General features: G+C 39.0%; 1 protein-coding gene across 2 annotated transcripts; it reads left to right on the top strand.

The window, feature by feature from the left end:
* The first annotated feature begins 9,881 nt into the window (after nucleotides 1-9,881).
* pdgfc (platelet derived growth factor c) lies at nucleotides 9,882-119,755 on the top strand. Of its 2 annotated transcripts, none has more exons than XM_036569254.1 (6): nucleotides 9,882-10,488; nucleotides 74,597-74,792; nucleotides 90,114-90,294; nucleotides 113,992-114,196; nucleotides 115,543-115,763; nucleotides 117,283-119,755. In XM_036569254.1, the coding sequence occupies exons 1-6, from the start codon at nucleotides 10,380-10,382 to the stop codon at nucleotides 117,394-117,396; spliced, it is 1,026 nt and encodes a 341-aa protein (XP_036425147.1). In that variant the 5' UTR covers nucleotides 9,882-10,379; the 3' UTR covers nucleotides 117,397-119,755. The 2 variants fall into 2 exon arrangements, with proteins under 2 accessions (XP_036425147.1, XP_036425148.1); XM_036569255.1 differs by lacking the exon at nucleotides 9,882-10,488 and adding an exon at nucleotides 59,979-60,076.
* Nucleotides 119,756-128,712: the final 8,957 nt, after the last annotated feature.

Here is a 128,712-nt window from a genome sequence, read left to right as displayed (position 1 = left end):
CTTGTTTTATTTTATTCCTGGTGGAGGGATACATGAAAGAAATTGGTCCGCAAATAAAACAGAATTTTTTTAGATTTATCATTATTTTACCATCATCAGCATTACATATATAAACGTGTAGCTTCGCTGGTGGTTTTGGATAGTAAATAAAATATCTATATTTGCGTTGTAGTCAAGACAACCCCTGACTTCTATCACCACCGCTGTAAAGACATCTGAACCATTTCACACCAAACCACTCTGATGTCACTCTGTTTACATTTTAACATTTAATTTATGAGGAAATTTTGAAATGTTGTGGGATTCCCCTTTAAGTGAAGAAACATATTCAAAGTGAGGTCACAGATTTAAGGTCACATATGCTAAATGACTTCACAGATTCTTTCTGAAGTCACATATTCTAAGCAAGGTCACAGATTCAGCCGAGGTCAGCACAGAGGCCAGAGAATAAAAAGCTAAACGCTGTTCTTTTGTATTCACTCTTTCAGGAGGGCTCACTCTGTGCTGTTTGCATTACATGTGAATGAGAACACAGACATTCACACACCTCCTCAGAGCATTGTGGAACTTAGCTCCAAAGGCCCGAGGCTCTGTTCACATGTGTCACTCTATATGTTTTCCTCAAGTTCTGGCAGAAACTTGGACACCGGAGGCCTCGGCTTATGCTCGTCTTCGCAGGGGTCTGATCGTTTCAATAACACACTTATATAAACTAAATTATCGTATCAGGCCAAATGAATCAATATATAGCCCGAGCACTGTAACGTTATAATCAAGCATTAAACGGCGGGGAACAAAAGCAGCCTTGTTTTTAGAAAACGTTCAGCGTTTGGCGAGTAGCCACCTAGCTGATGGACAACGCAGCACCAATCCAAAAAGATGTCAGTGCACTCCAGCACACAGAACATGCTATTATATCTGGCATGCAGGCCCTGCTCTGTTATCAGTCTCCACACACCCCTGTGTTGACACATCCCTCCTTTATAAGGAAAATAAAATCAGCGAATCTAGGACTTTGCTCTTTTAAGAAAGTACTCTTTCCTTTCACCCTGAGGTGGTGCACCGCTCTCCATAGGTGACTGACGAGCGTTCCAGTCGGGGCCAGATTAGGATCCTCTGGCATCCCTGGGCATTGGATTTATAGTGACCCATCTAAAGGAAATATGTACATGTGCTTCTCACTAACACACACATGCACCACGAATACATATTTAGTATACTTAAGACCTTGCAACATTTTTGCTGGAGAGTTGTCCTGTTCATGCTTCACACAAAACCGAAATAACATTAGCTCCTCAGCTAAGGCCTTGTCAAAATAGGCCGAGAGTGCCAGTTTGCTGACGAATATCACGGATCTACACAATGCTTATCAGATAAGATGCCAAAAACGATCATTCAAATTAGGGCTTTACGCAAAGATGCCAGTGTCTAACAGATTAAAGACACACATAATGATGTTTATTACTGCTTATTTACAGCTGGTTTATTAAACAGATGCTGACAAACCTGGTGTGTGAATAGATTTGAAGAAAATATTTCAAAATATTCAAATAATTCCAATCATTTATTTATTTTTTAGTTATTTATTTGGGTGGAATAACAGATATCAAGGCTTAAATATCAAAGACAAAAGAGTGGACAATAAGCAAGCAGCAAGCAGGGCCTGGGTTCGATTCCCTGGCTGGCGACCAGAGTCCTTTTTGTGAGGAGTTTGTATGTTCTCCCTGTGTCTGTGTGGGTTTCCTCTCACTTGGCGTTTCCTGCCTTCTGCCCAACAAGCACTCGGATAGGCTCCAGCAACCCAGGAGGATGAGAAAATATGTGTGTATACATTACATACATATGCTAATGCACTGCTAATGGTGGTGTACTATTTTTGATGTATATATGTATGCATCTATAATGTGATGGAATTCTCATACCCAGAAGTCTGTGACTTTAAAGTGTTCATGGCTGTGAATTTCATTGAAATGAATGCTTCTTTTGTGAAAACTGGTTGACACAATTTAGCATGACTGAGCCCTAAAGGGGCCCGTATTATAGAAAACTGAATTTTCCTAGATTTCCTGAAATAAAGATTTTGATGTAGTGTGAGAACATTTTTAACATTTTCACTATTCACTTCACAATCCATACAGGCCATATATATTGAAACTAAGCTGCAAAAAGAGCCTGTAATGTCACAAAAACAAACACATTTACGTATATTCACCTCCTCCTTAGCACAGTTAAGCCCCACCCATTCACACTGAAGATTCATGGAATGTTTCATGAATTTCTTTTTTTTTTATAGACTGCTTTTTGAATGAGGCATAATGGAGGGCAGCCAATCAATCTTAAAGGCACAGAAACCAAAAGGGCCTGTTTCAAATAAATTATGATTTATAAATCCTCACAAACACCACAAGCAGACCTCAGGGGGAAAAAAGCTGATATTTAAAATGTAGGTTATGGGGCCTTTAATGGCGTATGACTGCACGCTATTACATTACACTGGATGTTGTTGTTTATAGACTGTCTATAGTAAGTCGAAATAAGTCTGTTTTATGACACACAGTCACGTTACATGCAGAAGAACAGATGATACTCATTATATACTGAGAAAAGCATATCGTAACATTATTCATTATGATAACGATGACATATCATATCGCCCACCCCTATTCAGATAGACAGAGCTTTTTCTAGCATAAAACGATGTGTGAAGAGGAAGCGCTGTTCCAGGCAGTAAGAAAGCCTGGCAGGTCTGAGCGACTAAAAGCAGATCAGAAAGCGTTTAGAGAGAGCTGCGATTGATTGGTAGTCTATTAATAAGGCCAAGCAGAGATGTCCATGTCTGATTTAGTATAAAAGTGCTTGTCATGGTAATTCACTGCTTACTGCTGCTCCTGCCAAGAGAGCCTTGTTTAAAGCGTCACTTATCCCACATGCTCTCCTTCCATTTTAGAGGCTTTATAGGCTGCTTTACAAGATAAAAATCAAGATCTCATATCCAGAGCTGCCTAATAACTCTTCTCCCAAATGAATGGAACTATATGCATTTTTATTTTTGTTTTAACTTGGAAAAAGAGAACTCAATAACTCATGATTGATGCTAAGGCACAACTAAACCTTCTGAACATGTAGTCAACAAAATGATGAGCTGTGTTTAGTTTTAAAAGGACGCTGCAGCCAAAATAAAAAAAAGTAACCATCGCTACCTGTCGTGCATGTTCCTACCTGCCTCCTAAAGTAGTGCTGGAATTGACTCTAGAGTGAGTTTTTCCAGTATAAAGACCAGGAAAGCCACCTCTTGATGATGCGTCTTGAACAAATTGTGAATTCTCTCAAACTGGTGAGGCTGAGGGAGGTTAAGCTCAACTATATCAAAGAATATTATGAAGAACATATGAAATGCTAATTTTAGGCCTTTCAACATTGGTTTATACTGTGATGTGAAATTTCCTGGAAAGTGACACAGAAATAATTTTAATTTAGGGCGAATTTAGGATTAATATATTTCACATACCGCTAAACGGACCAATTTACATAAGAAATGTTTTTATTTATTTACTAATTTAGTTTGGAGGATTTTGTGGAGAAATTGTGTGGAAAGTGTGGATCTAATCTGGTTTGCATTTGTAAGTTGGAGACACTTTATTATGATTTAAATCGTTATTGTTGAGTTTTCAGTCTTGTTTTACATCCTTTAAATGTTTTTTTTTTTAATCAAAACAAACATAAGGCTTAAATTGTCAATACAAAATGTGAATTGTGTGTACAACCCCATTTCCAAAAAAGTTGGGATGCTGTGCAAAATGTAAATAAAAGCAAAATGCAATCACGTGCAGATTTGGCCTTATATTTATTTAAAAATAGTACAAAGACAACATATCAAATGTTGAAATGCAGTCCAGACTTGTCACCCACTGATAACATTTGGCACAATATTAAATGAAAAATATGACAGCTGAGCCCCAGAATTGTTAAGCAGCTGAAATCCTACGTCAAACAAGAATGGGAAAACATTTCGCTTTCAAAACTACAGCAGTCGGTCTCCTCAGTTCCCAAACGCTTACAGTGCGTCGTTAAAGGAAGAGGTGATGAAACACAATGGTAAACGTGCCCCCGTTCCAACTTTTTTGGAACACGTTGTTGGCATCAAATTCAAAATGGGCATATATTTTTCAAAAACCAATAAAATTTCTCAGTTTCAACATTTGATTTGTTGTCTTTGTAGTATTTTCCTTTAAAAAGATGGTTTACATGATTTGCATATCATTGCATTCTATTTTTATTTACATTCTGCACAGCGTCCCAACTTTTTTGGAAATGGGATTGTAAATGTAAGTCGTTACATAATTGATTATTTACATAATTGTTACAGATGTAATAATCTAATAATGTAATAATAAGGGTCATCTAAGGGTTAAAGGCATTTTGCTCTAATGGACTTGTTTATTGGTTTGACTTACATAACTAAACGTATTTACCTATCTTTTAGCCTTTTTATGCCATAAACACAAATATGAGCATCAGAGTTGATGTGATCGCTGTATATTTTTGAATCGAGTCTGTGTACTATGATTCATCACCTTCCATCTATTTTTTTCACAATAACCAATCAGCAGCGAGAAAGGTTCTTGACCTGACTGTAACTTTGAAGGACACCACCAGGTGTCTCTAGCCTCCAAGCAGAACCCCATAATTATCACCAAGGAAAAAAAATATACATAACTGAGTAGCTCAGTTTTCTTTTTTACAGCTACTTTTAGGACTTGCCCTACAATCCTGCTGTTTGATTAGTCATTAGAACAGCTGACCGTGAATAAAAGCATTCTTTTACATGGCCTCTGGGCTGCCCACCCTGTGATTCATTTCATTTCACACCCAACATGACCTGTCGTCCTCTGCAAGATTGATACTGTGGTGGATAGGGGGTGACACCGTGTTTGTTTACTTGGCTTCCATTTCAGTTGAAATGCATTTTTTATTTTTGTTTGACTCCTTTTTTTTGTCCTCTGAATGATTTTTGGACCAGACGCATAGCGGTGAATTTGCTGCCCCAGCAAAATGACCTCTCACTAAAAAAGCCCAAAAATCTGCACTGGTTTTAATTTCACTGTTTACAGACTGCTTTTTTCTGGTATCAAAGTGATTCGCAGGACCACCAAGAAAGCACAAAACATTGTAGTGTCTACACGGGACGGAATTCCAATCTTCTGAAACGCTCAGAGAGAGAGAGGGAGAGAGAGAGAGAGATTCCTTCTGGCTGAGGTGCTGACATCTGCTGTAGGCTTTGGGGATGGAATGTGATCCTCTCCCACAGACGGCTCACCAATTCACAGTCCAGACGCAGCCACCAGATCCTCCTCTGTAGACTCGCACTGCAGGCCCACATACAGAAACATTCACTCTTTTGTTTCTGTCTTTCAGGAACTCTATAGCTTAGTAGAACATCTGATGTTTTACCTACATGCTTAAAAAAACACAGTTCTTTAAGGGTTCTTTAGTAAAGGAAGAACCATTTCTAACTAGAACCATTTCAACCTTAAATGGTTACATGTTTCTTCAGATTATGGAGAATGTGTTTTATACGGCTCTATAGAGCACCAAAAATGGTTCTGCTATTGTTATGATGTCAAGCTCGTAACAATAGCAGAACCCTTTTTCATGCTCTGTAGAACCATTTTCAAAAGAACCATATACAATATCACTGTGAAGAATGATTTCACCATGCAAAGAACTGTTTAAGCATGAAATGGTTCTGTATTGAATGCATATTTCTAAATAGAACCATTGTCTTTACTAAAGAGCCCTTGAAGAACCATCTTTTTAGAAGTAAACAAAGCTCTGTCAGAGCATTCTCTCATTTCTATCAGCCTGTAACAATGCTAGAATGTTAGCTAGCACATTTTCTTTTGTTTTTTTGCATTAAGAATTGATAAAAAAAATTAAAATGTTTTTAAAAAGTTCCTATTTTTCCTTTTACATCAAATCTGCTAAGACATGTTTGAATCAGAGCTCTGCTTCTTCAGTTTTGCAATGGAGCTATGAGGCTAATGTAGCTAACAAGTAATGCAAGTTAGCATCTGCAGTCACTTTTGCCTCAAATCGTGCCGAGTTGTTCAGTAATAGACTTGATTATGTGGTTTCTAACACTATATGATACACTGTTATATGAAGATGGTCAGGCTTCAGGACAGCTGCTAATGTTTTTAGCTATGCTAATATCCTGCCATGCTCATAGATTACTGTCAGAAACCACACAAATCAACTAAAGAGTAGCTAATAACTCAATATGGTTTGAAGCAAGTGTGCTGATTTAAGCATTTACTTCCATAATACTTGGCATAATACATTAGCATCCCAGAAAGCAGACAGTTTTGGGCCGATTCTGGCTTTCCTACACAAGTATTGGTTGGCTACCGGGCAGATCTTAGACATGTGGGCCAGAACAGGGCCAGATGCTGGACAGCTTCATATGCTTTTGCTTTGTGTCTATATTTATGGGGCCATTCTGGAATGAATGTTGTGGACCAACAATGTAGCTGTGCCAGATTTGGGCCACATCCATTAGTTCTACTCTCTTTAAAGTGTGTGGGCCAGATCAGGGCCCAGGACCCAGCTGTATACTGACACTAAACATGCGATGGAAGATGGAAAAGATGGAAAACTTGTAAGCAAAATAAAGACATCTCCATATTTTTCAAACTGCATCACATTTGTAAGATATTTGCATACATTTTGTGACATGCTTGTGTATCAAATACTGACGTTCCCTTACAGAGCAGTTACACATTTGAGACGTGATTCACGTTATCACACATAAAAACACATTTTTATTTCCACATGAATGTGAAAAATAGCATGTGAGGTATGCAAAAACCATGTGTTTATTCACATGTTCTGTAAAGGCTACTGCATATATTTAGTCTACATATGTGTGTACAATGCAATATGTTGACATACATACACATACATATATTTCAAAAATGCCATGTTTACATGTATTAAGCACATGCATTTTAAAATACACATACTTATCATCGCTGTCTAAAGAAAAACAAGTATCTCCAAAATAGCAGCTTTACAGGAGAGGGCAAAAAAACATTTACCTGTAAGTTAATGTTAAGATATGTTATTCCAAATGATTTTAGAGCATTTCTATTGGACCATTCATCATAAAATGTTCACACAACGTAAAGGACAGCTGGTGTATTGAAATGATGCAGAAAAATAAAAATTGACAAAAATGGAGATACATGGTTTTCTTTCTCATGGTTTTTGTTATATATTCCTCCACATGTGAAAGGTCTACATTTGAAGTATTGCTTTAACATTGGCACAACACAATGCTTGTGTAAGCATGAGCTGGGACCACAGTGTCGTGTTTTCGCTGTTCGTCAGCACAGATCACAGCACTGTTGGTTCGCCTAAAAACTTCCTCAGCATTAGAGGTGTGCCGCCGTCAGCTGGATTCCTCTGATTCACCCTCCTGGACTCTTCTCTCCTCTCCCCTCTGTCCTCCTGCAGTGGTCTGGGGCCTGAAAGCGAAATTGCTCTGCCATTGCATCATACGTCTGGCAGAATCACTTCAATGTGTGCCCTTGCTCTGATTGTTTAGTCTGCCATACGAGTCTATGGGGGTAAAGGCACACGTAAGGAACCCATTGGCAACAGGGAGATGAGATTAACCACATGAAAAGCTTTTTATGAGGTGATGTATTGAGCCGGCGAAAGGAAATGGCTTACACGCGGGTGGGGGAGAGTGCACCGTCTATGGCTTTGATAAGACAAATTGAGGAGTCCTCCAACATTTCCCAAACTGCGTATCAGACATTGTTCTCTCCTCACAATGAAGGAATCCCCAAACAAAACCATGGACATTATTAATATGCAAGACTCAATCAGGGCCAGAAAGCTAGAGTAGATGTTTAGGAAGCCTCATAAACATCTAACGTGTGTTGCTTGAGGTAAATAGGTTACAGTGGTCAAGTGATAATGAATGGAAGACTTTAATTTCTAGAGTGTTTAAAGGACTCCTGTCACTCTGTACTCCATGGAAACAGGCTGTTTAGAATACATTGTTTTTGTGATGTCACAAGAACTCATTTACATGTACCTGACCTTTCAGCCCACTGCAGTTCAGCCCCTTCCATTCATGCCAAAGTTATAAGGAGTGTTTCAGCCTTGACTGTTTTTAAATATGGCATGCTACAGGGCAGCCAATCAGAACAGAGTTCTTTTACATGTATTAGTATTAAAGGTGCAGTGACAAAACAAGTTTGTTTAAAAGAGAGGTTGGAACTGAATGATGACTGATATTGGTACATAAAACCACACAAACCTTGTACGTTTAAAGGTCAGGGGAAATGTAAAACACAAGAAAAAAAGTAGGACATTGGCCTTTTAATGGATCCTAAGTGACTTTTAAGTTACTTATAAAACTGCCATATCATGAAAAACTGAAATTTACACACTGTTTTGAGTTTGATACAGTAAGTAAACATTGTTAAACTTTCAATATGCACCATTCACTCCACACAGTCCATATAAGGAAACTGATGTCATGTCACAAAAACCAGAACATTTACATACATCCACCTATTCGGCCTACAGCAGTATAGCGCAGCCTGATTACACTGAACTTATAAGGAATGTTTCAGCCCTGCTTTGTGAGAGAAGACAGCCAATCAGAAGAGAGCTCATTTGCATATATCAGTCTTAAAGGTACAGTAACAAAACAGATAGTTTAATTCTAAGGGATAAAAAGAGGTTGGAAAATAATCATGTAGAAATTAATCATGACATTTTGGTACATCAAATCACACACAAATTATAAGTGAAACTAAATAAAAAATGACCAAAAATGTAGGATATTGGCCCTTTAATCTTCTCAGTCCATCAGCACAGTCACAAAAGTAACTTTTGGTCTAAAATAAAATAGAAAAAGTTTTTTTTCTTGCAAATATACTTAAAAAGAATAGAAAATACTCAAGGAAAACACTCATAAAAATTATTCTTCAAGGGTTCTTTACTAAAGAAAATCACTCTATAAAGAACCATAAACACTCAAAGAACCATGAATAAAGAGTTCTCTGCATTGTGAAAGGGTTCTTAAGAATGTGCTGTATATGGTTCTATATAGAACCTTTTTGAAATGGGTTCTATAGCATCCAAAAGGGTTCTTCTATTGTTATGATATTAAGCTTATAAAAATAGAAGAACTCTTTTTGGTGCTATTTAGAGCCCTTTTCAATAAGGTTCTATATAGAACCATCTACAGCACATTCTCCATCAATCTAAAGAACTCTTTAATCATGCAAAGGGTTCTTTGAGTGTACATGGTCCTATATAGAACAACTTTCTTTACTAAAGAACCCTTGAAGAACCTTCTTTTTAAGAGTGTACAAATCACACTTAAGAAGCCTTTTTGGTGCTATTTAGGGTATTTTTCAAGAAGGTTCTATATAGAACCATCTACAGCACATTTTCCATCAATCTGAAGAAACTTTTAATCATGCAAAGGTTTCTTTGAGTGTTCATGGTTCTATACAGAACAGCTTTCTTGAAGAACCATTTTTTTAAGAGTGTACAAATCACACTTATATAATGTATAAATGAATAAATGGAGCTGGTTATTATGATTTTATATGTGAAACTCCATTAAACCTGGAATCTAGTCAAAGACTGGACTTGATTCGTGTAGAATGGAGCAGCTTCTCTGAGGTCTCCGCCTTTCTGGGGAGGTTTTTTCTTCTTTCTTTCTTTTTTTTCAGCCCCTGCTGAGTTTCCTTTCAGTACAGCACCTGTTGGGTGGTCACTCCACAAACTCAACCCTCTCAACTCCTTCCAGGCTCCACTCTGCAGCTCCAGAGCGACACTCTCTTCGCGTTTGGGCTTTTTTTTTTCCTCCACTTGCTACTGAAACTGCTACTCAAAGTCTCTGTTTCTCCTCCAGAAAGCATGCAGAGCTCCAGCAACTCGCGCATGGACCGTGTTTGGCTGCGAGTTGCAGAGAAAGTCAGAAACACTCAGGAGAGCAGCGCTTTCCAGAGCTTTCCGAGAAGACTGCCCTGAGCTGTGGAGGGCAGCGGTGGAGCTCAGGCTGTAAGTGTTGGAGTGAGGACTGTTGGTTGTTTCTGAGCTGCGGAGGAACCGAGTCAGAAGAGTAAAAGTTCAGAAGGTGGGCAGGTGCGCTCAGAGCGACTTTCCTCGCTTTCTGACGCGCAGTGTCTCCTGAGCTGCGTCCTGTGCGTCTGCGGGGACTATGAGGTTTCTACTCGGCGTGCTGGAGTGTCCGGATCCGGATACCTGTGTGGTGAGGAACGGCTGAGGGCTCACCTGACTGAACAGCTTCTCCACAGCGTTAGCATCTGCTGCTAACTCCCAGCCAAATGCCTCCTCTCCTGCTCCTCTGCCTGCTGTGGTCTTTCCTGCAGAGCTGCTGGGCTGAATCCGCTCTCATCACCAAACTGCAGCACGGCGAGGTGAAGGAGCAGAACGGTGAGTCCGCTCAGTTCACTGAACTCAGTTCGGTCCACTCCGTTCAGTTCACTCAGTTCAGTTCAGCAGAGTTCAGTTCAGTTCACACTCATTTACATAATTTACATCTCAGCCCGACTAGATCCGTTCACAGACTTTACTGCACGCGCGGTGTGGAAACTGTCCCGCGTGCTCTGTCTGTCTAAACCTCCCTCTTTTTCTTTCTTTCTTTCTTTCTTTCTTTCTTTTATCCTATCTATCTGTCTATCTGTCTCTTTCTGTTATTTTCTGTGTGGCTGTCTCTTTCTTTCTTTCTTTCTTTCTTTCTTTCTTTCTTTCTTTCTTTCTTTCTTTCTTCTACTCTATCTATCTATCTATCTATCTATCTATCTATCTATCTATCTATCTATCTATCTATTATATTTTGTGTCTATATGACTGTCTCCTTTCTTTCTTTCTTTCTTTCTTTCTTTCTTTCTTTCTTTCTTTTTTCGTTCTTTCTTTCTTTCCCCTGTCTGTCTATCTCTCTGTATTTGTGTCTGCACCTCTCTTTTTTCTATCTCTGCTTTTCGCTCTCATTCTCTTCTGCATGTCTCTCTCACTCTTGCTCCTTCTCTCTCACTGTCTGACGTTCTTTCTTTCTTTCTTTCACCTGTCTGTCTATCTGTCTGTCTATCTCTGTGTATTTGTGTCTGCACCTCTCTTTTTTCTCTCTGCTTTTCGCTCTCATTCTCTTCTGCAGTCTCTCTCACTCACTCTCTCTCTCTCTCTCACTGTCTGTCTCTCTGTCTCTCTCTCTCTCTCTCTCTCTCACTCACTCTCATTCTCCCTCTCTCTGTCTGTCTGTCTCTCTCCCTCTCTCTCTCTCTCTCTCTCTCTCTCTCTCTCTCTCTGTTTCTCTCTGAATGAGCTCGTTTGTTCAGTCTCAGCTCTATTATAGCAGGTAGGATGTGGAAATTACCTTTGGCTTTAAACTGAATCCGTGTGTGTGTGTGTGTTTAGGGGTCCAGTAGGAGGGTCCGTCTCTCTGATGGTAGAATGAGTGTATTCATGTGGCTGCTGATGTGCTCACCTCTGAACCGTGTCACACACTCACATCACTTACGCACTCTGTAAAACTGACTGCTTTTTAAAAAACACTTGAACTGAAATGCAAACACGACTTTGATGACAAGTTGGACAAACACAAACCGACCATCCGCCTCCAGCACGCTGCGGTACAGAAAACTCGCAGTTAACATGCATAACTTCCATAAATATTATTTTACAGGAGCTTTACAATGAACATTCTCAGTAACATTGATTTGCATATTCATGTTTCCATTAATAGGCTGTGAGTGTATTTGGTGATTGATTTCTTTTCACTACGAAATTGTGCCCAGTGAACTGCAGGTTTCAGGACAAATACTGCACAAAAAAGGAAAAGCACTTTGCCCTCAGCAGCTTCCTGTCTAAATTAATCTCCAACCTCTTCACCACCAATTTACCTGGCTCTTAGGGTCAGTTTCCCAGACAGAGATCAAAGAGGAATTCCATCTTTTTTGTACATTTTTGCATAATTGAGTGTTTGAGGTGTAAACAGGATGATTCAGAGTGCTTTGGTGTGAAATGGTTCCGATTTCTTTACAGCGGTAGTGATTGGAACCAGGGGTCATCATGACTACAACACAAATAAAGATTTTATTTACTATCCAAATTTATTTTGGGGACTATTTTGCCTCATAACTCCCTGAATGTATCCCTCCACCATGAATGGATTTTTAAAGAGACATGGCTTATGCACAAGCCTTGTGCTTTAATAATGAGCTGTAGTGGGCCACAGCCACACTGTACACACAGTTCACTGTAAGCAACGCTAGTGTGTTTTATGCCAAAGCCCAACATATGCAGAACCCATTTTGTGTAACTTTCTGTGAGGGAGCGCTTAGAGGTGGATGTCTGGTTCCTATCACCACCACAGTGTGCAATTCTGACCCACCACCCTGAAGGGCTTTATTCACAACTTATCAATGAAAATACAGAGAAATTTGGAAAAACTGGTGGAATTCCCTTTATGTCGTAGACTACTCTTTGCTTTTCTTGGGGAATCTCCATTCAGAATCCTTGTATTCCGGGACTAGGCTTACTCCCTGTCTGGGCAACCAGGCTTTAGCTCTTATGCACCTTTTTAATGTCAATGAGGTAAGGAGAACACTCTTGAGATGGGTTTAGATGGACACTAGCACACTTGACTGGACTAAAAAGGCTTTCATAATGTTAATAGTTATTTTGTTTTGACTGGATAGCAGACATTGGGTAGATGACTGGGCATTCGTTTTAATTCGCTTAGAAATTGTGCACACAATTTGCAGCTTCAACATCAGGTTCATGTCTTAAAATAGCCAAATAAATCAGACTTTGCATAATTAGATGGAAGTGGAAGCTTAATTGAAATATATATATGAAATCTCAGAAAAATCATATTGCATATCGTGAAGATATCTTCAAGTGTTGTGATATTATATTTGTGCCACATCGTTCAGTCCTATGCAAAGTGTTTTGATGTTCTAAGTGAAAATCAGTTAGCACATCCTCCACAGAGAGCTGAATGGCACAATCTCTATTTAATTTCTGCATTTAACATATTAGAAAAAATATGTAAAATACCAAATGTGCCATAACTTTTGCACAGGCCACAATTTAAGTTTTAATTTTTCTCCTTAATATGTCAAATTCAGTAAATAAACAGTAATCATGCATTAAGATGTGCAGCACTGTGTCCTCTGCAGAGCGTGTGTTCAGGGTCATTTCTGTGTGGAGTTTGCATGTTCTCCCCGTGTCTGCGTGGGTTTCCGCCAGGTACTCCGGTTTCCTTCCACAGTCCAAAGACATGCAGTCAGGCCAATTGGACATGCTAAATTGCCCCTAGGTGTGAGTGTGTGTGTGAATGTGTATGTCTGTCTGTCTGCCCTGCGATGGACTGGCGACCTGTCCAAGGTGTATCCTGCCTTCCGCCCAATGACAGCTGGGATAGGCTCCAGCACCCCACCGCGACCCAGAAGGATAAGCGGTTTAGATGATGTATGTATGTATGAATGTCAAATTAAGTAAATAAACAGTAATCATGCCTTAAGATGTGCAGCACTGTGTCCTCTGCGGAGCATGTGTTCACGTAATTACACATAATTTGACTAGGGGCGCCTAGACTTTTGCATACAACTGTATGTGCTGATCCTTGGGTTTGTTTAGCTTTCATCAAAATATCTTTTGTTGGTATGGATTTAGGAATGAAGTATTTCATAAATGCTATGACGTGATGTGTTTTGTGGTTTTTGTGCATAAAAACGTCTTTAAACTTCATAACTTCATAGTCTTTGGAATTACTATGGAGCAAGTACCTTATTTTCAACCTCAATGTCCAGTTAACATCTAAAAGAAGCTCAAATAAATAAATAAATAAACAAACAATAAATAAAAGCTCTTTGCCCTTAGAAACTCTCTCCTCAAATTGTTCTTCACCAACTCACTTCCATTCACTATTAAAGTAACTATATGAGTTTAATCGAGATGACTCTTGACCTTTATGGAGGTAGGGTGGTGGAAAAAACTCTCAAGGTTTGCCTGGCAATTGCAGGCACAACGTACATGAAAAGTCTTTTATAACTAGTCATTTTTCCTTTTATTAGGTAGCAAGTACATTTAAAATAGTTGACCATTTGTTTCCATTCACTAGGAAGTGCAGACAGTTGCAATGGCAGCCTCAACGTCCAGTTAAAATGTGGCTAGAGGAAAGAAAGGAGAAAAATTATGTGAGAAAGTGCTGTAAGTGTAAGTAAGTTCTCTTAGCAGCTGTTCTTTTCTTCTCTACTTCATTTCCACAACTAACTTATCTTTGATTGAGCACTGAAGTAAGAAGAGTTTAATTGAAATGGCTCTCGACTTTCATGCAGTAATCAAGACAGGTTTTGGATGGACTCTCACATGCACGAGAAGCCTTTTGTAATTTTAGTAGTCATTTTTGCCGGACTACATTCAAGACATTTGGTCATTTGTGTCATTATGAACTTGAGAGCTTCTTCACTGCCAAACATACCTTTTGTTCAGTATTGATGATTAACCCTCTGGCGTCCACAAACTCACCCACACATCAAATCCAGTGTTTCTATATCTGTTTCTCTTTGCAATAATCCAGCACAGAAATCCAGTTCAAACATGTCCTGAATCTGTAGAGTCGCCGTTTCCATTCCATCTTATCATAACATCCTACATGACTCACATCTGGAGTTATGAAGCTATGAAGAGGGACTGAGATACACGTCATCTGCCTCTCACCGTTTAGAACTGGTGGATTCGTGTGTCTGTCTACATTTTGTGTGAAACTGACCAATGAACACTCAGGAAATCTCTAAGGACTGACCCATCATGCCGGAAACCCTTCATTCTTCATTCAGTCCACATCAGAGACACATGTGAAATGGCATGCAGAGAGTTTACAGCTGCTGAAGTTGCTGAAGTGGTTTTGGAAAGTAGTGATGAAGATAACAGAGCATTTTGATATGAAACATACGAGTATCATGTTAAATAAAGAGCCTTTAAAGGAGAATTTAAGAAGATATGCACAAAGTGAGAAGACGCCCTCAGACCACAGAGGATTAATTAAAACTGCTCTTGACTCTTTCACAAGAGGAGTGAAGCTCTGGAGTCCGGAGGTTTTGATGGGGCACCAGGATCTAACTGCCCTCCTTTATCCCCCCACGACTGAAAGAAGGAAAGAATAGAGGTGAATGAGTGGCAGACTCTGCCAAGTGTAACTCAAAGGTGAGGCTTGTTCTCTAACCCTCTTTTATCACCTCAACAATGTGTGCCTTATCGGAGCTGTTCTTTACTGCTGTTGATAGAAGCTGCCACTAACTGTTGATTTGGGACCGGTCTGCTTTTCTCCAGCTGGAGAAGTCATGGCTTAAGAGGGCCTGTTTAGTCAAGGGTCAGCTTTTTTTTTAAGGTAAACCTTTAAATACCTTTAAGGTAAATCTTTTTGTATTTCTTGCTGAATCTCAAAAATCAATTTTGGAAGGTGACACTGCAAAAAATGGCATCAATTATCAAGTGAAATGATCTTAAATCTAGTTGAAATATCTAATATTTCCCATTTTGAGATGCACTTATTATACAAGTATCTAGCTTATTTCTAGACACTTTTCACTTGTTTTAAGTAATTTTATTAAGTAAAATTCTCACTTTGCTGGCAGATACTTTTGATGGTTTCAAGCACATTTCTTACAACAAGCAAAATTATCTGCCAACATAGTGAGATAATTTTACTTAATAAAATTACCTAAAACAAGTAAAAATGTCTGTCATCTCAAATTAAGCATACACCAATCTCAACAGGAAGAATATTAGATATATTGACTATATTTAAGATAATTTTACTTGACAAGATACCATTTTTTGCAGTGCGGCGTTTATGATCGATTATAATAATGTTCAGTAAAGTTGAATGCTGAAAGAAGCCAGATTGCTAACGTTACTGCTAGGAAACCAAATATCATGTCTTTATTCATGAGCCGCTACATCAGTGCATTTCTTTATTGCTGTTGGGAGGATTCCCAGTGGTTGTTTGATGTATTTGTGCAGTGCATGCTGGGTATTGTAGTGAAATGTGTCCACTTGCAACTTCACCTCACTGCGTCCTATTCATTTCAATGGAGAGCTCTGCTGCATCGTGCAGTGCATGGTGGTTTGCGGTGAGCCAAAATCTGCAAAAAAGTTTAGCAGGTTTCAACTTTATGCAAATAAATGCGGCCACTGCTCTGTGTTTAGCCAGTCAGGCAACGGTAGACTGGCCTTCGTCACAAACACCAAACATCTCCGAGAGCAGAGAGTGGAAACTGTGACTCTCTTTATCTTCTCTCAATCCATGAAATTTTTGCGTAATAATGAAAATATCCGGTTTTATACAGAACGGTTGACAGTGAGGTTTTGGAGAGAAGACGTTCAACTGGATAAAGTTTAAATAGTTCGAGCTAGAAGACAAAATTTAAACCATACAGAGCTCAGAGGTTACTTGATAAAGTAGCTAGCATGCTAGTAAGACTGAGCAAGCTAACTTTCTAGCTTGTGTGGACGTCTAATGCACTCTGAAAATCTTAAAAGCTTGCATCTATATTTTAGCTGTTATATTATAACAGCAATCATTGTATCACATTGTTTACTGGCCCAGATGTGTTCAGTACGATTCCTTAATTTCCATATTGGAACGCCCACCAACGGCGAGCAGAGAGATGCGGTGCAGCGGAACACAGAGAGAGAAAGTGTGAGTGGACACATGCCATGAATTATGCAGTACTGCACAAGAGAAAACTACGTATCATGACAAATAACATATTATATGGTAGGTTTTAGGCCTTTAATTCACAATAATTTTGAATAAAATCGAACTAAATAGTGATGAAATTTGAGAATTCATGATGCACTGAATCTTATCCAAAGGAATCGTAATCAAATGGAATCATTGACTAAACATACCCACTAATCAGTGAACTAGAACAGGTCATTAGCATATGCAATACAGTATGACCTGCTCTGCTGAACATGAGACGTTTATTAGTTCAGCAGAGATTTTTTCATCAGTCTTTATGTGCAAAATTTACCCACATATTTAGGAATGTTTCACAAATGAGGCCCACGAGGAGGCTTAAATCAGCATGTAGCTTATGGCTATTCAGTTAGTGCAACTCATGTTCTGAGCTGTGAATGAGCTTATCAGCAGATTTCTGCTGTTAGAACTTGCTGAAATACTTCTCCACTCATGCAGTGATCTTAATCTGTGGTCTGAAATGTGACCCCGGAGACATTTTTGGCATTTATTTGTTGGCAGAAACCCTCTGAACCCACTGGTCAGTGGGTAGGTATTCACAACAGCTATGATTTTTACAGAAATCAAAAACCCCACAAGTTTAAAAACTGAACACACACTGCCATCTTTCCCAAAACTGATGGACAGAATAAAGTTTTTAATCAAAGCCAGCTTGATTTTTTGCACTGTGTGGAGTCATTAGCACTCAGGCTGACCAATCAGAGCTCTGTTGTCATGCTTACAGCCCAAACTATTGTGAATGAAGATGTGGGAGAGCACTAAAGCTTATACAACAAGCAACACATTGACAATACGGATGTGGAGATTAAGGACGGACCACAACTAAAGGCAGGGCGATCACTTGGATTGCCACAGTACAAAATGGCGACTGATTTATAGCTGTATTTTTTTTTATCTAGGTGTATCATAGTCTGCTATGTCCAGAAAGAACTACAAGCCTTTAGTTAAAAAAAAAACACACATCAGACTTGACTAATTTAAAAGTTGCCCTTTTTTTACCCCAAAAAATTACTTGGTGTGAATAGGCTTTTAAAAGACCAACATCATGGAAAACTGATATTTCCTGCCTTTTTTTTAAAATTAAAGTTTGATGTAGATTGTAATTTCTTAATGTTTTAAAAAGTCCTGTTCACTTCCTAGTAAACAGTCCACATATGGAAGCTCCAAACAACCCATTTTGAATGAATTGTTTTTATGGTGTCACAAAAACCAACACGTTTACAAGTATCCACCTATTCGGGCTACAGCAGTTGAGCCGTTTTAGCAGTTAAGAAGTTATAAGGAGTGTTTCAGCCCGGACTGCTTTTTGAATGAGTCACATTTTAGGGTAGCCAATCAGATCAGGTTCCATTTACATATATCATTCTTAAATGTGCAGTAAAAACAGCCTCTTTAATTCTAAGGGATAAAGAGACGTCACGTAAAAAGGTCAAATCTTCTCCTCATCACTACTTTCCAAAACACCATTTCACATCTGTGTCTCCGGCATAATGGGTCAGTCCTAAGTGATTTTCCTGAGTGTCCATTGGTCAGTTTCACACAGAATGTAGACGGACACTTGACTCCACCAGTTCCATATGGTGAGAGGCAGATGACGTGTATCTCAGCCGCTCTTCATAGGCTCATAACTCCGAATGTGAGTCACATACGATCTCATGATAAGATGGTATGGAAAGGGTGACTCTACAGATTCTACAGGAGATATTTGAACCATATTTCTGTGTTGGATTATTGCAAATATATTAATAGAAATACTGAGAAACATCTACAAACTAAGAGGGCTTGTTTGCATATCACAATCCTCTGAAGTATCGATATTAAGCCAGCATTGAAGTAATTAGCAGGTGATATTGTGCAACCCCAAAAGGTGGATGTGGTGTGAATAAACTCCTCTTCTGACATTTCGTCGTTGGTTTGTTGGGACTTGTTGCTGGATCCTCCCACGAGTGCTTTACATTGCATTTGGTCACGGCTGAGTGTTTTCAGCTGCAGGCGTTTTGTGTTGGAGCCAAATTATCCCTCATTAATCTGCTGTATTCCCTCTAGCATCACCCACAGAGAAAACAGGGACACGCTTTAGGAAAGCAGCAGCTACCAGCAACAGCATTCCTCATATCCGGCATTTACTGGATTTACTGGATCACCCAGGGAGGAATGTAGTTAATATGGCATCCAAGTTCAGTGGGAAATGCAGGCTATTGGTCTTACGCTACAGACACGTGGTGGAGGTACCGTAGGACGTGTCTTTACATGGGATTAGAACAGTGTACAGTACGTAAATGTTAAATAATGTTTATAATGAACTCCTCGGCCTGCTTTTGTGAAAATGTGGACTAAATTTGTTTAGGAAAAGAAAAAGTGTAACATCTTCTTGGTCTGTTATGTTGACCGATGGTTGATAAAGTAATTTTTACTTTTACATCGATTTTTAAATTAAACAACAACGTATTTATGTGAGATGACTTGTATGTAGACTGTGCAGACTTCTCCGCATGTGAGTTTAAGCCTAACTTTTGACTATTTTCATCTCACTGCTCACATCACCATATTCAATTGCGTCTGTGCAGAAAGCAAGTTCTTCATTTTTATGATGCAAGGGGACAATAGAAGGCATATCGCCCCTTACATTTCCTGTAGTGTATCGCAGTCTGTCAGAAAGACTGCACAGATCCTACAAACATTATATAGCAGCATATAACTGATGTCTAATCCATGACTAATCAGCTTTTCTAAGTAATCACAGTCCTAATAGATGTGAACTCAACTTGCGTTGGGATTGGGATGTATTCTCCAAAGGCATCATATTGTGAAGATCTTTGCAAGATAGTTGGGTACTTCATCAAAGCAAAATGATCATAATTATGTTTAGTAATGCACTGAAATGAAAAATCTTGAATCTGCAATTCAGGACACACTGAGAACTGAAAGCGTGGGAAAGGGTTCTTTTATATATAATTTGCTGACAATGTTTTAAAGATGATAAACACCATTTTGGGAAAGAAAACTGAGAGAACTAGAGGACTAATTTAATTTGAAACATTTTGCTAAATTATATAAAATTATGGTAAAAGCTGAATTCTAGAGCACCTCCACTATGTGGAAAATGCCTAATTTTTGTAACATGTAAAGTACATGGACATGCTTTGGAATGGCCGTCTGACAGGTTCTCCAGCAGGGGGCGCTATAAGAGTTATAACAGACTCATATGTCAAAAACATATGAGGGTTAGGACTGAGGGCTTTGAGTTGAGGTTAAGTTTAGGGTTAGGATTAGGGCCAGGGTGAGGGTTAGGATTAGGTTATGCGTTGAGATTAGGATTAGGGCCAGGGTTAGGATTAGGTTTTGGATAAGGTTGGGTAGGATTAGGTTTTGGGTAAGGTTGGGTATGGTTGGGTTTTGGGTGAGGCTAGGTTTTGGGGAGGTTGGGTAAGGTTAGGTTTTGGGGAAGGTTGGGTAAGGTTAGGTTTTGGGTAAGGTTAGGTTTTGGGGAAGGTTGGCTAAGGTTAGGTTTTGAGTAAGGTTAGGTTTTGGGTAAGGTTGGGTTTTGGGGAGGTTGGGTAAGGTTAGGTTTTGGGGAAGGTTGGGTAAGGTTAGGTTTTGGGGAAGGTTGGCTAAGGTTAGGTTTTGAGTAAGGTTAGGTTTTGGGTAAGGTTGGGTTTTGGGGAGGTTGGGTAAGGTTAGGTTTTGGGGAAGGTTGGGTAAGGTTAGGTTTGGGGTAAGGTTAGGTTTTGGGGAGGTTGGGTAAGGTTAGGTTTTGGGGAAGGTTGGGTAAGGTTAGGTTTTGGGTAAGGTTAGGTTTTGGGGAAGGTTGTCTAAGGTTAGGTTTTGAGTAAGGTTAGGTTTTGGGTAAGGTTGGGTTTGGGTGAGGTTAGGTTTGGGTAAGGTTGGGTAAGGTTAGGTTTTGGGTAAAGTTGGGTAAGGTTATGTTTTGGGTAAGGTTGGGTAAGGTTAGGTTTTGCGTAATGGAAGTAACAGATTAACAAAACATCCACTTAATGTAAGTAATGTATCAACAGAACATCTACAAGATATTTACTTCAACGTATTCAGATGCTTCACTACTGCTACTTCACTGATATGTTGTTGATGTGTTACTGATAATCTATTAAGAGTTTATTAATCATCTACAAAGAACCACTCCAACAAAGTGTTACCGAAATCCCTATTAACAATGACCTGCTCACTATAGAAACAACCCAGAGAGTTCATTAAAGTATATGAGTAATTTTGCACATATTACCTCAGTTTGTGAGTAATATTGCAGATATTAGCTCTGTTTCACAGGCCTCTGCAGAGGGAATTGTATGCTAGCTGGCAGGACTCAGTATTGGCTGCCTGCTTCCACATTACCACTCTGTTGTGTTAAGTGGTTTCCATAGCTTTTATCTACTGTGCATGTACTGTGGCACTGTCGTAACCAGCAAGACTTTGCCAGAAGGATTTTCAGAACCCCAGAAGCGCTGAGAAATTAAAAAAAGGATTTTCAGTGCACCCATACCCACACAACTGAGACAAATGAGTCCCTGTTAAAGTAAGAGTTTGCCCTGACCCTTTTTTACACCAAGCGCTCCTGGCTGCAATTCTGTAGGCACTGAAGCTAGCTGTCAGTCGACACCCCGCACCCTGCCAATTCAAAGTCGCGTTTCCAAAGCTGAAAAGGGAGCAAAAGCTTTTGCACTGACTCAAGACTCCTGGGAGTAGACAAAAAAAATCCTGGCGTATTGAGAGTGTTAAATATACATGCAGTGCAACACACATGTGATTGTCTGAAGGCAAATCTCTCTTTAGGAACCCATCGAGGGTTGGAGATTACAGGGTAACTGTGTCCAGGACACTTTGGCAGCGGGACAGATTGTGCAGAAGAGCAAGTCGGTGCCTGCCTGATGTTTGCCATGTCGGCCTGCGAGCGCACATACCTCTCCGTAACAGGACTCCAGGCTGAGGGAACTGGGTGCAGGAGTGCATTTCCTTTAAGGATCTGGGTCACTGCTTTGATTTGTTTTCTCATCCATTCTCTCTCCCTTTTTCAGAGCCTGAAGTTTTCATGCCTTTTTCTCCCTCCCTGCACCACCTGTGCCACTGTTGACCCACAAATACAGCCAGGGCAATTCCATCAACTTCAATCCATCAAATTTTTTGCATAATGCAGTGTTTAAGATGTAAACAGAGTCATTCAGAGTGGTTTGGTGTGAAATAGTTCAGATTTCTTTACAGTGGTGGTGATAGGAACCAGGGGTCACCATGACTACAACACAAATATAGCCATTTTATTTACTATCCAAAACCAACAGTGAACCTACACGTGTCTTCTGAGCTTTTATATGGAACATTGATCATGGTAAAATAGTGGTAAATAAGGAAAAACAATAAAAAAAATAATAAATTTATCACTGTTTTGCCATATAACACCCTGCATCCTCATCATAAATGCATTTTAAAAGTGAAAACTTGCTCAGAAGTTTTGTAAAACAACATCTCAGACATTAGGCAGCAAATTCATAACCATTTCATATAATAATTCTCTGTGAGGGAGCTTTTAGAGGTGGATGTCTGGTTCCTATCACCACCAGAGTGAACAATTTTGAAGTTTCTCCAGAATGGAGCATTTCACACCAAACCACTCTGAACGACTCTGTTTCTATCTGAATTATTTCATTACGCAGAAAGTTTTTAAAGGATCATGTCCACTAGGGGTGCGTGAAAAACTCGATTCTTAGATGCATCGCGATGCGGATGTGAACGATTCTGAATCGATTCATAAATGTCAAAAATCGTTTTTCTAAATATTTAATTTATAACGTAATGTTGACGGAACGCAAAAGGCGGAACTTGGAAGTGTGGAAGTGCAGCGCCCGGACAGTCTGTGACGGCACATAACAAAAACACTACTGGATGAGCGAGAAATCCGACCGGCTCCCTCTGCATTGAAGCCAGGTTAGGTCAGGAGTCACAACACAAATGTTCAGAAGAGCCATTTTACCTTTCAACAAAGTCAAACCACCTTGGGAGCCGCAACATTTAATGTCCAGTATGTTTCAGTATGTGTTAATGTCCTAGTATGGGCTAAAAATATAAAACAAGAGCGCAGATTTACTTTGCTCTGCTTTAAGCTTTAGCTATAGCCGCTTTCCTCCCATCTCCGCCAGAAAACTTTTCTTCAAAACTAGAAGAGTTTCTTGTAAAATGTCTCAGCATCCGGCTGTTTTACGAGGCTGAAGTCGCTTCTCATTCGCCAGCTTCTCGTTCTAATTTTCCCGTTCCACCTTAAATTCTGCCTTAGGCGCCGAATGTAACTGCTGCACCATTTAAGGTGGAACGGGAAAATTCGAAAGAGAAGCGAGTTCAGTCTCTCATTGCAGATTTAACCAACCGCGCTGCTTATAAATGCGAATAAGTCCTCCAAATGTTCGTCTTAATCTCTGTTTTTTCGTTCGCTACTGGCGAGGCCAAACTTCGGTGCTATGTGACCTGCTGTCTGCTGTCTGTTCTCAGTCGTTGAGAACCAGGGCTTTTGCGCTATGCTGCACACTTTGGAGCCGAAATTCAGCGTCCAGTCTCGAAAATACACCCCCCAGCGCCCCAACACACACACACACACACACACACACACACTCTCTAAAACGAGACCGAAACCGAAGTTATAAAATCATAAAGAAAACGGGAAGGATGGCTGTAACGTGCATTAACATTATGGATCATTACAAATACTTTGCTTTAAAATTACCAAGTCCTCAGACAGTAGGAAGATAGAAATCCTGTATAGAGAAAAAAAATGCATCGAGATGCATCAATAATCGTATAATCGCATCGCAGCCCTCTGAATCGTAATCGAATCGAATCGTGAGGTGCCTAACGACCCCTAATGTCCACTAATCCCAGCTTGCACTTCAATCAGTAACATTACTCTTTGTCCACACTCGACATTTGATTGATCCGGACATCTGTTTGAATCTCTTTGATCTGCAAAGGGCAAGAGTTCCTCTGAGATAATGATGGGTTTAGAGTAACATGCCAAACCCCCAAAATCAGTAAGGAAAGACCTTTTGCCTTTATTTGTCTCCTTTGTGAAAAAAAGGAGCTAAAGCAAAATATAAATGAGCTCTGAAAGTCTGTAATCTAGCAAAACTGTTTCCTCTCAGTGACTGTTCACGGTAGAAGATTATATGTTGTGATAAGCAACTGTGCCTTAGCTTAGCCGCAGGGCATTGAAGTGCTGCTGTAGAGTAGTTTTGGGTCCAGGCTGGTCTTTTAAAAGCAGCCCTTTTGATAGATCTCCAATAAGAAGCACATTATATGACATTTCGGTGCATGAACAGCTGTGGAAAACTAATCTTTCATAAGCAGCCATTGCACATTTGTTAAAGAGTAATTCCACCGATTTTTCAAACTTTCTGCATAATTTAGTTGTTAAGATGTAAATAAAGTCATCCAGAGTGATTTGATGTGAAAACGGTTATTGTTGAGAAACTTACAGGCTCAGATTTCTATACAGTGGTGGTGATAGGAACCAGGGGTCGCCATGACTACAACATAAACATAGCCATTTTATTTACTATTCAAAACCACCAGTGAACCTATATATGTCTTCTGAGGTTTATATGGAATGTTGATAATAGTAAAATAGTGGAAAATTAAAAAAAGAGGTGGACGTCTGGTTCCTATCACCACCACTGTGAAGAATTCTGACTTTGTAAGTTTCTCTACAACAGAGCATTTCACACCACTCTGAATGACTTTGTTGACATATTAACCATTAAATCATGCAGAAACTTTAAAAAATCTTTGGAGTTAAGATGTGATGCTACTGTTTTGCTGGTACATTTTGTCCAATCAATCCATTCATAAGAATAATGTATGTGCATATATGTCTTCACTGTATGTGATGTGTCACAGATATTCCAAACAAAAAAGAATGACATTTTCTGATGTCTGAAATATGCAATATATGTCAATATATTGTATATTCTATCATAGAAATGTCAAGCAAAATATGTCAAGATATGTTTGGTCTGAGCACGGAAGTTAAAAAGAAAGATATATACTTGTGCATATACTATATGATATTGTAGCACAGATTTCTGAGCAAAGAAAATATGTATTTATTTCGTCACATTCAAAATATATGTGCAATAAATGTTATTATATCTGATATTTAGCACAGCAGTTCCAAGCCATTAGAAATGTGTACATATTTCATCACATCCTACATATCAATATATATGACATTAACACAGAAATTCCAAGCCAAGACAAAATTGTGCATATTTCCATGCCTGAGATATATTGACATATATTTCACATACATGTGAAACTCCAAAGATAAATTATTCACAAAAAGGTAAAGATAGTGATAAATATTGTGCATTGTGAAAATCAGCCGTCCACTCCCCATAAATGTAATAATGGAAAGCAGCCTTGGGCCTGTCTGACGTCTTCTGCTGTTTGGTATGGAAAAGGTGGAGCAGCTGGCCCTCAGGTCCTACTTACCTGACTCCATAAATACCCGTCAGCCTCTCCCCAGACGACAGCACTTCCTTCACCTTGACACCTTTATACTGTTCTTCACACCCGTCATCCATCAAAGCCCTGACAGCTTTGAGATGGTCGTCTCTGCCGTTTTTAACCCAGGCTGTCCGTCATGTCAGTGGGATGAAATTCAACATTTTCTTTAGAGAATCGCTGCTTTTCAGTTCTTTAAGTAAAGACATGCAGTTTTTTTTGGTAAAATTAGAGCTGTTGGGATAACTAGTAAATTCAAATTCAGCAATGTGGACCATTTCCTTCCCTCATTAAACCAATGCAGAAGAAAAAAAAGCTTGCCGCCTGCTGTATTTGTTTGTATGTAAATCATTTTCATCCTCATTTTTCAGTCTAAGGGTTTTGGTGTTTTATTTTAATAAAATATGTTAAAATTCAAATTTAATTTTAGTATTTCTAGTCTATAGGATTGTTTATTCAGGTTGTTTATTGGCTAATGTCTCCTAATCTAGTGTATAGGGGCATTCATTGAGGTTGTTTATCACCTATTGTAGCATTTAGGATAGTTTACTGAGATTATTTAAGGATTAATATCTCCCATTCTAGTGTATAGTAGTGGTTATTGAGGTTATTTAAGGACTAATATCTCCCATTCTAGTGTATAGCAGTGTTTATTGAGATTGTTTATGGACTAATATCTCCTAGTGTATCAGGGCATTGCTTGATGTCTATGGGCTAATATCACCTTTTCTAGTGTATAGCAGTGCTCATTGAGGTTATTTATGGACTATTATCTCCCATTCTAGTGTGAAGCAGTGTTTATTGAGATTTTTTATTGGCTAATATCTCCTTTTCTAGTGTATAGAAGCATTCATTGAGGGTATTTATGAAGTAATATATCTTATTATGGTGTATAGGAGTGTTTACTGAGGTTGTTTATGGACCAATATCTCTTATTCTGGTGTATAAGAGCATTTATTGATGTTGTTTATGAACTTATATCTCCTAACATTTAGGACATTGCTGAGGCTATTTAAGGACTAATATTTCCCATTCTAGTGTATAGCAGTGTTTATTGAGATTGTTTATGGATTAATATCTCCTATTTTAGTGTATCAGGGCATTGATAATATTTATGGGCTAATATATCCTATTCTAGTGTATAGCAGTGTTCACTGAGGTTATTTATGGACTAATATCTCCCATTTTAGTGAATAGAAGCGTTCACTGGGGTTATTTAAAGACTAATATCTCCCATTCTAGTGTATAGCAGTGTTTATTGAGATTATTTATGGACTAATGTCTCCTAGTGTGTAGAAGTGGTTATTGAGATTCTTTATGGGCTAATATCTCCTTCTTCTAGAGAATAGAAGCATTGATTGAGGTTATTTATGGAATAATCTCTCCTATTCTAGTGTATAGGAGTGTTTACTGAGGTTGTTTATGGACCAATATCTCCTATTCTAGTGTATAAGAGCATTAATTGAGGTTGTTTATGGGCTTATATCTCTTTTTTTGAAGTTTACAGAAACATTTATTGAGGTTGTTTATGGACTAATATATTCTATTCTAGTGTATAGGAGTGTTTATTAAAGTTGTTTCTGTGAATCATGCAAAACACAAAGATACACCAAAGCAGAAAGGCCTTAGTGTAGGTCTGAAAAGGTTAATGTGTGCTGTCGTGAGCTTATCCTGTGCCTTTTTTTGGTATCGTTTAGTGCAATAAAAGACTGGGCAGAATGTGCATAGAAGCTTACTTGGCTATGGGGAAGTCACTCTTCTGAAAAAGCTGCCTCCAGGTCAAACTAAATCCTCCACGCTGAAACAAGAGGATAACCTGTAACTGTTTGTGATCGCTTGCTCCCTGCCGGAACAGATAATTCTGCGCTATTAGCCGTAAGCTGTCTGTGGATATTGCCTGTTTTCAGAGCAAACTGAATTCCAGAGGCTTTAGAGTTTTTTGGCAGCAGGTAAATGTGACGACTTGACCTTGGTTACTGTCTCTTCCAGGCTTGTCTACATACCTTGGCAGATTTTAGCTCTCGCTGTCAGAGAGGTATTTTGAATGCCCCACAGCCTCTTTTCTCTCAGACCTTTCCCTTTTTTCTCTCTCCTTCCTCGCTTCCTTTTTTTTCTTTTCATTCTCTCCGTCCCCTTGTGAGTCATTTTTATCCGAGCCGCCGTGTTTCGGTCGCCCGCTGCTGATGACTGATGTCTGAATCTGCCCCCAGACCGTGTTGTGAAAGCAGAAGCGTGAAAGTTGGCAGATGATTGGCTCAGAGGGACATTCATAAGTTAGCATGTTTATTTATGCAAAACTGTGATGTTTGTTGTGGAATTTGTGACTTGGTGCTGCTGAGTAGATCACATTGTCAATCAGCTGACTTTCTTTTGCCTTTTTGGTTCAGATGGCTCTGTAATGATGGAAAATAACCTCTTACAGTACATGTGGGTGATGTGATGATGCGTTGTTGTTATCATGATGCTTTACTGTACACTCCACAGCACTGAACAACTGCATAGATCATAAAAACACAGATGTAGACTAATAATAGTGAGCCTGTAAACAACAACAACCTGTTTTGTATAGATCACATTTTATTCACCATCACTGCTGTTGATATGGTTGTATGCAAAATTTTAGAAACCCCTGGTCAAAGTATGTGTTTTGTTCATTTTCTAAGTGAAATTAAGTTAACACATCCTCTGCACACACTTAAGCATGGCTGTGACTTTTCTGCTAGTTTCGGTACACAAGTTCTATTTATTTTTGAATGTTTTGCAAAAAATCCACCTTAACTTTTTTGCACATCTTTTGTTGTTTTATATTTGTTCCATTGTGTTCAGGACGTGTTAACTTATTTTCACTTCGTTTCTTCAGAGGAATCATCAAAACATGTAATCTAACCAGGGGTGCACAAACTTTTGCATACGACCACCACACATGCGCCACAGTTCAAAAGTTTGGAATCTTTGTCATTTTACATTGAATAGTAATGTGAACAACATATAGCTAAATATCATAAATTTTAGCTAGTTAATACATTATAAAAAATAAAAATGTGCCATAACTTTTGCAAAAGTCCCATTTTATGTTTGATTTTTTTCTCCAACATGTTAGACACTCCCATCCTGCATTTTTCTTGCATTTTAATATCTCACTGAGGTCCACTTATAAAATTTGTGTGGGTTTGTGTACCAAAAACAATCATAATTCATTTTCACATGACAACCTCTCTTTATCCAATAGTATTAAAACAGGCTGTTCGTGTTACTGCATCTTGATGATATATGCAAATGAGCTCAGATTGGCTGCACTTCATTCAAAAGGTACTTCTTATAAAAAAAAATTAATAAATAAAATAAAAACCGTCTTAAGAAAATTATAAAAAGCCTTTATTGAAACATAGCGATATATATAAAAATGTGCCAATGTGTTGCAGCCTTCTCAGGTCTTCATCAGGACATAAAAAATGCCATGTCAGTAGAACACACCTGAGAACACCCATATAGACAAAAGCTTCTGCCACCTGTTGGCCAGGAAGAATGGGGGGAAAAGGGGGGCGGTGGATTTCAAAGAAAAGGAGAGATATAAACAAGCCAGGATAGTTTATAACTTTAAGAGTATAAATCAAAAATGTCTCCCTCTGAAGTAATTGCAGTAAAACTTTACTGTAGGTTGCTGTTCATAAGGCTACATAACACTTATATAAGCTTGTCATGACAGCTGACACAACTCCACATAACTGTTTATAAGTGCTTTTTCCAAAAGGCATCATCTGTTATACAGGCTATTTTGGCTTACTTTGATCAAAATTGGCAAATGTAACCTTTATGACAGATGATGCCTGTTGGAATAAACATTTATAAACAGTTATCTCAGTTGTCATGACAAACTTATGTAGGTGTCATGTAGTCTAATGAACAGCGCCATACAGTAAATTGTTAGTGTAATTGCCTTAATCTGTTACCTCCTCTAATGGACTTTGGAACAACCTCAATAACCATTGCATGCAATGAACTGGGTCTCGGATGTTTAGCTGCCTTATAATGCATGGCCATAGGGTAGTTAGGGTTCTGGGTAACAATGCCATTTTTATGTTCAGATAATCTACCTCTAAACCTTAAAAGTATTTCTTATAAATTCAGCATTATTGGGTGGAGCTAAACTACTGTAGGCTAAGTAGATGGGCTTATGTAAACACCTTAGTGTTCCATGACTTAGTCTGTTTTGCTGCATGGTTTCCATATATAGACTGTACGGACTTGATAGTATGTTTTGAAAATTTAACAGGCTACATCAAATTTTATATACCAAAAAAAATGTGTTTTTCCATTAAAATTCGGTAAATGAACAGTAATTGTGCATTAAAATGTGCAGAAATGTGTCTGTGTAGAGGTGTGTTCATGTATTTAATGTAGAAAATCAACAACAACATGGAATTTGACCAGGGATGCCCAAATTTTTGCATACAGCTGTAGCTAAAATTAACATACTATGATGATACTTCTCAGAAGAGAAAATCAGATTGAAAATATGTGTATCGTCTCACCCCTACAGCGAAACCACCTGTTGTGGAGGAGACGAGCACATTTTTCAGCATTGCACAACCGTCTGTATGCAGTCTGTGAGGTTATGTCTCATGAGTGGTGAAGGCCTGGCACCGAAGCCTGCCAGCTTTAGATGATCCCTATAATTAGGCCTTAAAGATTATGTACAGTCTTAGTTTTTCTTACTTTTGCACGTCATATGACTGTATGACTGATCTGAAAAACGTTTAAATGTCGGGAACATTTAAGCGTTTCGGCAGAAGTGACGAGGCCACTCTTTGTTCATAGGAAGCAAGGCAGTGCTGTTTATTACGGGAAAATATCTTTAGCACTTGTTTCCTTCCTTTTTTTTTTAAGTGGGTCGTGGATCCTCTGAATCAGTACGACACAGTCTGAGCGGAAGCGTTTTGGATGCTGTGTTTGTGCTGCGGCTCAGAAATGACGGGTGTCTACGCTGAGGAAATATTCTGCTATTGACACGACACAGCGCCTCGACGGTGCCATACGCTCGGCCTGTCCCTAAAGAAAACGCCTCCCTATTCCTCCATCTGTCACTTGCTCATTTACTCACTTCTTCTCCCTCATTCTTCTAGGCGAGAGAGTGAGAGTCTAAATCCACCTCAAATTACCAGAAATGTTCCTGACTGTTAGATTTCCTTAATACGTTTGTCTTTGTGCCTACTAGATAATCCGCAAAAGGTTTAGGCTTGTATCTTCATTAGTTTCTGAGATAAAGGGGCTTTATAAAGTGGGTGTGGCCTTTAACTTTGCCTTGCAGAAACTTTAGACCTTGGAAAAATCTAGAGCTTTTTCACTTTTCTATGCTGATTATATATTATTACACAATTACATGATTAGTTAGATCGTTACACAAAGGAATTACAGTTAAATTAAGGATGCACACTAACATTTTAGCCACTGAAAAAGGCCAGCTTCAACAAAAAACTCTTGAAGATTAAACAGGCCTATAAAATGTAACACCTAAGATGTGAAACGGTGAGTAAAAATGCTCTAAAAGTTTCTATTTTCAAACAGTTTGAGCTGCAGCAGATCAATAGTAAAAAATGTCCACCATAAAAAATTCCCAAATGACAGTATACAAGCGTGAAATATAATTACAATAAATAATGGAATTAATTGCTTTTGATGACCAGTTTTTTTCTGTTTTACATTGGATTTCATGGCCTGCATATTGTAATAATTTTAATATATTTATTTTATGTAAAGTGTTTTTACCACCATTTTTGGTTTTGTCCAAGAATTTTCATGTCGGTGCATCATAAATTTACTTTGAATTTACATTATGTATCAACAGACTTCTAAACCCTGTTTAAATCTGGTTACTTCATGCATCTTGATTATCAGGATTATATTTTTATATCTGGATCAGGCCAAGCCACATACAACACACCCAACAGATAAAAACCCAATCACTCAAACCACTACAGGAGGTGGACGCAGATGCATTAGAGCCATGTTATAGCAGTGTAAGCGCATCCGTCTCTCTCCAAGACAAATTTGATAACTGAGACACCTCCCAGCACAACCAAAACCCCTCCTAGTACAACCAAAACTCCTCCCAGCACAACTAAAACCCCTCCTAGTACAACCAAAACTCCTCCCAGCACAACCAAAACCCCTCCCAGTACAACCAAAACTCCTCCCAGCACAACCAAAACCCCTCCTAGTACAACCGAAACTCCTCCCAGCACAACTAAAACTCCTCCCAGTACAACCAAAACTCCTCCTAGTACAACCGAAACACCTCCCAGTACAACCAGAACCCCTCCTAGTACAACTGAAACACCTCCCAGTACAACCAGAACCCCTCCTAGTACAACTGAAACACCTCCCAGTACAACCAAAACCCTCCCAAAAAACGCTCCTACCCATCGTGCCCAGAGAACTGTGGGTAACCAAACTTTGAAACGCAGCTTATGTAGGGCTACCGGAGCAAGTTGCGCTTCACATATACAATTCAAAACGGTCCTCAAGTTGAATGAAAAAAAATCAATGAATGTTCAAAAATCAGTTGTTCATAAGAAATTAAATTAATTTTTTTATTTAAAAGCTTTAGACTGTACACACAACAATAACTTTTCATCAAATTCAAGTCATAATCAAACATCTCCTCTAATAACCACTAATGTGGTCTGGATTGAACGTTTAGAATCTGCACCTTCTATGCAATTTCTCCACTTGTTGCTATGAGCTGTGTGTCAGAAATCATTCGAATAAAATTACAGCACGGTTTTGTTTTTGCCAGTTACCCCACTGTAACCCCAGTGTGTTAGCTCATTACTTTTGAGCTATTGCTGGTCGATAGGACCAAGCCTTCCCTGATTTCCCATGGGTTTATTTAGGGACTGAGAAGTCTTGTTGCCAAACGGCGTGGTTTCTTTTGTCTGCCGAGTCAGAATTCTGTATAATTCTCTGTAAAGCTTTGTTCATACATGTTGGTCAGATTTCTACACGACTCCAAAGGGAGATGAATGATGAATTGGTGGCAGAAGTGGGTTTTTCCAGTAAACAGACTGTAGTTTTGTTATTATTATGAGTAAGGCACTGAGAGCGGGTGGGGTAGGAAGTTGCTAATGAGAAAATAAAGCCAGAAGATGCTGAGCTAGTGAAAGCCGGTGTGTACAGTGGAGGAAACGGGTGTTAATTCTGCTCTGCTGTGACATTCCTGTGGTTTAGGAGACGTGCTGCCATTCCTGTGGTTCAGCAGATGAGCCTAAAACACTATTTAAAGGTGCTTTTCCCCAAAATGCTAACATCGCTGGTGATGAGTAATGGGATCGGTTAGCGGTCGTGCTAATCACTCTCTGCTAACTTTCAAGCATGAAAGCCAATTGTAGCCCCATTAGCCCTTAGAAATCTAGAGTTAATGTTGTTTGTTATTCTATTTAAGTGCAATTATTCAGTTGCATAATTTATTACATACATATGTAATGAATTACGTTTACATTTAGTCCACAATATCTAGTCTTTCTTCTAAAATGAAGGGTAGTAATAGTGAGTTTGTGCTGCAGTAACAGCCTCTACTCTTCTGGGAAGGCTTTATACTAGATGTTGGAACACTGCTGTGAGGATTTGATTTAGCGTTAGGGAGGTCTGGTACTGATGTTGGATGGTCAGTTTCAGGATCACTCTAACTCATCCCAAAGGTGTTAGATGGAGCTCCATCACTCTACACTGCTCCACAGACCAATGCTGGGGGGGCTTTATACCCCTCTGGCCAACACTTGGTATTGGGCAGGGTGACCTAAGGCTCATGTTTGGTCCCTTTCTGTTGGTCAGTGAATTTCTATGGAGGTTGTACAAGCTGTGTAGTCAGAAAGTGACCACTGACGAAGGGCTAGAGCAGGAGTGCACAATCCTGGTCCTGGAGATCTGTCACCCTGCAGTGTTTAGCTCCAACCCTAATCTAGCATGCCTGGTCCAGGTAACGAAGGCCTTTAGGGGCATCTGAATATTAGAACCAGGTGTGTTAGTTCTGAACTGTACAGGATGGAAGATCTCCAGGACCAGGATTGGACACCCCCGGGGTAGAGGATGGCTAGTCTTGGTACCAGATGCTTTGAGTTCCACAAGAATGTCCTGTTTAAGGGAAATTCTAACTTTGGAATCGAATCTGATTGGATCATATGGCTTCACCAGTCCCCTAAACAAACACCATATAGTGGGTGACGTTAGTTTTACCCAAGATTTTGCTTGCTTGGAATAGATGTTAAAGAGAATTAATGTCTTTTTAGGGTGATGCCAGAATAACTCGACTGATTGAGAGATCCAGCATGTTTTCTTGCATTTACTTATTTCCAAACGGGGCAGAATTTAGCCCAGTCTCATTTCACCTGCTGTCCCTACCACTTAGCCCTTATCCCTCCATTTTGAACGTTAGTGTCTAGGGTTAGGGTGTCACGTTTTTTGTTAAGATAGAGTGGTAGAGCGAAGGGTTAGGGCTATGTTATGAAAAAAAAAGAAAAACCGGCAAGATGGCTGCACAAGCGACCAAATAAACCCACAAATGTGAGTATTTTCTCCGTTAAAAATGACAAAATCCATTGTATCATCTTAGTTTAATGTCGTTTCAGTGTATTATGGTCTTTTTCTTCATAACAAGCATAAAAAATTGCTAGTAGTGTGCTCATGTTTCGGTAGCTAGCAAGCTAAATTTCCCGTTCCAGCTCAGGCATCACAACTTCTGCACCATTTAAGGTGGACCGGAAAATTTGAACAAGAAGCTGGCAAATAGCTGAATTCAGCTTTATATTACTGAAGAATTAGGGGTGGGTGATAATAAATAATTGCCCTCTTTGAAGGCATATGATTCCCTAAATGTAACTAAAGCCCAGCAGTGAGGTTGCTGAACTTTACCCTCCTCTGCTATCACTGCAGACTGGAAGGGTTACCTGCAGAGCAGCACTAGTAGTAAGTGCAAGTAGAAGTAATGTTCTTTTTTATTTTGAGGGTTGTTCCGTTTTGTGGGGAAGATTCCAACCACTACAACTTGTAACTCCAAGTTCCAAGGGGCAGGATCACACTCGAAAACGAGGGTTGGGCTAAAAATAAGAAATAGGATTAGACCTTTGTGTTTGAATTCCCACGCATATTTGAAAATGTGAATCCGGGCTATATTAAGGCAGCTAACATGAATATTGTATTAAAAGATGATCTACAATGTGCAATTTGTAAGTTGTTTTCTTAAGCAAGAACATGCTTAAAATGCTTAAGGGGGAAATGTGTTATAAAAACAGCCGTGATGTCATTCACGATAACACACCTTGTGTGTTTTATTGCTTTTAGACAACAGCTCTGCAAAAACAAAGAAGCCCCTAAACAATGCGTCAGATGTGCTTTAACATTGCCATTTCCTTTCACCAAAAAAATGTACCCTTTTACATTAAAGAGCAAGTTGCAATATCAGGTTGAGCTCAGCTTTTTTTTTTTTTTTACTGAATACTTTTTATTTTTGGGCAATTGCAATGCTGGAGGGCTTTATATCCCTCTTGGCGACGGACATGGTGACCCCAGGGTCATGTGCCAGAGCATCTATTGGTCAGTGCTGTTCTGTGGAGATTATACAAGCTGTGTCAGCAGTGGTTGACCTTAAAGTAGCTGAATGCCCTCTTTAGAAGGTTGTAGTCTTTCCTTTTACTTCTTTTAGCTGTTATTGTGTTGATGTTATGCCCAAAAAAGACATACATACAACAATATTTTTTTTGTCAAATTTAAATCCTTATAAAATATCCCCACTTTTGCTTATAGCCACTAATGTGGGCTGAATTGAAAGCATAGAATCTACACTTTCCGCACAGTTTCTCCACTTGTGTCAAAGAGCTACGAGTCACAGATCATACATATAAAATTACACCATGCTTTTGTTACCACTGATGATAACTGGGGTTGCTATTACTTTTTAAAGGGTAACTACTGATGCTGATATTAAAATGTTGATATTAACTCTTGCTTGTCAGTTGTTGATGTCCGTTTGCCGGCTGCGGTAATTTCTCACGCGGATCTTTGAGATTTCTTAGAACATACCACGAGATGTTATGCTATGATGGCTGGAATGCAACGTTCAGCAGCCTCATCATCATTCTGTCAGCAGCCCAGCGCTCGCCGCTGAAATATGGACATTATATTTGCGGAGGAAAAAAAGTAAGAGGGCGCACCTGTCGCAGGACTGCGCCTGCAGAGTGGCGGGCAAATTGCATTATGCGGCCGCACACATGCTGCGATTTGATATACGGCCGTGTGTCACACGCTCCGGCGTGTGTAACTCAATCACACAGGGTGTGAGGAGAACGCCTGGCTTCGGGCCTGGGCACAAATAGGTTCTCCGCACACACACACACTCACAAACACACGTACATTACAGGGATGCCGGTGCGTCGGGCCTGGCGCTGGCGCTTTCCCCGGAGACCGCAGATCCATTTCTCGGGCCGCAGGTGGAGGAGCAGCAGCTGTCTTCCTGTCGGCTCAGGCGGACTAGGCGCCGTGATTTATGGCGTGCTGTGCTGTGGCCGAGCGGCTCTGAATCAAGAGACTTCAATCAAGCTACTGCTGAAGCTTCAGTCGTGTAATTAATGACATCAAGTCTGTTAACGTCGTAACTGAGCAATATGTTCATCTACACTGCAGGTCAAACATTTTAGGACATCTTACTGCTCTTATATCATGCAAAACTTGAAAAAATTTCCTTGCTTTTTAGTTTGTTTTGGTGTGTAAACACTGTTGAAATTCCAAAACGTACTGTTCAGTCTGCAGTCCATACTGTCCTTATGTGGAAACTAAGCCCATTTTTGTGATGTCACTAAAAACAACTTATTTAAATATATCTTATTCAGCCTGTGGACATTTAGCCCCACCCACTGGAAGTTATAAAGGGGGTTTGAGCCCTGCTTTTTAAATGAGGCACAGCCAATCAGAACAGAGGTCATTTGCGTATGTCCATCTTAAAGTCACAGTAACAAAAACAGGTTAATTCTAAGGGATAATATAAGGCTGGAAAATAGTCATTTAGAAGTTAATTACACTGTTAGAAATAAAGGTTCATTTTTAATTCATCAAGGTACAAACAATGTAAATGTTCCCTCAAAGGTACAACTGTGGTTTTAAGTCCAATTGTGTACCTTAAATTCATTTTTTCAGGTGAAAAGTATGTATTTGTACCTTTTCATAACCTAATTTTTTAAAACAGAACAACAAAATAAAAAGCCTGGAGACGAGACAGAGTGTATAAAGTCAGTACAACTTAGAAAATATAATTTCAATAGATTATGGTACAGTTATGTTCCCTGGCTAAAGGTACTGAGATGTACCCTTTAGGGGCCCACCCCAGTGACAGTTTCGTACCTTTTTTCGGCGACTTTATGACTGTTTTTGAGGCGCCCTGTGATGGACTAATTGTAATGCAACCAGACTGGTCATACACGTGCGGTTAAAACAGGCTCGAGACAAAATCAAGTCAAAAAACAGGCCAAGAAAAATTCAACAGAACTTTACAGAGAAAATCCAAGCAATCAATCCAAAAGACAAAAAGGCAGAACTGAAAAATCCAAAATTATGCTCAGTAGCTCTCTAGGCTTATATACTAACTAGACAGACGCCAATGATCAGACACTGGTGATAATTGTCAACACTCAGGAGAAGAAGAAATCTGATTGTTTGGCGCTGGTGGTGAGACTGTCAGGTGGTTTCTGGGAGTTCTTAGGGAGAGCAGGGTCCATGGGATGCGTGACACTAATTATGCTCTCTTTGTAAAGAAACATGCAGTTGGTCATTGTTCTCTAACAGTTTTCTTTTCCTGTTGTTAAAAGCACCCAGTGAAACTATTTTGACCCAAAGGTGGTTTAAACACTTACATACAAAGTAGGGATGGCACGATGCCACTATTTCTTTTCTGATCCTGATACCAAAACTACGCTGATAGTAAGGATGTGTCAGAGTCAGTCAAGAATAATTATTATAATGTTTTTCAAAAAATGCATTACAAATTTGAATAGCAAATTTTACCGGAACGCATTTCTCAAGCCAATACTCATACTAGTCTGGTATATATATATATGTTTTAAAAGAACAAAAAATCTTTAAAATTATTATTAGTTATCAAATGATGATCAGTAGAGCAGTGAGGAAAAGAGTGAGAGACAAAGTGATAATGGACAGTGGCGGAGAGATGTAGGTTGATCACTGGGAGACAGGAGATGGAGCGTACCAAAAGTAGAGAAGAAAAAAAATGTTTGTTTATTTATTTATTGGTTTATTTATTTATTTTTCCGGCTGCCTTCCTCTGAACATCTGCTCAGCTGCCCTTCATTAACACGCTGAGCTGATTCACACTGGAAACCCCACTGGCTAATGACGCACAGACTGCATACGTCCCAAACTCACTCCTAAGAGTGTGTGCATGTGTGTGTTAGGCTTGAGCTGATCGATGATAGCATTGTAAATCATAGATTGTCCATCAGTTTAAATTATTTAAATGTCAAGGACCTGTCTGCGGCCCCTTATACTTTTTTTTTTCTTTTGTGTTCTTATCAGTTTAAATATGTGTTTATTAGTGTGTATTATGTGTAAAATGTGTGTGTTCTATACACTGAATACACAAATGTGAAACTATTGTAAATATTTTTAAAAGTAGCCCAGGAGTTTTGCCTAATTATGGCAAAGTGACTACATGTGGTACTGTCCAAAAGTCAGAGACCAGCCTGTATTTATTTAATTTCCAGTCAAAACGGACGTTAAGTTATTCATATTTCAGCATCATGAGAAAAAGCAGAAAAAAATGACACAGAAGCCTCAACAACTAAATCTAATATCAGATGTCTGAGTGTTTATTGTGTCACTCTTTACCTTTATTACAGCTTCCATTCTTTTCAGGAGACCCACTTTCAGTTTCTCAAAGAAATCACACCTCCAAAGTTCAGTCTTAGAAGTTGGTTGATCATTTTCGCAAGTAATCCAAACACATTCACTGATGTTGAGGTCTGGACTCTGGGGTGGTCAGACCATTGTTCGGAGAACACCAGCAGCTTCTTTGTTTGATTTGCAAATTTTCTTCTTTTGAACATCACTGCACTTTTTTTTTTTTTTACAAAATTACAGTTTATAACAGTTGTTTTTAACATTCCAACATGGATGCACTTTCAGGTCAGACCCCTCCTGCTGCAGTAATGAAGGACGCTGGCTGTGTTGAGGTGGCTGTGTGTGTCTTTTCCATCGTCTGGTTTGCTTCTGCAGCGCTTTCTCTCTGCAGGGCACCTGTGTCTGAAATAGCTGCATGGGCCCTTATAACGAAACCACCTGGAGAGCTTTCTCACAGGCCAAGCGCAGCTTGAACATCTGTCTGCACATGTTGCCTTAATACTCCTGTCTCCTCTGTGGCCTAATTTCTTTGTTGTGCCTCATCTTTCTCAGGCCGTATGATGGTTTTCGGCTAATTCCCGCTCTTGCTAGGAATGCTGTGGTTGTTTTTTGTGAGCAGATATATGAACTTCATTCCCACTGTAGGATTCTGAGGACAGAGAGTAGCCTCTTCAGTTGCGTTTCTACATGTACATGGTTTAGCATGGAATGCTTTATTCTTGCACCTGGTCATTGGCCTGTCACAGTTACACAGTTACATAATCGTCTAATTGCCATTATTTAATCTTACTGCAATCAGCTTTTACAGTCATATGTTTACGTCAACACATAGAGGGCAGCACTGAGTAATGTTTCTTTATTTGAGCTCGAGCTGTGTCTGTCGTCAGTTGGGCTCTACTATGGAACAACTGGGAAGCGGAATAGTCAGCTAACTTAGTAGATCTGGTGACTTAAAGTTTGTACTAGTTGTATCCAGTGAATAACAAAAGATAATTATTTATATGTAAATTGATTGTCTAATTAAATTTCATGATAACGACTTGCATAATTTTACAGTACAATTGTTCTGTAACTACTGTACAGTTAGTGCAGAATCATTTGATTAGGATGGGTTAATGATGCAGGGATTAATCAATTGGACCAAAAGCAGTTGATAAACAATAATACAATCTAAAATAGCACATTTCAGACCAGATTCGGGCCAGTATTTCGCGTACAGCCTCAGGCTCAGTTCGGGCTTGGGTCAGGCTCTGGTTTGTTTTTTAATAAGGGAATTTTCTTATGTAGTGTTTTTGTTAGTCCTTGTAAGCAGGTCAATTTCCAATTTAGGAGTACCATTTGGGTTTGGTCAAATTAGCGCTTCAATTTTGTGCCATTCAGATCCATAGTTAGTGGGACGATTCAGCACTTCATTGATACTGGAAGCAAAGCCTGAAATTGAAAGTCAGCAGTTGATATATTCACTGAAAACTGTGAAAACGTACTCGTCACCTCTGTTGATCTTACAGCTGGTAAGTACTGCTGATAACGTAAAGTAGTATCCCATGTACTACATGTACATTAACATGTATGTAAACTTTTTGAGCTGCTTGTGTTGGTTGTAAGTGCTGTAGTACAAACTAAAATTAGATGAATGGATCAAATTTCAATTTTAACTGTGAAAAACAAAAACAGCATATAAAAGATTTGTATTTTAATATATGTATTTTTTTGCAATGTACACACTCTTAAAAAAGATGGTTCTCTAAGGGTTCTTTAATAAAGAAAATGGTTCCATATAGAACCAGGAACACTCAAAGAACCCTTTGCATGATTGAAAGCACTCTTTAGGTTGATGGAAAATGTGCTGTTCTGTGTAGAACTTTGTTGAACAACATTCGATAGAGCACCAGTATAGGTTCTTCTGTTGTAACAAGTTTAATACCAAAACAGTAGAAGATCCTTTTTGGTGCTATATAGAACTTTTTCCAAAAAGTTTCTCTACGTACAACATACGAGCCATATGGGACAGGAAAATTCAAACAAGAAGCTGGCGAATAGGAACGACTTCAGCCTTGTCATATCTATTTCACTAAAAACATTTTCCCTGAAGTATATTATTACATATTTGTCTCCTATTTCGCTGTAAACTCGCTGTGTGAAATTGTGGAGCTGTAATTAATGTGGTTTGTCCTCAAACCTTTGGATCTGTTTCTGTTAGCACTTTAGCATCCAAGCATTAATTTTAGCTTAGCTTTGACTGGACCAGCTTCATGACAGATGACTTTGGCAGGGACTGAAAATAAAAATAAGGTGCACAACTACAAAAATGATCATATTTTGGCCCTTTTAGCTGTTTCAGTACATTTAAAAACCCATCCATGAAGCAGGAAGACTGTTTTGTCCTGTTAGCTGCGCCAGTTGCTTTGGCTCCGGTTATTTCAATTGTTATGCTAGCGTGAGGCACCAGAATGTTACTGCTGCACCATGTAAGGTATAACAGGAAATTTCGGACAAAAAGCTGACAAAGAAAGAGTTGAAGGTGTGAAATGGGAATTGAAAGGGAACAGTTGCTCTGTTTCTGCTTGACAGGTGGGCGACATTAACTTATTTTTGCTGTTTCACAGAATTAGTAGGTCAGTATTGTTTTGTCAGCTTGGATAATGTTTGTGTTTAGCTTCACAGCAGCAACTGTAGCTTGACAGCTTGCAAACCCACAACCTAGCTAGCTAATGTTAATTACAGTACTTGCTCTTGTTGTTCGTTCTAACATTATTTCATGACATTTGTCTATACAATGTTCACGAAGGGTTTTATGGCCACGAACATCTAAAAAATAAAAGTGACGTATGTCATGGCAATGTGCGTCCATGAATTTGGGGGTGAAGCTTCTGAAGCAGCACTGAAGGGAGAGGTGTGTTTGTTTTGTTGTTAAGAATCACTTCTGCACCTTTAACTGTGGCATCCAGCCTTGCCTTCAATCGGTATCAGCTATCGGCCGATTGTTTTCAAAGGTGTTCAGTGGTTGGTATCGACATCAAAAACATCGGTCCGTCTCTAACGATAACAATAAGTATTGTCATCTTGCCCAGCTGGACTTCAATACCAATTCCATACCTTCTGTTTAATTAACCCCTTAACATCCCAGGTTTATTACATACTAAGGCTTATTATTCAGTAACTACAAGGACTTTAATGCAAACTAGCTGAGCTATTCTTAGGTTATAGAAGTGTGTAATAAAACTTTGGGCCTGCAGACGAGCCCATGGACTGTTAAGGGGTCAAAGAGGAAATGGGTGTGGGCTTAAACTTGAAATGAGTATTGAGGTTTGTTAGAAGTGTGTACTGATAATGTAAAATGTAGGTTCCATAGATAAGAAGTGTCAACAGAATGAGGCTTCTCTACCTTTATTGTAAGATCTATAAGGCCAGTATCTAGGATCACATTATATGATGTAAATATATGGCATTATATGGTTCCATATAATCTGTGGCACTTATGAAACAGCAGTACTAACACTTCTGTAAGGTGAAGTTGTCTTCACAGCAGTAGGGAGGGTTCTGAAGCCAAACCAGCAGTTTGGGAACACCTCTTGAATGTATGCACTTCTAATCAAGAGTGTCAACACGGCCCGCCTGAGGAGCGTGGCCTTCTTCCTGCTGATAGAGAGATGAATAGGCGGTGAAAGGCCTTACAGATTAAAAACTGATCTAAGGAGTGCAAACAGTTTAAGTAACAAGAGTTCATTGAGGAACCATTAAAGTGAATGGAGGGTGAAAGCAGCAGCCAAACCTTCAGATGTTTGATATACACACCCTGGCATGTGTAGCTCACTGTGCATGAAGAGAACAGCAGAAAACCAACAGCACAAAGTGATAAATTAGCAAAAATATCCAAAAAATTACAGAAGCCTCAACAAACCAAATATATCTGATGTTTCAGTGTTCAGTGTGTCACTCTTTATCTTTATGACAGCTTCCATTCTTTTAACTTTGAGACTCACTTTCAGTTTCTCAAAGAAATCTGCAGACACACCTCCAAAGGTCAGTCTTAGAAGTTGGTTGATCACCAACTGGAAGGATGGACAGAAACACCTGTGGATGTTTTCAGATCTGAAGCAGCTTGATTTTCTCCTCTCTCTCAAGGATGAAAGCTTGAAGTGCTGTTTATCTGATGAGGGCAGTTTTGGTGTCTACCAGGTCTTCCAGGTGGTTAGGATTCTCATTTTCTCTGTAGCTTTTAATCCATTTTTGAGTTTTGGAAATGTGATATCTGTGAGATCTTTGGGAAGCTTTTGCTTTGAGGCTTTTTTGTCTTTAATTGCTGTTTTGACTGAAAATTAAATAAACGAAAGGCGTGCATAGTTCTGTATATGCATACAGCACATACATAACACATACAGTTACGGATTAAGATAACCGTTTTACATAGATAACGTTATTTAAATTGATTCATTTAACAAATTTTCATTGCTTATTACATTAGCCTCTTGGCACCAGCACTAGAGGTAAAGAAACAAAGTTCAGACACCAAACATGTCTTACAATAATACATGACCTAAAATTTAAACTTAATAATCAAACAGTCTTAAAAATAACATTCGCATCAATAAGCAGTTTTGTACCATCACAAGCTCTGAGCTAATTCTGTTTTCACAGCAACTCCTGATTTCAATCTGTGAACTCAGTCATTTATGAGTTTGACAATTATGAAAAACATGATTAAACCAACAGTGTTGAGAAACCAGACCGTCTCATTTTTTACTCTCATTTCCTGTCAGCGTGTTTTCATTCGTGCGCTTTAATTGGATATTTAGGGAAGCTATCAGTCAGACGTGATTGAGCAGCTGTTTTATTAGCGTCCCGTGCTAACAGTGAGCGGCTGACAGATTGGGGCACTCTTATGGTTAATGATGTGTGCAGACTGTAAAAACACAATCAGACACAAAGCGTTTAGTTTTTCTCACGCTTCTGCCGTCCTTGTTTACCTGGAGTTCTCGTTATAATTAGGACAAAACTAGAACATCAGAAAGCCATTATGCTGGAGCTGCTGACTCACTGTCACATTACTCAGATTTAACTTTCTTTTCTACAAATGTAGGTGGTCTATATGATGATATATTTTCATTATTGTGATAAATTACGTCATAGTACACTTTTCTGAATATCATTAGTTCTTCTACAACACTGAACAACAGCATGGATCAAAAAAATACATTTAGACCAACTATAGAGCACCTGTAAACAATGAGCTGTGCATAATCTGCATAGTAACAAGTAGCTAAATGGAAGTATATTATGTCTAGGCTATTATGTTATTTTAATGATCAATAGTATTTATTTAACTGTTTGATTGTTTTTTTTTTCAATATGTTCATGAACCTCAAAAATATCAGTATTATGATACCTGTCCGGTATCGTGATGTAATTTTTAGCCATTTTAGAGAGATTCCTGCACAATCTTTTACAGTCTGCTCCAGTAAATACATTTATCACCTCAATCAGTCTTTGTATTGCTCCAGTTTTAATTCCCTCAGTCAGTAAAATGGCCTGACTTGACCTGCTTGAAATACATTGTCAGTATTTGACAGTGAAGAGGTTCTAAATACCATCCTGAATCTTGTAGGCTTTAATTTTGGTTTCCTGTATGGACTCTGTCTGGCTGTAGCCCAGCTGAGGGCTATTTTCCGGCCATTTTAGACCAATCAGGCTCTGATGAGCTTTGAGAAGGTTCAACTGATGAACCTTAAATTTAAAGAATAAATCAAAATAAAATAGTGCTGTTGGAGTTCTTAGACACTGTGTACACTTACTGTCCACTCTATTAGACACTCCTACCTTGTTGGTCTACCTTGTAGATGTAAAGTCAGAGACGACAGCTCATCTGCTGCTGCACAGTTTGTGTTGGTCATCCTCTAGTCCTTCATTAATGGTCTCAGGACGCTGCCCACGGGGACGCTGTTGGCTGGATGTTTTTGGTTTTCAGTCCAACAGTGACACTGAGGTGTTTAAAAACTCCAGCAGCACTGCTGTGTCTGATCCCTTCACACCAGCCCAACACACACTAACACATCACCACCATGTCAGTGTCACTGCAGGGCTGAGAATGATCCACCACCCAAATAATACCTGCTCTGTGGTGGTCCTGTGGGGGTCCTGACCATTGAAGAACAGGGTAACAAAGTATGCAGAGAAACAGATGGACTACAGTCTGTAACTGTAGAACTACAAAGTGCTCCTATATGGTCAGTAAAGCTGATAAAATGGACAAAGAGTGTAGAGAAAAGGATATATAATACACACACACACACAGAGAGAGAGAGAGAGAGAGAGAGAGAGAGAGAGAGAAAGACAGAGACAGAGGTGGTTACTAATTAGTCCCATTTACTCAGTTCCATATTCATTTTTAATGCATTTCTACTTTTCTGAGTATTTTCAAATGATAATTTTACTTTACTACTCAAGTATATTAGTTAGTAAATGAATCTTTATTTTACTCCAAAAGGATCCAAAAACAGAAGAATAGAGCTATACAGACTTTAGCTCCTGTACTGATAGATGCTGGATGGACTAAGCCTACGTTCACATTACAAGCCTCATTGCTTAAATCCAATTTTTTGCTCAAATCCGATCTCTCTGATACGATGGTTCACACTCGCAAATCTGTCATTAATGTGAACGAACCGGCATCCTGAAATGACCCACATGCACACATCCTACTCAGTAACGTCACGTGAATGAATCATGTGCATCATCAGCAGACAAACTAAGGAGCAGAACGAGCTTCGCTGTGAAGATAATTAACTCTGATAAGCTCTCAGCTGTTCATTATTACAGCGAGGCGAAGGCGAAAAAAGGTGAGATGTGTTGCTTTTCCACCATTTACAGGCTTAAACTTCTGTTCTGCGCTGCTGCCAGAGTAACGCTGAATGATGGCGCAGTGGAAGAAAAGCCCATGAATTCTGATCTGAGTGTTCACATTAAGGTCGCATAGCCACGAATTGGATACGTATCCAATCCACCACATATGAAAGGCTACTTTTACAATACCAGGCTGAAGTGGCACAAATCTGATTTTTTGCCCTAATATGACTCAGATCTGATGTTTTCAGGGCTGTGTGGACACGCAAATCTGATCTTTTCAAATCCGACCTGAGCCACTTTCATACGTGGTCCTAGATCGGATACGTATCCAATTCGTGGCCATGTGACCTTAACGTGAACACTCAGATCGGAATTCATGTGTAATGCACGTGCACCATCATTCAGCGTCCACCCAGCTCTGAAAACACCAGATTTGAGTCACATTAGGGCAAAAACTCGGATTTGTGCCACTTCAACCTGGTAATGCCAAAGACGTTCCTCCTTTGGTAAGAGTTTTACTTTTAGTCCAGTCATTCTTTCTCTGAAGCAACAGCGCTTATTCTGGATGGATTAAGGCTACCACTAAAACTGCTATAGTACCGTCTCCAAGCAAAAGCGAGGTCTCCGAAGTTTTGGGGTTTATAACCAGACTGCTGCAGAGAGCAGTCGCCCCGCTGTATTTTTAGCGCCATGCGGCTTTGCAGACGTAAACATGCACTTGTGGCCTTCGAGTTGCATCATCTCCGCAATCCTTGGCCCAGCGGTTCTTTAAATTATGCTCTGAGAATCCTGAGGCCTCAGGATTTAAAAAAACCACAACCGTCTTTGTGTGACTTAGATGCTTTATTTAAGAGTCAAAATAGACAAAGTAACCAGGAGAGAACAAACTTAGCTGACACTTTAAAACTGCAAACTAAATGATGATGAGCCATCTGTCTTCACTCTTAAAAAAGATGATTCTTCAAGGGTTCTTTAGTAACGAAAGAACACTTTGCATGACTAAAGGGCTCTTTGCATCACCAAAGCGTTCTTCAGATTGAAGGAGAATGTGCTGTAGATGGTTCTATATAGAACACTGTTTGAAAAGGGTTTTGTATAGTACCAAAAAGGGTTCTACCATTGTTATAAGCCAACAGAACTTTTTTGGTACTATATAGAACCCTTTTTGCTAAGAGTGTTCATAACCTAATTCTGAAATCAAAGGTTTTTATAGGGATTCCCTCTTTTCTCTTCCCTTTGTATGTTGAAATATTGACTTAGTAACTCAAAATATTGTTTTTGTTGTCAAGATTTTGAAATACTATGTTGAGACAATGAGTTAAGACATTTCAGTAAACCAAGAAATAACAATTCATGTTAGAAGACACTAAGTCTTCTTTTTGACACAGTCAATATATGGAGAAATGAGTCAGTGTTTCAATATAGTAAGTCAATATTTTGAAAAAATGTCACTACTTTGACATAGTAAAGCCCTATTGGAGCTGGACTAGTTTTACATGGACGAGCTGGATTAGTTTGGACTAGAAAAGATCCGGTAATGTAATTTGTGCTTGATTTGACTGGCCAGTTTGTACGGGGTAAAGGATTTGTGTAATTTCTCCAAATCACTCCAAACTGCCTGGACCACATTGTCATGTGGTTGTTTACAAAACAAAATTGAGGCAGCATTGGAGAATGTTGTGTTCAAGAGGTCATTTAGTTTTAACCTGAAGATAAGTGATATTAATTTTTCATTCATTTCAATTCAACGTGAAAAATATCAATCTAACAATAACAGTTGTTGAAGGTGCTGGTTGGTGCAGTGTAGTAGAAAACACCACTGTCCTTCTTATTTAAGACTGGGGTTTGATTCCCCATCTGGGCAAAAGGGGAATTTGCACATTATTTTTAATAGTCACTGCTAAGTTTAAGTCAAAAGAGCACTTGTCATGTTTCTAAATTATTATGTTCAGTCCGTTATTATCATTATAACAAATAAAGAAAAGATATAATTACTCCTTCAGATCAGAGAAAAATTTGAATGTAAAAAACAGGGCATGATGTTATCATGAACACTGAGTGTAAATAGTAAAATCATGCTAGTTACACTAAGTGTGCATAGCAACATCGTTCTGTTTGTACTTAGTGTGAATTGCACCTGCTGAATTATTAATCTTTTATTTATCTGTTATAATTGACTCAAAATCAACTTGAACTTTAGTGTCTTTTTCAGGTCCTTGTTTTTCCTGTCTCGTTTGGGACACGGCTGACCGCTCAGCAGGCACTAGGTTTCACAACGTGTCGTTAATGGAAAGCTCAGGCTAAGCGCTGTTCAAACAGCCGGATCTGGCAGGCAGGCGCAGGCGTTTAGTATTTGTTCTTAAAAAGTGTCAGATTAAAATACTCGGCGGCTTGCGCCTCCTTCACCTGACTGAAGTTCATCATTCACTCTGCGGCAGCTGAGAATGGCTTTAGACCTGAGGCCGGATCAGGTGACGGAGGGAAGTGAAGATTAACGAAACAAACACTCATAAACTCCTCCCTCACAGTCACTCCATCGCTCGCCTCAACACAGACGCACCCTACACACAGGCTGCATACGTGTACACACGAAAGAGATATAAACTTTTTAGGCCAGCATTGCTAACCAGTGAGTTTCAGACTGGTTAAAAGATTGATCATTACATAGTCATGATGCTAAATCAGGCATGGGAATTGTATATATTTTTCATTTTATGTAAAAATGTTACCTTGCATGCACTCGTGTTCAGAGGGTGATATGCACTACTGTTCAAAAGTTTGGCATCATTCTCTTCAGTAAAGCCAATTTTGCTGCAGCTGTATATATTAAAGCAATAAGCCACAAGACTATATAGAGCATTAAGCTGTGGTAACTGTGTTCTTAGGCATGACGCGAAGCAGAGTAAAACTCCCTTCCCTGTGGTAAAATCACTGTAACGCACGGCCTGAAGTGGCTTATTGCTAATATAAAAAGGCGGCCAACATAAAATATGATAAAATACACATTTCTCTAAGTTAATATTAATAATAATGGACATAAACAAGTATTCCACCAAGAAATGTAGTTCCTTTAGAGTACGGTATAATTTATAAGCAACCATGGATCGCTGAATGCAGAGAATATCGCTGTATATTGTGATCATTTTATGAATCTTTGAACTTTTTGTTGTATAACAGTGAACATATGATAACACAGCGCTATTTAATGCAAAAACGTTTTGCTTTATAAGCACTTTTTGGTCACCAGATTACCACCACGAGTCTTATTTAGCACCAGGCATGCTGTGGCTGAATCTCAAATGGCACTCTGCTCCCTACATAGTGTACTACCTAGGAATTTAAATACTGGATCCTGAAGCCCAACAGTGCATCTAACAAGTAGTCAAAAATAGTCATAAAAATCATTAGTATTCAGCCACATCCACACAAATAGTACACTACTGCTGCCCACGGGGACGCTGTTGGCTGGATGTTTTTGGTTTTCAGTCCAGCAGTGACACTGAGGTGTTTAAAAACTCCAGCAGCACTGCTGTGTCTGATCCTCTCACACCATGCCACCACCATGTCAGTGTCACTGCAGTTCTGAGAATGACCCACCACCCCAATAATCGCTGTTCTTTGGTAATCTTGACCATTGAAGAACAGGGTACCAAGGTATGGTGAAAAACAGATGGACTATAGTCTGTAACTGTAGAACTACAAAGTGCTCCTATATGGTCAGTGGAGCTGATGAAATGGACAGTGAGTGTAGATACAAGGAGTACCTAACAAAGTGACTATTTAATGTACATTGACATAGAATATCCACCCTCCTTTTGCCAAGTTGTAGAAAAATCAGTGTTTTGTAGGAAATCAATATTTTATTCAGCAATCAACCTTTTCATAGATTCCCCTTATGGTCGTTATGGATTAACTAGATACCTTTAAAGATTAGACTGATTCTCAGATGTTCTCAAGATCACACTGTAATAGTTAATCCAGTTATATTAATAGTTAACCGGTAGATCATCCAGTAGTATGGGAATTCTGTAAATTGTCCGGCTAAATCATTTTGTGGCTCCATTCCAGTTAAGATGGATATAAATAATCTCACAGTTCTCATTCAGTATTTCTGTATCCCTGTTGATAATACTAGATAGGTGTGATACTTCCTGCGCTTGAGCTTCCAGGCCACTCTCTGCTATCTGCCCAGTTATTAAACTGTATTTTTGTCTGCACTGTATAATTACTAGCTTGATTATTAGATTACTAACAACACATTTTCTCAAGTTCAAGTTGGGTTCAATCCAGATAAATAAAACCTCTCATTCTGATTCCATTGATGATGGTGTATCATTGTTTACTATAGGGGAACTTACAGACTTTGATGTCTTTACAGTGGTGGTGATAGGAACCAGGGGTCGCCATGACTACAACACAAATATAGCCATTTTATTTACAATCCAAAACCACCAATGAACCTATATGTGTGAACCAGTATGTTAAGTTGATGATGGTAATTGTGTGTGACAAAGGCACTATATGTATATATGTTTCTCTAGATCAGAGCATTTCACACCAAACCACTCTGAATGACTGTTTACATCTTAACCATTTATTATGCAGAACCTTTGTTGAAACTCCACTTTGATGCTCAGTTGAAATCTCACACTGGTGCCACTATGTCCAAATTCTATTCACATTTTCTAAAATGAAAATATCAACCGAGTCAAAAGAAGTCTTTTTTTAATGATAGCTTGAAGAAAAAGATTTTACCTGTGAAAAGAATAAATGAAGGAGTTTTTTGATTGAGTTTATGAGAGGAATGTGACTCCTTATATCAACAGCTCAATTGAGTCACACATTTTGAATGAACCAAATAGTAAACTAGGGCCTTTAGTGAGCAGTTTAATTCTCTCTAATATTATATGCCCTCATATCTAAAAGCCATTACATGTCTCAACTCCACCAGAGGTCAGTGTAGAGCTTGCTTCTCATGTTTTAGTCAGCGTGAACCTGTTTATTCCAAAGAAGGAAGCATAGAAAGACTACTGCAGCCGGCTAACCATTTCACACTCTAATCTCAAATATCACAATACTTTAAAAAGTTTTCACAATCCACGATATGTCATGACAAATATTTTTCCTGCCATTTGATACGTTGGAATAGAAAAAAAATACTATCAAAAACTATGAATGCAATAATTTGTATTCACAAACACGCTATATACGCCGCTTATCCTCCTGGGTCACGGGTGGTGCTGGAGCCTATCCCAGCATTCATTGGGCAGAAGGCAGGAAGCACCCTGTGCAGGTCACCAGTCCATCACAGGGCAGACACACAGACTCACCCATTCACATACACCTAAGGCCAAGGATTGTGGGAGGACACCCACACAGACACGGGGAGAACATGCAAACTCCATACAGAAAGGAGTCTGTTTGTCTGGCCAGTGAATCGAACCTTGGCCTTGCTTGCTGCCGCTGTGCTACAATTTGTATTCAACATTTCACATACTGTGCTGCGCTAAATCCAATTAAATAGGACTAATTATGCTCTGTTTGTTATCAGTGTTTTTAAGTTCCACAATATGCTTAGAAAAGGAAAGTGCTTTGTTGTTTACTTATAGAAAGTGTCTTTGCTCGTTGCAAATAGTTTAGAGTAAAAGCTACTCCTGAGCTCAGATATTGCTAGAAACAAAAGCCCATGTTGATACCTAGAGAAGAGAAACAAAATTAGATGTGGTGTAATACATTTCAATAAGTACTTATATTACTGCTCACTTAAGTGCTGTCAAAAGAGATTTGTGTTTGAAGACCATGAGACAGTCTGGTGTTCGGACAGCCAGTGGGAGTTTGTTCCACCACCTGGGTGCCAGTAATGAGAAGAGCTTTGATGCTTGTCTTCCATGCAATTTGAAGGACGGTGACTTTACTTACTTATTTACTTACTTAGTTTACTTATCTACTTACTGATGTGGACCAGAGGAGGGTGGGTTCCCCTTATGAGTGTTGGTTCCTCTCGCTCTTAGGGAGTTTTTCTTTGCCAGTGTCACCCTTTGCTTGCTCTTGAGGGCTCAGACCTGGATTTTCTGTAAAGATGCTTTGTTGTAAAAAGCACTATATAGATAAATTTGACTTCGACATATTGTGATGAAATTTATCACGATAATGATAAATATTGTCATATTGCCCAGATCTAGCATCAGCTAACTAACTCTTCACTTTGTATTGTTTTCCAGGTAAAAGGTATGAAGTGAAATGCTATGTGGCTAGGCTAGTAAAATTAGCTATCTCAAAAACAGACGATTAGCATGTGTCTTAAAAACTTGAGGCATTTTTCTCCTTTGAAAAAATATGTTTCAGATAATGCTTTACAAATTTGAATATCACATTAGATTGAAATTCCCATTTCTACTATCAGTCATAAAGTTATAAACTTTTTGTTGTTTGCTTTACTGGAATGTCTGCTTTCAGAATTCTTTGCTAGAATAAGCATTTCGGTTTATCAGAGCTTTATGTAAGCCAGCCTTTTTAACAGAGTCATTATAGCTACCCCACAAACCGCACTTATACAAACACATACACGTGCATACAGATGCAGATGAAGAGCCGGCAGCGATCCCTGTGGAGAGCCAGCGCAGCTGTGCTAGGCAAGCTCAGAGATGTCTCGTGTCTATCAGAGTCTGGTGTTAGGCTAGATACAGATGTTTTTCTGTGCGTGTGGAAGAAACAGCTGGCTGAAGAGTGTTGGAGAGAGTGCTTTTAAGCGGAAAATGAGAGCGTTTAAGTGTTGGCTAAGGCAGGCTCTGATTTAGTGTATTCCGCTATTCTGCTGACGGCGGGGTCTTCTCCTGCAGGTGGTCCACTGTAATATGAAAGCTTTATCTTTGCAGTGGACCTTCGCCCTGGCAGGTTAATGTGAGATTAGAAAGGTTTCTTGACATTCAATTGGCCACCCACCTCGATGAGAATGGACTCCGGAGCCTCTTTTTTCAGGGAGGTGGAAAACTGACACATAGGCATTTCATTTGTGCTGCCTTTGGTGGGCCTATTAGCGAGGAACTCTGACTAAGTGACAATTCCTGAGAGAAGATGTAGGGCCAGAGTGGAAAAGCAAGAGTAATAAAGCTAATTTATACGACTGTATGTAGTTTCTGACACTGTTTGGCAAACTGATGGATATAAAACGGTACTTGTGTCCATGATTATAGATAAAAGTATGTTATACAGGGTCAGAAAGTCTCTTTGATATTTGTAAAAGGGGAATTCTACCAGTTTTTCAACAGTTCCACATGATTCAGTGGTTGAGATGTAAACAAAGAGTGGTTTAATGTGAAATGGTCGTGCTCAGCTTAAGTAGACATTGGGCCTCATTTAAAAGCAAGAGATCTTACTACCACAAGAAAGAAATACTTGGACGTTGCTTTAAACTTCGCTAGTCAACAAAATATTTTTAATGCTCTTTAAGGACTATTATCTCCTATTTTAATGTATAAGAGCATTTATTAAGGTTATTTATGGACTAATATCTCCTATTCTAGTGTACAGAAGTGTTTCATTAAGGTTTTTTATGGATTAATATCTCCATTTTTAGGGTACAGTAGCATTTTCTGGAGTTGTTTATGGACTAATATCTCCTATTCTAGTGTATATGAGTGTTTACTAAGGTTGTTTCTAGACTGATATCTCCAATTCTAGCATATAGGAGTGTTTATTGAGGTTGTATATGGACTAATATCTCCAATTCTAATGTATAGAAGTGTTTATTGAGGTTGCATATGAACTAATATCTCCTACTGTAGTGTACAGGAGCATTTTTTTAGGTTGTTTATAGACTAACATCTCCAGTTCTAATGTATAGAAGTGTTTATTAAGGTTGTTTATGGATAAATATCTCCTAGTGTATAGGAGCATTTATTGATTATAAATGTATTTTTGACTTTATGATTATGCTGACTATATAGGTATGAATGAACAGAATGACCTTAATGTAGGTCTAAAAAGATTAATGGACTCAAGCCACTTGATTTACTTAATATGTACTACTGGTCATGGTTACCTTGACCGTATTGCAGTTTTTCTTCAGTCTCTCGAAGATGAGGTCATGTCTAAGCATGGTCTGTCAGGGTCAGAGGTCAGCTGTAGAAGGCCTGAGCTATGTGTTTGTGTAAAAAGACTCGTGTAGTGAAAGAGCAGGAGCAGGCGGGGCAGGACCTATTAGAGGGTCCCAGACATGTGTGGGGTTTGGTCTAATTGGAGACCTTCACAGCTGTTTAAAGGATATGGACCATTAGCTGAACTAGCAGCAGCAGTGTGTGGCCAGAACTTCAAGGAGAACCCCAAGAGCTTCCTAAAACTCACAAGGGCATCTGTTCATAGAGTATAACTGAACCCAAATAAAACATTTGTGTACCAACTCCTGGAAGATTTTTCTTATTTCTGCTATTTTCCACAATTTACAGTATAATAAGGGTGAAGACATTAAAGAATACAAATAAAGAATTGCTTGAAATATGTTAAACAAACCCAAATGATCCTCTGTTTTAGATTAATTTTCAAAGTGGCCTCTCCCTTTGTCTTGATGCAGATTTATGCAAAAGTCGGGTGCCCCTGGTCAAAATCCATATATTTAATACGTATACATTTTAAGCATATGAGCTTTTAATCCGTTTAAGTCTCCACATCATAATGTATTTTGTAATCATGTTAAGGTTGTAAAAAACACTGAATGAAGTGGGTCCAAACTTTGACTGGTTCTTGACATACATTTTTGTCTAAGAACTTTCATGAACACTTAATAATCCTTCTTAATCCTTCTCTTAACCCCTTTCAGTTTACTGGCTCAAAATGCTAGTTGAGTGGTTAAATTCCTTGTTTAAAAAAGCAACGCTAAAAGAGTTCTGCGAGTGACGGCACACTTAACACTTCTTTAAAGAGCTTTTCAGTAGATGGTTCCTAAGAGAACCAATTTTTAGACATGCATTGATATGGTAGCTGTTGGTCGATGATGATATTCAGTATTTTTCATGCACAAATTTGTCAATAATGGGAAAAAAAGTTTTTCTTTTTTTCTCGAAATAACATGAATATTCTATACTATTCTAAAGGTTTCTGAATGGTTCTTGGTTTGTGGCTTGGACTTAATGAGTGAATGGATAAACCGTTAATATACCATATAAACCATAAACCAGAAGTTCTTGATACTTCTAGAAGGTTTACAAAACTAATCTTTTAAGCAATCCTATGTTAAAAGACACTTCAGGGAACCAAAAGGGTTTTGTATAGTATCACTCCAAAGAACACTTCTGGCATCTTTATTTTTAAGTGGGCTGGAACTCAGATGCAGTAAGAGTTTCAACACCAGCCTCTATAAACAGCCACGTGTTCTCTACTGTAAGCATTGTTTCAGGCTAGCAAGAGTTGCATAATGATGGAGCAGAAATGTCAGTGTTGCACAGGCTATTTAGGAAGCCAGTTATCATGTATTGCTGTAATATATTGGCCGGCGTTTTTCAGATTTTGCACTGCTGGCTCTCTTGTTTCACTCACTGCATATGACCCGAGTGGCACAGCTCCACACATGACAAATGACAGGGTTCTTTCCAGAAAGCCTACAAAAACAGTCTGTGCTAGATTCTAGTCTGCATGAACTGACTGGCCTGAACTTTTCCCCAGCGAATAGAAGTGGTGGTGCTTTCAGCTCAGCTCTAGATCACTGTAAGCGTTAATGCATTTGCACGATTTCTGGATCTGATTTTCTACTATGCTAAATTAGGGCCCAACCTATTTATCCTGTATCCTATAGGCCAGGCGTTCTGCAACATCATTTACTGCCCTGCTGTCGCTCCACAGCAGAATTAGATTTTTAGGTAAAATAATCCTCCTTTGCAGTAACATAAAGCTCTGCTGATCGTTCCAACACAGTTTAAACAATAAATGATCTTAAACTCTTGAGTTAATGTATAACTGCTAATTCATCCTTTAACCCTGAAGATCAGCGTGCAGACTGCTGGTCACATTGCAACACATACAACAGTCTCACTTGGCTATTAGCTAACAAACAGGCAAAGAGAGAGAGATTTAAGAACCAGCTGGATTGATAATTTGGAGACAAATGGACTTATTTACATTTACAACCACCCCAGCTGGTTTCCTGATACGTTTGATCTCAATGAGAGACTGTCAACCACTAAAAAGTCGCGAAGCTGGAGTCAGATTCTCATTTGCCAGCTTCTCGTTTGAATTGTGCTTAAATGGTTCCACCTTAAATGGTGCATTAGTTACATTCGGGCGCCTCAGGCAGCATTTAAGGTAGATCAGGAAAATTAGAACAAGAAGCTGGTGAATGAGAAGCTGACTTCAGTATCGTAAAAAGTCAAAAACTGAGAGACGTTTTACAAGAAACTGTTCTACTTTTGAGGAAAAGTTTCCTGCTGGAGATGCGAGAAAAGCAGCTTTAATATCTGAGCTAAAGGTTAAAACAGAACAAAGTAAGTCTGCGTTTTCATTTATATTATATTTTTAGCCTATACTAGTATATCAGCACATACGGAGACATATTTACAATCAACATGGTAAAATGGGTTTAAAATGTTGTGGCTGCCAACGTGATTTGATTTTTGTTGAAAGGATAAAATTGCTTTTCTTAACATTTGGGTAGCCGACCCCTGGCCTAGAGAATTCTATGCTCAGCAACTGATGTTGGCGCAAATAATTTTGAGGTTGGAAAGTTCATCTGGTTAAAACAACATAGAATTGAATAGAATTGATTCACCAGTCTTTACAGCGGGTGCTGGAAACAACATTTACATTTTTAAACAATGTATAATTCTCAAATGCTTTTAAATCTCTTTAGCAGAAGCTGAATTGTGTTCCCCTATACTTCAGCAGTGACCCCATCCTTCTCTGCTTGAACTGAAAGAGGAGGAAGTGTAGAAAGGAAGCGCTGAAGCACATTTGAAGCAGCGAGTGAGCGGCCGGCTGAAGGTTTGGCTACAGTGAGTGAGGTTATATGATCTGCGGTGCGGATGTTGTGGTGCGCTCTAATACAGTGTGTTAATGGATGGGTGTTGCTGTGTGTGCAGTAGTGAGGGTGCAGTCTCAGTCGTGTTGGGTTTCTGTGCATGTGGTGACACCACACACACGCATCTCCTGCACCTGCTCCCAGAATGCTCAGGGACAGACACCCCGGCCCGTAAAGCCTTATTTTAGGTCCGTGTTTGACGTGTGGAATGGTTTTAGGACTCGGCTTTCTTATACCTTCTTAGTCTCCCTGAGCCAGACGTGACAACCTGTTAAACTTCTGGTGCTAGACTGGGGTTCAAATCTGCCTCTAACAAGAGTACGTCCCTCTAAACCCCGCCCCAAATCCCTCAAGTACGTGCTCTTTTAACGTTTCAGGAATGCCCTTAGTGTAGTTTTGTCCGAGATGTGCTCAGTGCGCAAAATCTATTCAGTGAAAGCACTTCACATACTTTGTTTGAAGACATTACCCCCAGAGAAAAGAGATTTGACTGGTTTGTCAATAAAATGTGGTAAACGTTTAGTTTAACTATTTTAAGTCTGTTCAGTCTTCATTATATGTCCATTTCTGTCTATGATGGAGAGGCAAGTTTGTTAATTACATGCAAAAGGGATTTCAGCTGTACTGTAAGGGTCTCAGCACAGAAATAGAGAAGAAAGTAGCTTTGGGAGCTTTCAGACATCCATTCTTTGGGTGGACTTATTCTGTCAGGAACTTATAGCTGTGGGCGAAGTTTACGTTTTCATACATTAACATAACTGTGTCTTTTTCGCCTCCTTTTTTAGTGGGTGTGACAGCAGTGTCACAAAAATAGTTGATGCTGTCAAAAGTTGATGCATTAAGACTTACCCATGCACACTGTACACTCCCGTGCAAAAAAAGAAATAGACCAAGCCCAAATATGAATGCTTTTTAATGATGGTTTTGGCTGGTCAGAGTCCAGAATTAAACCCTACTGAAAATATTTGGTTTCACATCAAAGGTGCCATAGAATGCATTTATTATTTATTACTAAATGACTTTGATGGGGGTGAAAAATGCCCAGATGCAGTTTTAAATGACCGTTTACAGTCTTATGATTGGTCCTAGAATGAATCAAGCTGTTTTCCCCTTAATAGAGACTCATGAATAATCTGATGAGCTCTGCTCTGATTGGCTGGTTTACAGTGAGGCACTGTGATGGCTCACACAGAAGCAACATGACAAAATAGACCCAGGCAGGAAAATAAAATGAACCTCTGTGTAAATAATCTAGGGCTTGCTAGTCGCTAACGTTACCTACACTAGCCACACGCTTTCGATCTTGACAACAAGACAAAGTAAATTAAAGCTGTTAGCTCTTGAAGCTTCTAGTTTAAGACGATCTGCTTCAACCATCAGAAAGTGGATAAAATCAAACAGCATGGCTGCTTACAGGCTGCTGTTGGGGTTGTGATGCTAATAAAGGTGGAACTGTGTCTCCGTCTCTTCAGGGTTAAATGCTGAGCGAAGTTGCTCGATATTGTCCAAGCCTCGAGAAACTAACCAGAGTGAAATGAGCAGAGCAAACTAACAACTTTAATTCAAAGTTGTCCAGTAATATCTTCTAAAGCTAATGCTTTATCTAGTTTAATCAAACATTTTCCAAGGTCATGTTTAATTTTACTCCTTGGTTTTGTTTCACTACACATGCAACACATACTTGCTTAATTAAAGTTTTTGGGGGAACTTTTTGTGCAAACAACAGACCTCTTGTCAGCGGGACAATGTTGACAGGTACACCGTCTCCCTTTCCACATTGAATTGGTTTAGAAATGTCACATGCAGTTTGTTCTCATGCTTATAAGTCTGTGATCTCATCCACATTTGGACCAAAATCTCATGGTTGTCCCTACATGTGTTTTCTCTGCACTGCCTCTGAGACTCAGCCTTTGTGCTCATTTAGTTAACACGTCAGTAGATACAGTAGTTAAACAGAAATGCAGCCCCCTTTCAGACAGTTCTTGAGGACACTGCTCCTTGTTTTTTATGCTCCTCTATTGCTTTGCGTATGCTTCTGACAGAACAGAAGTTCAAGATAAACATGGACTGATGAAACCAACTACTTGGACCAATGAAACCATCTACTACTTTTTTATACATTGTGAAAAAATGTAGTTATATCAGCGCATATCGGAACAAATCAACGCTGTCAGAATGAAGCCTTTTATCTCCAAACAAGGACAAAACTTTAACTTTTAATGTAAGTTAATGTAACAAGATTACATTAATTACGTTCATATTAGTCTTTTCTTCTTGCCAACTTTTTATTCACATCAACAGTATTTTCTCCATTAAATTTTGCATGCCAGCTCATTTCTGATGACGTGACCAAACAGCCTTGGTGGTCCGTTCTCTTTGTCATTATGTAAAACAAACAAGGAGCCTTCATAGGACAGTCCATCTAGGTCCCACCTTCCCTGGCTGCAGCCTAACTTCTGGAACACAGCTATCATGCCTGTTCACTGACTTCTTACAGAGGAAGCAAAGCATTAAGAGTCAATGTCACGGTCAGTTCTGGTCAGAAATGGCCACCATTGTAAAACTCTTATTTGTAAAACATCTACTTGCACATACTCTGTGTGTGTGCCAGAAGGGTCAGAATGTGATATTTGACCTTCTGCAGGGAGGTCAGAGCATGACAGGCCAGTGTCACAGGGTTCACACAGGCCTGTCAATCACACTGCCATTGATTTTAGCCTTGACCGAAGCCTTGGCTTTCTGCTGCTGAGTGCTGGTTGTCCTCAGAGATTTAGAGTTAAAAACAACGGTCAGGATGGCCTTATGTTACCCAAATTTTAAAAGGAAGAACAGTCGCACCTAAAGATGGAAATTTTTGGATGAAAATGGCAAAAATTTTACTTTTTTTGAGCCAGAAGAGTAAAAATGCCACTAAAGCAGTTTCCTTTTATATTGAACAAGCCTCCAAAAAAATGTCAAAATAAACATTTAGAAATAATTTCAGTGGATGGAGGATGAGAAATAATTAAGATGATGCCGTTTCTTTTGTTGTCCAATAACAAGGATTAGATATGGTAATGACCCAATACCAGTTATCCATATCAGGCCAATGTCAAAAAATGCTTTTAAATGATCATTTTAATACTTATTAGCATTTTAAGAAAAAGTGTTGAAATCTTTATTGGTATTGGTCAATACTCAAGATTTCAACATGACGAATGGGTGTATGTGTCATATATATCATATAATCATATATACTGTCAATGAGTGTTTGTAAGTATATATCTTTCTGAATTTCTCTACTCTCTTTATTTCCTCTCCCTCTCTCCTTTTTCTCTTGCGCTCTCTCTACCTAACTCTCTCTTTCTCTCCATGTTCACCCATTCTTTTTCTCTCTCTCTTACTCTTTTCTGTTTCTCTCTCTCACTCTGTTCTATCTATCTCTTCTGTCTCCTTCTTTCTTTCTTGCTTCTCTCTCTCTCTTTTTGCTCTCTTTCTCTTTCTTTCTTTTTCTCTCTAGTTACTCTCTATTTTCTCCCTCTTTTTCTTGCTGATGTTTCACAATCTCAGCTTTATCGTGCTCTAATCTCATTCTGTACATATACATCATTTCTTTCTTTGTTTCTGTCTGTCTTTCTTTCTTTCTTTCCTTCTTTTCTCACTCTATATATCTCATCTCTTTACTCTCTTTATTTTTCTCGCTTGTCTTGCTCTGTTTCTCTCTCTGTATTTTCTCTCTTTCTTCTTGCTTGTTTCTTTGTGCCACTCTCTATCTCTCATTTTTACTCTCTCACTCTTTCTTATCTTGCTCTCCCATTCTGTCTATATTCATCCTCCCTCTCTCTCTCTCTCTCTCTCTCTCTCTCTCTCTCTGTCTCTCTCTCTGTCTCTCTCTCTCTCTGTACTGTATAGCTGGAGGTAATAAATATCTTGGCTGCTGAGGAATTTACAGCACCTGTAGTTACCAGCTCAGAGCCTTAACCAGCAGCAGATGTGGGAGAGACTTAAAAGAGAGAGTGAGATGGGTAAGCATGGGGGCGAAACGGTAAGCGAGGGGCTTCGGTTTCACCGGCCCGCTGCAGTCATCCCCAAACATATGGGGGGGGATTAAAGCGGGGCCAGCGGCCGGCGTGATCCCTGGGAAACAGAGACATTAGCGCTGTGAGCCGGTAAAGGACACCACAGTCCATCTATACTTTACACTTTGTACAATGTCTGAAATGTGCGAGGTGAAATGAATATGCGTGTCGAGGTCTGCAGCCGAACGACCGGGGAAATGTGAATTTGTCAGATTGTGTGTGTTGTCGTGCCAAAAAATCTGGCGGGAGATGTAGAGTGAGTTTGCACATTTGATTTAGCGTGCGTGGACGTTTTTAGCCTGATACATTCATTAGAGGTTTGTAGACTCCAGCGTTTTTTCTGAAATGAATAGTATTAATAGTGAGTTTGTCCCTGTTTGTTGCAGTAACAGCCTCTACTCTTCTGAGAAGGTTTTACACAAGATGTTGAAACATTGCTGTGAGGATTAATTGAGCATAAGTGAGGTCAGGTACTGGTGTTGGATGGTCAGTTCTGGATCACTCTAACTCATCCCAAAGGTATTGGATGGAGCTCCATCACTCCAGAGAACACAGTTCCACTGCTCCACAACCGAATGGTGGTGGGCCTTATACCCCTCTAGTCCACGCTTGGCATTGGACATGATGACCTTAGGCTCATGTGCAGCTGCTCCAAAGTGTCCGATTCTACTGGTCAGTGCTTTTCTATGGAGATTACAGAAGCTGTGTGCAGTTGGAGATGGGTACGTCAGATGGGTGCACCTTAAAGTAGCTGAGCTAAGTTCACACACTAGAAGGTCTGTCTGGATACTTTTGGACATATAGTGTGTTTAAAGTGATAGATCAGCCACAAAAATACACATTTCCACCACTTAATCCAAATGTGTCATTCAGCCACGTATGTGTGATGTCTTTAGTTTTACACTGGTGCTCCAGTCAATCTGAGACTGCATTGAAAATATGGTGTTTTAAAATATTGTAAAATATGTAAAATATTGTGGTATTCACTGGTAGAAAAACAGCATAGACCAGAGTGGCTGGTTAGCAGCAAAACCAGCATATGTTGTTTTGGATGACCATGCTGAGTGACTAGCTAAACCAGCTGTTTTTCCAAAAGGGTTTCTGCCACTATTCAAATTTAACTATTCAAATGTGTGATATTGACCATGTTGTAGCCTGTTTTGTACAAAAAGGTGAGCTTTGAAATATTTCAAAGGTTCTTCTTTTCACTTATGTTGTTATACTGATAATATAACTTAGCAATGAAAACTTTGAATTGAATTAGAATGCAAAATAGAAGTGCTCTCAGACTTCTGGACCCCTCTGTATGAAGCTAATGTTGCTAAGTAATGGAAGATTATGCATACCAGTTAGCATCTTGCTAACTGCAGGCCTAAATCATTACACTCTACCAAAGTATAAGAAATTCTCAAATTCATGCAAATATTTCTAGATTCTACTTTTCACTCATGTTGTTAAACTGATAATATAACTTAGCAATGAAAACTTTGTATTAAATTAGAAAAGAATTCAAAATAGAAGTGCTCTCAGACTCCTGGACCCCACTGTATGAGGCTAATGTAGCTAATAAGTAATGGAAGATTATGCATACCAGTTAGTGTCATTACACTCTCATCTCAAACTGTGTGGAGTTGTTCAGTATCTCTAATAGACTTGATGACTCTGTATGACTCACTGTTATCTATAAACATGGACTAAAGTATGTTAGCATAGCTGAGTCTAAATTTTGACCATACTTCTGTCCATGTTTATGGATCATACAGTGTCAGAAACCATATAATTATGTCTTATTAGAGATTAATTAACAACCTCACATGGTTTGCGACAAGTCTGATGGTTTAAGCAGCAGTTAGCACCATGCTAACTAATAACTGTAAGCTCCCCTTACTTGTTAGCTACATTAGCCTCGTAGCTCCAGTGTAAAACTGAAGTAGCAAACATGAGACACCAAACACGTCTTGGCTGATCAGCGACATTTAGGTTAAGGGGGCAAAGACTGTGTACATTTGATCTTTGAACTGACGCGTTTAATGGAGAGCAGAAGGAAAGTCAAAGCACTTTTATGATTTCGGAAGACTCGCCACAGCAGTAAGAATAAAAATAAAACGCTCTGAGCTTTATTTCTCTTTGATGGGCGCTTACATGTGCTTTTTGGTTGTCCAAAACGTCATTCCTTGGCAGATGGGGACCCCCTGCTGAGCCAGTATTTTTCTCTGCCAAAAGGTCCGGCCTCATGACTTAAGCATTGCTTCAATTTATGAAACGTTACATATTTATGATAAGTGATATTACTGTGGGCTATGTAAAGTCACTGCTTGTTGAGCATGCACTGGAAGAGAGTCAGGCTCTGAATTCACTTGATTTAAATGTGTACATTACCACATTAAGAGCATATATAGTTTGGTTTAGAGGGGAAAAGGCAGGACAACATAAGGTGGGATTAAAACACAGCTTTTATATGTATGTTTGAGTAGAATGTGCTTCTGATCGTGTGATTCTGATTTTGATAGAAATCTGGCCAATATTTCTTGTGATTCACCCTGTTTTTGTAGCATATATATATATATATATTGTGTTTTCTGAATGTTGCATTAAAGTCGCAGAATTCATATTATTCGTTATTATTTGAATTACTATTTTGGTCTTTGGTTACTCCTATGGGGTTATACCCCCATAGTAAACAATAAGAGCTCCATATCCCCCATATACAAGCATAACGGTTCATTTTTTGGACATTTTCACAGATTTATCAAAAAAATGGTACAGATACTATAAATAAAATGTATTTTTTCCTTCTGATTTTTACACTTCCACTTTGTAGTCAAATATATGTTTGTCAGTAAAAAGATGCTGGGCTTCCTAAAAATTGAAATACTATGGGCGTTTTGAGCCCACCCAGCATGGTCATCCAAAACAACATATGTTTTATTGGTAACCAGAACCTCAGTCTGCCCAACATTTGACTTTTATAGCTCTTCATGTTTACAGGCCACATTTAGGTCAAAGTGTCAGTTATTAGTCAAATAATTCACAGGAATAATCGAATATTGAAGCCCCCTTTGCGTTCACTCTACGCTACTGCTCTGTGATGTATGTATTTTTGCGTGTGCATGTCTGGTCTACCTCATACACACACGCATGTACGCACACACGCACACACACGTGTGAGTGCTGTCTTTGTTTTCGGCCGCTCGCAGGTTAATATTTAAACTGAGCGCTCGGTCGGAGGTCCAGCGTGTGAAGGGAGGCACAATGGTAGCACTGTGAGGCTCTGTTTATTCATCCTCCGCTTAATCAGGGAGAGAGAGAGAGAGAAAGAGAGAGAGAGAGGGAGAGAGAGAGGGAGTGGGTCAAGGAGAAGTCATGTTTGAGGTAATGCGCTCGGGGGGCCGGCCTGTGATCACTATATGACATTATTTAACCTGCTGAGATGAGGTCATCTCACAGCACGAATATGCACAGGCCCCCCTCTCTCGCTCTGGTGTGCCATGTTTTAGGGGGGTTAAGACTTTTTTGTAAAATTTGGTGACGTTCTCCTCACTTTCTGGCAGGTGCCAATAAAATAAATGCTCAGAGGAAAATGCTTTGTTTTGCAGTCCTTTAGGTTCTGAGTGTTAAGCGGGTAACTATATAGATCATTAATCCAGGTAGCATTATAATAAGTTTCAAGGCAGTCTAACTAAATTACACTGAAATGCTTGGCAGGTTCTAGATATTATCTGGGTGAGTATATGGTACAGTCTCCACAGTACTGAGCAGTTACTTTGGGTAAAAAAATAAATGTTAGTTATATAACATAAAAAGATTGTATATGAATACAGGACAGAGTCTTATACAGTATGTACCTGTTTATCAAACTAAACTGAATCTGGACTGTAAAATAAAGCACTTATTCTTACTGTAATTTTACGGGTTCTTACCATTTTCTTCTTTGTGTCTTTGTATTTTATCCTGTATTACTTACGTGCTACTTGACAGTGTTTTTGATTTACTTTCTTGCTTAAACATCTGACATTATAGTGAGTATGTTTGTATTCATCTCCTCGTTATTAATATCCATATCCATCTCTCTCTCTCTCCCTTTCTTTCTCTCTCCTCTTGTTGCAGAATTTCTTTCATCCCTGTTTTTGTCCCTCTCTTCTCTTTTCTTTCTCTCTTTCTCTCTCTCTCTCTCTTTTTCTTTCTCTCTTTCTCTCTCTTTGTCTTGCTTATGTTTCTTTCTCTCACTCTCTTTTTCTTTCATTTTCACTCTCTCACTCTTTATCTTGCTCACTTATTCTGTCCATATTCATTCATTTTCTCTCTCTCTCTCTCTCTCTCTCTCTCTCTCTCTCTCTCTCTCTCTCTCTCTCCTTGTTATAGAGTTTCATCCTCGTCCCTCTCACCCCCCACCCCCCACCTCTCTTTCCTCTCTGAATGAATGTAAAACCATATTTTTTCTTCCCCCTCTCTCTTTTCCCTTAATTAGCTGTGGATATACAGAAATTCCACTCACCGTTGAGCTGATTTTTCCCAGGGAATTACGCGGGGAATGTTTCCCCAGGAGCATGTGTGTATATTTATAATTGGCTGCCTGTGTGTCGAGGGTTTGTACACGTCTTCATCAGAACCATGTGCAGAACCCTCCATGCTGTGTTTTAAGCACATTAATCTTCAGGTACTCACTGTTGACTGTGTTTAGGTTCTAGTTAAATCGAATTAAGCGCCGGCGGTTATGATGCAGACATTTAAAGTCCCAGCAGTCTCATGAACTTCACGTAAGTGTAATATTATGAGGATTAAAGTGACAGTTCAATGAAAAAACTAATGTACCCAGCATTGAGTTGTTCAGCTTTAGCATTGGAGAAATGGTGCAAGGCTAATGCAGCTAACAAACAATGGAAGCTTATATACAACAATTAGCATGGTGCAAACTTCATCTCTACAGCTGCGTTCACAAGACATGCTGGTATGAGTTGCTTGTTTGTTGTGGGTTTGTTTGTAGGCAGAGATTAATCTTTCGTTCAAACATAAAGCTTGTATGCAAAAACTGCTGCCAGTTGCTGTTATTTTTCATAAAAATGATGCAACAAAGACACAAATATTAACCAAACCAGTAAAAAAGAGATGCATTTTTGACCGACACTAAAAATGTCCATCTGATTGTAGCCTTAATCACACCCGTTCTCCAATCATGCCGAGTTAAGTGCTAAGTAGAAAAGTGCATATAAAAAGGGCAAATTATGTTAGTGTAGCTAACAGTAGAGTCCCATATCCTGAACTTGGTCCATATTTTTAGGTAAGTGCGTCATACAATGCCAGAACCCTCATAAATCAAGTCAGTTGAACAAATCTACACAGTTTAAATGATGCTAATTGGTGAGATATAAACTTCCATTACATGTTAGCAACATTAGCCACATTTAGCTTCACTGCAAAACTAAAGAACCAAACGTCCAAAACAAAACATGTCTTGGCTCATTACATTTGAGGTAAGAGGGAAAAACTGGGTATAGCACACACTTTATAAAGGTGGTTCTTCAAAGGTCACTGCCTGGGACTTGGACGGGAATATCAGTTCTCCTCAAACAGTTTTACAGCAGGTTCAAAATTGAAACTCAACAGCTCAGGAGTTTTATTGTGGAAAAGTCAAAGTTTTTTACATCTGTATGAGAGAAGAGGCAGTACAGTTAGTACAGCACAGGAGCTGCTCTGAATCTTCCATACCAACAAGACCAGCACCTATGTATTATTTATACCTAGTTTCAAAATGTTATAGTGGAAGTGAGTGATTTAAGTGGATCTTTATAGGGTTTATGCATGTTTTAAAGGACAGACATGCATCTAGCACAGCCAGTGCTAGACTGAAAAAGGAGTAAAATGGAAGCGTATCAGTTCTACCAGACAAACGACTAAAAACTCTTCAGTTATTAACTTTTTAAGTGTTATTTTGAGAGTGAATATTTGAGTGCTCATCCAGAATGAGTACTTGAAGCCTGTAAAGTGCTGTTCAGGCCAGCCATACTCAAAATATTCTCAAAATAAAGCTATTTAATAATACCAACAAAACCTTTGCAGGTGTAACTAGTTAATTGAAAAGTATCAAAAGAAGACAGCCTGTCAAAAACTGATGTTTCAAAACACAGAAACCCTCCCTGTGTGAGGTCCCCAGGGTTGAAACCCATAGCTACACACAATAGAGCACAGAGTCTGTACCTTTAAGCGCTGTGCATTGCTTAAAAGCCTCAGAGCCACAGGCCTGAATTGGTGGCGGCTTGCAAGAAACGTGAAACCCTTAGTGAACGAGGCCGACTGAGGCGGCGGCTCGAGGAACAAGCTGTCAATCAGGGGCCGAGACGCTGCTGGAACACGCCGGAGAAAAGATGAAACGAAACGTCTCGTCATTTCCAACTTCTCTCCTGAAGGGACATCAAAGCAAAGGCTGGCAGCCACGGCAACCCCCCTGATCTGTTTATATAACTGGATACATAAAGTGTTTTGTCTTGTGCAGCAGGCGGATCTTCAGCGCAACTTTACACCCGCCCGCCCGCGGCCGCTCGTGTTTGGATAAGTTTCACACAAGAGATGATCTTGCTTCACCTCAGAAAGCCTGACGAGGAGCAGCCGGGCCAAGCGGAGCGTTACTGGGGAATCTCCCAGCACTCCTCTCACTAATCTCTGTTAGTCTAGGTTAATTCCAATCACAATGGAAGCCAATAGGCAAGTGCCTCAGTGCTCCAAGCTGCCCTTTGGCATCTACAGTGCCCTCCATAACATTCTTAGCAAAAATGGTTCTATATAGTACCAAAAAAGGGTTCTTTGGCCTGTAACAGTAGTGGAAACCTTTTTGGTGCTATATAGAACCCCTTTCAGAAAGGTTCTGTAAAGAATCATCTACAGCACACTCTCCATCAATCTGAAGAACGCTTTCGCAATGCAAAGAACCCTTTAACCATGCAAAGGGTTCTTTGAGTGTTCGTGGTAGAACCATTGTCTTTACTAAAGAACACTTGAAGAACCGTCTTTAAATGTGAATGCCTGGAAGAAACCTTTCATGATGCAAAGAACCCTTTAATCATGCAAAGGGTTCTTTGAGTGTTCATGGTGGAACCATGGTCTTTACTAATGAACCCTTTAAGAACCATCTTTTTTAAGAATGAATGTTTGGAAGAATCCTTGTGTGATGCAAAGAACCCTTTAGTCATGCAAAGCGTTCTTAGAGTGTTCATGGTGGAACCATTTTCTTTACCTAAGAACCCTTGAAGAACCATCTTTTTGTGAATGGAACAAAGGCATACATACTCAAACAATTGCACATCCTCAAATTTAAATAAAGGTTATTTTTGCACATTTTAGTTTTACAGTGTAAAACTTAAAACGCTTTTAATAAATAGACTCCTCCAAATTTCAAGGCACGATAATTATTGGGGCATAGTGGTGTTATGTACTATAAATACATCCTATTTATTACTTTGTTGCATATCCTTTTCATGCAAAGACTAAAGTTTGCGACTCAGACATCACCAGTGGTTGAGTATCTTCTCTGGTGATGCTCTGCCAGGCTTGTACTGCAGCAATCTTTTGCTAATGCTTGTTTTGGGGGCTAGTCCCCTGATGTTTTCCATCAATAATAATAATAATAATAATAATAATAATAATAATAGCTTTATTTATATAGCATATACAGACATCCCTAATAACCATGTCACTAATGTACTGTGGAATGTGACCATGAAGACATTTAAAAATCACTAAAAGAATCTTAAAATCTGATGAGCTGGATTTTGGCTCAGTAATCAGATCTCTCAGTGCATGTAAACTCTTACTCTGATTTCTTTCGTATTTCTCAGTCTGTGCATGTGCAAAACAGACTGCGGTACCAGAAATTAGCAAGCAGCTTTGCTTGTTATTATTCTTTGGGAGTGACGCTGAAACCAAATACATGCTTGACATAATTAAGAATTTAAATATTCTTCATCTTCTAGATGATGTATGTTCATATTTTCAGATGAAGTGGTGCAACGTTAAAAATAATAATAAAAAAAAAAACTGCTGCATGAAGTTTGAGTTTTACATTATGTTTCCGTCATGTCTTCTTCTGTGAGTTTATTGGCTGGTTGTGAAGCAGGGAATCCGATTACTGCCTGGCTCATGTAGACCCGGAGTTTCCCCATTATCTGATTACTCAAGTACATGTAAACTGACAAACATATTACTGACAAAATCAGATTTTCTGCAGTTATCGCATTATTAAGTGCATGTAAACACTGTTTAAACTGAGCTCAAAGCTGCTCAAATAGGAACGCTTTCAGGCTGGATTTAAAAGTGTCCAGTGTTGGGGCTCTTCTAATGCTCTTTGTCAACTGGTTCCATTTAAGAGCAGCATAGTAGCTAAACGCTGCTTCTCTATGTTTAGTCTTTACCTTCGGCAGGACTGACTGACTAGTTCCTAATGATCTGAGAGGTCTGCTCGGCTCATATTGCTGCAGTATATCAGATAAATACTCTGCTCCTCCACCATTAGGACATTATTAGAGCAGTAACAGAACCTTAAAGTCTATTCTGTAACAGAGTGGTAGCCAGTGTAAGGATTTAACAATGGGGGTGATGTTTTCCTTCTTTTACTAATAGTGAGATGCTGGCAGCTGATTGTCTTCTTTGGGAGTCCAGTTAGGAGACCATTAGAGTGATCAATCCTGCTAGAAATAAAGGTGTGGATGAGTTTCATCAGATCTGCTTTAGTCAGAACATCTCTGATCTTGTTAATGTTTTTCAGTTGATAGGTGACCAAAAGGGTGGAGTAGATGTTGAAGGCTCTTTGGACCTTAGCAAGTAATCACACTTGTGAAGTCCTGTTTCTTAAACATTATAGTGCATGGATGCTTCTTTGACACCCAGGCATGACTGCATTGCCTATTTAATAAAGCAATAAGCCACGAGAGGCTGTTACTTTAGAGTACGGTATCGGTGCCATGCAATCATTGACCACTGAATGAAGAGAAGGTCACTATATATTGCAGTCATTTCATGATTTTTTTTTTTACTTTTTGTCATATAACAATGAACATATGATAACAGCACTGTTTAATGCAAAAACATTTTGCTTTATCAGAACTTTTTGGTCACCAAATTACCACTGTGAGTCTTTTAGTACCAATCCAGCAGGAGCCCTCTTCTCACACTGGGGCTGAATCTCAAATGGCTCCCAGCTCCCTACATAGTGCACTACGTAGATACTGAATCCTGCAGCCCAACAGTGCAAAATATAGCTAAGAAATAGTCATTTTGGACACATCCATACTCGAGGAATGACGCACTATTTGGCTGTAGAGGATAGAATTTCTAAACTTTCATAGCTAGCACACTGTTTAGGGAGTACAGAGCTTTTTTGGGATTCAGCCTGGGTTTGACGTGACTTCTGACTGAAACATGAACATTTGAAGTATGTAATTTTAATTGAAGCCTGTGATATTAATGATGGTGTTGTTTAGGCTGTTGGCTACCTTTTAGCCTGTTAGCTAGTTGACCAGTCTAGTTCTAGTTAAGAACATAAGTTGTCAGTCCCCCAGTTTCAACAAAAAACAGGTTCTTACTTTATCAATATACTCGGTGGTCCGTGCGAGCAGCATGAGAGTCAAAGATTATTCCATTAACAGCACAAGGATTCTATTTCGTGCTGTGGCACAACAATATATAATTCAGTTGTTGTGAGACTATTCATGGAATGTCTTACAGGCATCAATTTCAGAATGAGCCTATAGTTACAAGTTGACAAAATATGAAGCATCTTTTCTTTGTACCATTTTCATTTAAGTGAATTTACAAAACACTGCTTTGTGTTTTCACTTGCATTTCACCTACTGTCCCAACTTTTTTGGAATCGAGGTTTGGAATTGTGATGAAGGATTTTGTCCGTATTGTAACACTGTAATGTGGGCTTGTATGTGTGTGAAGCGGCGTATTGACTTTCTCCCGCATTCCCCGGAGTACCGTTAATCACAACACGACATGCAGACCTCAGAAAGAAGCCCATGTCATGTTTACAAAAGTGTAATTTTATCACTCCACCTTTTCTCCTCTCCGTCGTGACAGCTCTTCCCAGGCTGTTGGCAAACAGATCGAATTGTCGTGATCTAATGATTTGTTTTATCTTTCCTCCAATTTGAAGCTGTCAGTGTGGTCAGATTTCTCTCCCTCTCCTCTCTGGACTCCTGAAGGTTCAGGTTTTCGCCTGAGGCTGACCGTAAGAGCCTGGGCTGATGGGTAAATCATTACTCCTGCTGTTGCTCTTGGCATTGCTGTGGACTCCCGAGTCCTGCATGAATCACTCTCTCGCAGACGGGTCTCTCCATTCGCTCTCAGATAAAGTGGCAAATAAGTAATCTGGTGCTGTCTGCATGAAACAGAAGATGTTAGAGGATCTCATGAAGGGTCAGCGCATTTTCATGGTCTTACAGCGTCTTCAGCAACTGTTAACCTTTTAATGTTGGGACAGAAAAATCTGTTTCTGCTTTTAAATGACAAATTCTTCATATGCAGTTTCTGCTTTCTTTTTAATATCTAAAGCATGCTTTAAACAAAGCCAGAAATTAGTAGATTGATTGTGTTACAAACTTCCATTTTATGTAGGAAAAACAAATGCATAGCAATATACTTCACATTTAAGTGCCTTTTATTGTTACTCTATTGAAACAAATCAAACGTGTTTCCAGATTTAATGGAAATGAAATAAGGACAAAGACAAAGAATGAATCGCTGATGTTAGGTTTGATAGATTTTGATTCTTTTTTTTTTAAATGAAACAATAGAAGCCATATCGCCCCCTACACTTCCTGTAGTGTATTACAGTCTGTCAGAATGACTGTGTGGATCATATGAACATTACAGAGCACTTTTTAAATGAAACAATAGAAGCCATATCACCGCCTATACTTCCTGTAGTGTATTACAGTCTGTCAGAATGACTGTGTGGATCATATGAATGTTATAGAGCACTTTTTAAGTGAAATAATAGAAGTCATATCGGACAACTAGTCAGACAGCAGGTCTGCAGAAAGTAGTTACTGAATAATGTCTCCAACCAAACTTCAAACTCCAAACCAATGTAAACATTGCTAAATTTGCTAAAACATTCACTCCTCAGTCTGTACAGTATGTATGTGGAAACTAAGGTGCTAAAACAGTCCTAAGGGATAAAGAGAGGTTGGAAAGTGGTCATGTAAAATGAATTAAGACCAGTACATAACTGAAAAAAACAAGGAAAAAAAACATACAATATGGGCCCTTTAAAGTTAATAATTATAAAAATCTGAAGTTTAAAGGGCAGAGAGCAGAGATTCTTTCTAGTGGGTAAATGATGTTTTTTTTTTTTGCAGTTAGGTCCTTAAATGTCCTTTTTTCAGGACAGGACAGGCTGATTTTATGGCATGTTATTGTAAGGTGAAGTGTTTTTGTGTCTGCAGTCAGACAGGTTTAGAGTGGCTGCTGGCTCTGTGGAGGTTTGGGTTTCCAGCAGACTTAATAGAGCTGTATATGTGTGTGTGTGTGTGTGTGTGTGTGTGTGTGTGTGTGTTAAGTCGGTGTGAAAGGTGAAGAGAAATCTGTCGGTGGTCCCCTGGGTGGGCTCTGGGTGTGGGAAGTGTGTAAAAACCCTTTCAGCATAGCAACATTCCAGCAGCTGTCCGTTCCCGTCAGACACTTCCCTTACAACATCGCACACTTCCTCTGCAGACACTTTCACCCACACCTACACCACGACACACACGCACTCATAGTGGCGCACCAGACTCGTACACTGGAGTGTATCAGCTCTGATACTGACCTAATTAACTCTCAGCCTGAAAAAGTGTCTGTTTCTGCCAGTTAATCTACTCTCATCCTTTAGTTGGTCATAAACTACTATTTTGAGCCACGAGTGTGAGTATCCCTCACATTTCAGTGGCCCTAAATGTTTTCACTGATCAATAATCAAATCAATATTACAGTCCAGCAATGAAGGCAGCATGGAGCTTTTTTATGCAGTGATAGTTGCTCACAGAAAGCTCCAATTCCAAGTGCTGATCCATTTTGCTGAACAGCATGGATATAAATGCTCACCAGCTATTCTGGAGACAGTTTTTAATCAGTTAAAGGGCTCATATTATGCATCTTTCTTGCATTTTATGTACTTTGTTTGAGGTTTGTGTGGTTTCGTGTACCAAAAGTAATCATAATAGTCATAATTCAATGTTCCAACCTCTCTATATGCCCAGGAAATAAACATTTAAATGTATGTGAATGGGTGAGGCTAAACTGCTGTAGGCTGAGTTGACATATAAATTTAAACGCATAGGTCCCCACAGGACCCCCAGAGCCAGTATTATTTGTGTGGTGGCTCATTCTCAGCACTGCAGTGACACTGATGTTGTGGTGGTGTGTTAGTGTGTGTTGTGCTGGAGTTGTAAATGCTGTGTCTACTCACAGTCCATTCTATTAGAGACGTCTACCTTGTTGGTCCACCTTGTAGAGGTAAAGTCAGAGACAATAGCTCATCTGCAGCTGCAGAGTTTGTGTTGTTCATCCTTTTGGTTCTCAGTCCAGCAGCAACACTAAGGTGTTCAAAAACTCCAGCAGCACTGCTGTCTCTGATCCACTCGCACCAGCACAACACACACTAACACGCCACCACCACGTCAGTTTCAGCAAATGTTTTTAGTCATACATATTTCTGACGATTATTTGGTTCCTCTGTGATTCCTTAGCGAATGGTCCAGTGCATCATGAATTCTCAAATTTCACCTTTCATTGCACCAATTTCACCCCATCCACTAAAACATGCCCAGATTCTGATCTACTGCATCATCCCACACTGCTTCTATCAGTTCTTTATTCTCCTATATAGAGCAATATATTTTAATTACCCTAAAATGCTCCCTGTTCTCTGATATTGAAATGAAAGAGTCAGACGCGATCTCACGTTTTCACGTCTATCTCCCTCACAGATCTAACCGCTGCGCTTTGCTGTCATTATAATCCTTTGCTTTAGGGAGCAACAACTCTTAAAATCTTGTCAAAACATGAGAAGGTACGTAATAATTTCTGAGGAGTAAACGGAGCTCCAGGCCTAGGCTTGGCAACAACGTTCTCGCCAATTAAGAATTCGGCTCTGCTAGTCTTGATTTGATCATTTGTGACCTTCTAAGACTGCTCATCTTTGCATTATTAGGACACACGTACGCATTTTCTCACCGCAGTGCCCCTGTAGGCAGGCTTTTATGACTACTGGTGATTAATCTGATAATTATTGTCAATAATAGGCTGTTAAGAGAATCCTTGAGGATTATTGCTGAGATGGAAACTTCTCATCGAACGCAGTGCATGCTGTGTTAGCAGATTGTAGCCCTCACTCAGCTATTGATCGTACAAAATCGTTTTCATATATCTTTTTATATGCGATTATAAGGATTTGACTTGATCAGTACTCAATAAGGAACATGCTCTTGTGGTTTGGTTTCCTGGCTTTCGCTGTAGATTTGCTCATCTGTCTACAACTGTGATGGATTTTGCTTGCTTGTGGTGAAAACTTCACAATTCCTGGCCCACAAATATGTTCGTTTGTAGTACTGCTGCCTGTCTCAATTACCACTTAACCTCTAGATTGCAATTATTTGAGCTGAATTGAAATTATGTAAGATGACCACAACTGTGTAGTTAACTTTCACAATTATGAATACCTGGCTCTAAGTGTAGGTATTGTGATATAAACTGGGTCTGTTCTACAGTTTCTCATTAAATTGAATGAATATCTGACTCTAAATGTAGGTATTGTGATATAAACTGAGTCTGTTCTACAGTTTCTCATTAGATTGAATGAATATCTGACTCTAAATGTAGGTATTGTGATATAAACTGAGTCTGTTCTACAGGTTCTCATTAGGTTGAATGAATATCTGACTCTAAATGTAGGTATTGTGATATAAACTGAGTCTGTTCTACAGTTTCTCATTAGATTGAATGGATATCTGACTCTAAATGTAGGTATTGTGATATAAACTGGGTCTGTTCTACAGTTTCTCATTAGGTTAAATGAATATCTGACTCTAAATGTAGGTATTGTGATATAAACTGGGTCTGTTCTACAGTTTCTCATTAGATTGAATGAATATCTGACTGTAAATGTAGGTATTGTGATATAAACTGAGTCTGTTCTACAGTTTCTCATTAGGTTGAATGAATATCTGACTCTAAATGTAGGTATTGTGATATAAACAGAGCCTGTTCTACAGTTATCATGGGAATCGTATAGTGATAATATCATATCTTAAGATATCTTGTGATTCCCATCCCTAGTGACATCACAACCACAGTGTTCTGTAAAGACTTTCCAACCTTACAACAGTAGCTAAACGGGCGCATCAGTAGACGGGACTGGACAGTGAAATTTGATTTAGCACTGATGCTGTATCAGGTAAAAGACAAACACTAACACCCCTCTGTCTCTCCCTGTAGGGGTTCAGGAGTCTCAGCATGAGAAGGTAGTGATGGTGAGCGGTGAGGGGATGATTCACAGCCCTGGATTCCCACACACATACCCCCGCAGCACTGTGATTGTGTGGAGGCTAGGAGCTGCCGATGAAGTCTCCAAGATCCAGCTGACCTTTGACCAGCGTTTCGGCCTGGAGGACCCTGAGGACGGCGTCTGCAAGTAAAAAGGAGTTCACATAGTTTTAACACAGCGCAGAGCTTAGTACACTTTAGAACATAGATTCTGACAAAAAAATCACATTTACACAATTTTCCACATTGAGGCCTTGCAGCAGAAAACAGTACATGTGACATTTATTGTAAAAATTATATAAGTATGCTCTGGCATTGTTCGATGCCCCGTATATAAAATAAAGGGGTCAATAAAACATAAATAAAGCATAGTTTGGCTTTTCGTTGTGCAAGGTTGGTTGCATTATAAATAAATTAGAAAACAAAATAACTGATAATTAAAAAAAAGAGTGAAATGGTTAAAATATACACTTAAAAAAGATGGTTCTTCAAGGGTTCTTTAGTAAAGAAAATGGTTCTATGTTGAACCATGAACACTCAAAGAACAATCTGCATGATTGAAGTGTTCTTTGCATGGTGAAAGGTACTATGTAGCACCAAAAAAGTGTTCTACTAAAACAAGCCTGACATTGTAACAACAAAAAGAACTATTTTTTGTTGCTATATAAAACCCTTTTTAAAAAGGTTCTATATAGAACAATATACAGCACATTCTTCATCGCAGTGCAGAACCGTTTCACGAATGTGCTGTAGATGGTTCTGTGTAGAACTTTTTTTCAAAAGGTTCTATATAGCACCAAAAAAAGGTTCATCTATTGTAACATGCCTGACAGCATATCAATAACCTTTTTTGGTGCTATATAGAAACTATGTCAAAAATGTTCTATATAGAACAATATACAAGACATTCTCCATCAACCTGAAGAACGATTTCCTGATGTAAAGAACCCTTTAATCATGAAAAGGATTCTTTGAATGTTCATGGTTCTATATACAATCATTATCTCTACACACTTAAAAATGATGGTTCTTCAATGGTTCTTTGGTAAATAAAATGGTTCTATCTAGAACCATGAACACATTTAAAAACTGCTTTGCATGATTAAAGTGTTCTTTGCATGGTGAAATGGTTTTTCAGATTAATGGAGAATGTGCTGTAGATAGTTCTATGTAGAACCTTTTTGACATTGTAACAATAGAAGAACTCTTTTTGGTGCTATATAGAATCTGTTTCAAAAAAGTTCTTTATCCAGCCATCTACAGCACATTCTCCGTCATTTGCATTGTTAAATGGTTCTTCAGATTGATGGGGAATGTGTTCTATAGAGAACCACCAAAAAGAGATATTTTACTGTAACAAGCCTGATATTGTAAAAATACAAGACCCCCTTTTGGTGTTACGTAGAACTCTTTTCTAAAAGGTTCTATATACAGCAATATACAACACATTCTTCATCAGTCTGGAGAACAAAGGGCTCTTTGAGTGTTCAGGGTTCTATATAGAACCATTTCCTTTACACACCTAAAAAATGGTGATGGTTCTTCAATGGTTCTTTGGTAAATAAAATGGTTCTATGTAGAACCATGAACACATTTAAAAACCACTTTGCATGATTAAAGTGTTCTTTGCATGGTGAAAATGTTCTTTAGATTGATGCAGATTGTGCTGGATAGTGTACTATATAGAAACTTTTTGAACAGGGTTCTATACAGCACCAAAATAGTTAGTCTACTGTAACAAGCCTGACATTGTAACAATACAAGTACTCTTTTTGGTGCTATATATATATATATATGTAGTCAGTGAATCAAGACATGACTGGTGTCTTTAGCTTTAGAGGGGAGCTACAAGGCTAATGGAGTTAACAAGTAATGGAAGTTTATAGCCAATTAAAAAAAATGTTATTAGAAACAATATAGAAGCCTGAATTTCATCCATACTTTTGCTCATGTTTTATAGATGACAGTGTGTTATACAGCATCCATACAACGCTCAAATCATCACATTTGCCTCAAACCATGTGGAGTTGTTAAGCAATCTCTAATAGACTCTAACAGATCAGTCTGTTAACATTGTAGTCCCTGTAGTTACTGAATAATAAGCGTTAGTGTGTAATAGGTCTGGGATTTTAAAGGGTACTATATAAAAAGGACTAGAGAACATGGCATGGCTAAATATAGCTAAATATAGAACATTGCATATGTTCAATATAGCAAGTCAAAGTAAATATTTAAAGATAATATGTAATTATTTACATACTACATCCATGTTATGACATGTCATTGTTTTGACATACTGATGCAAAAACAGAGGATGAGAAATGTTTTTCCATAAAAAAATACAATAAAAAAACAGTAGTACCAGCTTTACTTTTGATGTTACTTTATCTTTTACAATCAGCTTTTCCTGAGCAGACCCTTATTTCATTGAGAGGAACATTGGTCTCCATGTTGTTTGATGATGGTCATTAGTATTTTATTATATTTCAGCTGAAAACTATAATTACATCTAGTAAGAAAATCTGAGCAAAGTACCACACATTCTTCTCCCTGTTTTCTAATTAAACGCCTGCAGTTCCTGTAATAGGAGTTCAGAAATCAAAAGCAGATCAGAATAAATATTTTCCAACACTCAGACTTTGCTTTCATTCCTCAGTGTTTGGTTGCAAAGCGTTTGATGATGTAATCAGTAGCTGAAGGGAAAGGCTCTGTAGATCAGATTCGCTCTCAGCGCTTCAGTTTATCTGCATTTTTACAACCAATACAGCTTAAAGACAGACACAAAAACCAGAGGAACCTGAAGCGCAGGCCATGCACACTGCAAAGAGATGCTTTTTGGAGGGTTCTTTAGTAAATGTAATGGTTCTGTGTAGAAACAGGAGGTTCTGTGGTTCTGTAGAGCACCAAAAGAGTTCAGATGTCAGGCTTATGTACAACAGAAGAGCCTTTTTGGTGCTATATAGAGCTATTTTCAAAAAGTTTCTGTAGAGAACCATGTACAACACATTCTCCATCAATGTGGATTTCACCATGCAAAGAACCATTTAAGCATGCACTTGGTTCTATGTAGAAGTAATGGTTCCAAACAGAGCCTCATTCTCCAATATCTTCCCAAGATTTTTCTTGAGAAAGGTCCTAAGAAAAAGTCTACATGAAATTCATGATGCGTTCTTAAAGCAGAACTGTTCTCACCTTTGTGCTCTTGAGTGTGTGTAGATTCTGTTCTTACCTAAGAACAAATCCCGAATAAAACAGAGGTGAATGTCTTTGTGAAAACTGCGTAAGTGGGTTTTAGGAAAAAATGTCTTCTTAAGAACGTTTGGTGAATGAGGCCCATTGACTTTACTAAAGAACTATTATTAGAGAACGTAAAGAACTAGAATTAGGCGTGTCCAGTATAGCTTGTGTTACTGTATCGTTATTGCAGTATATTAATTATGCAATAGAACACAAGAGGGAGTGTGTTATCACGAGACGCAGTTCGTTCTCCAGCTCCTTACCTAAATTCCAAAACTGTCATTACCACTGAGCAAGCTTTTCAGTCGGCAGCTGGGACAGAAGAACACCTAAACAACCTGGAATTAGCCAGAAATGAACTGAATACGATTCTCCAAATGTGTAGTCTCATCTAGAGAGTCTGATCAGATCGGACTGAACCGTAAAACTGCCGCAATATCAAGTTTAGCTCAGTTTTGTCAATTTTTGCTAGATATTAATGTTGTTTTGTTCCAGTCAGTCTGTAAAGCATCTTGCAGCCCATTTTGTTTGGTGAAAGGTATTCGGTTCATTTCTGGCTAATTCCAGGTTGTTTAGGTGTTCTTCTATCACAGCTGCTGACTGAAAAGCTGCTCAGTGGTGATGACAGTTTGGGAATTTAGTGTCGTCTCATCTTCAGAGTCTGTAGGACAAATGTGATCTTGAAAGTATCCATTTTCTGTTTGTGCGCAAAGTAAGAAGTAAAAACACTCAAATGTCGTGAGCGTCTCCTACAGCTGTCAATGTCGTTGCTTAGCAACTGCGTCTCAGTGGAGTGATACAGTGTTTGCGAAAAAAAAAACATGCTGTTTTGGTGAAATAACAGCATGGATAGAACGCTTCTCAACCAATCAGCTTGCGTGGCCAGAACTAACTGTTGTATAATAATAACTAATAATAAGCTAAGACCCTTTAGGAACATTTCTACGTAGGAGTGGAGCATTTATTGTGTTTATTAAACATTTCAGACGAGATTTTGCTTGTGTGGATTGAACAGCATTGGACTGTTACTGTGTTCTGTGATTTTAAAGCATGTCTTAAAGGTTCCACTTATGTCCATTCTTAAGTGTGCGCTGTGATGAAGGAAAGATGTATGTGCTTGCTGTTGCCATTGTTAAAGATTCAGAGTGTGTGTGTGGGGGGGGGGGGGCTTAGGGGGGCTATTTGTGAGATTGCCTGAGTGAGTTACTGCTGATGAATATTGAGAACACTCTTAAAAAGGTGGTTCAAGGGTTCTTTAGTAAAGAAAATGGCTCTATGTAGATCCATGAACACTTAAGGAACTCTTTGCATGGTTAAAGAGTTCATTGCATTGTGAAAGCATTCTTCAGATTGATGGAGAATGTGCTTGATATTATTTTATACAGAAGCCTTTTGAAAAGGGTTCCATATTGCACCAAAAAATGTTCTTTTGTTGTTACAGGCTTGACCCTTCTTGGTGCTCTATAGAACCCTTTTTCATAAAGGTTCTACATAAAGCCATCTAGAGCATATTCTCCATAAGTCTGAAGAACCATTTTACGATGCAAAGAGTCCTTTAAGCATGCAAAGGGTTCTTTGTTTGTGTTGTAATGAAGCACCTGAACACACTGAAGTAAATATCTTGTAGATGTTCTGTTGATACATTACTTACATTAAGTAGATGTTTTGTTAATATGTTCTATTGCGCAAAACCTAACCTTACCAGCCTTACCCAAAACCTAACCTTACCCAAAACCCAACCTTACCCAACCTTACCCAAAACCCAACCCTACCCAACCTTACCCAAAACCTAACCATACCCAACCTTACCCAAAACCTAACCTTACCCAACCTTACCCAAAACCCAACCTTACCCAGCCTTACCCAAAACTTTAACCCTGGCCCTAATCCTAACCTTAACCTTAACCTCAACCCAAAACCTAATCCTAACCCTCACCCTGGCCCTAATCCTAGCCCTAATCTTAACTTCAACCCAAAACCTAATCCTAACCCTAACCTTAACCTCAACCCAAAACCTAATCCTAACCCTAATCTTAACCTCAACCCAAAACCTAATCCTAGCCCTCACCCTGGCCCTAATCCTAACCTTAACCTTAACCTCAACCCAAAACTTAATCATAATCCTCATATGTTTTTGACATGTTACTGGGAATCTCTTGAGTGTTTGTTTAACCTAAAAGGATGACTCAAAATGAAGTGTCACCAAATTTTCTAATCCTTTTCTTACAAAATCAGGACTTTTTTTTTTTCCTGTAAATGCACAAAAACAAACACCACAACACACACAGCAGCCAGCCTTTCCACATTAAAGACCTTTTCAATTACAGGCTCTGTCTCTGTCTCCCTCTCTCTCTCTCTCTCTCTCTCTCTCTCTCTCTCCTCCTGCTGTTGTTCATTTGGAGCAGCCGTGCTTTACTGGCTGGTGCGATCGATGGCAGCCGCGCACGGTGCTGCACTCGTCCTGCCAAAGAACGAAAGACCAGCGTCTGCCCATGCCATTTAAAACCGCACACTCTCCTTCTGTCACACGCCCCACACCCGCAACTCTTATTGATCTTTGATAGGAGAAATATTCCAGATGACAGCTGCACTTTTTTCTGGACCTAAGTAATGTCTTTTAGATGTACGAACACATGAGGAACACATGAATCCTGCTCATCTCACAGACACTGCTGGGCTGAAGAGATTAATGTGACGTATTTCAGTGAAATCTGCCGGTTCGAGGGATCACAAATCAATGCAGAGCTTTTTCTTCACAGTCAGATTCCCCGAAGTGCCAATAATAGATCACATGATGTGCATATCCCTTGTGCATATCACTCAGAGAGCTGGAGTCTGGCCAGCTGTGTCCACAGCGCCTCCATCTGGCCATCCACAGAAAGCACAGTTGCTCTGGCTGAGTGGAGCCACTGTGAAACCAGAACAGTAGAGACATCAGAGCTGCAGAGTTTATTCCTCTTATCAGCTGATTACAGATGCCTTTACATTAGACACACCTCCCTTATGACGGTATAGAAGCAGCCTGTAGTCTGCAGGTACAGACTGCCATCCATCTAATTAATCACACCCTCTATCTCATTCATCACTGGATAAAGACCACCATAGGACCACCACTGACCAGATATTATCTTACTGGTGACTTTCGCTGACTGTTGCAGGAAGCATTGGCCACTTTAACACTCAACTCTCAACTTAGCAGTGACAATTAACCTCTCTCTCTCCTTTTCTGTCTCTGTCTCTCTCTCCCCCTTTATTTTCCCCCTCTCTCTCATTCTCGTTCTCTCTTTTTCTCTTCCCTCTCTCTTTCTCTCTGTCTCTCTTTCTCTCTCTCCCCTTTTTCTCTTTCTCTCTTTATGTCTTCATCAATCTCTCTCTCTCAGTCTCGTTCTCTTTTTCCTTTTTGCTCTTTTCTCGTTCTCTCTACACGTTCTCTGACTTTCTTCTCTGTCTTCTGTTCTTTTTTCTTGTTCTCTTTCTCTCCCCTGCTTCTCTTTTTGTCTCTCTCCTTCATCTGTTTCTCACTCCCTCGTTCTTTCTTTTTCTTTCTTGCTCTTTCTCTCGTTCTCTCATTGTTCATTTCTCGTTCTCTCTCTTCTTCTTATTGTCTTGTCTTTTTCTATCTCCTCTCTTTCTTTCGTTCTCTTTTCCTCTCTTACTCTTTTCTCATTCTCTTGCTCCCCTGTTTCTTATTCTGTCTCTCTCTGTCAGAGAGAGAATGAGAGAGCTCTCTCTCTCTCTCTCTCTCTCTCTCTCTCTCTCTCTCTCTCTCTCTCTCATTCTCTCTCTTTCTCTCTGTCTCTCACTCTCTCTTCTCATTCTCTCTTCTCTCTCTTGTTCTGTGTTTTTCTCTCTCTTGCTCTTTCTCTTTCTCCTGGTTTCTCTTTATGTATCTCTCTCCCTCATCTGTTTATCTCTCTATCACTCTCTTCCTCATCTCTTTATTTCTCTCTCTCTCTGTTTGTTCTGTCTTTTTCTCTCTTGCTCTTTTGACGTTTTTCTCTTTCTCTCCTCTGTTTGAGTGTCTCTCTCTCCCTCATCTTTTTATCTCTCTCTCTCTCTCTCTCTCTCTCTCTCTCTCTCTCTCTCTCTCTCTCTGTCTCTCTCTCTGTGCTGAGATATTTGCAGCAGTGTTTTATCAGTAGTGTTTCTGCACTGTTCATATTTCAGATCAGATGTTATTCCTCCTTTTTTTCAGGGAAGCCCTGAAAATGACACCACAACCCCCACCTGCACAGACCCCCAAATAGACAAGAAATAAGAATAAAGAGTGAAATCTCTCTCTCTCTCTCTCTCTCTCTCTCTCTCTCTCTCTCTCTCATAGATATGATGAGGCTGATGTTGTTCTGTAAACACTGTCAGTACATAAAGACAAAAGAGCATCTCTGCTCAGATGTGATCTGCAGATCAGGAGAGAAAAAATGTAATAAAAGCTCTGAAATGCTGAGCGTATCAGACGCCGCGAGCAGAGATGGCAGAGCAGAAACTACAGAGAGACACCCACACACACACACACTCACACACACAGCCTCATCAGCCATTCTGCTTGTGCAGACCCGCTGAAAACTCAGCTGGCATTCAGAGAGAACTTAAAAAAAGTAGTTTACTTTAGTTTCTATAAGACTTAAAAAGAAGCATAATATGAATAAGCCAGTTGATATTAATAAGTGATGAGCAAACTGGGGTTTGGTTTAGTTTTGGTGTAAATGAGTTTATATGGTTCTGTTAACATTGCACTAATAATATAATAATAATAATAATAATAATAATAATAATAAGAAGAAGAAGAAGAAGACGAAGAAGACATTTAGGGTTTGAGTGTCATTGAACATGAATATCAATTGAATGTCATTCCTATGTTTTAATTAATCATTAATAATTAATGATCTAAATATTAATAGGAAGAAGAGCCCTTCAGTGTTTGTTTCACAAAATATAAATATACAGAATATACATATACAAATATGTCACTTTCTTTGGTTTGAAAGTCCCTATAAATTATAAATCCAACAACAATGAAAAATATGATGAACAACAATGAAATCATTCTATAAAACATCTAAAACAATGATTCTGCTTTACCAGCTTTTTGATGGTTGTTCTCAACTTAACTTTATAGTGCTGTGAAGAAGTGTTTGCCCCTTCCCAGTTTCTTCTGTTTTTGCATACTTGTCACACTTGAATGTTTCAGATCATTACTTTTAATATTAGACAAAGGTAACCCAAGTATTTAAAAGATAATTTATTTTATTGAAGGAAGAATGCTGTTCAGCCCTGCCTAGAGGATTGACTGAATGTTCATTGTAGGTACTAAATAATTAATAGTAGTTATTGGGTAATTGATAATAGATAGTGAATAATCTGTAGTAGTTATTGAATAATTCATAGTAGTTACTGAATATTAAATAGTAGATACTGAATAATTCCTAGGAAATACTGACTAATTTATAGTAGATACTGAGTAATTCCACGTAGTTCCTGAATAATTCATAGTAGTTACTGAATAAATCGTAGTAGCTATTGAATGATTCATACTAGTTATGGGATATTTATTAGTAGTTCCTGAATAATTCATATTAGTTACTGAATAATCCAATTTAATTTGGTTTATGGAATAATTTATTGTAGTTACTGAATCATTGAATCATTGACCTATTAATAATGCAATTATTTTAAGTTACTGAATAATTCATAATATTTTCAGGATCATTTTTAGTAGTCATGTCTTGCGTTTTATAGCTGAATTATAATAGTATTCAAAGTGTTTTTAAGTGTTTTGACCCCTTACAATCTCAGTCTTATTAGGAAGTCTTATTATACAGTAACTACAGGGACTTCAGGGTAAACTGGTTGAGCTGTTCTTAGTTATAGAAGTGTGTAATAAATCTTTCAGCCTGCTGGTGTAACCTGGCCGTTTTACTTTACCAGTAAAACAGTTTTTCTAGAAGTGTATGTCCAAGACAAGAGCCATTTAGGAACTTCAGCGCTATGTATTATAAGAGCACAGTGTAAAGAACTTTTGCATTACTTGAGGATTCTTTAGATTTTTAAAAATGTTCCGAAAAATAGTTCTTTAAAGAACCGGCACTTAAAACCAAAATTGGTTCTTCTATGGCACTGCTCCAAAGAACACCTTTATTTTTAATAGAGTAGTGATAAAAAAGTGTTTGTCGCGGACGTTTTCAGTGGTTTCTTCACTAAATGAGCTACTTGAGATTCCCACGTGATGAGATTTAAACCAGGTAGTAATTAAAGCACTTTGCATTATTGATGAGCCATCTGCCCACCGTGCTGTTTGGTATGGAGAACATCTCTCCTCAACACACTCTTCACAGAGAGAGGGAGAGAGAGAGAGAGAGAGACAGAGAGAGAGACAGAGAGAGAGCTCCAACACACAAACTCTGCTTTTAATCACAGGGCATTATGTATATCTGACCTTGCTCAGGGACTGAATTATTGCTATGTTGTTTTCAGTCAAAGAAAAGCTCTTTCTAATGGGGTGAGGTCACTGTTAGACTGCTAATGAATGTTCTCAGACAGCTTGTCTGTCCGCCATCTACAGCTGAATTAACCCGTTCCTGATTTAAACCAATATAACAGACCATTCTGTAACTGTTTCACATCCAGTGTTCATTTTGCAATGTGTAGCAATACAATCATAGTACAGAACTGTATCCAAACCATGCAGCCCTTCTCATAGATCTCTGAAGTTGTGTGTCATTCTGTAGGCGACGTCATGCCCATATTAGGAATTCTGGATCTAAGCTGGTTTTCTCATTAGGTTGAATGAATAACTACCGCTAAATGTAGGTATTGTGATATGAATTGAGTCTATTCTACAGTTTCTCATTAGGTTGAATGGATAACTGACTCTAAATGTAGGTATTGTGATATAAACTGAGTCTGTTCTACAGTTTCTCATTAGGTTGAATGAATATCTGACTCTAAATGTAGGTATTGTGATATAAACTGAGTCTGTTCTACAGTTTCTCATTAGGTTGAATGGGATTTGTACCAGCGTTCTGTAAAGCTTCACAACAGTAGCCTCAAAGGAGCACATTTGTGGTTTGAGCTAGGACTAAAAAAAAAATGATTATTTTTACACAGTGCAATTTTAATTATAAGCTGTATTATCAGTAACATTGTCTTAAGTTTTAAGTGGAGCAAATTAACCTAATATAACAGAGATTTTGAACTGCTTGTCGATGAGTCGGTTTTAGACAGTGTAACTTTCATGCACTTTCATTGCAGCAGTTGCAAGTGACTCAATGTTATGGAACGAGTTTCATGAAACAGGCAGTTGAAACGGCAGCAACACATCGAAAGACACTTTCAGATTTGATTTTGCCAGATCAATGGACATTTTAGTGAGAATGATAAACATACAAACTGCTATTTTGGTTAACTTGTAGAGTAAATGAATGTTGCATGCAACTTTGTTTTTGGGTTGCTTTGTGTAACTGTCAGGTTGCATGAAAATTATGTTGCAGGCAACTCACACTATGCAATTGGTTGCATGAAGGTTTAACTGCGTGAAGCCAGTCATAGACCAATCAAAAGCAACCGCACACCTGCATGCTGTGAACATGACATCACAACCACAACTGACTAGCAGTCTGGCACACTTTATTTTGTGTTCAAGCCAGAAAAAATTGGTATGTTGGTGTTTTTAGCCAAAAACAGGCCTGGATCCTGGATTTATAGAAAACAGTCTTATTTAAATGGCAGAGTACTGGTCAGTGCAGGTCCACATCGTTCAGCCCCAGGCTGACCTTGAATAGTTTAATGAATGCACCGCCTTGTTTGGGATCAGACAGTTCAAACCGGGCTGGCCGAGTGCAAATCGAAGCTAAAAGGAAATTAGCCATCCTGTGTGTGTGTCTAACATTTCAGCAAACGTGTGTTTTTGTGCAGCGTGACGGCTGTGTTGCTTTTCCAGGACGTGGGCTGAGGGGTAAACACTCCGTCCAGAAAGCCAAGAGCACACAGGGTTAGCATGCCTGTCTCATCCAGTCAGATGATTAGTAGCAGGCCTTGGCACCAAATGCTGAAACCAGGCTTTATTGAGTGCTGTAGGAGCATCGCACCCGCGCAGGCAGCAATAACACCAGCTCACTCTGCGACTGTGTTTTTCCTTCCTCTTTTAAAAATGGTTTGGCTGAGTTTTTCAGCCCAAACTGCATCAAAGGACTGCGGCATGAAACGCCAAAAGCGCCGCAGGAGAGGGGTACAATTAGAGTGCCCATGTGTTTGTGTGTGCTTTATGAAAAGCTTTGCCATAACTTTAATTAAAACCCTGCAGATCTTAAATCAATTATCTCCATTTGAAAATCGTTCAATTACAGCTGTGAATTTATCAGGGGAATCGAGAAAAACCTTCATTAGTAGGAAGTGAATTGGTTCACCTGAGAGCTGATGCAAGTTCATTATATAAATGTGAAACAAAGGTGTCTCTCTTACAAGCTCGCACTACATTGTCCTTTAAATGTTATTATTTATCCACTTTCTTGAAAAAGTTGGTTCTTCAAGGGTTCCTTAGTAAAGAAAATGGTTCTATGTAGAACCATGAACACTTAAAGGGTTCTTTGAATGGTGAAAGGGTTCTATATAGCACCAAAAAGGGTTCTGCTATTATAACCCATATCATAACAATAGCAGAACCCCTTTTTGGTGCTAACAGACCCCTTTAATCATGCAAATGTTTCTTTAAGCATTCATGGTTTTTTGTAGAACCATTTTTTTACCCTTGAAGAACCAACTTTTTTAAAAGTGTACTGGAGATGTAATACAATACAACGTGTTAGGAGTGTAATGATATACAAATTTTACGATATAATACAGAAAAACTGAAAATAGAAACATTAACATTAACATAAGGCTCATTTTCAGGCTCTCTTTTTCAGCTGCACTGAAAAATGCATCAAATCATGACACTATCGTAGCAAATTCTGCATTTTGTGAATCGTTACACAACTTAAATGTAGTAATGGAAAGTTTGATTCAGTTTACCAAGCTGATTCTTTCTAACTGTTCATTTCAATGAATCTTACATCCGATATAATGATTCATGAGTCGAGTTCAGCTTTATTCCCATCCTTGTAATAAGAGTGTAATAAGAGTCAGATTAAAACTAATACGCAAACAACACATAAGAAAGAAGGAACAGCTACAGGCTGCAGACAGACGGAGGCTGAGAATCCAGGCTGTTACTGAAGCCCTCAACATGAAGTGTCCACTGGACCTCTGTATGTGCTGAGGCTGTAACTGGCCTTAATGAGGAGCACAAACGGCTACCTTGAGATGATGGTCAGGCTTGTTGAGCTTAATTGGTTTTGTCTGAGGGAGGCCATCAGAGAAATTATGGCTAAATAGGAATGATGGGGCTTAATTTCAACAGTTTTACGCTAATGTCCCTCTCCATCTCTCTCCATTTCTCTGAGCGTTATCCTTTCTCTTCATGTGCGATTCCCTCCCACCCGTCGCCGCTGACTGTGTGCGTGTTTAATGTTTTAGTTAATAATCTTGCTGCCACGCCTCTCAGCGGAGCCACTCGCAGCATTAGCCCTGCAGTTATTTCCCATTTAGCCGTTAGCTTGCTCAGTGCAATCCCTCACTCAGAGGGAAATGGGACAGAGGCTGAAACGAAATGGTGTGCAGGCAACAGGGGACAAAAACCCGCTCACATGCGTCCCCAGACAGACATTAAAAACAGACTCGCTGTGTGATGCAGGTGGCTCTCATTTTTCAGCCTTGCGATGCTGATGTGTTTCTGTGTTAGTAATCTAAACCAAATTTCCCACGACACAGATTAATGTGGTCTGAATTAAAGGGCTGCTCACCCAAACACAAAAACATGAAGTCAGAGAGAAGCGCTGAGTCTTCAGGAAAAGGAGTTAATTAAGCTTGCTGTGTGGCTGAACTTCTCTTAAAGCCCATTTGAAGAGACATATATAACAGCTGGTATATCATATAGGGGTTGGTATGGCAGATAGTGGTTGATATTTTGTACAGTCGTTGTCATATGTAATGGTTGTGATTGGTATTTTGTAAAACTGTTGGTATATTGTGTAGCAGTTGGAAAATCGTATAGGTGTTGATTTATCATATAGCTGTTGGTATGTCCTATAGCGGTTGGTCTATAGTGGTTGATATATCATACAGCAGTTGATATGCCGTATAGCGGCTGGAAAATCATAAAGGTGTTGGTATATCATATAGATGTTGGTGAATTGTATAGCAGTTGGTATATCGTATGTAACAGTTGGTATATTGTATAGCAGTTGATATACAGAGGTCGGTACATTGTGTGTAACAGCTGGTATATAGTGTAGCAGTTGGTATATTGTTTGTAACAGTTGGTATATTGTGTAGCGATTGCTATATCATATGTAACAGTTGGTATGTCATATAAGGATTGGTTTATCGTATGTAACAGTTGGTATTTCATATAGGGATTGGTATATCATATGTAACAGTTGGTATTTCATATAGGGATTGGTATATCACATGTAACAGTTGGTATATTGTGTAGCGATTGGTATATCGTATGTAACAGTTGGTATATTGTGTAGCAATTGGTATATCATATGTAACAGTTGGTATTTTGTGTGGCAGTTGGTATTTCGTATCACATTTGGTATATCATACGCAGCAGTTGGTATTTCATATAGGGATTGGTATATCATATGTAACAATTGGTATTTTTATATAGCAGTTGCTATTTTTTGCAGTGGTTGATATATCTGATAGCAATTAGTATATCATATGGTGGTTGGTATATTGTATAGCAGTTAGAATATCGGATAGCAGTTGGTATATTGTATAGCAGTTGGTATATTGTATAGCAGTTAGAATATCGGATAGCAGTTGGTATATTGTATAGCAGTTGGTATATTGTATAGCAGTTAGAATATTGTATAGCAGTTGGTATATTGTATAGCAGTTAGAATATCGTATAGCAGTTGGTATATTGTATGTATATATTGTTAATATATCACAGCAGTTGATATATACCATACACAACAGTTTTTATTTTGTATAGTGATTGGTATATTGTATACTGCTTGGTATGTCATGTAAGAGTTGGTATTTCTTATAGCAGTTAGTATATTATTTAGAAGTTAGTACATTGTATAGCAGTTGGTGTATCATTTAGAAGTTAGTACATTGTATAGCAGTTAATATTTCTTATAGCAGTTAGTATATTATAAAGCAGTTGGTATATCTTATAGCAGTTAGTATATCATATAGCAGTTGGTATATTGTGTAGCGCTTGATTTATCATGTAACATTTGATATTTTGTTTAGAGTTTGGTATATTGTATAGCGGTTAGTGTACTGTTTAGCAGTCAGTATATTTTATAGCAGCTGGTAAATCATATAGTGGTTGATATGTCAAACACAACAGTTGGTATATCATATAGCAGTTGGTATATCATATAGCAGTTGATATACACGGCACTTGGTATATCCTATATAATAGTTGGTATTTTGTGAAGCAGTTGATATATCTTATAGAGGTTGATAAATCATCATAGCGGTTGGTATATTGTAAAGGGGTAGATATATAGTAATTAACAGTTGGTATTTTGCATAGTAGCTGGTTTATTGTATAGCTGTTGATATATCGCATACAACATTTGGTATTTCATATAGCGGTTGATATATTGTACACGACATTTGGTATTTCATATAGCAGTTGGTATATCATAGTGGTTGCTATATCATATGTAGCAGATGGTATTTTATATAACGATTGCATCGTATAGAAGTTGGTATATTGTATGTAACACTTGGTATATTGTATAGCAGTTAGTATATCATATAGCGGTTGGTATATCATATGCAACAGCTGGTATTTCGCATAGTGGTTGATATATCATGTAGTACTTGGTATATCGTGTAATGTTTGGTATGGTACATAGCAATTGGTATAGCCTATAACAGTTGATATTTCATATAGCAGTTGCTTTTCAGAAAAAAAACATTGGTTGACTATTAGTGAAAGAATCGGGTAGTCTTATTGCTGAGACCTGGTTTGTAAACATTTAAACACATAATTTATCAAAACCAGCTGACTGGGTTTAGGAGAAAACTGTGTAAATTTGATTTTTCACCAAATCATTCCTTTACCATCACTGTTCCTTATTGTGTTTTTTCACAGTCCAGCCTGTTCGCTTCAGATTTTTTCCTTCAGCATTCCGGTTTGAGCATTTTCTCTCCTCTGCTGTTGCAGGTATGATTATGTGGAAGTGGAGGAGCCTTCTGAGGGGATGGTTTTGGGTCGCTGGTGTGGCTCTCAGGATATCCCTGGTCCTCAGGTGTCCAAAGGGAATCAAATCCGCATTCGTTTTGTTTCAGACGAGTACTTCCCTTCTGACCCAGGCTTCTGCATCCACTACTCTCTGCTCCAGCAGGTAAACAGAAAGTTATATTTAAAGCTATTTTTTCTGGGCAATAAGTGTTTGCAGATCTTGAGACCTCTCTGGTGGAAATACCCAATTGCATACACACTGCATGCTGTGCACCCCCAAATGGATTAATCTGCTGTACGAAGTATGTGCATGTTCAATGTAGTAGTCAATGTAGTGTTAAACATAATGAAATTTTAATATAATATGGGTACTCTAATCTTAGTGATTACCAGTGAGATCTGTGATTTTATTCCAGTATGAATCTGCAGTGTGTGTAGTTTTTACAGTCTGACAGTAATAACTGTGGAGTGATTTTAATCCAGTATGAATCTGCAGTGTGTAGTTTTTCCAGTCTGACAGTTATAATTGTGGAGTGATTTTAATCCAGTGAATCTGCAGTGTCTGACAGTAGTGAATGGCCTTCTGTGATTGGCTGAAACTGGAACCTAATTGATAGTAGCTCTGTTCAAATCCTCCCCACAGTAATCAGCCATGTGCCATGTTGTTATTGTTATTGAGTGTTCTGTGGTATAACTCTGACAGGTTATGACATTTTCAATCCAATTCCTATCTGTAGGAATTAGGGGAAATTACACACTTATTTCTAACCAATCAGCCAATCAAAACACAAGAAATGACATCATACAACCTCCTCTGGGTGAGCTAATCTGGCTACAGTAGTGCTTAACTTTTCTGCACAGTACTGTATGTGCAATTATCACTTATACAACAGGGACTGGAGGGAAAGCATTCCAGTGCAAGGCCATTTTTCACATTGCGTGCAGTGTGAGTAGAAATCGTGACTGAGATCTCCTTCCCTGGATGCACCTGTTTGTCTCTATCTCTCTCTCTCTCTCTCTCTCTCTCTCTCTCTCCCTCTCCCTCTCCCTCTCTCTCTCTGAATAGGATGCTACAAGCCAGTCCTGAAAGGTGCCGCTATTTATGGCCTGTTTGAGGTTTCATCCAAGCGTAGCTCTGTCTTTCAGTCAGCCTGGCACAGCTCACTTCCTCCTTTTGTTTTTCTATCCTGAAGGCAGGAGGATTAGAGTGCAGGAAAGTTAAACCTGGGGAAAAAAAACGACACCACCGTCTGTCACTCTGCACTCTTTATCTGACTGTGTACTTTTTTTCCTCTTTCTGTCTTTCCTCCCTCCTTGTACTTAATCATAATTTCTCTCTGTCTCCTCTTCTCTTCCCCCACATCCTTCCTTTCCAGACCACACACACACGGATTGTTTTTTTACAATGTCAGGACATAAGGTCATACAAATGCCCCATATATGTCTTTCATTTACATATATATATTTTTCCAAACCGCCAAAGTTCAGTCTTAGAAGTTGGTTGATCATTTTCTGAAGTAATCCAAACACATTAAGTTATGTGGTGGTATGGACTTTGGGGTGGTCAGTCCATTATTCAGCTTCTATGTTTCATGTGTCTGTCTCCTTTTTTCAGTGAGGCTTCTTGACAGCTACACATCCTTTCAGACCCATAGTGCTGAGTTGTCTTCTCACAGTGGAAGGTTGAACAGAAACACCTGTGGATGTTTTCAGATCTGAAGCAGCTTGATTTTCTCCTCTCTCTCAAAGATGAAAGCTTTAAATGATGTTTATCTGATGGGGACAGTTTTTGTGTCCAACAGATCTTCCAGGTGGTTGTTAGGAGTCCCATTTTCTCTGTAGCTTTTATTCACTATTTAAACTCAAGTGTCGGAGACTCTGATCAAGTGGGTTACCTAATATCTAATCTCCTTACTTTTTCACCATACTGTATATGTAGTAAGAAAGATCTAAGATCTACTCATAAACCTGACTTACCTTAACCTCAGGAACCAAAAAGAAATTTTATTTTAGTTTTTCTAAAAAAGCACTTCAGAAAGTCAGTAGCGTTCAGCTGGTCATCTAGTTCAGCCCCATTTCTTCCCTCTGGTATTCCATTTGTGTCCTGTGAATACATGAAAACAAGCATGCAGTCACATTCCGACCCCTCCACACCCCATTAGTTTCTCTAACGAAGCGGAGGGATCTGGCCAGGCTGAGTGTTTGAACCTGTCACTCAGCTGTTGCCTTTGCCAGTTGTCTGAGTAAACACATTTCTCCCCCATAAAGTCCTAATGACTCTCTGCTAAATGTGCTCATCTGTGCAGCTAAAGAAGCTCCGGCATGCAGGAAGAGAAGGTCAGCAGTGGTGTCTCCTCTGCTTTCCTATGTTTTGAGTCAAAAGAGGGCCAGAATGGGTCTCCGCAAATAGTTTGTGATGGCATTAGATAAGAGAGCCTTCTGTTAAGAAGGAAGGCGTGAGGGGAAATTACACTAACGCTAATGCTTTGTGTGTTTTCACCTTTGGACTTTAAATTATTTGCTCTTTGAAAGAAATATTTTGGTCATTTCCACATTTTTTTCCTTTACCCAGAACATAATTTATCAGCGAGAATGTGTTTGGTGTTCAGAGTTTGTTAAGTGAATGTTGTACTGGAGATACAAGACTAATGTAGCTAACAAGTGTCTTAACCAATTAGTTTGGTGCTAACTGCATGCTGAAATCATAATTTAGTAGAATGCATGAGTTTGGGCGAGGGGGATGTTCATTTTTTTTTTTAAAAGTTAACATGTCCTCTATAGAGAACACACTTTAGCATATTTTAATTCAAAATCCCTGTTTATTTACAGAATTTAACATAAACATACCGTGTGCAAGTGATACCGAGAGTCAGTGATAGAGCTGAAAGACTTGGGGAAAATATATAAATGCACTTTTTTATTCTAATTTTATGATTTAAATGTGATTATTTTCTATAAATAAAGCTCAAGGCCTTTTTTGCCTCAAAACAACCACATCCATTTTTCATGCTTGTGGCTTTAACACTGAATATAGTGTACCAGTCAGTTCACAAGCTTTTCTTGGTCACATTTCTCCAATTAAAACTTGTTAAGGCGACATTGAATGATGTAGGATATACACCTACAAGGCAAAACATTATGACCACCTGCGTAGTATGCTGCAGGTCCTCCATGTACCGCACAAAAACAGCTCTGACCCACCGAGGCACGGACTCTACAAGACCTCTGGAGGTGCACTGTGGTATCTGGCACCAAGATGTTATCAGCAGATCCTTAAAGTTCTGTAAGTTGTGAGGTGAAGCTGCTGCAGACTAGTCTTGTTCCGGCATATCTCACTGATGTTCAATCAGATTAGGATCTGGGGAATTTGTACGCCCGGCGTCCTGCTGAAAGAGGCCACTGCCATTGGATACTGTCAGCATATTTGGTCCACAACAATGTTTAGGTAGTTGGCACATGTCAAACTGACGTCCACATGAATGCCTGGACCCAGGGTTTCCCTGCAGGACACTATCCAGAGCATCACACTCCCTCCAGTGGCTTATGCCATCACCTCCCCAGGTAAATGCTGCATACTCTGCCATCCATGTGATGTAAAAGAAAGCAGGACTCATCAGACTAGGTGGCCTTTTTGGCCAATTGTAGGAGTTTCCGATGGTGGAAAGGAGAAAACATAGACACTCCGACCAGTCTGCAGCGGCACGTAGCCATCATTAAAAATTTCTGTAAGTTGTGCCACAGTAGCCCTTCCGTTGGTTTGGACCAGATAGGATGGCCTTCCCTGCTCTCATGCATAGATGAGCCTTGGGCACCAAGGACCCTGTCGATGGTTTGTGGTTTGGCCATCTTCAGACCACTGTCAGTAGATACTCACCACAGCTGACCAGAAGCAACCCACAAGCCTTGCCATTTCGAAGATGCTCTGACCCAGTCATCTGGCCAGCATCACATGACATCACATGACAACGAGCATGACGTGAGTCCAGTCAGAGTGAGACATGCAGCAGTGAGCAGTCAAACTCAGGAAAACATACTTCATGTGTACTTATTAAAGAAGGGCGAGAGGAAGATGTCACGTTCTGAGACACATAAGCTGGACGCCTGTCCCGCCACTGCATTTTAAAGTTCAAAGCATAAACTTTGTCTCCTCTGTAGTCCAGTTTCTGCTCCCGCCATGTTGAACGTTATAAACTTTCGCTATGATGTGACGAACGTACTTAAATTTTCCGATAGGGAATGTAATCAGATATAGGCGTTTACATGGTTATTATTATTATTCTATTTAATGGATTATTTACAGGATTACTCACCTCGTTCAATTAAATAGGAAATGTATTTTGAATGGCATCAATCAGACTAGTCTATTCCTATTTAGGTGTTTTAATGGACATATTCTATTCCAATTGAGCTATTAGTCAGATTATTAACGGATTATCAGGCTGCATGTAAACGTGGCTACTGATACTGGATATAGGGGCTTTAGTAGAGAGGATGGAGAGATTATAAAGGGCACAGCACTAGCATGCATTGAAAGTAAAAAGAAAGCGGTCCAGTTTTTCTCTTTGGAGAAGAACAAATCTACAAAGACTCGGCCACTGCAGACTCCCTGGCTAATTGCAGTGTAGCCCAGTCAGTAATCACTGCTGCTCCCCTGAAGTGACTGGCCGACCCCAGATCACACCTGCAGTAATAGGTGGGAAATTTGGAGGCTGCAGTGATGAGAGAGCGTTCCCGCGTGCGTCAGAACCTCCGGGCCGCGAGCTCCATTTCCTCCCTTTAATTTCCACCTCGACAGGTTTCACATGGGACATTTGAGGTGGATTATTCCCCTGAAATGATTTAATAGACATGCTTGGCTTTGATGTGCGATGCCTGTCAGGGTTTTACGAGCCCCCTCTCTCTGCTGCTTGTTTACAGAAGCATTTGAGCGTGTCCCGACGTTTTTCAGCGGTGGCGAAAGCCACTTTCCTTTCACACTGAACAAAGCCATTCTTTATCTCTTCTTCTCAATGACTTTTTTAAAATGTGGTGATAGTTATTCTGTCTGTGATGTGGGCTGAAGCATGTTGATTTTGGCCAAAGGAGGAAAGCTTACATCCAAGAGTGTAGCAGGTGTTCGGTTTCACCAACGTGTGAATGAACAATGAGGGTTTTTCACACATTGTTCATTCAGCTTCTTCTCCTCTGGCGATAACAAGAGTACTGTAATTCACAATGAACAGTTTCTCACTCGTATTTCACTGAAACAAGAGGAGAAATTATGTGGAAAGTGCTGCTTCTAAACTTTCAATCCAGACCACTTCTGTGCTTGTAAATAGAAGACGAGATTTTTGTGATTTGAATTTGATATTGTATACAGTCTTGTTTTGTTTTAAAAGATCCTGCCACGTTTTTGTTTTTTTTTTGACTGAAAAAGTCTGATGTTCAGACTCAAACCTGATGTCACAGAACTTCTTGAAGTCTTCACTTCTTGAAAATCTTTTGACTTCTCACATCAGCCATTGGTTTATCTTACATGATCTGAATTCACCTGTTTAATGTTCCATTTGCTGATCTAATGATCCACTGCTTCCCAGAAGAAGCTCCCAGTTTCAGTCCTTGTTCCTCTCTGTGGTTCTTTCTCATGTTCTTAGGTATTTTCTTTTTTTGAGTCTTGGTTCCTCTCCATAGTTTTTGTTAATGCTCTTACGGGGGTTCTCCTTTTGAGTCTTGGCTCCTCTCAGTGGTTATTCCTCATGCTATTTAGAAAGTTTTTCTTTTCAGTCTAGGTTCTTCTCAGTGGCTCTTCGTCATGCTCTTAGGAAGGTTCTCCTTTTTTGCGTCTTGGTACCTCTCAGTGTTTTTTTGTCATGCTTTTAAGAAGGTTCTCCTTTTCAGTCTAGGTTCTTCTTAGTGGTTCCTCATCATGTTCTTAGGGAGTTTTTTCTTTTGCGCTGTTGCCTCACAGCAAGAAGGGCCTGGGTTCAATTCCTGGCCAGGCGACCAGCGTCCTTTCTGTGTAGAGTTTGTATGTTCTCCCTGTGTCTGCATGGGTTTCCTCCCATAGTCCAAAGACATGCAGTCAGACTTACTGGACATGCTAAATTGCCCCTAGTTGTGATTGTGTGTGTGAATGTATATGTCTATCTGTCTGCCCTGCGATGGAATAATGACCTGTCCAGGGTGTATCCTGCCTTCTGCCCAATGACTGCTGGAATAGGCTCCAGCTCCCCCTGCGACCCACAGGGATAAGGAGCTTAGAAAATCTGTGTGTGACCTGAATTTGATTCTGTGGGTTTTGGAAAGACAAGCTGGAGAGACACTGGAGATGCATCAAGTTAAAAGTATCCGTTTCATTTTTGTGTATATAAAGTGATGTATTTTTCTTTGAGTGGTTATGTGTTATGGTGGAGGGGCAGGAGGTGTGTTTCAGGCCCATTTGTGGGCGCAAAGCTGCCGTCTCAGAAGGTGTGGCTGAGTGATGGAGCTCTATTTATAGAGTGAGGAGGTGGACAGACAGCTCTAACCTACAATTCCAGCGTCCTGCCCATTTAAACCTGACTCACAGTGCTGCAGAATCCGTTTGCTTTATTCTCTCTTCAAGCCTTTTTACATTCAGGAGGATTGTGGGCAAATATTGATAAAGTATATCAATCAGGTCATGTTTAAATTTGCATTAGTGTCGATGCACATTTCAACTTAAGTGCTGCTACTCTACGCTAAAATAATGTCTTACAAATTCAACATAGCTTACTTTGATCTGACTGTTTTGTCACCAAAAGGAGCCTTGGAAAGGTAATTTGCACAAAAACCTCATTTACAGAAAGAAACTCACTATTTATTTATTTTTTATGTTTGCCATTTTGAACTTTTCTTGTTTCTCTCTTGGCAGTAAAAACTCTGTTAATTTTAGAATAAATAAAATAAACATGCAGTAAAACATAAGAAGCATGTGCTATTTGTCAGTAAAGTCCTGAATTTGTAGGTTAGAAGAGCACAGTTACAAAATCACAGGTTTGGTTCTGGACTTTTCCACTTCAGACATCACTTGGATTTGTTCAATTCCATCAGCTGATTTAATGAAGGACTGATTAGATAAAGCAGGTACTGGATGGTCTCTGTAAATACTGATCTTTGGACTGGACTGGATTTGAAATGGTTAAACTAACACACACAGAATAATCATGATGGTTTATTTTTGGAAAAATAAAACATAAATTGATGTATACCTATTTTTTCAGATATCTTTTGCACAGTACTGTATATAATATAATACATAATACATATATGCTTAACTTTCTTATTGAAGTATTATACCTTCTTCATTTTCTTCTCATTTAACATTAAGTGATTTCCAGTTTTTTGGTGCTACGAAACAGTAGGAGCCATATCGCCCCCTACACTTCCTGTAGTGTGTTGCAGTCTATCAGAAGGACTGTATTTATTATATGATTTATTGTATGGAGTATTGAGGCAATGGCCAAGCTGCATGAAGGGGCTCATGGGAGGCGCACCCCAGTTAAAAAAGGTACTGTGTATGTTGTCCATTGTTGTTGAAGTTGCTGTTGTTTAGCTAAGGAATGTGTTTGTGTGATTTTGTGCCTGGGGTGCGGGTTGTTTGTGTGTGTGTTGGGGGGCAACCATGAGGTTGAAGCCTGTGGCTGGTGGTGACCCCACCAACACCCCCCCCCCACGTTTGCTGTATGTTATGTATCTTTCTGCCTGCTCAGTTTGATAAAAGGGCTGTTCTCATAGCAGAATTATGACTTCGGTTGACTCTGCTCCTGACCACCATTATAGAATTAAGGGATGCTTTTAAAAAAATTAATAATGCACTGACAATAAATTCACATCAACACTTTTTTCAGTAATTGGCAACAACTTTGTCAATTTATCATTTCAGCCATAGTGAATTTATGTGTGTATGTAATAAGGTTGGGCAGTATAAGGGTAATAAGGTATACTGTGGTATTTAAAAATGATGGCAATATTTCAGAATTATGATGTGTCAAACTTCAAAACAAACATCTGAACCTCTGAATAAACACTTTTACCCATTTATATGTTAGAGAGGTCACTGTTTGGTGATCAGCAAACAGCAAAGACCAGCATTACTGGTCACCTGCAAAACCTGCGTATCACTGCTGTCGGAAAAAAAACCTCATGTCTCCATTTTTGTCATTTTTCAGTTTTTGACATAATTTGAAAATGCCTGTTGCCCTTTACATTGTGTGTAAATTTCACGATCAATTGACCAAAAGAAATGGCCCAGTCTGGCTCCATTGACTTACATTAAAAGTAAAGTAGGTTTTTTCCTTCTCCTGTGAAGTTTTGGAGATACGATCCAACAACAGCAAAATGTTGTGTTTTGGTGCTGGTGTGCTGGTCAGCCAGGCAGGACCATGCTTGGGTGACCATCTAAACCAGCATAGACCAGCTTAGATCATGCATGCTGGTCTGTGTTGTTTTTTTTCAGCAGGGATGTGGGAGCTCACCAATAGGTAGTGCTGATACAAAGAGCCAGGAAAAACTAAGCTAAGAGCTACGCTCACCACAGAACACGCTTCATTTTGCCTTTCGATCACTCTCACACCAGTCCCTCAACTCTGTGCCCTCATATATCCTCTAAAGGGGTGTCATTTTAGCTTTAGTTAGCTGGAGCTAAGCCTCTGCTGTGCTACGTGGCATGTTTGGCCTGCTAACTAAGCTATCGCCAGCTTAGCCCCAACACTACAGCCCTAAACACCGCAGAAAAAGGCTTGATTTAAGCTTTCTGTCACTCCAAAACCGGTCACTCCACTTTTGCTCTCTCAGATTAGTTTTTATCATCTATACTAGTTTCAGTGAAGCATTTAGTCAGTATCAGACCTCTGTGATGTGTGGCACTGTTTAGGTCTCTAGCTACTTACTAAGCTAATGTTACAGATCCAAACACCACAGAACAGGTTTAATTTTGCCTTTCTGTTTCCTCAGTGCCAGCTGCTCGACCTCCCCCCCCTTAGATTTGAGTCATTATCTTCTAAACATGTGCCATTGCTTTAGTTAGCAAGAATTAAATGCGTTCTGTGGTGAGCAGAGTTGTTATCATGATAACAAAGCTTATGCTAAGCAGCTCCTCTCTCCTAGTTAGCAGCAGTGTTTAGTGACCTATAAGCCAACTATACTTTCTGTGTTTTTTTTGGTTGTTTTTGTTTTTTTTTTAATTTTGAAATAACTGTATTAAAGGTATGCGAAAAGGGGAGACCACCCAACCCTAGCGTGTAATGTGTTTTGTGTCAGGCATAAGCATGATATCAGTCTGGTGCTGTGCAGACACATTTTATAGGAAGTAAATCTAACCGCATAACCACACATGCTTTACATACAGATGTGCGCACATAAAACCCACATTCTTCCCAGCATTTTCACTCACTTATATGCTAACACTGCTACTCACTTTGACTCTATTTTATAATGCCTGTTATTTCAACACAGCAGTTCCTTCTTTTTCCAGATCATTCCATTTTATTCAGCAAGTTTGCCAGGCAATGAAACAAGCCTTTTCCTCTAAGTGCATTGAGCTGTATTCCCAGTTCACTACACACCATATGCCTGGAGCCATTAGCATGTAACATCACTATCATAGCTTAGGGGAGCTAACTGGAACAGGTTTTGGTTTTTGCAGTTGTCATGGTGACGGCTGTGTGACTAGACAGGTTTTTCTTGCCGTCTGCTTCCATTGCAAAGAGAGCATTCTGCCCAAAGTGGATTTTCTAATATCTTCCCCTTGCACTGTGTTTGAACCTACACTACTGTCCAAAAGTTTGTAGACATCTGCTCATCTGAAATGAAGGGTATTAATAGTGAGTTTGTCCCTCTTTGCTGCAGTAACAGCCTCTGCTCTTTTGGGACGGCTTTACACCAGATGTTGGAATATTGCTGTGAGGCTTTAATTGCACTACAAGAGCACTGGTGAAGTTGACACTTGGCGTTGAGCATGGTGACCATTCTCTTGGTCAGTGCTTTTTTATAGCGATTATGCAAGCTGTGAGCACACGATGCACCCATGTCAGCAGTGGCTCTACCTTGAAGTGGCTAAATTCACTCATTAAAAGGGGTGTCTGATACTTTTGGACATACTGTTTATTTACCAAAATACATTACTATATCACCTTCTTATGACCTTAACTTCATCATACATGTAGTCATGCCGTGCATTGACAGCATCTTTTGATGGTTAGAACAATTGTTAAGCATCAAAGTGTCTCTTACTGTCCGATAGTCTTTGCACTTCCTGATTTAGTCTAAAAGTGATAGCACTGAACGGTGTCTTTATAGATGAGAATTTAATATAGATGAGAAAATCCATGTAAAAGTACAATGCAACTGCGGCTACTCCAGGCGAGACTTCCCTTACCTCCAACATTCAAAACTTTACATAGATTTTTAAGGACTTTTACACACATTTAAAAAATTATTCTCTAACAAATGTTGTCATTCCCTGTCAAACATAATCAGTCTCCATCGTTCTCTATCATTTACCACCAAACACCATCATTACAACAAACACAATCAGTCTCCATCATACACAACTATTCCTTAACAAACACCATCATTCTCCACCAAATGCCATTATTGTCCACCAAACACAATCATTCTCCAGCTAGCACCATCATTCTCTAACAAAAGGCATTACAATAAACACATTCTCCAACAAACGTCACCATCATAATAAACACAATTATTCTCCAACAAACACCACCATTACAATGAATACAATCATTCTCCAACAAACAACCCATTACAATAAACACAATTATTCTCCAACAAACGCTACCATTACAATAAACAGTCATTCTCCAGCCAGCTCCATAATTCTCTAACAAATGCCACCATCACAATAAACACAATCATTCTCCAACAAACACCATCACAATAAACAGTCATTCTCCAACAAACACCACCATTACAATAAACACAAACATTCTCCAACACCACCATTACAATAAACACAAACATTCTCCAACACCACCATTACAATAAACACAAACATTCTCCAACACCACCATTACAATAAACACAAACATTCTCCAACAAACACCACCATTACAATAAACACAATCATTCTCCGATAAACACCACCATTACAATAAGCGTAATCTCCCCCAAATACCACCCTTGCTGAACAGAGACTGTCATTCTTCAACAAACACAGTCATTCTTGATTAAACAACATTAATTTCCTCCAAACACTATAATTTTACATCAAAGGCCATCATTCCCCAACAAACACCACAAACACCACAAACACTGTCATCCCCCAATGAAACCCATCATTCTCCACCAAACACCAGTGTTTTATCAACTACATCAATACCCAGCATACAGCATCATTCCCCATCAAACACATTATTTTTTACCCAACACAGTGATGGAACAGTGCTCTAACTCAAATAGGTTTGTTGGTGTTTGTTGGTGTTCTTAACAATGTTAAGATGTGCTATGGCTGCAGACTTCAACACTTTAGAAACCTTTGAGTCCATTCTCTGCGTTGACAGAATTTAGGAGAAACTGACACACTGGCCCTTTAAGCTGGAGCTGAGGCTTTGCTGTTGGGCTGAAACAGCGGAGCTCTGTTTCACTGTGGTCAGCCTCAACTGCTGGATCCCCCAGCCTCGCACACTCCGCCTAAATAAGCAATCACTCCCCTTCACCACTTCCATCAGGAGAAGAGGAAAATCAGTCTCAACCATAAAACCCCAGGAAGAGCCTCTGGAAAGCACTAAGGGTTTGAGTGAAGAGGTTGTTAAAATAGCACCTAGCTCTGCAAACGAGGGCGGGGAGGCGAGAGCTGCTGCTGTTGGCTTCAGGGAGGCAAGATTGAGAGATTAGATCACCCACAGTACCCAAAAGCACAGCCAAGAGGCTTTCTACAATCTTTCTACTTCCTCCTGACCCCATACATCCTTCATATGAGTGGACTGAGATGGATCGTTCAATGGAGAGATGAAGCGAGGTACTTAGCACAGAGGATTTAAGGGCAGAGATTTATTAGAAATTGCTCTGATTATGCAGCCATGCATTCATATGAAACAAAAATTGATAATTAACATCTGTGTGGCCATACCAATAAATAATGTAACGTATTTGTAATTAGGTTTACACTGTAACCCATATTATGGCTGTCAAAATATATTAATTAAAACATATTAATGTGATAAATTATTAGAAGCACTCTTTTTTTAAACATTTAGTATTCTGATGATGTCACAAACACACTGCCACCATTTTGGTAGGCAACATCAAGTTTATTCAGCAGTGCTGTGGCAGTTTGTAATGAGATAACAAAGCCATAACGGATCCAACAAAGGCAGTAAAACACATTTTTGGATCACATTTTTTAAAACTCATTTTTAAAGCATTTTAACTGATATGTTTGACTGTATTGCCTTGATTTTATTTGATTTGTTGCAATAGTGATAACAAATGAAAGCTGAAATCGAAATGGCTGAGATTTCCCGCTGTGTTACTAGCCTCCCCGTCCCAAACCACATACTAGCTCACTAAATAGTGTGTAAAAATAGCACATATACCATTAGAAGTGCACTCATTAGTGTAGAAGGTAAAGTACACAAGTGTGTGGTTTGGGACACGGCGTTAGATCAGCCAGTAAGACGCGTTCAACAGCTGCTCTGCTGTGCTGCTCGTTAGCGGCTTAGTAAACATCTCCAAAAGAGAGTTTGAGGCGTTTGTTGATTAAGGATCATTTATTAAGGTAAATTAATGTATTTATTGAGGTAAATTAATGTATTTATTGAGGTAAGCTGATGTTAGCTTCATATTCATCAACGTTTGTAATTTGTTCTACGTTTAATGCACTTCAGTCTGACTGCAGCACCATTTAAAGTGGAACGGAAAGTCCAAACGAGAAGCTGGTGAACATGTGTATAAGTTCACTATTTCAGAGCTTCGGACACTTTGGTAGCCACTTTTATTTTTGTAAAATCTCATGAATTGGAATGTTCTGAACTTTGGAGATGTGCAGGCTTTATGGATGAAGTACACCAATCTAGCTTCCCCTCAATTTAGCGGTGTCTGGAGGCTTCTTTTCATCTTTTTCATTGTCAGTCTGGTCTATTTTGGTCAGTAATGGTGATGAGACATGCTCAGAGCACAGTCAGAGTTACATGGCGATGTGGTCCTCTTAATGACGTAATCCAATTCTATGAATTAACAATTCTTTGAACCGTTTGTAGTAGTGCAGACTGAAGTCCAGCTGCAGCGCCCTGTATGTTGCTCTGATAGAATCTGTGATTATAGCTCTTTTGTTTAAATACATCTTTCAAATGTCTTTTGAAGTAGGGCCTTTAAGCCTTGGATACACTACACAACGTTTAAAGTCCTAACAGATTGTAAAAGGCTGGGTATCTCACACTATCTGACTGGTTTCTGCAGGTTGTTTTAGGGAAATTAAATACTGGGGATCACACACTACACGGCTTTGCAGTTGCTGCTGAACTGAATCATACTGAATGTGCATTAGCACGCAATAAACAAATGTGGAGTAGCTTGAAACAAACTGTTAAGTACTATTAGTATTTAACTACTAATTAGTAGTTAAATACTAGTTTTAGGTGTAAATGGGCTCAATTGTGCTTGTGCCTTAAACTCAGCTCACTAAAATGTTTTACTACTTGTGTGAAACTTTTTTGTGTTTTACTTGCTGTGTTTTCTTCTTTATTTTTTTGCTCTCAGTTTTGATTGGCTGTTGGAGAAGTCCATCTAGACTGAGTGTTTGGCCAGTACATTATGTTTAGAGTCGGGTCAAAAAAAATCAAACATCTGATATTCTCCGACTGGTCTGAAACAGGTTCATGCAAACCCTGCTTTCACACAGTTACTGAATTACTGAAAGTTATAAACACATTATGCTTTTATTGCTATAACAAATGCACAGCCTTTTAAATGAAAATAATTGTTCTGTAGATAAAACATATACAGTTAATTGTCATTCATTATTTGAATCATTCAACAGCCCTAATCCATATATAAAGTGCAGGGAGCATAAGACTGTGAAGAGTCTGTAAAAATCTCTAGAGATTGATCATTGATTGATTTTACATAGCCATGACAATGCTAAAATATTTAAAAAATGTTCTTGATCAGAGTGACTTATAGTGGTATGTGAATGTAATATTAAGGCATGGTTAGTTTGGCTTTCAATATTGGACAAATAAACACAATCCTATTTTGTATATGCAGCTCTATTTGAATCACAAAGAAATCAATAAAGCATGCTTTATTGATCTGTTTTTCAATAGAAACTGTTTATTTTGCTGTCTAATGATGCCCAGACTGGGAGCAGCACAGCATCAGCACTGAAGTGGGTGTCCAAAGGCACAACCAGGAATATTCGCTCAGACGTGGGATTTGAACCCGTGACCTCCCGGTTGCTGGCTAACAGGACATTTGCAACATTCTAGGCCATTTTTTCCAGAAAAGGAATGGTTCTACCCACATGAGATACCACATACTCTCTCAGAATGAGTCTAAACACTCCCCGAACACTTGTAGAGTCAGAACAGAATTCATAATCGGATTTCTGCAGTTGTCTGATTGTGCAAATGGTCATGTGAACAGCACACTCCGATTCCTTAGATCAGAGTTAGGTCTAGAAATCCGATTAGAAAATCTGATAAAGAGGCTGGATTTTAGCTCAGTAATCAGATTACTTAATGCTTATAAACTCTTACTCTGATTTCTTGCGGATTTCTCAGTCTGTGCATGTGCAAAAACACAGCAGTACCAGAAATAAGCAGATGGCAGCTAAACATGCTGGAACCAACTACATTCTTGGCAAAATGAAGGATTTAAATATTCTTCATCTTCTAGATGATCTATGTTCATATTTTCAGGTAAAGTGGCGCAATGTTTAAAAAAAAAAGCCACAGCACAAAGTTTGAGTTTTACATTATGTTTCCGTCATGTCTTCTTCTGTGAGTTTATTGCAAAGCAGAAATCTGATTACTGTCTGACTCATATACGCCTGGAGTTTCCCCATTATCTGATTACTCAAGTGCATATAAACACGTTGATCGGATTACTGACAAAATCAGATTTTCTGCAGTTATCGGATTATTAAGTGCATGTAAACACGCTTACTGACTCTGGTCCTGCAATAAGACTTAGTGACATAATTAGATGATGTAAGATATGATAGTAGCTTATGTAGGCTTTGTGTAAATCTAAATGACCTTTAATCTCTGGCAATCAGTACAGTTCACTCTCAGTTGACCACACTGATTTAGTTGACTTTTCACCAAAAATGGTCTCTAACTAACTTCATGCTTCCGATCACGTTTGGTGGAGTTCTTCGCTCAGATGTTTGCCTCCTCTCTCTGGCAAAGGCTGCTGGCAGAAAGCTGCATCAGATCGGTGTGCAAAAGCCCTTCTGCTTGTAAAAGACCCACACAGCCTGCAACCAATTTGAAACACCTTGTTCTCAGAGCCCCACAACACAATGGAAACCATTATTTTGCTGAGGAGTTTGTACCTCGCGAGATCAATTCGTCAGCTTTGAGCTTGCGCACAACATGAAAGGGATTTTTTTAAAGAAAAGGCAGAGGAATAAGATCATGCTGACTCCTCTTAGGGGGAAAATATTTGTAGGTTGCTATGCATGTGGATGTCAGACGTTAGGAATTGTAATGGAGACACTAATAGTTAGGAAATGTTTGAGATGAATGTGTTTGATTACCGGCTGGACGTGGGAGATTTCTATTTGATTCAGTGCCTAATTTGCTGCATGTAGAAAGAAGCGTACATGTAATGAATATTGCGAATTATGTTTCAAATATACATTGTCTTTTTTAGATCACACTTACAAGAAGCAGATTGTGTGATCTGTCACTTTCAATTATATGCTGTGTCACTACGGCTTTAATTACCAAAGGACCTTAATTACCAAAGGGTTTCCAGATGGTGCAATATCATCCTGTGCTCCGTGTTTTAAGCCTTTGAAGGGAAAGTCCACCAATTTCTCAAAATTTCTACATATTTCAGTGTTTGTGATGTAAACAGAGTGATTCAGAGTGGTTTCACATTTCTTTACAGTGGTGGTGATAGGAACCAGGGGTTACCATGACTACAACACAAATATAGGCATTTCATTTACTATCCAAAACCACCAGTAAGCCTACATGTAAAATAACACCCTAAATTTACCTGTCCTCCATGAATATATTTAAAAAACTGTGTTTTAGGCCCCAACTCTCAAAACTATCATAATACAATGTCGTAAAGCCACACGTCTGGTTCCTATCACCAGTATTGTGAATAATTATGGCTCCAAGACCTTGTTTACATCTGGTTACTTCATGCATCGTGGGTATCAGGATTATAAGGCCAAACTACATAAAAATGCAAGTGTAAATGCAATCAAGATGCATTTAAAACAGATAAAAATCTGATCACACAAAACCACTTCAGGCGATGTTCCACCCCACAGAGCAATCGGTTTCAGTCCAATAAACCAGAGACGCGTTTGATTATGTTTAAATAAGTGTAAATGCATGTGGCTAAAATCTTATCAGGAGACAATCCAGATACTACACATATGAAGTGACCAGGTTTAAATGGGGTCTAAGTTTCTCTATGACAGACCTAGTTAGGCAGACATTTTGAAACATTTGACATCTATTACAATGATGGGTGTTATTTTTAGTATATTACACACATACAGAAAACCATCTGCAATGTGTTCTTTATCTTGCATTTGTATATTTTTTATAATTTTTACATGAAGAGATACAGTGGTGCTTGGAAGTTTGTGAACTCTTTAGAATTTTTTACATTTCTGCATAAATTTGACCTAAAACTTCATCAGATTTTCCTAATAGTAGATAAACAGAGGCAAATTAAACAAATGAGACAAAAATATTGGACTTGGTCATTTATTTATTGAGGAAAATGATCCAATATTACATAACTGTGAGTGGCAAAAGGATGTGAACCTTTGCTTTCAGTATCTGGTTTGACCCTCTTGTGCAGCAATAACTGAAACTCAGTATTTCTGGTAACTGTTGATTAGTCCTGCACATCAGCCTGGTGGAATATTAGTCCATTCCACCATACAAAACAGCTTCAACTCTGTTGTGTTGGTGGGTTTCCTCCCATAAACTGCTCGCTTCAGGCTCTTCCACAACATTTCTATAGGATTAAGGTCAGGACTTCCTTTTTTCCTCCATTTGTACACAATCTGTCTGACTGTGTTTGGTGGAGTCCTAACAATTAAGAGATGGTTTTGTAACCTTTTCCAGCCTGATGAGCATCAACAGCTCTTCTGCTGGGGTCCTCTGAAATCTTTGTTCGTGCCATGATACACTTACACAAACATGTGTTGTGAAGATCAGACAGTGATAGATCCCTGTTCTTTAAACAAAACAGGGTGGTCACTCACATCTGATTAAAAACACCAGACTCTAATTTCACCTTCAAAATTATCTGCTAATCCTAAAGGTTCACACACGTTTTTCACTCACAGATCTGTAATATTGGATCATTTTCCTCAATTAATAAATAAAAATAAAAAAATAAAAATAAATGAACAAGTCTAATATGTTTGTCTCATTTGTTAAATCTGGGTCTCTTTATTTACTATTAGGACTTGTGTGACAATGTGATGAGTTTTACGTCAAATTTATGCAGAAGTGTAGAAAATGCTAAAGGGTTCACAAACTTTCAAGCACGACTCTAGCTATATAAACAAAGAAAACAGGCTAACAATGCAGAACAAGTGCTAGTACAAACAGATCTGTTATGTTACTGTTATGTTAATCTTGTCTGGCCAGTTAGTTAAGCTAACTGGTTACTAGCAATTTAGCAACTGATTGAAATTGATTGCAGTGATACTAATTGACATCACTTGATACATTATTTGCATTTTTAATGTGGGTGTTTCCTGAAGTTGAGATGATTGCAACAGAGAATCAAAGTTTCAAATGCAGGAGGCTTGACAGTGTGCGATGTAGTTGAATTTTGGGTTCATGTGGGTTTCAAGCCACTAAAGTTGTGTGAAACTTTTCACCGTGCAGAAGCAGCTGAACACATGCAGCTCTGAGGCAGCCGTGCAGATGGGTTATGTCAGAGATTCCCTCAGAAATCCCTGTAATCTGGCGACCGCAGCGGCACGCGTGGAGCTCCATTCACCTCAGCATGAGCGCTTGGCTGAGGCTTCACACGCTGGTTAATTGACAGAATGGGAGAGCGCCTCGCATTCACTAGCTGTTAATGGTTTCCATTCCACACGGCTGACAACTGCCAGGGCTGAGAGAGAGAGAGAGAGAGAGAGAGAGAGAGAGAGAAAAGAGAGAGAGAGAGAGAGAGAGAGAGAGAGAGAGAGAGAGAGAGAGAGAGAGAGAGAAAAGAGAGAGAGAGAGAGAGAGAGAGAGAGAGAGAAAAGAGAGAGAGAGAGAGAGAGAGAGAGAGAGAGAGAGAGAGAGAGAGAAAAGAGAGAGAGAGAGAGAGAGAGAGAGAGAGAGAGAGAGAGAAAAGAGAGAGAGAGAGAGAGAGAGAGAGAGAGAGAGCAGGGCATTGATGGATATCTAAAAGAACAGGCAGTGCTGAGTGTAAACGCTACTGTAACTAATCCGTCTGGCTCAGAACTAAAGCAAACGAATAAAAGAGATGGAGGAAAGCTGGGCGATACGGCCAAAATGTGTCATGACATTATCGTTACATGAGGCATTTTCACTGTACACAATATATATGATCAAAGATAAACTACTTAAGAAAGAACATCAGGAAAAAAAATCTAACAGTTGTTCAAAATATTTAATAAAATAATCCACTGACATAAGTTCATCTACTTACTATGCAGTTGCTGTACACTTTTTTGTTGTTGCAGTTCTTGTTTACAGGTTGTCTACATCCTCTATGCTTTTTGTTGTTTGCAGACAATCTATTAGCTTTAAACTGGTTGTTGTTGTTGTTGTTGTTTACAGGTGGTCCATATGTTGTATACTAATTTTTGTTGTTGCAGGCTGTCTATATGTTACATAATGGTTGTATGCAGGTGGTCCACATGTTGTATAACAGTTTTTGGTGTTTACAGGCTGTCTATATGCTATAGGCTTTTTGTTGTTGTTGACAGACGGTCTATATGTTGTATGTTGGCTGTTGTTTACAGGCTATCTATATGCTATACAGTGGCTGTTGTGGTTTATAGGCAAACTATATGCTATAAATTGGTTATTGTTATTTACAAGTTGTATGTTTCCTGTACGCTGTATGTTTTTTGTTGCTTATAGTGAGCTATTTGCTATACATTGGCTAAAATTTACAGGCTGTCTATAAACTAGATGTTGTTGTTGTTTACAGGCTGTCTGTATGCTCTAAACTGGTTGTTGTTTACAGGCTGCCTGTATTTTATAAACTAGTTGTTGTTGTTGTTGTTGTTGTTGTTTACAGGCTGTCTATATTCTCTAAACTGGCTGTTGTTTACAAGCTGTCTGTATTCTATAAACTAGTTGTTGTTGTTTACAGGCTGTCTATATTCTCTAAACTGGCTGTTGTTTACAAGCTGTCTGTATTCTATAAACTAGTTGTTGTTGTTTACAGGCTGTCTATATTCTCTAAACTGGCTGTTGTTTACAGGCGGTTTGTATTCTATAAACTAGTTGTTGTTGTTGTTGTATACAGGCTGTCTGTATTCTATAAATTCTTGTTTACATGCTCTCTATGAGCTCTAAACTGGTTGTTCTTTACTTGCTGTCTGTATTCTATAAACTAGTAGTTGTTGTTGTTTACATGCTGTCTATATGCTATAAACTGTTTGTTTACATGCTGTCTATATGCTATGAACTTGCTGTTGTTTACAGACGGTACTGTATTTTATAAACTAGTTGTTGTTATTGTTGCTTATAGGCTGTCTATATATTATACACTAGTTGTTGTTTACAGACTCTATATGCTATAAACAGCTTGTTATCATTGTTTACAGTATCTATATGCTATAAACAGTATATATAAACAGCATATATAAACAACCAATTGTTGCTTACAGGCTGACTATATCCTATATGCTGTTTATTGTTTATAGACTGTCTATATGCAGTTGTCCAGTGTTCTAGAATTACTGACCATACCATCTTATACTCAGAAAAGCATATTTTGGGCTAATTTATCATGATAGTGTTAACACATTGTCATACTGCCTATCCCTTAGATGAAGTAGTCTTTGGGCGTGGTTGTTTCTTACACATGGTGTGCAATATGAGAACTTGGTTTGGGTTGCAAAATGTCCCAAAAGAATAAGATCAGAGTCAGTATTTTTGGACTACTTCATCATGTGTCACCACACCCTCCTGAAATATTCACTTTTTTCTGCTGCATAAGACATTACAGACATTACAGTAGAAATACACAGTCTCTTAGCAGCACGCTTTCATTTAATCATCTTACAATGGTGCAATGATGTAAAAACAAATGGTTAATTTGGTTCCTAAATAATGAATGTAATTATGTTATTACGCTGTTGTGGTAGCTCCATCAGCAGTGTTGTTATTTTCTACTCAACCTTCCTCGTCTTCCAAATAACATCCTCGCTGACCCATCTTAAGTCCTCTGACTCTGCCCTCATTTAGTCACACTGACCCCATTCACTGCTCCCATCCAAACATGCTTTATCATCATCGGAGTCGCTGCCAGGCCGTCCTTTACACGGCGCTAACCAGGCCAGCTCACCCTTCACAGCCTACCTGCCTTCAGAGCAGCACACAGGAGCTGTCAGTCAGGGAGCTTATTAAGGCCGCATCACACTGGACACATCAGGTGGACGACCCACAGCATCTAAAACCATTGTTATACTGAAGGTGCACACACTGTTCAATGTCAACAACACACTTCTAGCATTATTCAATGTCTCTAAATGCCTCTTAGCTCCACTCATCATGCTATTATCATGACATTTGAGCCATAAACATCACAACATGGTAAAAGATCTGAATTAAAATATGCATCTCTACAGTAATACTAATTTCTGCTAAAGGCCTAATGGGATTTCTAATAGTATGTTAGTGCTAAGCTAACACACATATTTTGGCCATTCTAGATAAAAAATTTAAAGCCATTAACATATATTTGAGCTTGTATATACCAGTTTCACGGTGACTCTTTCAGTAAAGATAGGGCTGCTGCTGCTGTTTTCCATTCCTAACAACTAATTGGAATCTGATTAGACTATGACTCATATTCAAGGTAAGTGATGTATCTAGAATTTCCCAAAGACTTAGAGTGATGTTGTTTCTTTGGTCCCATCTATTGTAAATCAAAGACTGATTGGTTGTTTGTTCCGTCACTTTCAAATTATGTTGGTAGTTAATCTAATGTGTAAGGCCTTCGGTCCAGCTCCTGAAGTCCTAAATAATGGAAAGCTTGTTTGGCTCTATCAATCTAGATACCACAGAGAAAGTAAATCTGATTGGATCATTTTCTATTGGGTGTGTTAGAAATTTAACCCTTTCATTTCCAACCAAAATTTAAGAATAAAATAAGGGTGTTACTACAGTAACTGCACAGTTTAATGATTCTTTTTTTGTATTATCTTTCACATACAGACAAAATAAATATCATTTGAAATGAATAAATCGCACGAAATGGTGGTATTTTGATATAAACAGCCTGTCCTACAGTTTCTCATTAGGTTGAATGAATAACTGACTCTAAATGTAGGTATTGTGATATGAACTGAGTCTGTTTTACAGTTTCCCCTTACGTTGAATGAATAACTGACTCTAAAAGTAGGTATTGTGACTGAACAGCAGCTAAAAATGCATTTGTGGGTGGAGCATGTACAGGTCAGTTGGCTCTGCTTCTTGATTAAGAAGCACACAGCTGTATCCCCTCTACAACTGTGGTTTAGCGTGATGTTAGCCAAAAGTGGACATCTCTTAGTTCATGTAATGTAGTTATTGCTCTCCTCAAAGTGTGTTTAGCTGTCCAGGAACATTGCATGAATACAATGAGGAAAAACAAAGAAAGGCTTGATAATTAGCTAATGATAATTAGCCAGTGAATTTGGGAAGAGTGCAGGGGGAGCTGGCAGACACTGATTTAGTGTTCAGACTGTTTGGATTTGAGCTGCTCTAATGGACTGAGTTAATTAGGGAAATGTCAAGTGGGATCGTCATGCCCCTTTTGATGGAGCATGTCCATCATTAGACAATATTAAAGCACTCTATGCTGTGCACTTCTAGATGGCTGTCATCTCTGGAGAGCTTATTTTACATTATCTGCGTTACTATAAAGCTTTTCAGTTTGGTATTAGTTCTGTAAGTCTCTGTGGGAAAATCTTACGAGGATGGTTAGAGTGTATTTAAGACAAGCTGGGGTTGTAATGTTTGGGATACTCAGAAGTTTTATGATGGTCCTCTTTGGTAGAAAATAAAATGGTGGATGGGTGAAAACCAAGGCAGCCCAAGGAAAAAATGCTTTATTTATTGCATAGCCCACATACTACTAATACACATCCAGGCTACAGAGTAACATCACTGTCAAGCAAAAATTCTCGAAAAAAAAAACCCACTTTGTCATTTCTTACATCATTTAAATTAATTTTTGCATCATATTTTTGCATTGTAATAAAATTTCATTATGAATGAGGAACAGAATTGGTCCAAAATTACTTAGAAAAACATCATGTTTGGTTGACTTCCATTACAAGTTAAGAATATTTTTGCTTATTCTGTAACAATGCCATTTTGTACTGACTGCAACAATAAGTGATATCTTTTATCACAGCTGTACAGTAGATATAAACAGCTGGCTATCCAGCCGTTTAAGGTAACTTTAGACAGAGCTCAGTCTAGGCATTACAGTTATGTTTAGCAATGAACAGAAACTGCCCTGTGATAAAACACATACACAGTAATTGACCACATTAGTCCCAGATTGCTTCTTTCGGTTTTTCATTAAACTATGAGATCCTTATAAACTGCATATAATCATTTGTGTGATCATTTGTCATAATAATCACGGTGACACTTTATTTTGAGTGGTCCTTTTTAGATCAAACAAACACTCAACACAACAAACTCTCAGTATCATGTCAAAAACATATGAGGGTTAGGATTAGGTTTTGGGTTGAAGTTAAGGTTAAGATTAGGATTAGGGCCAGGGTTAGGGGTAGGTTTTGGGTAAGGTTAGGTTTTGCGTAATGGAAGTAACATATTAACAATACATCTACTTAATGTAAGTAAGATATCAACAGTACATCTACAAGATACTTCAATGTATTCAGATGCTTCACTACTGCTACTTCACTGATATGTTGATGTTATTGATAATCTGTTAAGAGTTCACTAATTATCTACAAAGGACCACTCAAATAAAGTGTTACCGTAATCTTTACTTTATATACAATAACAACTTCCATTATGTAAAATAATATAGATGTAATGCTATAAACTAGACAGCAAGATGTATTTTTAGAATTAATATTTTAGAAATATGAATTAATAATATACTGTAATTACCTATTTACAACCATTTTTGGCCAAGTTATCTTCTTTGCGATTTGATCACCACTTTTGAAATACAAAGCATTCTCGATATGAATTTTATTAGAATTATTTATTTATATCATTTATATCATTATTTATGGAATCATCTACAACTCAGTTCATCATTCTGGATACAGCTAACATTTCATTATCAGCTTCCTGCTAATTATTTAATTCCTTAGTCTTAAGTTGCTTAGTCTTGTAATCACATTAGAATCATTTGTACACATGTACCTGCAACCAAGCAAGGTTTATATTACTGAAAACACGGAATCCGATTTTTTAAACTGTGGTTTATTTACTCTTTTTTTTGGATAACTTTGCATGAATTTGTGTGTCCGCAGAAGCCGGACACTCCTGCTGTAATGCCGATGCCACCAGCACTGCAGAGTGTGGAGGCTCTGGGGGAAACTGTGGCCGGCTTTGGCACTGTGGAGGAGCTGCTGAAGTACCTGGAGCCGGACCGCTGGCAGCTGGACCTGGAAGAGCTTTATAAGCCCACCTGGCAGGTGCTGGGAAAGTCCTTCTTCCACCAGAAGAAAGCCAGAGGTACTGATCCACACCTTCACTTGCAATGAGAAAAAATACCTGCACAATGTCCACCCGCCCCCCGTGCTCCTGTTCCTCTATACACCTGTGGTAATGGTGTTGGCAATAAATTTATTGGAAGGTTAGATAAGTCACACATTTCCAAACTAATAAACAATATTTCTTCCATGGTCTTTTTCCTCGTCTTAAATATGTATCGTTTTACAAACTCATTAAAAGTCACATACTAGACATTCTGTACCAAACCAATCATAATTCACTCTCCAACTTGTTTTTATCCCTTACCAATAAACATGCTGTTTTTATTACCAGTAAGACTGATGTTTGTCACCGACCTCTGTTCTGATTGGCTGGTTTGTATTGTGCTTTGTTAACAAAGGCAGTGCGGGCAGAACAAAGGGTCCGGACTGAAATCCTCGGGGAAGCTGGACAAATAAACTACAGCCACTCCTTTCCAATATGTGGATTCTTTGCAGAACATTGCAGTGATGCATAACAGCACAATGTTTAACTGTTTTCCCACATGTTCCTCTCTAAAGATACTCTGCTCATACACCTGCATCACCTCAGCGTGAATGAGCGGGGCTAAACTGACACAGGCTGAATGAGCAGAGATAAACTGCTATAGGCTAAATGGGTGGGGCTAAACTGCTTTTGTCTGAATGGGTGGAGCTGAACCGCTTTAGTCTGAATGGTTGAAGCTAAACTGCTTTAGTCTGAATGGCTGAAGCTAAACTGCTTTAGTCTAAATGGGTGAAGCTAAACTGCTTTAGGCTGAATGGGTGGAGCTAAACTGCTTTAGTCTGAATGGGTGGGGCTAAACTGCTGTAGGCTAAATTGGAGGGGCTAAACTGCTTTAGTCTGAATGGGTGGAGCTAAACTGCTTTAGGCTGAATGGTTGGAGCTAAACTGCTTTAGTCTGAATGGGTGGGGCTAAACTGCTGTGGGCTAAGTGGGAGGGGCTAAAATGCTGTAATCTAAAAAGATGGGCCAAACTGCTTTAGGCTAAATGGGCGTGGCTAAACTGCTGTAATCTTAATGGGGAGCCAAACAGCTTTAGGCTGAAAGGGGGGAGCCAAACTGCTTTAGACAGAAGAGGTGGGGCTAAACTGCTGCAATCTGAATGGGGGTTAAAGTGGCGCAGGCAGAATGGTTTGGCCAAATTGCCGCAGACTGAATGTGCGGGGCTAAACTGCTGTTATCTAAATGGGCTGTCAAATGTAAATGTGCTCATGGTTGTGCCATCACAACCAAACAGGCTATTTTTGCAGCCTAGTTTCCTTATGTAGACTGAATTGACTGGGAGTAAAAATCTTCTTTTTATAAGTGCATGTTTGTGTGTGAAGGTGTGGTGGATTTGAACCTGCTGCGTGAGGATGTTCGGCTGTACAGCTGCACGCCGCGAAACGTGTCTGTGTCGTTACGTGAGGAGTTGAAGCGGACAGACGCCATCTACTGGCCCAGCTGCCTCTTGGTGAAGCGCTGCGGGGGAAACTGCACCTGCTGCTCACACCGCTGCTACGACTGCCACTGCACCCCCACCAGAGTGGCCAAGAAATACCACGAGGTACGAACCCTCCAGACCTGCGCTCAGTCTGTGGAGAAAGCTCTGAGCCCACGATCTAAAAGCCCTGACGAGTTAAAGTGATCTAATTTACTGTTTTTCTACCTTATCCTAAAATGTAGTCAGTTGTCCAAGACATGTTTGGTTTCTGAAGTTCTTCTCTGAAGTTGCTTCTATGAGGCGAACGTAACTAACAGGTAATAGAAGTTTTTATCCCACCAGTTAGCATTTCTTTTCATAGCAGGGTTTCTCCATTACCTTATCTATGTTCGTATAAAACAGCGTCTCTTACAGTGTCAGAAACCACATAATCACATCTATTAGAGATACTGAACAACTCCACATTATATAACACAGTTTCCATTACAGTTACATAAAATGAGTTAGTTTGAGGCAAGTTAGTGTTGAGTTAGACATGCAATTAGCACTGTTTGCAAGTTTGGACCACACCTTCAACACATGTTTGTACACTCCTGGGCAAAAAAATGGGTCAGGCCCAAACTATAATGGTTGTCACTGATTGTTCTGGCCGGTCAGAGTCCAGGTTTAAACCCTACAGAGAATATTTGGTCTCACATTAAACACAAACTAGCTCAGCAGTGTTTTTCAGCTGTTTGAAACCATCGATGCTGAGTGGATCAATACTGACTCTTCTTTCTGTCAAAGATTGTCTGCAAATTTACACACAAACTTCAACATTTAATGAAATCAAAGGAAAAACTCTCCCATATTAAGTTACTTTGTCTATTTGTTTAATGATTTGGTGTTATGACCATTAAAAACTTGTTTTGCCGTTTTGGGCTTGACCCAATTTTTTTGCCCAGGAGTGTAGTACAAGAAGAGATTATACATCTAGGAGTGGAGAGAATTCTAAGAACTAGGGCTTAGTTATTGATGACTTCTGCGTTAAAAAGGAATTTAACAATTAAAAACAAATCTGCATAGTTAAATGGTTGAGATATAAATAAAATAGTTCAAAGTGGTTTGGTGTGAAATACTCTGTTCTAAAGAAACTTATCGAGTTGGAATTGTTCACAGTGGTGGTGATAGGAACCAGATAGCCAACTCAAAAACTTCCCTCACAGAAAACTCTTTCAGGAAATAGACTGCCTGATGCCTGAGACACTGATAGTTTTGCACTAGGATGTAGGCTTGAAATTTCTTGCCCAAATAAGATAATGGTGGAGAGGTTCATGTTGGGTGTTCCAGTGCAAAATAGTCCCCAAAGAAAACGAATTTTTTTTTTACCATCATCAACATTCCATATAAAAACTTGGACATGTGTAGGTTTACTGGTACTCCTGGAGATGGGGAGGTGGGGGGGTGCCAAAACTTTGTCACAGAAAATGGAAGGTAGAGAAGGATATTTACAGGAAGTAAAATAGGAAGGAGGAGTTTCAGGCATGTTTCATAATAGTTTCATAACACAGTGGTTTACATAAAGTATCCAGAGATAAAGCTAGAAAAAAAGATTACAGTGTCCAGAATTGAGTTACAGTGGTTCATGTTTGTGTGTGCGTAGGTACTGATGCTGAAAATCAGACCGGGTGGCCGAGGGCCGCAGAAGTCCTTGACGGACGTCCCATTGGAACACCATGAGGAGTGTAGCTGCGTGTGCAAGAATGACTCAGACTGAACTTGACCCGGAGAAGGAGCTTTATTGGCCCCCGTGCGGACTGAGCTTCACCTGGGGAAATATTTATTCGTGGCTTACTGACAGAGCCATTTTTCTACCACCGTCTTCAAACTAATGAAACCTAGAGATAGACATCTTCTTATCTTGACTTTTCTAAGCCTTTCAGAGGGCACCAGTACTCCTGCTCTCATGGATCTGTGTGTAACTCATAAAGACATTTCCATCAGTCCCATTTTAATATTGAACATTCAGAGGGAAAATCCTATGCAACTAGGTAGTATGTTTACGTGCGTTTGTGTACATACGTTAGTGTTTTTCAGTGCACGGTGCTGTGAGAGGGTTGAGGAAGATGAAGGGGAATCCACCAGCTATACGTAAGCTCAAACATAGGCTAGTTAATGTAATGCTTACTTAGTTAAACTTTACATAAGATCAAAAGTAGTTGCAGCATACATCTGCTGAAAGGCCCAGTCTAGCGCAATCACATTTATATCAATGGAATTCGCCACAACGAGCGAGTCTGTGTTCCAGACTTCCGGAATGAATCAATTTCATGTGCAAATTCACGTCTTCGACCTTTAGCTTTGGCTAAACACATGTAAGGAAGACGGATATGCAGTCATTTCAGAGACTGTATTATCTTTACATTTGTGGTTTCACTATTTGTTTTTAGGCAAGTTAGCCAGCTTGGCTGACATAACTGCTATGTTAGCTCCTTGGCTAATTGCAGCTGCACACAAGTCTCGCTCATTCATATAAGTCATTACCACCAACCATGCAGATATCTGCACTTTTTTTCTCCACATCTGTGTCCACCACTGTGCTGTGGCGAGTATATAATTATCTGACATATTTTCATATTTGTGTATTTTTACGATAGGCAAGTTGGCCAGCTAGCTAACTGCTATGTTAGCTCTCTGGCTAACTGCAGCTGCACATAAGTCACCCCACTGCTGTCTACCATGCCAGATAGACTTATGGTTTCAGTGTGCTGCAATGTGGAAGTGCTGGCTGGCTATCTGATGGTTGTAAAAGCCATTTAATAGCTGTATTTGAGCGAGAGGGCTACAATCATGGATTTGTACCAACATACAGTGCACTTCAGCTGGGCTTTAGCCTGCACTACTACGAATGATTAGAAGGGCCAAAATGCATTAATACAATTAAAAAATTAGTGGCATTAATAATTTATTACTATTGTAATGCATAATTGACAGCCCTAGCAATTGCATAATTACCAGAGTGATTATGTAGTTACGTAATTATTACATTCATGTTCAATTTACATTCTGTATTGAAAAAAACAGACAAAAATATAAGGAATATTTTTTTCTTTATGCAAAAACAGACTGTCAGCAAAATTTTCAGCAAATTCAAATCATAATAAAATATCTCCTCTTACACTTACATACACAAATGTGGCATGGATTGAAAGTTTAGAATCTGCACTTTCCACACAGTTGTTTCAGTGAACTACGAGTCAGAAATCATTCACAAAAACTTGCAACATGCTTCTACAACTAGCCTACGGTTGTCCCAAGTAGAGCTGGTCAAGCTGTATTCTGGATTCTGTCATGTGCTCGGTGTGGACAGAAAGAGAAAGAGGATGAAAGAGAGAGGAAAGTGAATGAAGAGGGAGGGAATGAAACAGTGAAAGACTGAGATTGACATGTCTTCATAAAAGAAAGGAACTGATCTTTGCTTCTCATTGCTCTCCTTATTAAGAGTGTCATCCACCAGCAGGTGTTGTCTGTTCTTTGAGGTTCTTTTTTCCAGCTCCAAACATCGCAGAGGCTTTTAAGGAGTCTATGGGACGATGCCTTTGATATCATGAATCTGTTCGTTGAAGATCCCTGTGGACCAGAGGTGGACCTTCTATCCTTTACATAACCATCCCACAGAGGATCTATCGCTTTAATTTCTACAAAAAGACGATTTGATCTGAGAGAAAGGAGGGACAGATAGCTCTCGGACTGCTTCACGTCATCTCTGTGTTGTGTTTGACCTTAATAAACATCATGTAAAAGGAGCACATACGAAAGATGAAAGCACCCTCTTGCATTTTGTTGCTGTTTTAGGAAAAACTTTAAAAGAATTACAAATTTGAATACTAAAGTTAATATCTGTCTGCCTTACAGTCAGAGCACCCTTCATTTACTCAATTTCCAGTTGAACCTGCTACTTAGTAAAAGTTATTCATCTTTCTGAGCAGATTTGCTATAAGATAATCCGCTTGCACAAGTAAGCGACAAACAAAAACTTCCAAAACTGAAGTTCAAAACTGATTAAAAGCTACAGAGAAAATGGGACTCCTAACAACCACCTGGAAGACCTGGTAGACACCAAAACTGCCCCATCAGATAAATAGCACTTAAAGCTTTCATCTTTGAGAGAGAGGAGAAAATCAAGCTGCTTCAGATCTGAAAACATCCACAGGTGTTTCTTTCCATCCTTCCACTGTGAGAAGACAACTCAGCGCTATGGGTCTGAAAGGATGTGTAGCTGTCAAGAAGCCTCACTGAGAAAAGGAGACAGACACATCAAACAAAGAATAATGCTGAACAATGGACTGACCACCCCAGAGTCCAGACCTCAACATCACTGAATGTGTTTGGATTACTTTAGAAAATGATCAACCAGCTTCAAAGACTGAACTTTGGAGGTGTGTCTGCAGATTTCTTTGAGAAACTGAAAAGAGTGGAAGCTGTAATAAAGGTAAAGTGTGCCACACTGAATACTGAAAATATTGATGTAATATTTAGTTGTCGAGGCTTTGTCTGTTTTATGTTTTCTTATTTTTTCAAAAAAAAATCCGGAAAAATTCATAACCTGTCCTTGATGGCCATTTTGACTGGAAATTAAGTAAATGAAAGGTGGCTCTGATTTTTGTACAGTACTGTATGATAGGAGCCGGTGGGCATTGCAAAGCATGTTGGAACAAAACCTCAAATATGGTAACTTTACAGGAGAGGGAAAAACATACTTTAGTTTATAAAAAACATACTATAGTTATAATGCAAGTCAATGAAACCAGGTTTTTTTCTTGAATTTTGGTCCATTCATCATGAAATTTCCACACAATCTAAAAGGTAACAGTGATTTTCAAATTCTGTCAAAAACTGAAAAATAGAGATACAAGGTTTTATTCCGACAACAGCGGCTTATAGTTGTAGAACACTCCTGAATTCTTTAGTGCTGTTTGCTCTGCATCTGTGTAATGCATTGTTTCTGAGACGATATCAGTTTTCCAGAGGGAGAAATTTGCGATCATTCGTTACCACTGTAATGTGGGCCAAGATTTCAGAAAACCTGAGGGAACGTGGGGGTCACTGCTTTTGTGGCTGAACTTTATATAAAGGCAGCTGCTGTTTTCAAATTGTTTTGTAGAAAAATAAAAAATATGGCGTTGTGAGGTTTTCTTACGACAGTAACAATTTGTTCAAAATAAGAGCCAGGAGAAATATTTTGGGGAAAAAAGGGTCCCGTACACGCTCATCTGTCAAATCTTCCAAAGTGCAGTTTGAGACGATCCAGGCCCCAATGGAATTAGTTCCTTTTTGTAGATAGCATTTTAATCTTGTTGTAAATACATTCTGTTCCGCTTTTTGCAGTTTTATCTCTATGTCATGCAATTATTCTTATCAAAATTGTGCTTTTTTGTAAGCTGAAATGAACCTTCACACTGTTTTATGACTGTTTGTTCCTTTTGTTACAGTATTCATCAGCTTTGGGTAGATTTTAAAGTACAGATTTATAGGACTATGCCTTTGTATCAGTTTCAGTAGGTCAAAAGATAATGACATTAATTGAAATTGGAATTTGGGAGCCTAAATAAAATGTTCATACATGTACACTCACCATCCACTTTATTACTACCTTCTCCTTCCAATCATTGGCCACTTTATTAGAAACACTTACAGTATAGGTGCACTTTGTAGGTGTATAGTTTCACACTGTAGCCCATCTGTTTCTGCACAATTGATCAGCCCCCTCTACCCCATTCAAAAATGGAAAGGGATGACCATAGGACCACCAATGACCAGATATTATTTGGTGGTGGTCCATCCTCAGCACAGCAGTGAATGCTGACGTGATAGTGTACATGGTGCTAAAAACAGATACTACACTTGATAATGCTAATTTCGGCTATGATGTCTATTCTAGTATTAGAATCCCCATAGAGCAAAGCTAATTTTAAGTCATATGTGCATTATTTGTCCGTTCTAGTTCAAACACAAATGAATCTTGTTAAAGACATTTTGTGTTTTATCTGAAGCTTTTAACAGATGATATCATATATCTGAGCTTGTATGTATCAGTTTTACAGTGACTCTTTCAGTAAAGAGTTCTGACATAGAGCTGCCATCGCTGTTTTCCCATTCCTAACAACTAACCAGAACACTGCTTAGACTGTGACTCATATTCACAGTCAGTGACATATCTAGAACCTCAAAAAGGCATAGTGACGTTTTTTTGGTCCCACCAACTGTAAAGCAAAGTTGGTTGATTCCTCTTGTCACGTCACTTTCTAATTATATTGGTACTTAATCTAACGTGTAAGGCCTTCTGTCCAGCTGCTGAAGTTCTAACCAATGAGAGAGCATCCAGATATACCAGTCCTGAAAACACAGAGAAAACAATCCTGATTGGGCAATTTTCGGTGATTTTAACACTTTTGTTTCCAACTGAAACTTAACAATAAAATAAGAGTATTACTACAGTGCTTGTAAGGTTCAAATACAACAAGCATGGTTGTTAAATTTACAAACAAGCAGTTACAAACATGTCCTTTCTATTTCACAGAAGTTATTCAGAGAAAGGTTCTCCTTTGTAAGGCTCTGGTGTCACAGCCCTGGACTGTGTTTCCCGAAAGTGTCAAGCAACCACCATGGTAACCAAAGACATGGTAGTTAACATGGTAGTTGTTCAACAATGTTTTCAGGAAAAGCACCCCAGAGCAGCTCTGTGATCAGAAACTGGTCATTGACGAAGAGCTAAAAGGTGACTAAAGCCTTGGGTTCACTACACGACTTTTAAAATCTTAACAGATTATAAAAAGACTGGGAATCTCACACTATCCGACTGGTTTTTGCAGATATTTTGGGCAACTGAAATATTAGGGATCACACACTAAACAGTTAGGGATCACACACAACTCAACTTTTAAGCTGTTGCTAAACCAAACGGAGCTCACTGAGCTCGCGCAAACTCACGCGTTGTCCCGTTACTAGGAGACACAATTCTGCGTCCGTTTTCTCTGCCGTTTGTGCTGACACAGTAAAGACGCAGCAGGTAAACATGTTTAAGTGAGGCTCATAGATTTAAAAATTGTGCATCAACAGATGGTCTACAGTCCTGTAAACTTCAACTGTAACTCTACACCAGCAAGCTGGAGCTACACGAAAGACCTCCTAGGGGTACAACTATCATGTTGAAGAAGCTTAAGTGCTATCTCTAGGACTCCAAAAGCCAAAAAATCTCCAAACCGTATTCACGCCATAATCACAAACTACAAACTATAATCTATTCAGGATCCACCCTGTAGTTCCACTAGAAGTTGCCTTTCTTTCATGTCCAGATTCAGCACTGTCTCCATTGTAGATGACATATGCATAACTAATGAGATGTTAGGTGTAAGAATCCTGTTCATTGTGTATTTATAATGCAAAATAAACTTTCTGTTTCTCATTAAGATGTTTCTATGGTATCTCTGGGGTGGTATTAGTGGATGTTTGGGCTCCTCTGTAATTTTTAAAGTCGTCATCTCTCAGGTCTAAAGCATCATCCCTGATTTCAGTCACTGGAATCTCTGCAGTGTATTTGTGCTTCATTTGCAGCTGTCATTCATTAATGCAACCATTTTTATTGACCTTCATGTGCAAAATGTTTTTTTATGCTGTTTGTGTTTTCTTAAACACTTTCTTGTAGTTTTTCAGCACTAAAACATTGAACACCTGTTCACACTACTGGCTGATTTTATTGTGAAAATACTAAATCACTTATGAGAATTCATACTTTTTCACTGATTTCTTGGATACAGTGGCTCAGTGCATGCAAATGTTTCCCACAAAAAGTTTTTATTCATCAATACCTTCCTAATTTGATTTGTTTTTATCAAATAAAGACCACCCATATGCAAAAATTGCTAAGTTCTACAATGCATTTACACTGGCCCAGCTTTAATTTAATCAGGAATCAGCTTAATGTGTCACACTACCTTGACTTTGTGATTATTAAATAAATCAAAGCATTAATTACATAAACTTTTGACTTAATAAGATCAAATCAAATCAAATCAAATTTATTTGTATAGCGCTTTTTACAACTGATGTTGTCACAAAGCAGCTTCACAGAAATCCGTTTAGAACAAAGTTTCAACATGAAATGTAAATCCTCCAGGTGAGCAAGCCAGGGGCGACAGTGGCAAGGAAAAACTCCCTCAGAGCTGGGGAAGAAACCTTGGGAGGAACCAAGGCTCACATGGGGGGACCCATCCTCCTCTGGTCAAACTACGTACAAAATTATTATTCTACTAATATTAATAGTAATAGTAGTAATAGTTAGGAGACTTCAGTGTAGAGTGGGCAGCCAGTCCAAGGCAGGTGGCGGTGACTGGGTTGTGGGTAACTGGTCTGAAGCGGGTAGCCGGAGAGCTCTACAAACAATCATCCAGCAGTGTCCGGCCGGACAGGTGAGCAGTCGTTTTCTCGGAAGAAAGGTAGGGAAATGGAGTTAGTTTAGTTCTGTAAAGGTGTATGTATAGTAGTATGTAAAACATTTCCAGAGTGTGGCTAACGACTCCGGCAGATCTGACTATAACAGCTTAACTAAAAGGAGAGAACCAAAAGGGCACACAGACACGGGAGCACCCTGAAACAATCTGGCATTCCTCCGCTCCACCGTCCACAAACCTGAGTGATCGCGTGTGAGCGGCGGGACGACAGCACCAGCGTCTCAGTTTACTATAATTCCCTGCGTCCATGGACCCCTGGATCTGCTGCCTTTATCCAAGGGGAAACATTAGCTACCAAAAGCTAAACTAAACAAATGAGTTTTCAGCCTAGATTTGAATATTGCGACTGAGTCTGAGTCCCGAACATTTTCTGGAAGATCATTCCAGAGTTTGGGGGCTTTATAAGAAAAGGCTCTTCCCCCAGATGAAACCTTCTGAATTCTGGGAACTATTAAAAAGCCAGCACTCTGTGATCTGAGTAATCGTGGTGGCTCGTAAAGGGAAATAAGGTCTTGCAGGTACTCAGGAGCGAGCCCATGTAGGGCTTTATACGTCAATAAAAGAATTTTGTAATCTATACGGAATTTAACAGGCAGCCAATGGAGTGATGATAGAACTGGACTGATATGATCAAATTTTCTAGTTTTAGTGAGAACCCTGGCTGCAGCATTTTGAACTAGTTGAAGTTTACTTAAATTCCTGCTGGTGCATCCTGACAGTAATGCGTTACAGTAATCTAGCCTTGAGGTAATAAAGGCATGTACTAATGTTTCTGCATCGTGCAGCGATAAGGCATTTCTTATTCTGGCGATATTGCGAAGATGTACAAAAGCTGTCCTAGTGATGCTGCCTATGTGTTGATCAAATGATAAATCTGGATCGAGTATTACACCAAGATTTTTTGCTGCTGAACCTGGTATAACTGGAAAGTCAGCGAGATTTAAAGTTAAATCTGATAATTTATTTCTTGCCACTTTTGGACCCAGAAGAACCTCTGTTTTGTTACTGTTTAGGAGGAGGAAGTTACGCGACATCCAACCCTTCACATCTTTTACACAGTCCTCTATTTTCTTTAACCTGTATTTGTCATCAGGCTTGGCTGATATGTACAGTTGCGTATCGTCTGCGTAACAGTGAAAGTTAATGCCATGGCTACTTATAACTGTGCCTAACGGTAACATGTATAATGTAAATAATAATGGTCCTAAAATAGAGCCTTGCGGAATTCCAGATCTTACTTGTGAATAATTGGAAGATAAGTCATTTACCTTTACGAACTGATAACGTTCTGTTAAGTAAGAGTTGAACCACGATAGGGCTGTCCCTGTGATTCCAACCATGTTTTCTAACCTTTCAAGGAGAATATTGTGGTCTATCGTATCGAAAGCTGCGCTGAGGTCAAGTAGCACTAACAGGGATATGTAGCCTTGATCAGAGGCAAGAAGAAGATCATTTGTTATCTTAACTAGAGCTGTCTCAGTGCTGTGATGTGGCCTGAATCCAGATTGGAATTTCTCAAATATGTGGTTCTTATGTAGATATGAACTAAGTTGCTGGGCTACAGCTTTTTCTAAGATCTTAGATATAAATGGCAGGTTAGATATAGGCCTGTAATTAGACAATATGCTAGCATCAAGGTTTGGTTTCTTGATCAGAGGCTTAATAACTGCTAGTTTAAAAGCTCTGGGTACATGGCCCAGGCTAAGGGACGAGTTTACTATAGTTAAAAGAGGATTAATGATAACTGGTAGTACTTCTTTGAGTAATTTTGAGGGGATTGCATCAAGTGTGCAGGTTGTACAATTTGCAGAGGAGATAATCTTCTTTAGTTCTAGCTGTGGGAGTGGGTAGAAATTTTCAAGCCTTTCTTCTGCAGCTATGTTATGTTTTATATCAGCCATGTCAGATGACAGCCAAGTTGGATTTAATACTGTGGGTTGAATTTGTTGTCTAATATTTTTGATTTTATTATTAAAAAAGTCCATAAAAACTTCACTGGTGAGGGTCGCCGGAATTTGTGGTTCAGTACCTGCCTGATTTTTTGTAATTCTAGAGATCACACTAAACAGTACTCTAGGATTATTTTTATTGTTCTCGATCAGCGAGGCCAGATATGCTGAGCGAGCTTTAGTGAGAGCATTTCTATACTCTATAAGGCTGTCCTTCCAGGCCAAGTGGAATAAGACTCAGCTGGATGCGCTAGCCTTCTCTCGTCATGGTAAGCCTGACTCGTCATACCATTTAAAAGACTAAACTCTTTTATCAAAATGTAATCACTTTTGCTCAGCTTCTAAAATGTCCTCCAATTTTTGATGACATCACCGTGTACCAGCAGGCAGGGCAAAATAATATTAACCAATAATAGCATTTTATCTCCCCCTCCCACCACCCCCACCTATCATGGAGCAGAAGTGCTCAACGAGCTCGGAGACCCTCCCTGATGCCTGGTTTCACTTGGAAGTGCTTCCACTTTTGAGCCATCAGTCCACAGAAAATTGTTTTAAAAGTCTTGGGGGTCATTGAGATGATTTTCTTTGCCAAATATGAGACGAATATTGAGCTCGATTTAAAATGTATCATATTCAAAAACTGTGATTTGACGGCGTATCTCAGCTTTTGAATGTAAATTTATTGAAGTGAAAAATGCAAAAAGTGAGTAATTCTGGGGTTCTTTGCATTTAGTTCCACTTTCTTTCATTCAGTTCAACTTACACAAGTTTGAATTTCAGTTTGCTATATTTGGTCAAGTGGTCAATTGAGTAACTAAGGGAGCGATTGCTGTTTCACACGGGGCCAGTTGCTGTTGGATAACTTTTTTCCGTCAACAAATGAAATGATCATTTAAAAACTGTACTTTGTTTTTGCTTAGGTTGTCTTTGTTTTATATTCAATGTTGTTCTGAAACAATTGGGACAAATGTGCAAAAATTGAAGAAACCAGGAAGGGCGAATACTTTTTCACAGCACTATGTTTGAGGCTGTAGTTTGCTCACGCTCATTCTTTGTAAACAAATTAAATCCAAACTCTTTGCATGCTGATGAAAGAAGCTTCTCAGAGCTCTCAAGAGAAATCAAATGAAAAAAATCCTAGAGTGAATTTAACCCGGGAAAAATGTTAAATTTGGCTGATGCTGGTTTAATTTGTTCAGAACAGTATCATTAATATCACAGGAGAATCACAGGAGGCCGGCTCTATTATAATCTTGCAGAGGATGTTTTTGTTTAACGGCCGCTGTGGATGAGACGTTAAAAGTGGGGCTGTTAGTTTCAAGGAGATCATTATGACTTTACAAGCAGCAGTGAGGCACGCTGAGGGTTTTAGCGAAAACAAGATGCAATTAGGAATGCATTTAATTTTAACTGAAATAAAAAAATGAGCTCAGAAAGCAATATCAAACAGCCGTTAAAAATGGAAATTATTACCACGCTAACATTAGCAGGCGGTGATTTGTCAAATGATTATTGCTCCTTAGAGTGAAAGTCATAGTTTGAGAAAAAAAATATCTTTTCTTCTTTCCTGAGGTACACTGGTACAAAAGTCACAAAATATAAAAGCACCCATTGCTGACACAGGTGGTCGGGTTGTATAATCTCCATAGAAAAGCACTGACTAATAGAATGGGGCGCTCTGAAGCAGCTACACATGAATCTAAGGTCACCCAGAGCCAAGCGTGGGCTAGAGGGGTATAAAGCCCCCCAGCATTGGTCTGTAAAGCAGTGGAACTGTTCTCTGGAGTGATGGAGCTCCATCTAATACCTTTGGGATGAGTTGCACTGATCCAAAACCTACCATCTAACATCAGTACCTCACTAAAGCTCAATCAAATCCTCACAGCAATGTTCCAACATCTAGTGTAAAGCCTTCCCAGAAGAGTAGAAGCTGTTACTGCAGCACAAACTCACCCTTCATTTCAGAAAAAACACTGGAGTCAAACCTTTGGACAACTACACTCTTAAAAAAGATGGTTCTTCAAGGGTTCTTTAGCAAAGAAAATGGTTCTATATAAAGCCATGAACCCTCAAAGAACTCTTTGCATGATTAAGGCTTACTTGCATCTTCATCAGGCTTTGATCTGTGAGCCCTGCGGGTTTGTTATCGTGTTCACCAAAAATCATCACGCTATACAGTAGTGTGCAAAAGTTTCAGCCCCCCTGGTCAAATACATGCTGATGTTCTAAGTGAAAAAAGTGAATTCATCCTCTACAGAGACACACTTCTGCACATTTTAATACACAGTCACTGTTTTTTTGTTAAATGTTAACATTTTGGACAAAGTAAAATTTAAAATGTGGCCTGTGCAAAAGTTATTCCACCACTTTTTCAAAATTTGCACATTATTAAAAAGTCGAGATGTAAACAGAGGCTGTCAGAGCGGTTTGGTGTGAAATGCTCTGTTGTAGAGAAACTTACCAAGTCAGAATTGTTCACAGTGGTGGTGGTAGGAACCAGACGTCCACCTCTAAAAGCTCCCTCACACAAAGTTATTACATGAAATGGCTATGAATGCACTGCCTGTTGTCTGAGACACTGTTTTACAATTGTTTTGAGAAGGTTTTAGCGTAAAATATCATTTTTAGGGGGCT

Source organism: Colossoma macropomum, unplaced genomic scaffold, assembly GCF_904425465.1.
Source record: "Colossoma macropomum unplaced genomic scaffold, Colossoma_macropomum, whole genome shotgun sequence".
In the NCBI taxonomy this organism is placed as follows: Eukaryota; Metazoa; Chordata; class Actinopteri; order Characiformes; family Serrasalmidae; genus Colossoma; species Colossoma macropomum.
This window is presented reverse-complemented; position numbering and strand designations above follow the sequence as displayed.

Coding starts and splice junctions, on each gene's coding strand:
- pdgfc (XM_036569254.1), top strand. CDS start 10,380: ATGCCTCCTCTCCTGCTCCTCTGCCTGCTGTGGTCTTTCCTGCAGAGC. Junction 90,295..113,991: donor ACTACTCTCTGCTCCAGCAG/GTAAACAGAAAG, acceptor GTGTGTCCGCAG/AAGCCGGACACTCCTGCTGT. Junction 115,764..117,282: donor TGGCCAAGAAATACCACGAG/GTACGAACCCTC, acceptor GTGTGTGCGTAG/GTACTGATGCTGAAAATCAG.